This window comes from Cottoperca gobio, chromosome 5, assembly GCF_900634415.1.
Source record: "Cottoperca gobio chromosome 5, fCotGob3.1, whole genome shotgun sequence".
Lineage (NCBI taxonomy): Eukaryota > Metazoa > Chordata > Actinopteri > Perciformes > Bovichtidae > Cottoperca > Cottoperca gobio.
The window spans coordinates 21,089,033-21,221,454 of record NC_041359.1 but is presented as its reverse complement, the minus strand read 5'-3'; the positions used below and the strand labels follow the sequence as shown (position 1 = coordinate 21,221,454).

Below are 132,422 nucleotides of genomic sequence, written 5' to 3'. Positions count from 1 at the left end.
TTGACGATTTATATGAATTATTTCCACATTATTAGTTATTCCAGGTAAGCATCCCTTGCATTGATTCTTAGATTTGTGGGATTAGAGTATTATTGACTGCCATCTGGTGGCATAGTCACTGTAAGAGCCTGAGTACCCTCCTCTGCAGAGCTACGTGAAGGCTGTGTGCTGTTGGAGAAATGTCAATGGGTTTCTGAGCTCACCTGGGAAATCAAAAGGTTTACAGACTGTAGATGGAGCTCATATAACAGCTGGCTTTCAAACTAAAGGCACGGACAGCTTTCAAAAGAGGAACAGTTGGAGGTATTACCGTATCTGTGTCTTTGAAATCACAGAAACAGGCTTCCAACAACTTCTGTCTCTTATTACCAGCACAGGAACAAAACAGAGTTGACTTTGGAAGTCTAACTCTATAGCTTGGGGGGGGGTAGGTACAGCTGTGTTGTTGTTTCTGTTGTTTTGTCAGCCATGAGGCACAGAGCTTCAGATGCCAAGTGACAAACATCAGATGAGGTATTCACTGTGTTGTAGACCTGAAATGTAAGTCTGTCAAGGCTTGTAATACATTATAGCTGCCAGTAGAGTGCAATGCACACACAACTCAAGTCACAGTTACCAAAGTGGTTTTGTCATCATGTCATCAAACATGCAGAGGATAGTACAGAAAACACAGGCTTTTCATCATAGATGAGCACTTTTACTGTGACCAGTTACATATGATGTTGGCGATGTTTGCTCGTAACTCATGTCAGATATGATCATCAGCCAAATACTCAAACAGTGATTTAAACCGTAACACTGCACTCTTGCTGTTGGAAGAGAGCAAAATAAATGAGTTCACTTTGGTGTGTTGGACAGCAGTTGCTTGAAGTTACGAGACAAACCATCTTGTGTCAGCGCTAAATTGGCAAAGTTTGAACCACACGGAGCCTCCCATCTATGGCTATGCAGCATCTTTGTGCTACTTGATAACCACACCACTTTTTTATGCTATCTTGAGGGTATACAGAGTGCAAAGTCAGAGAATTGTTGCTCCTGATCTTCAGCCCTAATAGAGAGTCTCTATTTCAGGCTCTTCAATTAAGCTGCTCTGCTCAGCCTGCTGACTGGCTGCTGTGGAGATCCCTGTCCTCAGAGTCTTTGTCCTGTGTCCTCGTATCCCTTTGCTAAACAACTACAACGCTAATTACACATTAATGCAGTAGTAAAAATAATACAATATTATAATAGTAGAATAGAGTATTTTTATATTGCATCATTGTTTTTATTTACTGAATACTTTCTCCACCACTGTTTTGTATATTTCTCATAAATCCTTGCCATTGTTAATATTGTTAACAAATTAATGTAAAGCTGAAACCTTGCAGTCCTTATGAGTCATGTCCAAAAGAAAAACCTTCAAGTCAAAATATTATTGTGTCAGCACAACTTATTTTTGTTCTTTTATAATTTTTCACTCCAATCTCCCCCCCATGCTCTCTTTCTCATCTCTGCTGACATAATTGCTGACTGGGGTGTTTTTTGTTAAGTCCATAGCTAGATTTTGCCAAAGGTGTCCTGGCTTTTCAGAGAGTTCCTAAATCCTAGTCCAAACAGAATCACATTAAGCTCAGTGCGGATGGAGCATCGTGAAAAAAGTACACTTTAACTTTCAAAATAGTTGCTTGAAAGTTGAAGAATATTTCCCCTAAAGGTCATAGTCAGCTCAGATTGGGTCTCTTCAGCTGTGTAAAAAGCTGTTCCAGGTTCCATGAAAAGAAAATGTTTCAAAAGTTCCCTTTTTTTAAAACTGCAAAATCCATATTTAACCCCCCCAACATCTGGGTCCCAAATCAACCTTCGAATGAATACTACAAAACTTCCATCCCTCCTATTTGTGCCGTATCATTCCCTGCTTAAGTGAAAGTATTTTGGCATTCAGACGCAGTATTTCATCTCCGTCTCACACCTGGCACTCCATCGTACATGCCAGACATAATGTGGAAATGACACACCATGGTGGCACAGGCACGATCAGGATCAGGGATGGAGAGAGGGAGCGGTAAATATAGCATCAGAGTCTTGGCAGGATCAGACGACAATCTAGGACCTAATCTGAGACAGTTATCAGCATCTGTTGCCTGGCACCCAGTACTGTGGGGGTTTTAGTTATTCATCTATTGCTCCATATCTGTCACTTCTTTATTTGCATCTGATTCCTCGTACAGAGGATGCATTCAAGAGTGTGGGAGGATGTAACCTCTCAATACCCCCCAGTGAGTCAGTCTGTCAGTAAAACACACATGACTACTGCACTCACCCGATTGCATGTGGCACTGTGAAAGAGGTTAAGGTTGGTTCGATTGATTTGTTTTGCCAGTGGCCATGTTAAATGTAAATTGCCCGAGTGCCTGACCTTGAAGCAGTCCTGATTAGTTATTTGCATATCTCCAGAGTGGTAATGTGTCTTCAAGCAGCAGACAGTGTCACTGTTACCGATGTATTTGCTTTCTAATCCTGTGGCAGCAGATGCATGTGGAATTTAATATCTAACAACTACTTTATTAATCATGTATTCACTGTATATTTAGGCCAGTTGCTTACTTACAATGCTTTGATGTAAGACATCAATTGGACCCTAAAAACTGTGAAACACTAAAACAAGTGATTCCTGTTATCTCAGTTATTCAAATGACTTCAATCACCAAAAGATGAAGATTATCTCTGGAAGGATTAGCTGAAAAAGACACAACCAATGGTAAATGAACCGCTTTTATAGATCGCTTTTCCAATCTTTGCGATCACTCAAAGCGCTTTACAACACATGTCAGCATTCACCCATTCACACACATTCATACAGAGTCAGAGGCTACCATACAAGGTGCACATCCACACACAATCGCACACCGTTGGCCATCGGGAGCAAGTTGGGGTTCAGTGTCTTGCCCAAGGACACTTCGACATGTTGACTGTTGGGGATTGAACCTCCGACCTTCCGACCACTGGACGACCACTGGACGACCACTCTACCTCCTGAGCCTCAGCCGCCCCAATCTAATTTATGGTTGAGACAACAAGAAGTCTCCGAGTTAAGACAACCTAAAGCCCACTTAGGTATGAACTGACAAAAATGGAGCCTACTACAAATCACTGGCTTACAAGAGAACGAGACAAATGGAGGTTTGGTGTGTTCGATGGGATTTATCGGCACCCTGGGTGACATTTGAATCAACCTTTTTGACAAAGATATTTTGTCCCCAACTAGAAAAGCTAACCCCATCACATTTGGATGTCCACTGCATTCTTTGCTATCATGGCTTGTGAGTTATAAACCAAGAGTGTGTTGATCAGCATGGGGTTTGGAGAGATTAATTACCCTGACTCTGAACTGAAGACACCTGTGCACATTTTTCCTGAAGGTGACTTGTTTTTGTAAACTACGCAGGGAGAAATACATCGGCTGAGTTTGACGGCTTTGAAGTACCATTTCATTTGACGTCATTGACAACGATAAATGATTGCCATCTTAAACTCAAATACTCCTCAACCCAAGTCACGTCAAAACCTTGAAATGTGACTTGGAGTCCTTTTATGATGTCGGCAAAGAAATGAAAAGGATCATTGCTTCCCCTGATGAAAAACAGCTGAGCTAAAACAAGTTTGCTCGACTCAATACTTGACCCAGTCTCTCTGACTCTAAGAAAGGGTTGGAAGTTTCTTGTCTGCAGCTGGCAATATTACATGATCAATACCACACATGCAGACAACTAAATAAAATCATCAAAGGTGTTATCATAAAAGGGAAATGTGGCAGTCAGAAGATATCATGTCTCCCGCTTCCAAATGATACTCAAAGTACTATCTAAAAACAGCTATTTGGATAAATAATGGCACAATACATAACACACTTTGTTGGAAGAGGCGGCCATCCCAGCTAAAAGCAACAGATAGTAAAATTATGAATGGTAATTTAATCACACAATGGCTCCTACACTGTGCAAAAGTCTAATTCCTTGTGTCTGCTCCTCAGTAACCAGTATGCAGTGTGAATGTTAATGACGGGTATTGAGGACAACTGTTTTATTCCATTTTAGACAACTCTGTTCGTGGAAAAATTATCTCCAACAGATTCAATATAATAACTCAAAGGAGAGCGCATGGATATTCATGCCTGATATGAACACTATAAAACTGAATTAGATTATCTACTTCATAAGAAATATCTAAGCTATAAGAACTCAAAAGTGCCCCTTTATCATTTCTTCTCCTGCTTTACAATGCACTTTTAAGTCTTTATCTGCCAAGCTTGAGCGTATTGGAAGTGACAGCTGATAAGATTTTGTGACTTTAAAATAAAAATATAATGTTATTAAGTCTTTTAAGAATGAACGGAGTTCCACCAGAGGTGGCTGGGGGTTCATGAATCCATTTAGTATTGGTTGTTGATGTAAATTCAGTCCATCTGAGAAACACATCTCATTCCATAGCTGTCTGCATGGAACTACAAAATGAACTTTCATATTCAAACCTATCGCCAGGCAAGAAATATTAATATTGGACAATTCTGCAAGATCCCGGAGTATACTGTACATACAGGGATTCTTTCCAACACAATTTTTTTTAAATTCTGGCTTTTTTTTTGCAATATTTGCGAATGGTGACTATGACACGGTTACGGTTAGGAAGAAAATCATGCTTACAGTTATTTCAATTGCAGGTCTGTGACTTGAGGTGAGTTCCGGTTCCCTGCATTAAAGTCAGACGTGTTTCATGCCCACACCACACAGACATCCAGACCCTTACTTTCAAACTCTTTAGCCTAGCCTCTGGGCACAGTAATCGATCGTTTGCTATTGCGATTTCTAACCGGCGACCATTGATTTTGGCTGAAATGACACTGAGTGATTTCTTCGACTAGCTAACTATCGAGCTAATTAATGAGCTGGTTGCAAATGCTGCCTCTGCTATGCATACGATAGTTAGTGGTTACATGCATGATTTGGTTCTAAAAGAATGATGGATGATTTTCCCTGTGGAGGACGGAAACAGCTTTGTTCTAGATCGCAGTATAGATCTAGCTTGTATTATAAAAAGTATGATACAATCAAACGTAAGATCTCAAACTGTTCTGTTCAAACATAATCCTATTTGGTTACTCAGCTTTCACACTGTACTTGTACGTTTTTGTTTTAAACATTAGCAGACAAAAGGCTTTTAGGATGAGGAAAAGCTGATGTGTCTGGAAAACTTAACACAATCTCAGGTTACACTGACTGAGTTTTCTGGAGTATAAACCAGAATCATCAAATGTGGAGCAGAGCAGCTAATGTTTGCTCTGGAAGCTTCCATGGTGGGGGGAAACAGTGTTCAATCAGGATCATTCTTAGATTTTAAGGACAGACAGACAAACACTTTCCCTTTTAGATAAACAGATTACTGCTTTCTGCTGTGTTAGGAACAAGTCATAATTCCCTCTCTATTTGATCTATTTATCATCTATCTATTTTATATTGCTGTGAATAAATCTCCTTCAATAACTCTATTTATTCAAGTTTCTTGCAAAAAACTTCATTTTACAAGATTACAATTGAACACATCATGACGTTAATATCATTTACCTTCGGCCAATAGTCATTTTTACTGAATATAGCTTAGATGTACCATAATGCAGCCCTCTGTTCACCAGCTGCTAGAAGCTAACGTTAGCTCTCCTCCGGCCAATTTCAACACGGATTTGTTGTTCACAATGTAGCATTATTAGGGGAAAAAATAGGGTGCACACTCAGTGTCAATAAAGCTCCGCAAAAGTGAAGCTAAAACCTCTCAATCGTCCCCTTGTTTTTGAGGAAGCCCTTGATTTGATATGCAGCAGAGTTTTCTATGAGCGGAGCACTCAAGTTTAAACGTCAATATCGCAGTCAATCATGTTTAATTGTGGGAAGCCAAAATCTTCATCGCGATTAATATTCGTTAGTTGTGCAGCACCAGGGTTTGCTGAATCGTCATTTCCTTCTTTGGCGGTGAATGTTAAGCGTTCCCAAATATATGTAGCTCCTGGGCTGTTCCTAAAGAATAGTGAGTGTGTTTAAAGCTGTGTGGATATTCCCTTTAATGTGTATGTTATTCACCCCCCAGTGAACAAAAAATACACCCGTAGTCCTTTTCGCTTTCTCGCTCCCCAATTGTGTCTTTAACTAATCAATAGTCAGACGATAGATTGATTTTTGCATAGATAGAAATATCCCACAGGATAGAGCTTGGCAGGGTGTTTATTCAGCTGGGGCTGTTTTGAAAGCCAGCCACTTATCGCTTTTATGTTGTGATGGTGGCGCGATCGATTCAAAGACACAAACGGCGAGGGCTTGCAAAGCATCTCTCTACCCCCGTCTGCATCAAAGATCTGTTGGAGGGTATTTGCGGCTGTATACTTGTAAGAAAACTAACAATCTAAACAAATATTCCCAAAGTATAGATCAATGATGTGAAACACCGTTTGTCATTTACTGTTTAGAAAAAGATGACCAGCAGGTTCTGTGTGTGTTCTGAATAGAAGACAATGCATTTGTAAGACAGAACGATGTCTGCATATCCAGATGAAGTCAATGTGTTACTTTTGTTTTGAACCTATCAAAGTCTGTGTGCTAAACACAATCGAGTTGATCTGCAGCCGGCCTCGAGTAAACACCATTTGACTTTTCGGGTGAATAAAGTTATTCTGTCTCTGATATGAAATCACAGGCTGTGACTGCTCATATAGTGCAGTGTTTACCTCCAGCTTCGTCTTCATCACTCACCAGACAACTTGATTCAAAGGACTAATCAGCCAGTTGAAGTGGATTGTTTGTTTATACGTCTCTCTGGCTCTTTTTTTTCTTTTGTGCAATGGACTCTTTCAGTCTTGAAGAAAAAAAGGCCACAATTTCTCACTGTGGCAAAGACCGTAACAATAAGCACCGAATTCTGTCAATTTCATCATAACAAAAAAAAAGAACATTGGAAACCCCAGACAAATTGCAGAGTGCAGCAATTGGAACAGCTATTAAGAGAAACTTGAAGAAAGAGGAGAAAAAAAGTTTTTGAACAGATTTTAACGGAGTTTAAAAGAATTCAAGCATCATAGCAGAGGAGGGATAAGACGAGGCTTTCAAAAACACCCAATCTTAAACAGAAATGCCAAACGGATGTAGGTATTTAGATAAGTTATTTCCCCCATATCACACACATACCACGCCGGGGAGGAAATTGGACACAGCCAGAAATGTCTGAATTCCGCTGCCCAAAAATGTTAAGTACTCAGTCATACTTCACTCTAATCTAATTGAGTTGGAAATTAAAGCCCCAAAATAAGGTTAGTGACAGAGCTTTTATAAATGAGGTATAATAATAGCCAAAGAAAATTGGATGTAATGATATCGTCAAGTCAGTTTTAGGATTAGGAATCGTATGGAAGGTAAAATACCCCCTAGACAGAGGAATGTAAAGTGTGTGTAATTGTTTTTGCGAAGAAATGACAATCATATGCCAGTTTCATTTTATAATAACACAGTGTGTGTGTGTGTGTGTGTGAGCGACATATGTATATACATTCATGGTTAATGTGAAAGAATTTACTGCCTTTAAATAATAAACGGAAATGCCTGACTGTCAGAGTCTTTTTAAATTCCCATTGAATAATTGAATCCATCCAATGTAACATCTGACGCCACATGTTGAGTAGAAGATGTCCGAAACCCACATTGTCCTCATCAAAGTAGTAGATTTAAATTGTTTTTGTGACTTTTAAAGTCATCAGGTTCAGAGCATTCATGTAGCTTTCAATTTAAAATTAACTTTGCCCATGAAAATATCATCCAAATGTCATCACAACATCGAACCTCACATCTCCTTGTGGCGACTGACCCGTAGCGGATTTGCCGCAGTATTCACACCCAGGTACCTACAGTTCCATTTTCTTTGACTTTTATGTTCTTTGATTGGTGTGTCTCGCCCCCTCCCCCCCCCACACACACAAACACACACACACACACACTTCTATTTTGAACCATCAGCATACCAAACCTTCTGAAGTGAAGACTCTCTTTAATAATCAGAATGTCCACTGCTTTAAAAATGTGATCATGCGTCAGCTCTTAGTGGACCCCAAAATATAATATTAGGTCTGCAACGAAAAATATTTTCAAGTATTAATCCGTTAACCGCTTATGCCATAACAGGGGGTCCACAAATTATTTATTTGTTCTGCTTTGCACATTCACATTCCCTGTGCTGTGTTTCACGAAGGGTGGGGGACACACCTACAGTCAGAGCGGAGGAAAGGAGAGGGGTGAACTAAAATAGATTCCCCCCCCTCCATAGCTCAAGTTAAAATCCTTACTGTACATTTCTAGTTTTGTCTTATCAACAGTACAAATCTAAATGATGTAGATCAGCAGTTCATCATACTAGAGACTGGAACAAAGCACGGTGCTATGGCTCACCATTTTGGTCCAAACCTAAATATCTCAAAAGCCATTGGATGGTGATACAATGAACTTGGGAAAGCCCAAATACAGACACAGACTCAAAGTGTGAATGGATAAGAAGAGATTTATTGTCAGAGTTTCTAGGGAATGAGGATGGCTGGGGGGGAGGGGGGCACAAGGGAAAAGAGAAGCTGGTGGCTGGTGAAGTGTGGCGGAACAGGATTTAGGGCTGGATGTGAGCGTTGCTGATGAAGCTAGCTCAGAAGCTATAGGTACCTGCAGGCTGGATTGCTGAAAGGCAGACAGGGAGATAATCAGGCGTGCAGACAAGCATGCAATGATCCTGCGGCACAGGGAGACAAAGTTAGAGTCTAGCCAAAAATACACCAGAGTGATATGAACTTGAATACACCATTCAAGGGGTCGGAGACGGGATCTAACTGCCATGGCTGAAACAACGCTCTGGTGTTGAGTGGATGAAGAAGTAAAGTAGATAAACTGCAAAGCACATGGTTTGCAGGTGTGTAGCTTTGAGACACACACACACGCACACAGAGAAGCCCAGAGGACACAAGGGAAAGGGAAACACAAGGAATAGCTGGAGGTACGGCTGTGACGGATGGATTGCCATGAAATTATATTATATTGTGATATCTATGGTGCCCAGAGGTTGAATACTAATTACTTTGGTGATCCCCTGACTTTTCCTCTAGCGCCACAATCGGGTCAAAAATGTAATTTTTCCCAGTCCTTTGGTTTATGACCAAATAAAAAGTAATGACATTCCCATCAGCCTTAGCCTTTAGTGCTAGTGTTTCGTGGTAATTAGAAAATCTTAGCAAAAGCTAAATTTAGATTGTGAACACGGTAAACATCAGCATTTGTGAGCATGCTGACGTTAGCACGTTAGCATTTAGCTCAAAGCATCACTCTGTCTCAGTACGAACCCACAGAGTCGACTTTTAGTCCAGTTTTCTGCTAAATTACTTAAACAATTGATCAATTATTTAAATTGTTGCAAATCAAATTTCTGTCTTTCTACTCATCAGTTAATCAACTCATCGTTTCAGCACAATATCATTTATTTAGATGTTATTGTGGATTTGCTCAAACGTGTTCATCCTGCCTCCCTCCCTCCCACAAACTCGTGGCCGTCCTCGCGTCTGTTTATCGCTTTGATGTCTCCGAATAACTGTGTTGCCGATAATGATGCAAACCATTATACAGATCAAGACAGAAGAGACCCAGTTGGGCTCTTACATCCTCCTGTTGCCATTTATTAACATTATGTTCATGTGTCTGGGGATGTTATTCATTTGTTAGGGCATACATGAAACTGTAAATAATGTTTTATATAGAAATACAGAAATTGATAACACTTCTGGCTCCCGCATCAGATCCAATCCGAGCTGTTACAGGACGCTTGTCATATTTGAACCCATTGAGGTGCACGATTTTGTCAGCCAGGACCTCTATAATTGAAAATATTCATTACTGTTTGTAATTTATTACTTTATCATAAATCAGCCTTGGAGTCCTTGGACCATTCACTGCGCTCATTAGAGTTTTAATTAAAACACTGAGCTATGATAACGTCGCTATTTTCTGAAGGGCAGTGGAATATAATGGGAAAGGTGATGTATTTCTTTTTTGCATTGTACAGCACCAGGTTGACACACATTTGACAGTAAAGTCAAATCAACACGTAAGATCTCAGTAATCATGTTGACACACTCTGTTCTGTTCATCTTAGAACATTTAGTCCTTAATTTTTCAGATTGCAGATTTGACTTTACCCTTCATTTGATGTAATTAAATCATTTGGAGGCCTGTGTCACCCATTAAATGTATTTGTATTCAGCGAAGGACACTGTGGTGAACATTTAGATCATTCATTTATATTTTCTGTGTGCTATGTACTTAAAAGGCATATTAATCTAAAAGCAAAATATAAAGTATGCCATAAACAAACAACTTTCAGAAACATTAACTCACTTTAAAGTGCAATAACTTCACCGCTGTAATGTGCAATTGGTTAGTTTAACACACGTGCATTTTCCGGATCCATTTACAGTTGACAAATGAGTTTTAAACTCTGCTATAAAGCTTTTTATTTGTCATTTCAGTGAGACTTATGGCCCTGTGTATATATATATATGCTAATTCCTCATTCTACTCCAAACTGACTTGACTGTGTTTTCTTATGAATTTCACATTGCGTGGTGTTTATTTGCTCTGCAGCTCAACGCTTAAGAGCTTCCCGGAGTCTAAATAAATTCTCTTTTAAGTGGAAGGCAGCTGCTTTACACAACAACCAGCCTGAGGGTGTTGGTCAACACTGCAGTCAATCCGTTTCTTGTGTCAGATCAACGGGATTCATGCATGTTACGCCGTAGTGTAGTTTGGATAATGAAGCCTGGGCGTTTTTTGTAAGTGAGTCATAAGACGAATGCTCAAACACAATCAATGCTCCTGGCTTTCATCTGAACCTGTACATATACACACACCCACACCATCTCTGTGGGTTTATTCTGTCAGACTGATGGGCTGACTTGCTTGATTTGTGATTTTTCATACTTGCAATGATTCCGACACCACCGTCTCTCTATTTGCTCTTTTCCTTTGTTATTCTCCTCGTAGCCTCTCAGGCTCACTGCGTCTCCAGCTGTTCATTCTCTGTAAGTGTTCAGAGGACACCTGTGGCCCACTTCCCCCTCGTTACATTTACTTCCTTTTCTTGACCACCAAATCTATCCTTTGGTTGTTCCACTGGGATGGATTGTGCAAAGAAGTGACATCTGCCTTCATTCCCAGTAGAATCTCCACTGAATCTATCATGAATGTCAGTATTAAAGCATGTTTTAATGATGAATGGTTAATAAATGATGCCTGTAGACTGATTCTTACCAGATAAGGAAGGACATCAAACCCTTTTATATTTAAAACATTCCTACTCATGTTAAATGATAAATAGAGCGGGGCTTGGCAGAAAGATTACAGGATACTAACGCATTTGCAATCATCATGGGTCACATAGTGAGGGCTGTTTTACATTTACAAGTTATGCAGTGGGAGATAATGCAGAGTAAGTTATGAAACTAAAAGGATGTGTTTGGTTTTCATTTTAGCAATGGAAAGGGGTTTTAAATAAAGTGAAATTGGTCGGTTTTGTGGAGAGAAATAGCGGTTCCCTTTTATACATTTAACATTACAAAGTGCTTTACAACAGCAGGAATAAACACAGAATCTGATAAAATAACATTAATTTAAAAAACGAATACAACACTGATTTAGCATTCCCCTCCTGTAATCCTGAGAGTTAAAAAGAAAAAAGAAAAGAAAGAAAGAACCAGAAATATGATATTTTGTTATTCCATGCATCTTTCTTCCTTGTCAAATCCCTGGCACCTACATTACCCACAATGCAACTCACCAACTGACAGTTCGGTCAGAGATTTGGGTGTGTTGTGCTAGTTCTTACAATGACAATGAATGCTTTATATCTATCAATTCAGTCAATTTATCTGACTTAATACATTTTTTTTATATTTTCTTATAAAAATGTCAGTGTCTGCTCATGAAATTCACAGCTACAGCAAAGGTAGCATGCGGCATATAAGGAGTGTCGATATCCATTCACGTCAAGTTTATTCTGATTCTGAAAGTGAAGTAAAGCTGTCAGTTTGTGAAAGTTGCAAGCATGGTTATTGTGAGGTACTTTCTCATTCATGAATGTTTTTACACAAAACAACATGTATTTTCTGTTTGTATTTGTATTTCCCTGTGGACTGAAAGCCACAACTGAAGTGCAGAGAAAACGTTGTTTCTCATAAGACCATAAAAAACCACGAAGAAGGCTGAATTTATAGAAATAACCCTCAAATGATCCCATTCTGACATAATGATGATCAAACATCTAAATATAAGATCTTATTGTAAAGATCTAATCTAATTTAAATGCCCCAGACAAACATGAGAAACAGCTCACATAAATGGCAGCAGATGAAGTCTGTATAATGTTCTGTACTCGTGTGGACTTGGCCTGTGTTTAGGGGGCTGTAATTCATAACATTTGTTAGGGCGGCTATAATTCATCAAATTTGGCTTTCATCCAATCAGCATGCAGTAACCTAAGGTGCAGGACAGCCCTGTGAAAAACAAAAACAAAGATCTCAGCTGTTGCTCGGAAATCGGATGATGACCTATTACAGAAATGATACACATTGCTGTGTAAGATTTAATACATGATGAACAGTGATTGATTATACCTGCATTTCTAAACGCCCTGCAAAGATTACATTTAGCCTTATCAGTGCATCAGTGGATGATGTATGATACAACATAAAACTTTATTTGCTCGCCTTTTTAGCAGTGGAGATTCGAGCTAGATAAGTCTCAGACGTACTGAATATCCGACTGCACAAAAATTTATTGTAAATGAGCACCTACTAATGTCACTTTAGGGAATATAGTTTGAGATAAAGTTGGCAGGTTACTTTAAAAAGAAAAAAAACCCTGATGGAGTATCAAGGATTTAGGGAAATATGCGTCAATAAACAAAATTGCGGAAGACATTACATTTAAAAAAAATGGTTGACATAATAATTTGGTTGCAAAAATGATATGCATATCAGTTTCCCTCCCTGGAAAGCATTTTGAGATAATATTGTATCGTGATTAAACTTGTGAGTTACAATCCTACTTTTTAGTCTCTCTCCACTCCCCCCCCCCCCCCCCCCCCCCACACACTTTTATTCTTTTAAAATATCCTTTTTTGAACATTTGAAAGCCTCTACTGTCACCATCTCATGCAAAGTACTATGAAAAATTGCACGTAAGTGTTCTCTAAAGTTCAACTGCCACCCCAGAGGTTTGCACATACCACAAAAAGGAGTGAGAGTGGGAAAGATGATCCACAGCACAGACAGGATTATATCGGTTTTTGCCAGATTGAGGTGATACGTTCAAAAATAAAAGAAAACACACGAGAAAAAGAGAGAATCCGCTTCAGACGATGGCAATTTAAAAAAATCCAAACTATCATTTTTTAGCCGTATACGCTAATGTCTTTTAAATGTGTGTACGCAGGTAAGGCAGTGATGTAACTAAAATTGTCAATATTGTATGAATTTGTGCCTTCAGATTTCTTCTTTTATGATATGGTGTCAGTGCATCAAGTGGATTCAGTGCTCAGTGAGAAATAAGTGGTTACACTACAGAAAGAAGAAACCGTTTTAAAGTGGGAAAAAACAAGAGAAAAACATACCTAAAATATTTTCCTTCTTAGACTCTGCAGCGCTGAGAGACCACAGATGAAACAAAAGCGAGACTCTTTGTGTGAGACTTCCCGCAACTTACAAAATGTTCAGAGACTCAAATCATGAATATTTTACACAATGTGCCAGAACTTCATCTGAACATCTAAATGTACTGGACTCCATCAATAGCCTGTCTGTCTTTAAAACCCAGGCCACACAGTCTCGCTCTCTCTCCCTTTCTTTCCCTCACTTTGCCTCCCTCTCTCCTCTAACGGCCACACACACAAGGCCATCCATTCAAAGACCCTCCTCATCCAGCCGCAGAAGTCCCCTGAGGTGCCTATGTACAGACCCTGCTGCCTGGGATTGAAGTGTGAGAGGAGGAAGAGCCAGTGGGGCTCGTTGCCTCTTCCTCTCTGATGACGAGGCTCCATAGGGCCTCCTTTGACACTGACTCTCTGCTTTGCTCGATGATGAAGACTCGTTTCAGAAAAAACTATGCGGATGCAGTTTTTTAGCACTGGTTTAGTGCTAATACTTAACACTTGCATAAGAGACTTTGTGGCTAGTTGCACTCACAAAAAGGTTGTACCAGTGTCTCTTACAAATTGCAATGTTGCAGTAGAGCTCCAACTCTGGAAAAGCTGGTACGGATTTATTTTGTATCCAGATCAGCTGTTTGGTTATTTCCAAGAAAATACTTTCAATTCATTGCTTCCATAATGAGTGGTGTTTTTCTAAAAACGTAGCCTAGCCTGAGCTAACATAGCCTTGCCTCCGTAGGGACTTGACTTGGGAACCGGAGGGTCTCCAGTTCAAGTCCCCGAATGGACCAAGTACAGAGTGCAGACTGGTACCTGGAGAGGTGCCAGTTTGCCTCCTGGCCACAGCCGAGGTGCCCTTGAGCAAGGCACCAGACCTCAATACTGCGGCCCGGGCGCTGTAAAGGATGTGTTAAATGCAGAGTCTAAATTTCACTGTGTGTGCTGTCCAGTGTACATGTGTGACGATTACAAGTTGATTTGATTTGAATCCTCCATTTCCGTTTATTTAATATCCTGTTAAGTACTTTTCAGTCTGCAGAGAGATTAAACCCAAGGATGAACCACCAACCAGACAAAGTGGGTGACTGCCCCCGAGCACCGAAAGCTTCTTTGTACGTCAACTGGTTTGTCGTAATTTAACTAAATGTTTTGTTTATAATGCCCCACCTCCAATAAATGAAATGATAAGGGCCTTAAAGTGGGTCTTGCTTTATTACCTAATCTTGTCAGGACCTCACTTTGTTGAAATCTAGTTTCAAGAGCATATTAATTTCTGTTTTCCTGTTTCCTGCATATAAGAATATATTCTTCTTCTGGATATTACATTTGAAAAAGTGAGTATTGTATTATATTCAAGGACAACACATTTACATTTTCACAAAAAGCAGACATTGTTTTTGAATGGCCTTCAAAATCATTTGCCTCCCAACACCTGACGTCTCAGACCTTAACAACAGAGCCATCACACGCAAAGCACTCAGGGTAGAAGTGACAATTATCACTCAATCCACACTTCACTCCCATCAGGTCGCAGATACAGGACTTTGAAAGTGGCAGAAGGTCCACTTTGTCTCTTGCCGTATCGGCCTTGAATAAAACACCTCACTGTATTCTACATATAGTTGTGTGTGTATATGTGACTGTGTGTGCTTGTGTTTGCAGGGATATGTAGGACGGGGCATGAATAATTATGTTTATGGATAGCATATGTACACAGTGTTTATTCTTGTATGTGTATGTTTCTTCTTGTGAGACTAAAGGCTACATTTAGACTGCAGGCAAAATTGGCCCAATTCAGATTTGTTGTATCTGAATATGTGACTCAGATATGGTGGTGTCAACCGCACAAATCACATAGAATCAGATTTTTACAATTCTGCTTTGGGCCACTATGATCCTTAATCTTTTTTAGCAATGCGAACAGTCATACCGGAATTAATTCGACTTTTACGTCACTCTAGATCGACATTCGGCACATTTCTGCGCCGGCAGGAGTCACTCAGTGAATACAAACATGGAAGTACAAACGCAGTCAGTGGATGGACGGCGATCGTTTTTCATCTGCTCACAAATTTGCTTCCACTGCACATCGACTTATAAATGAAACTGAAACGCTGACTTCAGTCGCCTCCATGTTTACTACCGTACGACAGCGTGCTGCGTGGGATCCATCCATCCATCCATCCATCCATCGTCCACCGCTTATCCGGGATCGGGTCGCGGGGGCAGAAGCTCCAGTAAGGAACCCCAATCTTCCCTTCTCCGGGCCACATCCTCCAGCTCCGACTGTTCCCAGGCCAGTGAGGAGATATAATCTCTCCACCGAGTCCTGGGACTTCCCCGGGGTCTCCTCCCAGGCAAAGAAATATATTGGATTTGTGTACTAAGGCTTCCAGTGTGAACATAGGCAGACTATTTATCTGGGTGAAAAGGGAAGGTTTTCTTATAATTAGGATCCTCTTGTATTCTAACCAATACAGTATTCTAGCCTAGAAAAGCTGTACACGTGGCACTGACTGGGAGCGATGGGGGTTAGTGGGGGCCATCAGCTCCTTTTTGTCCTGAGCCCCTCAAGAAGTTTAATACGGCCATGTTAAAACTCCTAAAATTGGAATATGTGAGGGACAATGTGTTAGTATTGATCTTTCATAATGCAGTCATTCTGCATCTGGTACTTTTAATATTCAAGTGCATTATAGTGAGTTTACTATACTGTCATGACTTAAATCTCCTGTATCACTGTCCCCACCATTACAACAGTGGTATGTTCTGCTTTAGTAAGCAATGCAGCACCACAGTATTGAATGTGGCCAACGTGACGGGGTGAGTTTGTCACATATGAAGGTAAAGAGAGGCAGAGAGAAGGAGGGCTGATGACACAGAACTGCCAGTGAGAGAGACGCACATTGTACTTTGTGCTGGAGGAAAAGGAAGCGCGCTGCACCTCTCCAACACATTTCACTTTCCAAACATTGACGGGAAAGCAAAGAAGAAGCCAGGATGTAAAATAAAAAAAAATCCGTTAGAGGACGTCCACAGATCCCGTTACAAACCCTTTTCTTTTTTCTTTTTTTTCCTGAGTCCTTTGGTTCTACAGGCGGATTCATTCTGCTCCATCAGCCGCGTTTTTGGCGCTCTGCTCGGTGCCGGAGTCTGCGAGAGGTGCTGCTCGCTGCTTCATCCCGCTGGATGGATCCGAGCTCTTCTTCTCTCACTGGTTAACGGAGGACTCGGTCTTTACAGAAAGTCTCATTTTTGTTTGGAAGAGTTGGGATTTTGTCCCCCCCCTCCTCCTCCTCCTCCACTTTTATCGGTGAGTGTCTTTATACGTTTGTCTTAGAATATGTTGAGGTGCGTTTCACAGTCAGCACGTGTTAGGGGAATCCAATGCATTTCGTGTCGAAGTTAGTCAGGTACGTGCATGGATAAAAGTAATTTAGGTGTAACGCACGTATGTTACACAGTAAGATGTGTGTGAAGAAAAAAAACGATTGACTTCTAATGTCATATTTCTAAAACAATATATTTTTTAATTATAGGCCTAATTAAAAACCACCGGAAAATGGTGTAATAATACCTCCTTGCAGAAAAATCTGGAGCAGTTCCCTCCTTATTCCGATGCAACAGGTTAGTTTCAGTCCCTGACAGTGTGCGCGTGTCTCTGTCGGTCAGATAATGATGCTGCTCGGGACAGACAGGGTTGTGCTTGTGTCTTTACTGATGCTGCTGATGTTGTTAGTTTAACTGATCAACCGCACTGTGTTCACTGCACAGCTAACTGTATTTACTCATGCCTGAAGCAAATGTGGGCTTAGGTCCAAAACAGAAGTCCTCTGACACACACTTGCAACTCAACAAATTGGTATCAGTCACAGTGTGAGCAATCTGTTGCAGGCTTTAACCTTAATCCTACATAATGAAGTATGAATTTCATATTATTCATATTATATAGGTAGTGTGTTATAATTTTCATTATCGTTAATCTGACGACTGTTCTCGCAATGAATCGACTTATTATTTAGTTTAATGTCAGAAAATAGTGATAAATATGCATCTCAGTTTCTCAAAGTCGAAGTGGATGTCTTTAAATGTCTTGTTTTGATAGTCCAAAACCGGAAAATATTCAGTTTTGTTTAGTATAAAACAGAAAAGCAGGAGATCTCTACATTTGAGAGGCTGAATGTCTTTTTTCCAACATTTCATGCATGAAAAAAAACTATTTAATGATCAATTATTAAAATAGTTGTGACGCTTGACTAACTAATTGTACTGAGACTAGACTTCACCTTTACCCGCCTGTCTGATTGCCCTAGCACTTGTGCTTCAGTTGTTGCCATACAGCTTTGTCCTCGAAATTGGATGACATTTTGGGGAGATTCTGGTGGATTTGAAAGCAGGGGAGAGTGACTGGAAATTGAACAGAGAGTAAAACACATTTGGAACTCAAAATGACACGAGCTTCATGCTGCTTCTTTTAGTGCCATGATGGCAAACACAGATCATTTGGTTGATCATCTACTGTGCTGCTGTTTTCAGCTTTGTTTCCTCTTTTGTTTTGCGATTCCTCCCTCAGATGTCAGTTGATTGTGAGGAGAGTCGACTCTGAAGGTGAGGAGGACTGCTCTGAAGACTCCGCTTCACGATGGCGACAGGAGTAGCAGCGTGGCTCCCTTTTGCCAGGGCAGCCGCCATCGGCTGGATGCCTGTTGCCAACTGTCCCATGCCTATTGCACCAATGGACAACAGTAAGAGACAGGACGAAGCTCATCATACTCAACGTCAGCGGCCGTCGCTTTCAGACCTGGAGAACCACTCTGGACCGCTACCCTGACACCTTGCTGGGCAGCTCCGAAAAAGACTTCTTTTACAATGAGGAAATCAAGGAGTACTTCTTTGACCGGGACCCTGATGCCTTCAGAAGCATCCTCAACTTCTACCGGACAGGGAAGCTCCACTACCCCCGCCACGAGTGCATCTCAGCCTACGACGAGGAGTTGATCTTCTTCGGCATCATCCCCGAGATCATCGGCGACTGCTGCTACGAAGAGTATAAGGACAGAAAGAGAGAGAATTTAGAGCGGCTGCAGGACGATCAGGAGGAGAACAAGGACATGAAGCTGCCCAACATGAACTGCAGGGAGACCATGTGGCGAGCCTTTGAGAACCCGCACACCTCCACCATGGCCCTGGTCTTCTACTATGTCACCGGTTTCTTCATCGCCATCTCTGTCATCACTAATGTGGTGGAGACGGTTCCCTGTGGTTCCACCGCCAACCAGAAAGACATGCCATGCGGTGAACGCTACACGGTGGCGTTCTTCTGCATGGACACGGCCTGCGTCATGATATTCACAGTGGAATACCTGTTGCGCCTGTTTGCTGCGCCTAGCCGCTACCACTTCATGCGCTCAGTGATGAGCATCATCGATGTGGTGGCCATCTTGCCGTACTACATCGGCCTGGTGATGAGCAACAACGAGGACGTGAGCGGCGCCTTCGTGACGCTGCGCGTGTTCCGTGTGTTTCGTATCTTCAAGTTCTCCCGCCACTCGCAGGGCCTGCGGATCCTGGGTTATACACTCAAGAGTTGCGCTTCAGAGCTGGGCTTCCTCCTCTTCTCGCTCACCATGGCCATCATCATCTTCGCCACGGTCATGTTCTACGCAGAAAAGGGGTCCAGCTCCAGCAAGTTCACCAGCATCCCAGCTTCCTTCTGGTACACTATTGTCACCATGACAACTCTGGGGTGAGTAATAGATACACATACACACACAATGTAAATACATTCATACACATTCGTACACAATCTGTCGCTGCGTGCGTGCAGCACTACAATTAAGTAGGATTGCCATCTTTTACACTTGCTGTCTCATCTCTATATCTACTTTCTTACGTTGAATCGAAAGATTAATCAGTAAAATAAAAACAAACACTGCGAGCTCTGAATAGGAATTAACCTAGTGTGTGCGTAATGTGTCACTAAAAGCCTGTCAGTCAAACGAGAGGCGACGCAGCACCCACGCCGGCAAGCCCGTGCAGCAGTCTGTCGAACAAACTGGGATGAGCGGAGTGCAGCAGCACATCTCCCTCCCTACCAGGCAGCGTCATGCCACTTATTAATTAATCACGGATTGTGTCGTTCTCTAGGATGGATAAATAAAATAATACTGAAATGGGTCACCAAATATACTTTTCTTGCCTTTAATATACCTATTTATCCATGCAGCCCAAGTGATGTCTATGTGGGGGAGACCCTGCCCACTGTAAGCATCCTCTATCTCTCGTCCTGCTTTACTGTATTTGTTACAGAACTGAAAGAAAAGTATAATTCTGATGTTAATAGATCCACTATATGCATTTTTGTGTATTTTCTTTTAGAAATTGATTAATTTATGAAAGCCACTTTGAATTTCAAATGAGCATTAAGACAGCCTGCCCCCATACTTCAGTACGCTACAGCTTATTTGAGGCTGCCAGTGTGAGTAATGGTGTGAAGTGAGGCATTTATCTAGCAGCACAAACGGTAGTGGCATTGTGTTCGCCTCATTAAGAGCTCGCCAAATAAGGAGACAGAGGTTTTGTGTTGGGAAAATGCCCAGTACTACACAGATGTGTGTGTGTGTGTGTGTGTGTGCACGAAGGACTTGATTTGATGTAGTGCTATAGTTGGTGTTTTTTTTTTTAAAGTATTTTTTGCTTTTAGATATTTTTTTCAATTTTAGCCTTGAGAAAATAATGCGCAACCTGTAACCTGATCCAAGATGCAGCCCAGGGCTGAATTATAATAATTAAATTATATTGATGTTGGAAACCGTGAGTAATTGGTAAGCTTATTCATAATTATCAAAAAAATGAATAAATCTTTATTGATTTCCCCACCTCTACACACTTGTGACTGTTAAATGGCACAACTTCTGGAAACAGTATTTTTTGTATTTCTTTTCTCCTAATTGGGGCCACACCAGAATCACCATATTCATGGCCCAGGCGTGTGAAAATGTTTTCGGAGGAATTAATGTATCTGCATTATAAAGTCGGATCTCTCTGCTGTGTGCCTGGAGGAGAGGTTTCCCATGAGATCTCTTCTGTCACCTTTATTATGATTCCCCTCTGCTCTTAAGCTTTCACACGAGCGTGCTGAGATTCGGCGCCATGAATGGAAGGGTGAACTTGAAAGTGTGCCCGAAGTTTGGCTTCATGAAGTATTATGAAGGCACTGTGAAGAATAGTTACAAGTTCCTAAAAATCTATCTTTTCTTTTTGTCGCTGGCTCTTTTTTTTTTTTTAGATAAAGCTGTATATGTAAATGAAAAACTGCCTTTTGGAGTAAAATGGCATGACACAAAAATATAGTTGGGGGTTTCACTCATTCCCAGTAATAGATCTGTGTTTCTGAGGATAAATGACATTTAAAGCATAGGTTGTCTTAAATACCACGTATACAAACGTTCATTAAAAGCCTTTTTAGTCGGTGTAACTCTTCCTGTCCATGACAAGTTTCAAAGTAAGTGGACAAAACGCACTGTTCTTGTTTTTATGCTAATTTGAGGCTTCAGCCGCCTGACTTAGACTAATTATCGTCCAAAGATAGTCTCCAGCTGTAACTAATTAATATTTACCGAATAATTATTTTTTTATGATTATTTGATTGGCGTACGACAAAACCCAAAGAAATACAATTTATTCTTTTATGAAACGGAGAAAATGTTTGAGAAACTGTGAATGTTTGGTTTTTCCCTTGATGAATGACTTAAGTGATTAATGGATAATCCGTCATACTAGTTGTTGATTATATTTCATGCATCTAATCAATTAATCAACAAATCATTTTAACAATGTTTTTACAGAAAGGTGTTCACTTGATTTGTCTAACTCCATTGCTTACACTGATGTTGTGTTAGGACGGGCTCTGAACTGTAGGGACAATAATTGCAACCAATAACCAGAATGAAATCCATTTTTAATATGCTATATGGTCGTCACTTTTATATTACATTTACATTGTTATTACCTCTCTATATAGTACGTTTTATTGTCACTGGTGGAGTCCGCCTCATCGTGCTGTATTTAATTTGCCAACCAGGACTGAAATCTTGAGGATTAAGACTTTACGATTTCAATATTTGAACCTATTAACGAGGATCCACGTTGCTAAAAGAGTGAAATAAAATAATATTCATGACATGTGTCTACATAAAGGACTGCACACTGAGAAGTTTAAACCTAATGTTGTGTTAAAAGCTTTCTCTTTTCTGCTGTGTTCAATATTGAGAGTGATCTGCTCGTATGTGTGTGCTGTCACGCTGCACCTTATTCAACCCATTACAAGATAACTAATGATGTGACCTTGTGGCTTTAAAAAAGTGTCAATGTTTGGCTGGCAGACTTCATTTTTAGGTTATTTCAGTCATTTATCCTTTTAGGTTATAATCAGTGAGTCGACGTTTTGTCTTTTCACAGATGAAGAAATGGAAAACAAAATGAAAAGTCAAACATGGCTCTCCAGTCTGGAATAGCTTAATTCAGGGGTCGGGAACCTATGGCTCTTTCGATAATGCAATATGGCTCGTTTAACATTTTTTAACATGATTAACAAGTAATAAATAATTATATTGTGACATTTTAAAGTAAAAACATTTAGCAGCGGATTTGTTTTTAGTTCTCCCCCTCTCCTTTCCTCCGCTCTGTCTCTGGCTGTAGGTGAAGGTGTGTTCACACGTGTGTGCGTAGGGGGCGGAGCCCCGCCCTAAGCGAAACCGAGCAGAGGAGAAACTGCACAAAGCAAGCAATAGACCGGGGGGGTCAAACTCAATCACAGGGAGGGCCAAACACGGTCCACATTTATTGAACAGGATACACATATTGGATAAAGTGCAAAAAGATATGGAACATATTTAAGTCAACTGCAAACGGATTGCTGAGCAGTTCAATTTAAATTTCTGAGCTGCAAAGTCGGCAAATGCGCTCAGTTTATGAGCATAATGCGCGGTGGAGATGGTTTGTCAGTGTTTGGAAACATGCAGTGACCAAAGTTTCCTTCTGCATCAGAGTCTCCCACAGAAAGCTCGGCTTAGAAAGCTCTCACTGCATCACACATGTCTGTGATCACACGGCCCTGAAGCAGTGAGATGCTTCGTTATGTCGCACAAACAGTCCAGCTCACATCGCCACTTTCGTCCCAGAGATCTGTGGTGTGTTTCCCTTTGCTTTCCAAAAACTTTGATTTCATTCACACATTTAGATACTTCCTCAAATGTCTTTACCCGTGGATTGTGCCATGCATTGATGTAATTACCAAAACCGGCGGGCCAGTTATGACAGACATAGGATATTTTCTCGCGAGACGGATATAATTGCCTTGAGTTTGACACCCGTAACACTGAAACGTGCACATAAATGAGATAAATAACGTAAGCGTTTAGTTTATTTAATAAAAGAGCACATGTTCAATGAAACACTGATACTGCTATTAGTAATCGGAGACGTGTTATTCTTAAAAAATGCACGCATAAAGTTGCATTCAAATTTATATATTTTTATATATGGCTCTCAAGGAAATACATAAAAAAATATTTAGCTTTTATGGCTCTCCCAGCCAAAAAGGTTACCGACCCCTGGCTTAATTAGTCTCTCTGCTCCCTGACCTTCCCTTTGCTACAGTATTTGTGAGCTCTATATATGTGTGTGTATTGTACGTGTTATAAGAGGATCTTTTGTACCGCACATAGAAAAGGATAGAAATGCCAAGGTGAAAGCATTATGTAAATCATGAACCCTGAACAATGTGTTTGAGTGTGGCGCCATTATGTCCGACACACAATAGGCAGCGGCAGCCGACGGTCTATGTACAGCTCCGACAATAGTGATCCTCACAGCTGACCAAGGACGGTCATTAACAATCAGGAAAACTATCAATTGATGCTTCAAGGCTCACGTAACCATTGTGTGAGCGCTCAAATCCAACATCTCTCTATGTAGCCACACAGGTCTGCCTTTATTGGTAAATCTAAGATCACTGTGTCTTAAGACTCGCTTTGCTCTGCTGGGACAAAACATCTGCAACATGTTCTGCTTTTCCAAACTGCATGTGACTGTATTTGCAAATGCCAAGTAAACAAGAGGGAAAGCTTGATTTCTGACTGCAAGAATGTTTGGGATAATAAACACAATCTATATGGATATGTCACATTGACACTTAAAATAAGAAGGTATTTTATATAATCTGATGCTGGGCTTTGTTTCTGTACTGGCGACCTGAATATTACGTGCACAGTACCCAGCTGCAGCACAATGCACTGTAAACTCCTTTTGATCAAAACAACCGAAGTCGAGGGCTCTTCCCCCCCCCCCCCCCCTCCCCACACACATCAAACGTAGAATAAATATGTAAAAGAGAAAAACAACCAGCTAAAGTACAGTCTTTGTTATCTACAATATCCAACCCACGCAAGCAAAACAGAAGCAAGTAGCTGAAAATTCTAAATATTCAAATAGTGGTGCTTAGTATGTCCGTCCGTCCCCGACCTCCATTTTAATGTGCAGTAAGCGGTAAGAGAGGCTAATCTGTGTGTAATTACAACCACAAGTGAACAGCCAGCAGCTTCTTCATGAGGCTCAGTTGTGCCTTCCTGCCTGTCGATCTGTTCACCTGCTGAAGGGACATGCTCAGGTGATGAGGTCACCAATAACCCTTCCGTCAATGCACATAAAAAGCCACAGGGAAACAAATCTCAAATCTGACAGTAGGTGCAGTACAGTACATGCACTTTACCGAGTCTTCATCAGACGATATAATGACGTACAAATTATACCGGAGTATGTTTTCGGCTCACCGTGTTTTTGAATATTAATTTTCAGCAAATCCGAAGCATTTGGCAACAAACCCACGTACACGCGTACCAATTCACTTCACTGTAAAACACTTTGAATTGTCTATCCATAATTGTAACCCCAACCACCTGCTGATACATCACCAAACTTCAACGTTAATTCAACCAAACTCAACTTAAGGGGTTACTTCACCGATTTAGTCTGTCGAGCTTGTGCTCAAAAATGCTACATCCTGCACTTCCCATAATGCAATTTGAGTAGGCACAATTATGGCAACCAATAATTCCATGTACAAAGAGGAATGTTAGTATTGTTTTAAAGTTAAAAACCTTACGATTTTCAAGAAAACAAGTCCTATTTGTGACGATAAAACACTTTTCACAGGAAAAGCAATGTATTTCTCACAAGTCCTGGTTCATTTTTGGGCATTCTTGACAGCGGATCAGATTTAAATATAGCGAGCAGTAACGGAACAAGAAGGAGCAGCCACAGTGAGTTGTTGGATGAAGAGTTACAGGCGGCAGGCTACACACCTCCACCTCCTCAGCAAGGAAGTTAGACAAGCCGTCCCCATTGGTGTAGCAGCAAAACCCATTTTTTACAAACGGAGACATTAATAACTCTCTGGGTGAAGTCCTGAAAATGAATCATTCCTTTAACCCCCCTAGGACATAAAAAATATACAAACACATTCTGCAACAATGGGAAAACCTTTGACAGCTGACGATCAAGCCTGTCAAACCTGTTGATCAGATGAATTTATATTTAACATGCATCTCCCAAATAGCACACGCATGCATTCATATGCGGAACCATTCACACGCGCATAGACTTTGATCTTTTTCTCGCCTTTTGTGACCTGCCTCTCTGCATCCCTTCCGTGTCTGCATGAGTCCAGACAGCGCAGCAGTTCTGGGTAATAGGCTGGAGCTGAGGGAGATGAGGGGGGGAAAGGAACTGACTGGCTGTATAATCAGCCGCTTTCACTGTCCGGGAACAGCGGAGTTAAATCAACCTCAGGTGGCCGATAAAAGGATCTGGATTGAAGCTCAGCGAGGTGCGCTTCCCGTGGCTGCCTGCCGGTGCTCGCCGCTGTTGGAGCCGACCAGATACGTGGTCATTGGAATCAATGGTACAGGATCCAAAAGCTTGATGAGGAAGGAGGAAGCCTTCTCTCCCTCCTCTCTTTCTCTCCCTACCTCAGCCCCCCCCCCCCCCCCCCCACCCCCTGAGTCTCCCAGGGGGAGTAGCTATTTTGAGAACAGGCTCTGTGTGTGTGAAAGAGAGTTATCTGTTTTAACTATAATCTGATACACGATACAGGAACAATGGATGAGAGCGGACGGGTTTTTTTTTTTGCACGACAGGTGCACTGGAAGCGAAGGTTCACTTGCACGCCACCGGCTCTCCCAAGTCTCCCACGCCTCCAAAAAACATTATTAACCCAATAATGAGAGAAATATTAATGAGGTGTGCATTGAAATCTGACTCTGGTGTTATAATTAGAGTGGTTCTCCCAGTTGTAGAGTCCTGGTCCTGGACGGAGGCTTATTCTGTAGCAGAAAGTGAGAGAAAATGTTGTTATGCATGTAGGTCATGTTCCCATCTCTGCCTTAATCAGTGGCTATATATAATCTGCTTCTTTCTTCAGAGAGACTTTTAGCTCGCTCCCCTCTGCGTTCTCTGCTCAATGTCTCTATTAGACTGTGGACCGGGCCTCGGGGTTAAAGGCAGGGAGAGGGAGGTCAGATGAGTCGTGCTTCGGGTTCACGTGAACTATGTGGCGCTGCGATGGGCAAAACGGAAAGTGAAGTGAGAAAGGTCAAACAAAACTTCCTTTCTTTGACTTCCTGCGTTGGTATTTTTACAGTGTCCACATTCAGGAGCTACACTGTCATACAGACGCATACTGTATGCACATGCTGCATCTAATGATTATTTTTATGATCGATTTAATCTTTCAGAGTTATCCTCAAATAATACTTCACGTGTAGCCACGAGGGTCCGCATGATGTCAATTCAGCTCCGGTCATATTCTTTACGCGTTAACACGTCAACAAGTATTTCAGCAAATGCAAAAAAACAAAAACGACATGTTTTACACTCAAGTGACAAGCGGCCTTTGTAATTATGACTGTATGTATGTATGTAATTATGATTATGAGTTTGGTCATCAGGGTAAAACAAGAAGCGAGTGTTTGACATTTGGTCGTAAATCAAAAATGAACGATTATTTTCTAAATGATTGTGGTTTCATTCTCCGTCAATTATCGCGGGAATCAACATTGCTGCAAAAATGGCATCGTTCAACAAGTGAGAAGATGTTTGTCTGCTCATTGTCTTAAAGTTTGTGTTCCTGTGCATTTGAGTGAATGAGGTTAATTGTCTAACTTGACCAGTGATCTCCATGGCACTGTGAAACCACAATAAGAAAGTCAGCAGTGAGTTTGGTGACAACAAAGGAAGCACTAATCTCAGGCCTAGTTTTTGATGAAAGGTATTCTTAACTGCATTCTTAGCTCGGCACCCGGCTCTGTGTAAAGGGATTAATTAACACCGGGTAGAACAAAGCATCTCATGTTGGGAGTGAATCAATAGTTTGTTTGAATAAGTTTTAAAAGCGTAAATGTAATATCTTAAGTACTCTTGCCTTTGCCATTTATTAAAATGTGCTCATTGTGTGAGAAAAGAAATGGATCGGTGTGTTTGTCCCTTTTTGCTTTGCTCCATATGTCCATAATTGTGTCCCAGTGTTTGTGTCCTGGATGTATTGTGTTTACAGTTAATAATGGAAGTGACGAGTTTTGATCGCCAATTAATTCTGGAATGACATTATTTAGTTAATAATTCAGGATCTTTGCACCAGCACTGGTGCTGTCGAGCAGCGGAGTTTGTAAGTAGGAACGTTGTGTTTTTCACACAATTCGTCCGAGGTAGCATATCGTGTTGTTTTTCTATGCCAGCCTGCTTTGAGATAGAATTAATGGGCTATTTTGCAGCGTTTGCTGAATCCCTCGGGTCAAAAGGAGTGCAGCTTGTAGGAAATTAGAAATATTCCTTCCTTTATCGGGCCAATATGTTCTTGGAGCCAATTTCCCAACACAAGACTCTTTAATAGAAACTTTTCTAATGATAGCTGTGGAATTTAATTTAGCTCCAACACGGGTTCATTTAACACCTAAACTCATTTAAAAAGAATTAAACTTGCAAAGGATAGTGGTGTCTGGAAAGCTTAACGACCGTTCTCTCTCGCTATTTCTCTTACTGGTGTGGTAATATGACAAGAGCTTTATCCCGGTGATCGACACCAATCGGCTGATAAGGCTGTAACACAGGTTCTTTACAGTAACCCGTGTCCGTGTCCGTACTGCCAACAGTTCCCATTTTGTGGGTTGTGCAGCAGCACATGTGCACAAAAATCACCTGTCAATTCCTCAAATCCCCATTTGTGTAACTTTCCAAAGCCGCCAATCTGACGTTCACGCCCATTTCTCTTGGTTTTAGCTTCTCTCTCAAGCTCTCTTTCTTAAATGTTGTTTTCTTTTCATTTTCTGTCACGTTTTATTTGCACGACTGAGTGCATCACTGTGAATCTTTACAGAGAGACTGAAAGTATGTGCCTTTAGCCCCATGTTTGAACAATATCGCGTCTCCCCCCCCCCCCCCCCCCCCCTCTTCTATGGCGGTGTACTTCTCACTACGCCTTTTAAGTGCGGCCGTTTTGATCAAGTATAGTCCAAGCTAGTCGCTAGCTTTACCTGATGTGTTGTGCTCGGCAGTACAGTGAGTTGATCTGAGCTTTTCTTTGCCGCCTGCTGTGACTGGAAACAAAGCTGTTGAGAAAAAAAGAAAAACAATGAGCTGAAGACGCTAAAAAACGTTTCCTTTTTACCTGAAGAGTCGACTGATAATTAGATTTTGAGGGATTTATCACTACGAGTGACACCTTAAACATTCCACATAGTCATATCATCTATTGTATATCTAAAACAGATTTATTATTAATTCAGCTTTAAAACTACTGTGGCATCAATATAAATAAATTCCCCAGTGGATCTCCTTTGAAGGTTTTTCCTCACCATCAGTGTAATAGCGTATGAAGTTTTTTATTAATTTAGTAAATTCTTTCAAGTTCACATTCATCTGAAAACAAGCAATTTCAGCATCACTGAACAATCCTTTATCCATCTTCAGAGCGATCAAGCTTGAAAAGGCCGAACTGTTCACTCTCCTGTTCTGCCATCACTGGACTTTTTTACTTACATCTCTTTTTCTCTTTCTAGCCCGTATTGTTCAGCTCTCTTCTCTTGCCAGCCAGGTATAATGATTGTTTTTCATACTTGACTTGCGATTAACAGAAACACTGAACACACTGAAGACTGTACAGTAAACGCCAGCAGCTATCACCTGTGCAGTATTTACTCTCTTCACATACTCTGAACATAGCAGTAAACATGGCGTCAGACAGACCTGTGCTTTGTTTTTATAAAAGAAGAAGAAAAGAAGCTTATAAAAACCTGTTAAAGTTTATTTTCTTTTTTCACCTGAATAAATCACTTAGTGGTCCTTTAATTATAATTCTGTCACATAAACAAAACTAATGGCGTGAAAACTAGCAGCATCCACTTTTTTTTTTTTGCAACTGGGTTGGATTTCGTTTCATGTCGGCTTACTTGCAGAAGTCTTTCTGCTGTAATCAAGAGCTGTTACCGACTTTGATCTTTCGTCTTGCTTTCCACATCAAACACGGAGACGGGGCGGCTGGTGTGTGTTTGGCGGCGGATGCCAACTTTTTTGTGACAAGGAACAAGAGGAAATCGTGTTTTGAGGAACCACACATTGACACATTAAGCACCTTTTTAACTGTTTGGTTGCCTGCTTTACAGATATCAGAAGTTGTTCATGGCACTCATTCTCATGTTTGAGCTCACCCCTTAGAGAAAGTGTAGTAACAGACTGTTAGCAGAGTGGCCTTGGAGCGGAGGTACAGACACTCAGATGAGTGTGATTGAATGAGGAACGCTCAGGTCGACAAAGGCAGGAGAAGGGAAGGGAGATGATGTAAAATGTGGGTTAACGGAAAGTCAAGAAGAGCGAAAGCAGTGGGAGGAAATGGGAAGAGGTAGAGGAGAATGAAGAAAGGCATGTGAGTACTAGGAGGAAGGCAAAAAACAAAAGGGAGTCAGTGAACGTCAAATTAAAAAAGAAAAGGAAGGAAGGAAGCCAGCGAGGAAGACGGAGGACGTGATGCTATCTAATACAGTTCCTGACACGCTATCTCAAGATGTTTGTATCGGGGCACAAAGGAGAACCATGAATGACACAGCACCCTCTGTACCCCGAATGAGCGGGTTATTTTTAGACACTTGGCTCTTATCTCACTACACAGCTGGCAAGGGTTTAGCTCAGAGAAAGGTAAAGAACACGTACTAATAACCTTCAATGTGCTGTGAGGGAGGATACAGACGAGGGGTGGGACTGTTACAGTTTCTGAGAGGACAGTCAAGGTTAATTTGACCGTGTGGTGAAGATGAAATGAAGTGAATAAAACCTGGAGAAACAAAGAAACTTTTGATTGTTCTAAATTGGCTCGACAAAAAAAAGCTGAAATGACATGTAAGTGAAGGTTTCTGTGTGTGTGTGTGTGTGTGTGTGTGTGTGTGTGTGTGTGTGTGTGTGTGTGTGTGTGTGTGTGTGTGTGTGTGTGTGTGTGTGTGTGTGTGTGTGTGTGTGTGTGTGTGTGTGTGTGTGTGTGTGTGTGTGTGTGTCCTCTACCTTTCTTCCCTGAGGGGTGCATATGCCTACCTGACATTATAAATAATACTAGCATGTTTATGTTTTCCATTATGGCCTCAAATGCAGCTCCAGGATATAGTCTCATGCCTCCCTTTTTACCTCACCTTTAAATATCAATTTATATGCAGCCGGAGTTCCTCGGATGTTACATTTTCTTTTTTTAAATGCAGGTTTTCTTACATTTATTTGAAGTGTAATATCACAACTAAAAGTGATGATGTTTATATGTTTTATTCAACATTTATTATGATGAGATCCATTGACCGAAATGTGCTTTCTGATTAGACGGCAGAAGCAATAAACATTTGTGGGTTTTGTTATAATAAAGTCGCACACGTGTAACATGCACGTGTGTCACATTTACGCTGTGTCATCATCAGGAAACGACATGCGACAGGACTGACTTCAGCAGCCGTATGTAGAACTAATAGTCGTTATTAGTGTTAAATCTGCTTTAAATCGGCATCATAAAACACTGGTACATGTTTTTAATTCTGTTTGTGGTTTGCTAAATGAGGGGGGGGGGGGTGTTTTGTGGATCCATGTTCATCTTCATACTATACTGTATTCTGATTCAATGACGTCTTCCCAGAAACCTCTACTCCCTACTCTGCAACGGTGCAGATACATTTCAAACATGGTCATTTGCAAATCTCTTTAACGGAATATCATAAGGAATCACTCACAGATAGTTGTGCATGCTAAATGTCCATTTTGTTGGATAATAAGACTATATGAGGATCTGTGTACAACATGTTTGGGTTTAGTCACTGAAATACTCAGTATCTGCCTAGTAACAACACATCTAAAGAGAAATAATGGCAAGAAAACTCATTGTTTTTAGCTTATAGTATGCAACAACATGTCATCTTACCCAAGGTAAACGGATGTTATAATGCTGTAAGGAACCAAAAAGATGTGAATGTTGACACTTGGGTAGAGCGGCGGTAAAATGATTGCCCGAAACTGACAGCTTTCACCCAACAAAAGCCTCATATTACTGCACCTGGTAGGAGAAAGAATGAATGTGCAAATGTAAAAATGAATATGACAACCTGCGCTGTTTAAACACATAGTTTTTAAAAGCTGAACTGTCCGTGGCACTGTGTTGATGTAACAATTAATGTCATCAACAAGGTTTTTGACACACAAGCTGCAGTCATTTAAAGTTGCCACAAAAGCTACGACTGTCTGTCTGCCTGACCTGAATGTGATGTTTGGTGCCTCCAGCTGTGCTGTGTTGGGGGAAAAAAAAAAAGAAATCAAGTGCAACCTCCTGTGAGCCAAATTGGAGTGAACAATGACACCGCTTTTTCATCATGAAAAGCAGTGACAAGTGAAAAGGTACTGAGGAATGAAACAGATGTGCCTCTTGATGTGTTGCTGCTCAATGTGATGATTGCAGAAACACTTGGTTACCTTCAATAAATAGTACATGGATCGAATTACAACTTGTTTGATGAAATTCAAACATAATGTTGGAGCGGTGTCTGTGCTTCCTGAGTGGTTCAGCTGAGGATTTGGTTACGGCTTTGGACCGACACATGAGCAGTATTAATGTAACTTAACTGCAACATCTTAAAAAGAGAGTGTGTGATCGCCGTTTTAAAAACTGCTCATGAAATGTAGATAATTACTATATTTCAACTTTAGGGTAGGGAACATTATTTGGTACTACATTGCTTTCATACATCGCACACAAGACATGTACACAATGCACCCAGGTGTGAAGGAAAACACAGACAGATATCTTTTTATATTTTAATTCATTAGTGTTTATTACATTACAGTTCATTTAGTTGTTATGGTTTGGTTAATCAAAGTGTGTTTTTAAATTTGTTTTAAAGCACAGTGTTGTATAAATACAATAAAATTCTATAGTGTAGACATTAATGTCTGAAGGCGTGTCAATAATCAAACAGGTCATTTAGCAGACTGCTCTTACAGAGAACTAACTACAGGGACAGTCATTATTTCGGTGTGCCGTGATTCACTGACAAACCTCTGGTGACACTGTTGCAGGTGTTACAAGTGTTTTCTTTGCGGCGCATCGACAACAAAATTCATAGCAAAAATAAATGACCACAAAAATTCCACTGATGACCGTTCAAACAGAAGCAAAGCCTCCATTCACAATTGTTCTCCTCAATCAAACAGGCCCGCAGCCCCGCGCTCGACCGCTTCAACGTGACACATTTCTCTTGAATTGAATCAACAGCTCTGGACGGCAATTATGTAGATATCTCAGGGCTGCGATGACCTCTCTGTGTATCGCAGAATGAGAAGCCTTCCCGGAGCTTGTTATCCTCACATGAGAAAGGTTACTTTCTTCACAACTGCTGAGTTTGGAGTTCAGGTGCTGTTGAAGCCAAGTGCACAGCCATTGTTACTGAATAGGAACACAGTGAGGGAAGCTCTCTCGGTGAATGTTTCTGTTTAGCCACTATTACACTGAGAGTTGCGTTCCTTCTCACATTTTGTAGATCCTGTTTTAAACAGTACTACTCTTCATGTTTAATTTACCTCAGAGTTGAGTAGCTAAAATGTATTTTTAGTCTTTTACTTTATTGTTTGAGTAATGTTTAGGCAGCGTTTTAAGAAAGTACTGTGACGTTTTAATGTTGAGAAGCTGCTATTTTCACCAAAAGTTGTCGTTATTATACAAAGGAATACATTTATTAGGCTATTATACTTCAATCTTGCAGTTTTTAAAACACCCATACTCCCTGACGACTAACATCTGGATGTCCTTTTTATTGGATTTTTATGTAAATTTCTTATATCCAACGATTTTTGCCATAATATTAATGGATTTGTGATGCAGTTTCTCGAAGGCCATATTTATAATGGATGTTTTCATTTTAGCTGGACTGCCTGGTCACAAAACTGTTAATTCATAGACAGGCTCGAGAAAAAAAAAAGTAATCACAGCTCCTGTTGTGAGAGTTATGGATGAACCCCCCCTGTCACAGACACTCAATACACCGGGTGACCACATTTATTCAGAAAACGATGGCTCACTCAATATTAATATATGAGACCTCAGAGATCCATAATGTATTTATTATCCTCTGCATGTACTGTATGCATGTTGATCAGAACAGCCATTAATCTCTTTCTAGGGTATTAAAGACATTGACTATATTTAAATCCAGCGTCAATTACTTATTGTCAAGGAAGCTTAGAACCAGAGCTTGTGACACAAAGTGAGATTATATCGTACCATATTTAAATTTAGGTGCCATATTGTTGTTAATCGCTAATCAGATGCATCATAATCCACGTAAATCAACATTTACATTGCAATTCCTTTATTTATTGGTATTTGCTTCCTTTATGTTTTTTCTTCTCGAGTCGTCCCTTAAGTTGCTTCATGCTGATGTATTGCCTTTACATATTATACAATGCCGTTATACAATACAACGAAGTGATGTGTTTGAAGCAGTTTGAGATAACTGTTTGAGCACCAGCCTCTCCCGCAGCCAAGCACAGACCTGCACAAGGTTTCTTTGGGTCAGTTTCTTGTGGAACGGTTTCCAAACGCTACACAACCATCCGACAAGCACTTCTGAGAAAGCATGCTGTCCGCTTCAGAGCGAGAGTCACTGCGGTGTACACTCTCATGCTATGCGTCACCTTAACTGTCTCTGATGTCAGTCAGATAATGACTTGAGTTTGTTGATGGCCCTTGTGATGTCTAGCGATATTGGAAAATAGGGAAAGAGCGTCTCAGGAGAAGATGGATATAAATTGGTGCCCACGTGCTTAAATTCCTCCAACCGAACTTTTGACAAGTATTGAATTGCATCTATTGAATTCAGCCTGGTAACTTTATTAAATCCATTTAGATAGTTTAAATTTCAAGCTGAAAAGCTGAAGAAGGAAAAACAACGTAGCTAGAAGGATATTAAATCTTCCACTGGCAGTCAGATTCCTGCCCTCGAACGAAGCAAAGATGAAACCAAATGGCACATTTTTACGGCAGAAATATGTTTCTCGCTGCACTCTGAGCCCACTTCATTACTCGTCTCTGCTGAATTCCCACACTGGGTTGAACTTGAGTTTACTTGTGAAATTCTAAAAATATTGTCCCATGAGAGCTGTTCAATTCCGCGTTCTCACACACGTTAGTATTTTCTTTTGTTTGCACCTTTTTTATTTTCTTTAATACACAGCCCTGCAATCTTCAGGTTGCTTATCAAATACACGTTTTTGTGTTTGTTTCAATAGTTTTGACTTCGTGTTTTCCGTCACCATTAATTAGCATTTGGGGCTAAATTTGGAAGAGAAAAAAAAAAAGTAAAGTTGGACGAAAAGCCTTTAAAATGTAATTGCTCGGCTGACAGGAGAAAATAACAAACCAACTGGAGATGTAAATTGACCAAGTGAAGTGCTTATCAAGCTCCCTCCACTTCTGAGCAGTTGAATAAATAGCAGCTTGGGCCGGCAGATTGGTTCTCCTATGAGCAACAGAATAATCCTGTGTCATCACTATCCAGTCCATTAATCCCAATATTAGAAGCCAACAATAAAATTCAGCAGGTTTCACACATCACGTGACACTGACGGACTTCTGTTGGGCTGCACAGAGCTTGATCATGATGGACATGTAATATAATGTGTGAAACATTGCAATAATCAATACAAAATATTTGAAATAACAATACTAACATCTTATTGAGTTTATATATATAAAAGGAGAAAGACAGAATTTCATACAGAAATAAAGCAAAGTATTTTCCAAACGATTTACCCCAAAGATATGACAACCGATTATTAATATGTTTGGAGGTTGACATATTATTTTATTATTCTCTCGCTTGACTCACATCCCTCGAATATCTTTCTGTTGTCTCGAGTAGTTCTGTATCTTCCTATCACACGTTGGGTGTGGAGTCACTTTTCATTGCTGGCTCTTTTCCAGCCACTGTACACGGATGATTTGCTGTCAATGATTTACAGTTGTTCTTGATATAAACTATTAAGGTCATGATAAAATATAAAATAGCTTCCTGCTAATGTTGTGCGTCCCCTTCATAGACTGTATAAAACATGGACGATGTCTCCTTGTCACCCAAAGGTTTTTTAAGAGCCGTTGTGAAGCTCAAAGTTGGTGACAAGACTGCCGAACTCCCGGCTAATCAAAAAATGGGCAAAAAGGTGGATCGTCAGTGTCGTTGAGGAGTGCCCGGTTGACGCAGCGGAACAGATAGCTGGAGACTAGCACCCTGTGACGGCACCCAAGGCCTCCATGCCCTTCATTTTGCATAACTTTAAGCCTAATATAAATCAAAAGGATGGGTTATATAAAAGTACACCTCCCGTACAGTTGTCAAGAATGGGAAAATAAACTGTACGGACCACAACAGGTTTTCGTAACAGGCTGTAAACATAAGATGCAGATTGACTGGATCTTGCCTCGAGTGGCCTTTCGAGGAACTGCAGTTTTTTTTGCACTTCCGTGCCAGCTTCATTTTTCAGTATCGAAAGGTTGCCGCTTTGTCCCATTTCAAGATGAATATTCACCCCACGGTGTATCAGAAAGCATAGATAACAAGTCACACCAGTAAAACCGTCAGATTGTTGTGTGAACCACAACTTTCTGCCTTTTCCACAACTTGTATCTCACTGTATTCAACTATTCCTGCCACAGCTGTACGTTTCTGTCTCATCAGAGGCTCAGCATTGAACTGGAATTCAGAGTACAGACGATATGACTCACATTAGTCTCAGGCTTTTGCTTTCAGGGCCATTTCCCTTATTATTGGTTTCATCATATTGTTGTGTATTCTTGCTTATTTAGACACCACTGTGGTTTCTGAAATGTTCTAAGTGGCCCGTAACAAGGCACCAATGTCAGTTGCACTTTTGGCTTAATTTAATGGCACTTCTTGTTGGCAAAGGGTTAAATATAAAGAGCCTGCAGAGTACCCCGCTGCTGCTCATGATATCGTGCGTGTGCAAGCCTGTTTTACTTCTGTTTATTCTGCACATTGGAATTACTGTTTGTCAATTCTTCATAAAACTCTTCAGGAAATTGAATAGATTTGTTTTTCACACAACCTTCACCTCAAATCTAACCGTGATTGCCACTATTGATTTCTCGTGTTTCCATCCTCAGGAGAGCACATCCCTGCTTGTTGTATCTGAACCTTTTTTTTTTCTTTTAATATTTTAAGACAGGGGTTAGAAGATGGAGCTGAGGTTTACTGAGGAGTAATGATCCTGGTCTCTGACGGATGTCACTCCGTTTTATGAAAGAGTATTAAATAAAGTTTTGAGTTTCGATTTTGTTGTTTTGTTGTTGTTAATTAACATTTGAGTCATAACACTGAAAGGGTATCGCATGTGCAGACCTTCTATAGAAACGTATATCATGTCATATTATTCAGTGTAGTCGGACCACAGACTCCGCTCAACATCTATCAGATGGATTTCCATCACGTTTTTTATTTCATTCATGATCTCCAGATGATGAGTCCAGTTAACTTTGGTAATCCCCTGACTTTGCCTGTAGTGTCACTAAGCAAGTTGACATTTTGTTTTTTGACGGAAATATTTGATCAACTGTTGGATGGATTGCTATGAAATGTCACACAGATATCCACGGTGACCACAGGATGAATCCTAATGATGGTGATGATCCCCTGACCTTTCCTCTAGTGCCACCAGTTGGTCCATTGGTTTTGGTTTATGACCAAATACCATCAACATGAATGTAATTCTCAACAGACAGTACTTTGTGCTTATTGCTAAGTAGCAAAAGTTAGCATTGTCATTATGAGCATGTTAAAATGTACCGCCTCACAATGCCACTTATATAACTATGCAACAATAACATACTTTAAAAATGAATATTACAAGAACACGATATGTTTTGTCTTTAATTCAGTGCAGATCCCTTTTTTGCATTTGTCTGCTGTCATCGGCATTTCTATAGAACACAGATTTCAGAAATGTCTCTTTTCCGCAACATGTTTTACTTTTAATATATCATCACACCACATCACAGTTTGTTGTTCAGAGGTGCAGGATGTTTCATGGAAAACTTTACTTTGCTAACTGTGTGTGAACATTTATAAATCCGGTGGAATGTTTAATTAACTGCACTTATGAAATCCCCACCTTCTCATTAATGCATATGCATAGAGGACATCTGTGCACTTCACCAATAGTACACAAAGTCCATCTCGGATGTCTCGGCAACTGCGCTTTCATGCTGGTGTGTCTGTTTGATAAATAACACACACACAGAAGGGGCAGAACACATAGAAAAGAAGGCGTGCAAAAAACGTAGTCAATCTGGCATTTATTGACTAAATTAAGGTTGAACTACAATCTTAGAGTAAAGATTGCTATACTCTAATATATATATTTCATAATGTATATTTCCAGGTGTAATGATGATCTAAGACTGAAGGATTTTCTTAAATAATGTGTAGGCCAATGTATGTCATGCAGTCATTTAAACAATAGGCTCAATATAGCGCTCTGTTCACATGTCATTGCAGAAGGTCCGGGTGACGTGCATCATTTAAAGGGCCCCACCTACTGACAGTGGCCTGTGAAGATTTCTTGTTCTTGGTTCTGGAAATATCTCTCTCCTGCTCATCCTGATCTCCTCAGCGGCTTTGCTCCTTCATCCTGGAAATCCTTGACATCCTTTTTATGAGGTTACACGAGTGCTTCACTCACCTCTATCTTTAGCTGATGCTATAATGACAAATCTGTTGGGCTGACAGAATTCAATTACTTCACACAGCATCAGATCGCTGTTTGCTTTATCCTGGCACTGATAGGACTATGCACCAGTGAATTTGTCTCGCTGAGCCAGACTCACTCACTGGTCCACACGCTGAGGGTTATTAGAAACGTTCACCATTATGCAGAGAGAGTGCTGACTGTCGTTAGTCCGAAGAGAGAGGCAGAGGAGATGAGTAGTGCAAAAAGGACAGAGCACAGTCATTCCATACTGACCTGGAGAGTTAAAGGGGACAAAGGCGTGCCAGACTTTTCTTGCAAGCCAATCAGAGCAGGCAGGGCTTTTTTCGGAGGGAGACTTAAAGAGACAGGCGGTAAAGCCGAGCGTTTGTGGCAGAGGGGGAATACAGCTATATTCAGACATACAGTATTAAAATAATATGTCCCCTTTAAACCAGGATGAGAGTCTTCAGATGTACTAGCTACTCTGTGAGTCTGTACTTAGGCAAACCAGTGCTTTGAGCTAAATGCTAACGCTAGCATGGCAACGTGCTTTACAATAACGATGTTAACATGCCGATGTTTTATAGGTATAATGCTTACCATGACATTAGCTAATTAGCATAAACACGGTGTACAGCTGAGGCTGTTGGAAATGTCATTAGTTTTGCAGATATCTGGTCGTAAAGTAAAAGTGGACGAATTGAAATTTCAACCTGATGATGGTGCAGAATAACAAAGTGCAGGGATCTCTAAAGTTATTCATACTGTAGGAAACATGAATATCTGTAGCTTACACTACTTCTTGGCAATCCATCCAATAGTTATCGAGACATTTTACAAAAAAACAAAAATGTCAACCTCAATGTGGTGCTACAGGAAAAGTCATTTGATTCATCATGAGGGGGACCATGGATCCATTATTTTTTATTAGATATCTCCATCTCTGCATCAAAGAGATTGACTGAGAGAACCACTAGCATGGCTAAAAAAAACCTCTAATGATGTTGTTTGCTATCCCGGCTCCAAAATGGTGGAACGACCTCACCATTGATGCCAGGTCAGCAGAAAGTCTTCACACCTTCCGTCGCAGTCTGAAAACACATCTGTTTTGACTGCAGCAAAAAATACATAATATTTCTGTTCTTTGAATGTTGCACTTATATTGGTTTGTCTTATTTGAAGCTATTGTTCTGCACTTATTAAAATGATTACACCTATTTCAAGATAATGTACTTGCAAGATTGTTGCTGTACAGAGTTGTATCCTCATGATTGTTTGCACTTATTGTAAGTCTCTTTGGACAAAAGTGCAGCTAAATGAACTTTAATGTAATGTAACGAGGTGCTTAATAATAACACAGCCTATTTCTATACAGTATTTATACACTGAGCACTACCTACATCTTAAGGCCGGGGGATACTTCTTTAATAACGGAGTACACATTTTAGACAGAGGTGACATATAGATTTTAAAGAGGAGGTAAAGAGTCAATAGAATAGAAAAACGAATCCCATAGGAACGTGCAGCAGAGCTGTAAGTGTGCACGTTTGTCTATTTTCGGAGGCTGCTGGTCTTCACATAATACCACTGAACCTTTTCTTTCACTGGGCAATGCCTCTCCTTGGACCGCAATATAACCAAATGTTTTATTTCCCTATTTCCTGATATTATTCAAAGTGTTTTACATGCGTCAAAGAGACCTTCTGCCACAAGGACATTACCATCATCTTGGAGAGAAATCACAGAGTGCACTGCTTCTAAAGAGAGGAATGCTCTGCTAATATATTCCTCCTTTTCCCCACACGTCTTTGTCCACAATCCTACGATAAAATCAGTTGCAAATTCCCTTCGGTCGAATCATGAAAAGAGCACAATGAAAGAAAAAAACTATATTCACAGAGAAGCATTTCAAGAATACGATAATGGCATTCTTTTACAGTCATCTCTCACATGTTTCTTTTAAGAGTCAAGATCAAGCCTGGATCGCTATGCAATTTGACTGTAAGTGCAGAAACCTGCTGTGTGTGTTTCTATTGCCAATCTTCTGTCGTAAATCTTTTTGTAAATTGTTTCCACAACTATATTGTCAACCCTCGCAGCAAAGACAGCATCTGTATTGCTATTTCTGCATACAGTATGTCAAACATGGGAATAGAAACACACTGTCACACAGAGATAAATCCCTTCCATGTCTTTTAGTATAATATCAGACGCCATAAATATGATGATTCGCAATGATGAATTCCCACACAGATATACACCGTTTACTTCAGTTTATTGCTATTAATGTGCAAAACACACACACACACACACAAACACACACACACACACACACACACACACACACACACACACACACACACACACACACACACACACACACACACACACACACACACATCTTTCTTGTCTCAAAATTGTATGGGGATTTCTGCTTTAATAAAAAACCGTGCATCACTGCTCCCTTTACATTTAAATATATTTCTATATTACATTTAAAAAAAGTAAGTTTCAAACCCAAGTTGTCTCTTTATCAGGTACAGATGTATCTTCTTTTTTCTAAGGTATCCTTTTATACAATTCCCTTACTCTGAGTTTACCCCAAAGTGTGGTTTTATCACCTTTACAACCAATATAAGTAAGTAAAAAATACGGAAAGGATTAAACAAGTGTATCTTGTCTGTCATTCGCTAACACTAATTTATATTTAGCAGCTAGCTAAGTATTTTCAAGGCCAACACTTAGGATATCAATATCTAACTACCTCACATCCTTTTATATGTAAAGGTGAAACATATATGTTCTTAAAATACTAATAAAGCATACATCTGATAACCTATATGTACAGTATTTCTATTGTAAAATCTGAATGGTGTTATATTACATAAATATCACTCTCAGTATGTGCAGTGGTAGATTAGAAAGCTTGACAGGCGTTTCACCTATAACCACTGAGGCAAGACTTGTGAATGCAACATGAGGATGAGTTCATTAACTATTTAGTGACACAGGTATACGTTGACATCAAGCACAGCCTGAACATGGCCACCAGCCTCTGAGAACTTCTTCTCAGCCAGAATATGCTGTTGGTGTGTACTTCGGCTGCGTAAGGCCTTAAATATTGTGCACTCCAATTACCCAATTTTTTTTATGGTCAAATAACTCACGGTGATCCCAATACGACCTCATTGTGAGGTGTTCTGTATGTTTAGTCTTTGTTAAAAAAATATATCTTGTTAGCACCATGTCAGGCCGGAAAAACCAGGGCAGCTCTTCAAAGTGAGGAGTCACCATGGAGACGAATTGACTCGGTCTAGATTGTCTCTCGTGGCCTTTTCTTTGTCATTGTCTCTTTAGACGAAGCAGCAGCACAATGCTTCGTTCCCTTGAGCTGTCAGCAGTGTGTTCGTCTACTGTCCTCAACACAATAGACAGGCTGTCTTGTTTGGTGCTCGTCCTGGAAAACCTGGTGGCTGTGGGAGCTTTGGCTCAGATACAGTATCACCGTTCCTCCTCTAGACACCAATTTTTAACAGAGAATTGGCAATTATCTAGTAAATCTGACAGCAAGTGATTCATCCAAACATGTATTTTATATATTTTACTCTATAAGTGAGCTTCAGGGCTAACAATTCCAGAAACTACTTGATGTGATGTCTGGCGTGATCCTCTCGATGTGTCGAGCCAATAACGTTGACAGCGCCTCACCAAATGTGAGCTGCAAAATGAGCCATCTTTTTCTCTGCACACCATATCACCATTAATTACACCGGGAGGAAGCATAAAAGGCTCCTCTTTGTGCAGTTTTCTTATGTCAATAGCCATGATGAGACTCTGGGGATATTCAGCAAGATTGCAGAAATTGTTGTCCGTGGTGTAAAGTTTTTTTCAAAGCAATTGTTCAATTTAACAGGGTTTTTGACAAAACTACAAATGTAAACGAGCCCAGCAGCATTTCATCTGGAGGGGAACATAATGAGTTTTCTGCTCCTGCATATTGATATAAAGACTTTTAGTCGTGGAATTAAAAAGCATGTATTCGTCATGCAAGAGGACGGCCATATGTAGTGGAACAGACCACTTCTCGGGCCGCTTGATTTGGTCCACACCAGAGTATGATTACTGTGTTCGATTAAAACTTTAAAGAATACAAATTAGAATAAAACTGACTGAATGTTGGCTTGTGAGAGTGCCTCTAATCTGTGATTCAATACAAAGTGAGAAAGTTCTGTTCATTTTCACAGATTACTTTGTCCGTTCTCAAAATAAATGATAACTCAGTGTAATTAGATCGGTTTGTCAGTTTCCAGTGTTTAATTATCCCTTTCAGAACTAAATGTCCAAAGGGTTGTTTACTTTTCAATCATCAATTTAACTAAATTGAAATATAAGCTCATTTGAAAGTTGATCATTTCTACTGGTAACAACATACTCACTTACTTTTTCAGTTTTTGACTTGGAGTAATTTAACAGAAGTAGAAATTGGATAAACACAAAGCCTGTACACAAATAATTTAAATTAAAGCACCTAATTCAACATTTTATTAAGAGTTGCCTTTTAGCGTGGATAAATCAGATACAGCAGCTATTGTATCATTTTCCATTCCATCCCGTATTTTGCGACTTTAAATAGAAACTCCTTGCACTAAAATATGAGCCAAAACATTTTGTAGTCCATTAGTCAACCCACAATTTGACTGTTAATTGTCTAAACACTGTATGCAAATCCTTTCATTCGCCCACTTTAAATCCTTAGAGTACATATTCAGAGCACTTGATGGTTGGGGTTTGGAGCATCCCGGCCACTACAGTAGGGCCACACCTGTTGTTTGTTAACAGAGTAACACTTTCATATGCTTTACATCCTTTATTGTGCGGTCTCATTTGATACAGTAGATCCCACTTACAGTATCTGGTGTTTAAGTGCTTAATGGTTGAGTGGCTGATGATGACTTTTCTTAAGTGAGCCACAAGATGACCGCTCGGAGAACAATGAATGTCCCAGCCAGGCTTTCGAATGACCTTGTTGAGCCCAACAACTCCAACTCTTCACACATGTTCTTTCTGTCCGTCTCCCTGCCTCCCACTCCTTCCACTTCTAATTCTGCAATTAGACCCAATTTACTCTCAAATGATGTAATAAACTCCCATAGCAAACAGGCAAAGAGATAAAGCATCTGATGTTCAAAAACACATTAGATCTGACAGTTAGCCATTCCTTAAACTACAGAGGACCAGTATTGTGTTGCAGTATTTAAATCCACTCCAGACCATTTAGTATGTGGTGCAGGCATCAGGCAGAGAGCCAATACTCCCTTGAGCCTTGAGTATGTACTGTAATGCTGATGTGATTCTACTTTAGGGAAGAGTTAAGCTTAACAATGCCTGATGTCATTACATTAAAACGGTGATCCAGGGGAAGACTTTAATGATAATGATTCTGAATGTTGACATCAGTGATGGATGTCCACCCACATCCAAACAGGTGGCATCCTGCAGGCGCAGCCATCACGACCATCAATAACACGTTGCTCATTACTATTCTGTTTGCAATGGATGGATGGATATTATGTGTATATATTCCCAAAAACCTCGTAATACATCCCCATTACATCCCTAAAACTAAAGTTCCAAGCACACAAATTGGGAACACAGTCAGGCTTCATCTTTTTTAAGATGCTCGTCCCACGAAGGCTGAGATACTAAAGAGCACCAGAGGTTGTTAACACCAACAGCAGACATTATTATTTCTGGGATTTTCATGTGTGTGTGTGTGTGTGTGTGTGTGTGTGTGTGTGTGTGTGTGTGTGTGTGTGTGTGTGTGTGTGTGGATATAATAAGTTATTTCACATAGTGTACAGCAGTGTTTATAACCTCAGGGTTCACATTTCTCCATAGTCAAGGTTCACACATAGGCAAACTTAACACTCATTGAAATAAATAAATAATAAATAAACAGTGCGTTTGGAGTTTAAAACCTAACGAAATAAAACAAGAAATAAAGTGCAATCAGGGCTTTAAACTAACGACCATAAAACACTGCAACTGCAATTTAAAGTAATTCAAGCCTTGAAAAACGTTTTCTTTTACAACACACCAATAATTCCAAATAAGAAAGCAAAAAGAGCAGTTGCTTTGCTGATTGTGTACTTCAGGTCAAACTTATTGTGGCAGTTGTTGAGTTAACTAGCTTCCGCTTGGTCTCTGGTACCAGCGATGTAAAACAAGGCTTCCCTGCTTCTCATAATGAATAATTATGCCCAAACGACTGTTTCTTTCACGCTCTCAACCCACACTACACCGCTCCTCCGCTCCCTTCACTGGTTACCAGTGGCTGCACGAATCTGCTGGTACAAACAGTAGTGCACGCTTCACACAACCAATGAAATTCATTTGCTGTTTTTCCCCTCCGTACAGAGGAAGAGTCAGATATATTTCAAAACTATCAACACATGAAGTGAGTTACTTTATCACACATGTATAGTCATTGTAATCTAATGAGAGTTTTCCTTAGATGTGCGGGTTGGCGGAATAAATGATTAAAGCCGTAGTTTACTGGTTTAGTTTGTTCAATTTGCAAAAGGCTGACTTTAAATAATTGTGGTAAGCGGCACACGTGTTTTTACCTGCAATTTATGAAACAGTGTGTTATTTTTATGTTAATACCATTGATATGATAATATGATAATAAGGATTTTAATTCATACATCTATATAGATAGATATATATCTATGTCTATATATCTATATATATATAGTTGGATAGTACGACACTGATATGCTTTACTTTTAGTTATACAATTGTTCCTCTGCCCTGTTTTCGATAGTAAGAAATGAAATAATAACACGCCATATGTGCCCTATATTTCATTATAACATGGCTGTGCAGTTGCAGCCAATCACAACTCATCTTGAATTCCATCAGGTCAAAGAGAGAAAAAAACAATCTCAGAGGCCATATTTATAAGCAGCCACAAAACAACCTTCCTAAAGGACAACAAAATGAACCAAAATGTAGTTAATGGAGTGATGATAGAACATAAAACTCAATGAAAAGTGAAAGCCTCATTGGTGTTAATTAAAATGCTGCAGCCAAATAGGCCATCTGTTAATGAGATTTTAACTCTGTAGTGGTGGAGCTTACATATGCTCTCATGGTGTTAACACAAGGCTTGGGTCCCCTGGGCTGCAGGCAGAGGCTGAGCCAGATGAGTGCCCGATCACACTGTGCAGTGGTCCTCCAGAGGCCACATGAACACAAGTTTACTTGAGGGCAATGTGTTATGATTTTCAACGCGCGGTCACCCATGACTGCTTAGACCGATTGTCACGACTCCTCGCAAACGCCACGTGATTCCACACCAAACATGATGTTGTGTTTGAAAGAATCCTGTGTTATTTTAATATCACAGTACAGCTGCACAAGCTTCAGTCAATGAAGACAAATGCAACCGATTACAAAGGTCTTCTGGCTGAAACGAGACGGCTATAACGGTCTCGGATATGTGGTGTAATCTGATGCAGAATATACTGTACCCTGCAGGCTAGTGAAGTATATGGCCAGCTATAATGAATAATGAATATGCCAGGCTGAAGTACGAAACCTAAAATCTGTGTTTTTGCTCCATGATTGAGAAGACAGCAGGCTGCTATGCAACGACTATTCAAACACAATATTCTACTTGACCACAGCCAAACATGGTCAACTGCATTGATTTATTTATCGCAGGGTAGAAATGCAGTAGCTGTACATTAGATGTGAGCTGAGATAAAATATTTCATACATTTTCTGTATTGAGAATTTATGAATAGGCACTATAGAATATCTGACCAGTTGCAACAGTATAGTGCCAATCTATACTTGGAGAAAACTTGTTGAGGAGCACTGGAGAATAGTTACTCCTGTCAACTCTTATAGACCAGAGCATACTAAAGTAAATCAACGTGTCTTTCTTCTTTCAATTATATTTTAAATTGATTCATTTGTAATCATTAATACAAAGTAGGGATGTTCTTAGTGACTTATTTCCCTGTCGATTAAACAGAAGTTTAAACTTTGGACTAGTCGACTAGTCTAAAAGTAAGAAAATACTCAGAAAATGTTCAAAATTGAGCATAACTTATTCTATAAAGTTGAACATTGTCCGAAAAAATAGTGTGTGTATTATAAACCATTTGAAATCATTAATTACATTTTTAAGTAAAGAAATAGTTGTTTAAATGCGACTGAAATCATTAACGTTAAGCAGTGTCTGCTCCGGTTGCCTGGTTAAGCGTGAGATATACTTGCTTTAAATCTGCACGTTTGCGTTGATGTCTGACGACATGCACAACCAACGCTCCAAATGGGCGCAGGATAAGCGTGGGAGCGCCATGCGTATGAGAACGCGTAGTTCTAGGCCTAGTGGTCTGGTGGTACGCCTTCCAAACAAAACACTAGAAGGTCGGGAGTTCAATACCAGGCTGCCACCAGTGTACCCCTGAGCAAGGTACTTAACCCTGAGCTGCTCCAGGGAGACTGTCCCTGTACTTAGATCAATGTAAGTCGCTCTGGATAAGAGCGTCTGCTAAATGACCTGTAATGTAATGTAATGTAGTTAAAAGCAATTATATCTCCAGCCTTAGGAATGTTCGGCATCCGCCTCACACCGTGTGGTGTAGTAGATGAGCCAGCAGTGACTTTGGCCTTGGAAGAGTCATGGTTTGACATCGCTTTATACTATTGTAGCTGAGGGTTATGTTGCGCTATACTTCCTTGAGGTAATAAAAAAAACATCACAGAGGCTTCATAGTCTGCAGCAAGACTTCAGAAACCTCATTGCTCCACCTTTGTCAACAGCAGCGCACCACAGCTTCACTCCTTCCTGACAGATGAATCACTGCTTACTAGAAGAATGAGCATTCAGAGCCTTCACTAAGAGGCAACTCAACAAAATAAGTACAGGATCTTAGTGTAGAAGTTTCATGTTTTGAGCTAGCTGTTTGCCCACTTCTTTAATTCATACCATGCTAGGTTGCTAGCTTTAGTCTGTAGCATATATGTGCTAGACGACTAGCTAGCTAGTAAGCTAGTTTCAGTGTGTAGCTGGCCAATCCAGTCTTTCAGGAGAGAACCAGACTGACTGCTGAACCCAGCTGCTGTCTATATTTCATAAAGAGGAGCTGGTGGCAGACGTGTCAGTAATAGGCTGTGAGCAAAGACCGAATATTAACCAATAAACTCACTCAACGCAACTGCGTGGAGCGAGGAGCAGCTGATGAGTTAAGATCAGAGCGGAGAGCCGCTGCTGCTGCAGGAGGATATAGTTTATATAGTTCAGTGCTAGAATACTTAAACAGGGTCTTATCTCTTGGACTTGTTTTCCATTCTATAGAGCTGTGTGTGTTTGTATTATGTAGAATGTAGGGCAGAGTGAATGCTTTGCACACATACAGCATACACACTGCAAAATAGAGATGCCGGAGCATTTTTTCGAAAGACAATAATTTTGACCAATGTCTCGTATTAACAGAAATAATAGATTGCATTCTGGGAAGAGATGTGCAGGTGGGAAAAAATTGAAAGATTATTTCCCCTATGACTTCTATCTGCTCTGTACAGCGTGTGCTTGGACTAATTTATGTTTCCCTGTGTATACAACAACAAATAAGTTATTCATTTATCATCCTCAGCATCCACCACAGCCTTGATCTCAGTGTGGCATGTTGCTGAGTTTTTCACCTGCCCTAAGGAGAGGTGCAGCTAAGTGGCTGGCTTTAGTTTGTGGAATCTGCAGTGCTTCTGCTCGCTCTGGTTTGATTGCGGTAAACAAACGTCTCTTTCAGTCACTGACAGTTGGACTCCCCCAGACAACAAAACAAAGGTGATTTGTAAATTGCAGGGCCTTGTTCTAGGTGAATTGCACTCATCAACCGTAAGTGGTGGCAAAGGTTGACTGAGTTATTTGATTTCTCTGGTCGCCGCTTGCCTCTCAATAGAGCACAAGTGAACAAGCTTAAAGTTCAAATGCTTTTATTGGTTGTCATTGTCTGCGTTACAACAATGCTAAGCCCTTTGTATTGTGTCATTCCCACTGGTGAAAAGTGTCTCTCTGTGTTTGTGAATTTGTAGAAAGACAATTATCCACTTATGAAAGCCTACATTTAACAGTAAAAATTGACCAGTTGTTCCAATTGTGTTACTTGGGTAATTGTTGCACTTTCAGACTCTATGGATGACGTCGGTCGGTCAGTCGGTCCACCCCTTTGGTCCTGGCTGAATTCTCTCAACATTTATTGGATGGATTGCCATAAACTTTAGTATGGACGTACGACTTTAGAGTGATCGCCTGAATTTGTTAGTGACATCTTGACAACTAATGGATGGATTGCCATCAAATTTGGTATAAGTATCAATGGTGCATTGAGAATTAACAATGACTTTTGGGATCCACTGACATTTTTCATCCAGTGACACCGTGAGGTTCCCTTTTGTGTTTTCTGGAACAATTATTGGAAGGATTCAGATCTTCATGTCAGGATGATTAGTAATAACCCTTCACATTTCATCATCAGATCAACACTTCAATTTGACTCCTCCTCCTGCTTTCATTGAATGCACTGAAAACTGTTTTAGTGAAAAGGCAGAGAAACAAGTAGCTGGTGTCCTCGTGCCTTTCTGCTGGTTGCTAAAGGTTGAGGTAAGTTTGAAAGGTCATGCGGTGAATCCTCAAAGTCTGAGTGGGACTGGGGGGGTAAGTTGGGCTGTACACTCCCCTGCTAAGGACCACAGTGGGTGGAGAGCTCCGAATAGCTCAAACATGTTTTGTTCTCTCTCACCAACCCCATCCTCTATGAGATGAAAGCAGGGGGATGATAGGAGAGAGACGTAGTGTGAGGAGGAGTATAGAACTTCAGAAGAATCGATAACAGTATATGTCTGACGGGCTGAGATACGTGTGATTTTTGTTTCCTTTTTTTATATTCTTGCCAGTCAGGCAGGGCCATGCATACACACGTGCAACCTTTTTCCTTGTTCTGTTATACATTGAAATGCGTAGAAGTTATCCACTTATCTTTTTTCTGGCTTTTCATTTCTCTCACCTCATCTCCTTATGCCTCCAGCTATTGTGGAACTGATTTGATCAAATCAAGTACTCACTTCTTCTCTAGCCCCCTCTCTTCATAATGCATCACCTGCATTGCCTTTCAATTCCAAACTTGTCAGCGAGTAAGGACTGATCTCAAGAGACGAGAACAGACAACTTGTTCCCTGTCATACTTCATAACAGGAGCATGGCAGGGTGCCAGGTGAGAAGAGAAAAAAAGTACCTCAGAACTACAGAGCTAGCCTGCAGGCTGTCTTCAAGAGTTTCAACCTATCCGTATTTCAATAACTTGGTGCAAACTATAAAGCGTGTGGGTTTTCACCCAACACAGGGACCATCATTACCTGACCATCGCTCTGTGAGTCCAGGGAAGAGCAACTAGTGAGTGTCCAGTTCTGCAGTAGTGCTGTGAATTAAAGTTACTGTAGGTGAATAAATGCAGTTGTTTAGCATCATGATCGATGTGGCAACGGGGATGATGCAGATGTTTTAACATCACAGTTGCAAAGTAAAAGTCTTACTTATTTTCTACATCAGCAGTAGTAGCGTTTCGGTACAATTGTTTTAAGCGAATCTTCAATTTGCTCATTAAAAAAGAATGAGTGGGAAAGCATCAGATCTCTATAGAGCGATGAGACTGTAACATTCCTCAAATGAATACAACAAGCAAACATAAATGCCATTTTTCCAACATTTTGGATTTAACTGGCTCTCTTTTAATGATGTCATCTCGTGCCCACTTCTTCGCACCACCTCCTGCTTATACAGATGAACCACCTCCTAATATTTGATCAAGTAGTGGATGAATTAGCATTTTCTTTTGCAGGTTTTCCTAAAATTTGGTTAGAATTTGCAATGCATTTGGATGTAAGCCTGGCATATGTGAGGTGACTGAGGACTTCTAAGGCGTGGATAGACTTGAAACTCTCTCAGTAATGTGAAACGTTAACTGTGACTCCAAAGGTGCATTTTGGAAAGAAACATCCAACTCAGAGCTTTTGTATTCTGTTACATGTGGTGCTAACAGCAGGTTGAAGCTCAACACTGTTGAGAAAATGAATAATACAATGTGGATTTTAAATTGATTCACTTTATGATTCAGCGTCAATTTTTTGAGGAATTCCGTAACTATGGCGACAGGTTTCATTCACGTGTTTTGAATTCACTACAGCTCTGATTTGCGCCTCTGACCAGTCTATTATCCGTTGTGATCGGTTTGGTTTATTGTAGTATTTAGAGTCATCCAACATACCAAACTGACAATTTAAACTAGTTTAAAAAGGCCAAAGCTAAAGGATTGTTACATTGAGGAGCAACAGTTTTTTATTGTAGTACAGGATGAAAAAATAAAACTTCCAGAACCAGCGATTTCTCCCACTTCACAAATCTCTCTTTCAGGTGCTTCAAATACAATTTTGAATATTACTATTTTGCTAAAATACCTCAATTATGGTTCAGTAAAACAACCTTTATTCATGTAAGACACACAACATAAACAACAACATAATCACGCTTTCGAACAAACTTTTTTTTATTTCCTTCCCTTCACTCAATCATATAGCGTTAGCGTGTTTTCTCAGCATTTAATAAGTCATTAATTGAAGTAGCACAGTGGAAGTCTAAATGAAGATGTATCTCAAGTTATAACAACCCCACTGGAAGCATCAAGGATCCAAGCCCATGCTCTTCATTGTTTATGTATCTCACTCTGCAGAAATCCTGTTAGTATCTGCCTCTCCTTGCCTGCATTTCTACAGCTGCCCGGACCTTAACAGCAGCCTGCAAAACACATGACATTATTGGATATAATCAGTGTGAGGCTGTGCAAACATGACTCACACACACACACACACACACACACGCACACACACACACACACACACACACACACGCACACACAGTATATCTTCTGTTACTGGTATCCGTGATGCTGTTTTATTCTTATACTAAGTACAAATATATTTTGGTGTGTCACAGTAAGCGGTTTGTCTCAACTGGGAAATTCAGGAGAAACTGTTGATCGGTTTGTTCTTAAGACAAACTTAGTGTTCTGATCCATTGTGTAATATCAGTTGTTAAAGTCCAGTGAAAAGGTGAATTTTGTTATTTGTTGTTGACCTCTGAATGAAGAGGATGATCGGAGTTTATTAAGATTCACCGTCTGATTATGGCGAAAGTTCCCTCACACGTGACTAAACAGTGGCCACTTGTGCTCCGTTGCATTACAGATTGAATGTGTTTAGCTAAACCCAGTGCCGTGTTTGTCTCAGAGACTTCTATCTAATGAGCGTGGCTACTTTCTATTAGATGCTTTTGGCCTACTTGTGAAAATTTGAGCTTCTTGTTTGCACCATTTGGATGTTTCCCATGTTAACATGAGAATAAGTCGCACAGTAACATGTTGGTAAAGTGTTTAGCACATACAAGCTTATTATAAACCTCTTCTTAAAGCCACCCCTGAAGAGTGTACACAAATAGAAAGATAGGTACATAAAGTAAAACCAAAGAGTCAGAAAGCCACCGTTATCTTCTTTTCTGCTTGGATTGTTCACATTTCCATGCAATTACATATTGGTCACACTTGTGTTCCCAGTTGGAGGGACACATAGGGACGCAGAGATTGTGAGATAAAGGAGAGCGAAATGAAAATAAAAGGTGCGAGACAAAGTCAACAGAAATGCTGAAAATCACATAACAGGAAACCCACAGTGTGTTTATATTTAGTGTTAATTAATTCACAATTGAGTTGTAAGATTCACACGTCGTGTATAACAAAACATTGAATAAACCAGTATGCAAAAAAACAAAAAAAACAATGTTTTCTGCTGGCACACAATCCCTGCATTATCGCCCCCATGGAAAATGTCAATTATAATTTATTCTGCCACTTCCAGGTAGCTTTGGGAAGCTTTGCTGCCTAATATTTACAACCTATCGCAGCTGAGCAGATGTTTGCCCAGGGAAACGGCAGAGTAAATATTGTTTGTTTAAATGCCTCGTACGCGGAGAGACGAGCACAAACAGATGGTAATAGTCTTGGAATGACCTAAACGTACGCCTAAAACTGACATCATAACAAAATCCTTGTCTGGGGTGCAGTTGTTCTGCCTCACATTAAGCTGGCTAATGCCTTTCTTACTGATTGGAAATGTCTGCTGCCAGCTGACCTCATCTGACTGTGCAGGCTCATCTGTGTATCTGGTCACAATATATATGATATGCCAAATGTGTGCAAAATGAAAATATTAAAACTATTAACTGTTATAATAATTCAGTAACTTGATGTCTTTAAATTTCTTGTTTTTTTTTAAGTTCAGTCTAATGTGATAGGGAACAAACAGGCAATCTCCACATCTGAGAGGCTGGAAGCAAAGTTTTCTGACATTTTTACATGAAAAAGGATTTTTCTGACGATCGGCTAATCGATTAGTCGACTAATCGTTGCAGCTCTAAAATATAATGTGGAAAAACCACAGGTTGTGAAACTGCATGGATGCATTTATCTTCTTTTGTTTGGTTCTCCAGATTGAAGGTATGTAAATAAAGGCTTGTTGCTCTATGTATCTCATAGATATACAACACCTTATAAGAAAAGAAGAAACATCTGCATCACACACCACAGAGGTGAGTATCAGGTTCAGTGTATCCGAGAGGAAATCTCTTTTTAGTTGTTGCTTGCTGGTACTGATTCTGCTTCCACTTTTGTCTTCATGTTCAAACGAGCTATGCAAGGAGCGGAGGCCTGTGTTGTTTTGTTGTCATCTTTCTTTCTTTTTATCTTGGTATAAATTAACGTTTACATCTCCAGGATACTCTGCAACTTCTGCAGATGCACCACTTTACCATGCCGTCACCTTGCCTCATTATACTTCACTTACTGCTTCTCATCATGCATATACTTTTACATTCCTGTCACCATCCAGTATATCAATTTGAAATACTGTCCACAATTTCATATTACTTTATTGTACATTTAATGTTTTTATATTTTAGCCCTGTATTTTAACTTGCACTATTGTACGTCTTATGTTCTCATTTTACTATACATATTTAATGAGCATTGCTGAAGGGGAAATTGTTATTGTCAACGACTGCTTCGTTGTAAATGTTGTGCACGTGTTAATAGAGAAGTTGAAACTTGAACTCAATCAGGGCGCAGGATTTGCTGAACCAACTAGGGAAAACAAAGATGCCTTAATTAGGAACATCAGAGGAGAGAAAGTCATTTCTGTTGTGAATGAGCTGAATGGGAGCCTGTGGGTGGGTCTTTATTAAGCCACAGCGAGGGAAAAAAAGATTGTGTTCATACTCTGGCTAATTACGCACACGTCTCGCCCAAATATCTCATTCATTTAGCAGTGAAAGATATCTGAATATCTTTGAACCACTTGTTATTGATATCACATCCATGCTCAGTGTTTATGACTCTTTCTGTGGAAGATGTATTAATTGACATCACTTTTTAGTGGTGTTTGAAGCAAATCACTTTTCTAATATTAAATGAAAAAGCACTGAAATACGATATATCTCCGAAAGTATGCTCGATGTTGACTTCGTGATGAAATTTCCAGCAACATCTTTTATGCATTTTGTGACCCCTGTGGAAGAAACTCACTTATTGATATTTTGTTTTCATGTCTGAAAAATGATACTTCTTTTTCTTCCCTTTACTCACTACATTAGTGGACCCAAAGGCCAGCAAGTAACAAATCTCTCAAGCTATGAAAGTCCAGATGAACAGTTATATAAGAGCAGGAATCATTGTTTTTTTTTTGTTTTTTTATAAAGCCACCATTGTTTGTGCTTTCCAAGCACGATGCTCTCAGTTCTTTGTGGACTTTTAGTTCTGTTCTCGCAGTAGTTGTGTCTCTCACAAACAAAAACAACTTGTAATGTTATCATTTAATTAGATCCTATCTTTGTCTCTAGACTTAAATTAACACATCTTATTTAAAAGACCTCTTCTCTGATTTGCTGGATTTTGTTTGGGTGCCTAAAGTGAAATAGAGGCGTCCTAAACAATCCTGTTGATAAGTCCAGGCTGTCAGTGCTATGTCTTATCTGAATTAATGGCCCGCATAAACCTTTCTCTTAAACGTGAACTTGTTTGTGTTCTTTCTAACAACACCTTTATTAATTTATGCTTTGTCACCGCACAACGAAAAAAGATTTGTCATACCTCGCCCCACATTTATAACGTAGAGACAGATCGCAGAGAGGAAAAGGAGAGCTCACACGGTTAACCTTTCCCACTGTGCTTCTGTCAAGACAAGTGTAGTTTCAGTCGTAGACGAGCACAGAAATAGATTTTGTTGAGTTGTTTCCAGTAATTTTACCATCACTGTTCGACTAAGTGATGCGTGTTACCGTGGCAATGACATGTCCATTTATGTCCAAAATGCATCGTTTTCCCAACATAAAGTATTGGTTTTATGGGCCGTTCAGTGGCCTACAGTTAAAGGAGTGTAACCATGTAACTGCAGTCGAACGCCCGCTGGTTTGATTCGAGCTGTGAAACCTTTGTTGCCTCCAATCATGACATTGTTTGTTTGCACCTTCTGAAACACAAATCACTGCTGAGAGGAGAAATAAATCATTTCATGAGGTGACAACGCTATGGTTAAGCTTTGGTTTCGGACGCACTGATTGTGAAATTCTGGCCCAATACCGATGTTTAAAATAACAATTTAGGCCGGGTTATTTTATGTCTCTTTCCGCATTTTGTGTCTGTATCTTGGCTGTCAAGCAAATGAAGCCGTAGTTTTATTGTATTTTTGTCATTCAAGATGCCAGATTGAATATTCAAAGCAATCCGAAAACATTTTCAGTTTCTGAAGAAGCGGTCAAAGCCAACCATTTGTTCCATTTAAACAAAATACACCTAAAGAGACAGAGCAAAAGTATGCATAGACCTATCTATATTTTCTTCTTTTAAAGGGACAGTTTGGATGTTTTGAAGTGGTGTTGTATGATGTACTTATCAATAGCCAGTGTATTACCTACAGTAGGTGGTCGGTTGGTATACGACGTATGGGAACGGAGGCTAAGAAAAGAAATCATTATCAGTTTAAGTGTCCATTACATTTAGAATATTTTCACCACTTTACCTTCACATGAGACAGCCCTTGCCATCGGGGAACTGAAGCCATTATATCCAACTATGCTCTCGCCAAAGCCATCAGACTCCATTGATTAAACGATGGCTTTGATAAGAGAGCAGATAAGACGAGTTAAGAGTTAACGACTTCAGTTCCCCGTCGGAAAGAGCTGTCTCATGGCAAGGTAAAGCGGTGAACATATTCTAAATACAGCGTACACTTAAACCAATATTGATTCTCTCTTGGTAGGCCTTTCTTTTAGGTGGCTCGAATACATTTTGCTGCTGCCCCCTTCCACAGCAGTACATTAGTTTGCTTCCGTGCTGATACTCATGTCTGCTTCTCCAAACTGGGGGCATCTACTGCAGGTAACACAGTGACTGTGGACTCGTACAACCGCACTTCAAAACATATGAACTATGCCTTTAAGAGATAAGAATTACGAAAGCATGTGAGCGTCACTGTTATCTCATAAGGCATATAAGATTATAGTGATACAGGACACATTCACAATTAGGTTCCTCTAGAATCCTCTCCTTTACATCCTCGGTGGATGCTAATCAAATAATGAGAAGTCTTTGATTAAAGCTATTGGTTACTGATGAGTAAAACAAAAAATATCATGCAATCCTGCTACATAACAGCATGCATCTGCTGCCCCACACCGAAATATAATTATCTATAACAAATGTCATGCTAATTATAATTTAATTAGTGAGGATTACTTCCTCTCATATAATGAGAGAAATGAACCCCAGTCGAATTGAAAGTCTGTATATTTAAAGGTGCCTGAGAGATGTTTGTTTTTAAGATGCCCTTAAAAGAAGAATATAAGAGATTTATAAGCAGTGGCTTTTCACACTTGTTGGAATATTAAAGTTACTTTTTCCTGTAAGGAGTGACAAAGTTAATGCCTAAAAAGGTTTCTTTTTAAGGGGACTGCTGCGGTGCCTATTCAGTCGATTGCTTGGCCTCCGGTATTACTGCTTGCAGTGTTCTTGAGAACCGCTCATCCAAACAACTCCTCACTCGACATCACACCTCCTTGGGTCCTCGGCAATACACCCGCAAAGTATGAAGATCGGATGAACAGTACATACATACATCCAGAGAGATTTCCTGAAATTGCCCTTAAGAGAAAGTAATTCATCTTCAGCATGTGACCGTGATACATGTAAATCCTTCCAGAACAAATAAAGAAAGGCATAACATAGATAGTGTTGGAGGTGAGTTATTCAAGGCTTTGCTTTTGACATCACCCAACTCTGAATGATCCCTGTGCTCGAGGACACATTTAAAAGACCAATTACTTTCTACCTGCTGCATCACAAATACCACATTTGTATCCGTCTCTACATGCGGACTCCTGAAGTGGGATGCCACTCCTCTTGAGTGATACAACAGCAGCTCCTTGGGTCTCCCGAGCCTTTCTGGCAGCCTACTTTCTCCTGTAACCTACTTAGGAGGCTTTTTTAAAAGATCCCAAAGAAAGCGTTTTCATTTCTGTTCTCATCTCATGCTCTCTAATGGAGCCTGATGGAGAGACAGCTGATGGACGTGAGGGGGGATATACCGTGAGAGAAGGTAGACACGTGGGAAGATGGTTAGTGGAGGCTTGTGATTGGACAGTAGAACTGTAAATGCAAACAGCCGTGGCTCTCTACTAGGAATCGTGTCAGCCAACTGGAGGTCAAATGAGGTCTGAAATAAAACAGTGTTTGTCTTACTATGTGTGAAAGCAAAGCATTGTGCAGATGCTGCCTCATGTTCACACCTTTGCAACAAGCATTCAACAAACTCCTCTTTCTCACTCAACCAGATGTGAATCATCTTCTGTAAAGCTCCTTTAATCTTGGCAGTTGAACACAATTTGCTTTTGCAGCATTGTGGGGTTTTAATCAGCCAACAGTCTTGTTCAGTGATTATGTTGCTCCTTTATCGCCCACCACCTTACAACTGTATACTATCACTATAGACAAATAGTTCAGACAATCTCATTTTGTATTCCTCTGTTTAGGTTTGTTGGATCCTCTTAAGGTCCTTGGTTGTGTTCTGAATCCTGTATTTTGAGGATGAAATGTACTTGAGCAGCTGTTTGCAGAGTCTTGTCCAGAAGGTTGGCTATCATCCAGTACACCATGTTTTACTCGCTTGTGATCAGTTGCGTCTGGTTGACAGATCCCTACTCTCTGACTCTCATCATCTAACTTTCTTTAGTTTTTCCTGCCAACCCTGCTCTACCCTATGAGTCGCCTGTGTTGTGTCTATTTTGTATAATGCAGCTACAGTGGCTTTCTGTCAGTACTCAGTTATTGGCACAAGAATAGTATTTTCAAAGAGAACCTTGATAATTGAAGATCAAAACTGTAGAAACGCTTTAACAAAGTTTTACCTTGAGACCTAAGGAAAGTAGATAATAGGATGTTCTTTCTCATCATTGCAGCCTGTCTGAGAAGTGGAAGGTTGTTGGTTTAAGTCTTTAAATTGGCTCAGAAAAGGGGGAAGTGAATGAATAGCCAATCCGTAGGGACAGTTAGTAAAGAGATGGAGCACAACAAAAACAAATATATCAGATGTAGTGGGATGCACTCGCTACTCTCCGCCATAACAAGGAAACATCCTTTACTATGGATACTAATAGACGATTCAGTTGTTTACTTTGTCTATTTTTTGTAAACGCATACTGTCCCCAAAACAATCAACGTGTGGAAAGACTTAGGCTGACCTAGTGTGGCTAAAACATACCTATTACTCCACCACTTTGGTCCAGACTGATTCCTCTCAACGAAGGACGGAAGGACTACCACAGGATGAATTATAATGACTTTGGTGAACCCCTGGTTTGTCCTCTACCGTCACCACATTGGTTGACATTTTTTGTTTTTAGTGAAAATTTTCCTGCAACTATTTGATGGATTGCCCTGACATTTTGTAGAGAGATTAATGTCCACCTCAGGATGAATAGTAATAACTTTAGTGAAAGATGCACCTTTTCATTTGTCCAATATGTTTAGTTCGTTTAGGGTCAGCCTCAGCTGTACATGTAGTTTGTGTTTAATGCTAATTAGCAAATGTTATCATGCTATACGCTAAACTAAGAATGTTAACATTAAACCTGTTAGCATGTTAGCGTTATCATTCTGAGCATGTTATTATTGGTATTAAACGTAAAGTGCAACTTTAACTATCTGCAGCCTTACAGGGCCGCTAGATGTTGCAATGGCGTTGGTCTATCTATTCTGTGAACGACATATCGTGTACATTGTGTCTATGCCGTGTTGATGTTTTGTGTATATCTTTGTTTACGGTGGCAAAACCAGTTTCCCCTTTGGGGATCATTGAAGTTCCTCCTATCCTATTTTAATTGACTGATGTTCACATAAACTATGTGTTCACTGTGATCGTAAAACCACCATGAAAAGGCAATGTAAGAAAAGTGTAGAAAATGTTTTGGCTTTTCCGCATGACCCAAATATTATTTGTGAGGCTGAACTTTAATATATAAATTTATATAACGTTTTCTCAATTATCGAGTCCATGTGCTTCTGATTAGGGGCAGTAGAGGATAACAAGTCAGCATCGCTGGAGCCACGCTGTTGGTATTTTTTTTTATTGTCCATTTCTTCTCCACACAGCTGGTTTGGGATGACCCTTAATATGACAAAGCTCCACGCAAACACATAAACAGAGACAGGGCTGATTGAGCTATGTCACACTTACAGGCATTCTGGCTGGCATTAGGGTTTCCCCTCAAAACGCAATTGCTAATGCAAAATACTTGCATATGGATGCAACTTGTAGGACGGTGGGTCGGCATGTCATATCCAGCTGTCCTTCTGATATTATGTCAATTTAATCTGGTTCCTGCAGAGTTTGTTATTGCTCCGGTGATAGAGTTCAATCACAGAATTACCAGATTGGCTCATTACGGAGGGAATGACAGGATAGCACTTCCTGCTTCTTAATAGCCACATTTTCATTTCCGTGCCCCCAGTACGACACAGGAGGCAAGTTTCCCAGTCCCACCACTAATTGTGTTGCATTCTATCACATCATGTTTGGAGAAATTCGAGAGCCATTGATCAAGAGCTACAGCTCCTTCCACAGTCTACAACTGTGACGGAGTGATTTTTGAACAGACATGGATGTAAACTGCAACTAGACAGGTTGGCGGAGGCATACGACGTTAAGGCAGTAATTCTGGTTTTGTTTTATGATGTATTTATTGAAGACCGTATTGTGTTAGACTGTCCAAAAGCACAGTTGTTTCAGTGACACAAAGATATTGACACTAAAGCCAAATTATAACCTTTACACTAAAATGGTTTCATAGATATACATGCCTAATATAGAATGTCAAGTCCCCAGCTATTGAGCTAAATAAGATGGGTAATTCTGATGAGGTGTGATCAGTGTGTATTTGAATTGAATGAGATCGTACAAAGGAAGACGACTAACAATGAGTCCTATTCATCAACGAGGTGAGGAAGTTTTGTACGAAAAGGATTTCCTCTCAAATACATCAGTTCTGATTAAAACACTTACTGAGTCTTTACAAACATTTGGTCAGTTTTACTCAGTATTTCATCATTTTTTTAAACATTCGAAACACGCAGAATGTTAATTATTCAGCCCGTATAAGCCTGTTTGCCATTCACTGCAGTCATATGAGTACAACACAGTAAATCCTCTATTCACCAGGCGGAAGAATGTGGTTTAGAACAAAGCCTATTGAACGATGCTATGTTTTAAAGCTATGTTTGTTATTGGCTTTGGTAATAATCCATTTGAAATGCAAGATTTAGCCAGCTTAATTTTTCATTGTAGTCTTTTTACCAACAAAAAAAAGTAGATACCAATTCTGTTGCCTGGCTCAGCACTGATACACATTTGTTCCTGAATGCTCTGCTGCCCCAGCACTTCTCTGAGCTGCAAACGCTTTTACATCTCTGCAGACGAATGAAACACAAAAGACAAATATGAATTTCCTGTCACATCCTCAGGACACTATGCTTCATTACTTCTGATGATTGTGACGCTGAAATTGTCAATGAAACCTGTCTGACAGCATAGAGAGAAACTGTGAAGAAGCCTGGGCTCCCTTTACAAACAGCAAAGAATATAGCAATGATTCAGTCCATTAGGGTGAAGGAATGGAAATACATTCAGCATTATACAAAGTTAAAGTTGTCAAACTAACTTTGCAATAATTTTTATTAACAGTCACGCAGGAACAGTTTTGAATTCTTATCCAAAATCTCTTTTTCAATGAAGTTTTAAGGTACGAGTCTGATTCAGCAAACCCTGACAATAACCGGACACATTAGCTTTTTGCTCCACTATATTCATTTGACAGATATAGTTACTAGTTACTTTGCAGATGGAGAGTTTACATGAAAATATAAAACATATTGTCAAAGATTAAACCCGTAGTTTCAAACCTTTTCAGCTTGTGAACCCTTACAAAAAACGCAGCTTATAGTCGGGGTCCTTTGTCCTGTTTCAGACATCTATGAGTTGTTAGCAGGTTCACCAAAGACACATTTCCTCTCTAAACTTCTCAGGCTTCTCAATTTGTTTAAATAACTGGTTTTTTTTGGGTGGAATTTTGGATAATTTGACCCCTTTGGGCCTCAAACTTAGGTCCTTAGATGAATAAAGAAATGTGCAGCAGAACATTGTTTTTTCTTTAAGTCTTACCATTAATCATCTCTTGACTCTCTTGAATTTTATGAGCCTCTGGAGAGGCCCAACCTGTTTGTTGGGTATTATTAGATTAATGACAAGCATTTCTTCTGTGAAATTAGTACTGTAGGCCTACTTTTACTGTTGAAGTATATTTAGCTGATAATACTAACTTATAACTACATTTTCCTCATGCGAGATTTTGAATGCAGGGCTTGAGCTTTTACTTAAATAAATGATCTAAGTACTTCTATCCATGGTAATACCACCTGTTTGTGAGCATCTAGATATGTGACATTTGATCATTAGCATAATCAACATGACTAAAATTCCTATGTGACGGTTGCTGTTCTTATCCATTTGTGGAAAACTTTCATTAACAAAAAATACAGAAACAAAAATGTTATACTGCAGAGCTAAAAGTCATGTTGCTTTAATCAGCATATGGAAAATATTACCATAGCTGTCAAAGAATACAGTATGTTCCATGATGTTACGCTGTTGGTGCAATGAAGACCCCAAGGCAGGTGTTGCAGTATAACAACTTCTAAATAAATAAAACATTGTTGAATCTCTCATTGAATGAGTTTTCAGAAAAAATGTAAACTCCAAATATATTCAAATGATGGCAATATGATTCTCAAGCCAAACAAGTGTTTTCCCCCTGGCAGACTTATTTTTACATGCCTCATACAGTACAGACCTGATCACCTGAGATACTATGTTTTCGTACCTAAGATACCTGGTGTATGTGTACTTTAAAATATTCCCTATGTGTCACTTAAGAACAAATCTGTTCAGACAAATGGTTATATATTTTCATCATATAACAAAATTAAACCATGACAGACATGACTTAACAGGACATGACAAGACAGAACTAAATATATACAACATAGGAGTTCCTATTCCTGTATGAGTGGTTCTGGCACGAGACCCTGATCCCCAGCTTCATGCTGAAACGTTTGTTTTTAGGTCTAACATGACTATGCCATTACAATGCATTTAATTGTTAAAAGGTTTAAATGTGTACGATGTGCCAGAATGTATACTTAAAACTTTAAAACAATGAACTAACATTATCGAGGTAGCAGTGTTGACGTTCTGTCAAATACGTCTATGTGTTGGGAGTAGGGTGTGCAGCGGCTGGGAGGCGGACGGATCTTCCGTTAGCAGTCAGCAGTTAGCAGTGATTCAGCCGACTCCCCGCCTGACCGTCAAACTTCTTGTTGCCGCCGTTACACCGGTTAGACCCAGCGCTCCATCAGCCCGCTAAGACTCCCGGTGCTGGGATACACGCCGGCTGAATTCAAGCATCCGGAGCGGCTGCACGTTCCCCTCCGGGATGGCAGAACTATATCGGCGCGGAGGACGATACAAAAACTCTCGTTTGCTCGTTTCTGCCGCCAGGACACAAGCCAACACACAAACTCATCAAAACATAACGATCCACGGACCGTCCAGTCCCCCGTGCCACAGTAAACACACACATATCTAAGCCCCACGTGAAGATTATAAGATAGCAGAGATATTTTCGACCGGCTGTCAGAGTTTCAGCAGTCTGGTCTAATGAACTGACAGACTGACGGGAGTAAAACTAATGCTGTAAATATATCAACACTAGAAGAGAGAGAGATAAAGCTGTAGAATACAATACACAATATAAATAATAAATTACAATACTCTAAAACTTAGAATACAATAAATATGTCAAGCTACTATAAATAAAATATAAACAGGTTAATATGTTATAGTTGGCTTTTTTAATAAGTGATAAGTCATTGGTTGTATTTCTTTACATTACACATTGGGTTCCTTTAAAAGTGCCTTGGAGTATTTCTTATTTGAAAGACTTTGTCAAACTAGTTTGCTGAGATAGACATCTCCGTATCAAAGACAATTAGTTGGCACATTAACATAAGCAATGATAAATGTTGTGCTCACATACCTGTAACCGCAAATCAGGTTATGTTAAAGAAGAACAATTTGTTTGAAATCTTCAGACAAGCAGAGAAAAAATTAATCACCCAGAAGTGGACAGTGGCTGTACTGGACAGCATAGGTACACTGTGTGAATATTAAGCAGGGAGTTGAACAGGACAATGCATGCTTGCGGAAACCTTCCCTGGGTAAATTAAGGTTAAGAAAATGAGCCTTCATTCACTGTGTTTTCATCTTCTGCTCTTGGGCTGTCTTACATCATGCGTTCACCAATAATTAACCTCAGTTAAACCCGTTTCTTTCATGCTTTTGTATAAAATCCCCGTTAAGGTCATGTTCTAACCTGCCCTCTGTGGCGGGTTGGTTTGCCCTTGATGTTAACCCCCCCCCCGTTGAGAAAGAGCAGCCTCTAATTTAAACGGGAACGCATATAGGTCATGATGGATGGTGCTTTCTTTCCAGTGGCAGCAGGTCACACAAACTAAAATCTCACACCCCTTGCGAGCCTTTGTGTGAAATAACAAACATCAGGTTATTTATTTTCCTTCTGTTTAATCCACACCCTCTTTCGTTCTTTTCTCCCCTCTTGATTGTGTTGTTATTACCCCTTGTCCTGCTTCCTTTCAGTAGAAAACATGAAGGTGAGATTGTCTGTAAATATTAATACGGCAGGTTGTGTACCCTTGCGGTCCCCCCCCCTCTGGAAAGATGGTCAGGTCAGCCATTGCTCATGTTCCCTTTCTTGAGGTTTAGTAGAGCAGATTGGTTTCTGTGTTGAAGAGAGGAAAAGATAAGGCCATACATGTGTTGTGAAGTGTGAAAGAGAGCAACAAACAGGGTTCTGTTGTTGTTTGACCTGTGAACGCTGCTTTACCTTCGGGGAAAGGGAAGTGTGATGGTATGTCTTACTCAAATTCAAAATTGGACAGCAGCTTGGCAACAGATAATATATAATTCAACAAGTGACTTTGTACTCTGATTTATTCATTGCTTAAAGAAAGAATGAAAGTCAACTGTAAAATTACAACGTTGTAAAAACATCCATCACAGTGTGTACGGACAGATTTACGGACAGACTCGACTGTAATCCAAGTTCTGTGGATGCACAGCTCTGGTGGGCAGTAATGGATTATTACTAACATTATGTCTCATGTCTTTACAGTTTAGTTGTTTAGATATAGACTCTGCATGTGTTTCTTGCCCTGTCGAACTTCATTGTAGCAATGTTGCAATCTTCCAAGTACCTTGTTATCGTAATACGTAGAAATGATTGCAAAAACTACAAAAAATAAGATTTATATTGTCATAAACTCAACACATGATCACAACTCAACTGTCTTTTGAGGGGAAAGAATAGAGTAAAGTAAAATATCAACTAAATGAGACACAATCAATAGTAATAATTGTTATAACTTAGTAGTTAATTTAACATGATTCTTTATCAGTGTATTAAAAACGGTCACAAATGTCCACTCGTTGCCTTTTTGTTGGGTGATTGTTTGAGAGCCCGGCAAAGTAGATTGACATTCTCCAAACTGTACTTATAACAGGGATCATCCAATCCTGATTCTAGTAGCATTCAGATTCAAGGCCTATTATGTAAACATCATGCAAAGAGATCTCTTATTTCACCTGCAGTGTCACACGTAAAATGTGTGTCTGTGACAAAAAAATAAATCTGGATTAGGCTGCTTACCACATGTTCGGGAGATTTATTTGAATGTGTTTTAGTTAATCCTTTAAAGATAAGAAAGGATCATCCGATGTTTAACAAATGGCTATTTTCAATACTTAAACTGTTCCAATCATTCACTTAAGTCCATCAGTTTCCTATGTCTTTGATGAGTGTTACTTTAGTGACAAAAAGAATAAATAAACAATTAAATGAGCTTTTTCAGATCAATTTAACCTTTTTATAGCAAATATGTTTTAGGCATCACAACACCATGACAACAAAGGACTAAACTGCCTCTCTCTCTCTTCATTCAGTAAAATCCAGCTAAAAAAGAAACGATCCATGAGTTGGTAGAATCCATAATGACCTATAGCGCTAAATCCATCATTTAGTTTGTCAGCTCAAAGTTGGTAGAAAGTGAAGATGAGCTTCACATTCTTCCTTTAAAGTCTAAAAGTACTAAAGCCAGTGGCGTACGCAGGGATGTCCAACATGAGTTATAATTGGATTTAAAACATTAGAAGTTTAGGCACGGGTATTTTTGTAAACGTAGCTTTGTCTATGTGTTTCGGCCTTTCCTTCACATCCAAAAGGCATTTTCGGTTACTGAAAAAGATTTTTCCCGAGACTGTTTTTCCGTGTTGACGTGTAAAAAGAGAAAGGGCGGCATAAATACATCCATGAACAGCAGACGTGTCCGAACAACCTTGTCAAAAGGACTTTTTTACATCTTGACACATAAATGTACAGTTACTCTTCCACTATATTAAGGGACAGAGGATTTATCAAACACTCTCACAGACCCAGCCGACAACACCGTGTGTGTGTGTGTGTGTGTGTGTGTGTGTGTGTGTGTGTGTGTGTGTGTGTGTGTGTGTGTGTGTGTGTGTGTGTGTGTGTGTGTGTGTGTGTGTGTGTGTGTGTGTGTGTGTGTGTGTGTGTTTGTTTGTGTGTGTGTGTGTGTGTGTGTCTCCGTGTCTCCGTGTGTGTCCTCGTGTCCCCTCGTGTCCCCAGTGCGAGGTTGCGCGAGCCAAAAAATGACATCATCACGTGTTGTTATGCAAAGCGAGAAGGCTCCTCAAGTTCACAAATTCTTGGAAGTATTTCTTTCAGATGCAAATACTGATAAAAGCAAGTCACTTGAATTAATTGTATATCTAAGTGTTTTGTTTCATTATAATACATTTGTTGTTCCAAATACTTGACTGCTTCCTTTACAGGGATTTATAAAAGGAGATAAATGATGTCCTTCAACATTTGATACGAGACCACAGCTTTATATTTGGCAGAAAGGTCCACTTGGACTCAAGGATTAACTGATTATAATTTGGCGTTCGAAGGTCACATATTTGCCCATCAGTAGAGAATTCATATGCTTTTTTTACTTGTAGAATTTCCCCCAAATGTGTCATAGGATAAAATGATGACATTTGGAAAGACATGGATGTAAACTGAAACTCTACTAGTTAGCTGAGGCATAAAACCTAGTGTTAAAATCTAGTGTTTAAACTTAAACTCTCTAACTTCTTTTTGCACACGTCTTTTCCAAACACTCAGCTTAGACGCCAGCGTCAATATGTATGTCATTTCTACATTTGTTATGATGTCTAAACGATTTAGAGAATTGTTCCGACAGTCTATTAAATCAGCTTTGGGACCGACTTCAGCTGTAGCATTAGCCGACAGCAGTGACCCTCCAACTTCAATCACAGCACAGCAGTGCACTGCTGCTTTCTCCACTGCCTCATGTGTTATCAGCTGATCTTATCCAGCTGTGTTTTTATAAAATATATATATTTCTGAATGCATCCATAATGAATACTTTAGAGCTATTAGTTGACCCCACTTATCCCGGCTGTCTGGCACAACGTGCGTGCGTGCATGTGGATTGATGACTTGCATGTCCAGTAACTCTGGTCAATTGAGGGTTTTCTGAGCATTTTCAGGTCATACAGGTGATCAATCTTCAAAGAAATAATTAAAAATGACAAGTTACAGTGTAAGCTCTTATCACCTTGTCGGAGCAAGAATAGCACAGCCCCCACCCCCAGGATTAAAAGCTTTATCTGTTCCTGTGATAACAGTTTTAATGTTCTTCATCACAGCAATAACAACATTTGACTTGGTTTGACTCTGCCGCTTTCAATTCTACCTCCCCTAAGCAGAAATTATTCAGCCAGTTGATTGCTTTGGTTTCATAGTGCCTTTTTGATGCAGCACGTCCAGTCCAATTCTGTTTTATTTGATGCCCATCACAGATCTATCAGGAGCATGCTGCTCCTTCCACATGTTGTGGAAGCTATAGCGGAGTTTCTTTTAATGAAGAGCAAAACAAGAAAGAGATAGGGAAATGATAAAACACACGACTGAATAAATTCCCTCACAATAGATTTGTCCACCCGCTTGGGCTTCTTGTTCTGTGGCAGATGGAAAAAAATTATTATTAAGTAATGAATCCCTGTAGAAGACCATTTATGGGAAGATAGAACTACTGCTGTGTTTCGTGCCTTGTTGCATCATTTAACTACTTTTTCCTGAATAATTCATTGTTTACTTAATTTACTTTATACTGGCATGTTTCTCATGGTAGCACATATCAGTGCATTGTTTGACAGGTTAACAGCTGTTCTCCTTTCATCAAGGCAAATCATATATTCACCATATTTGTTTATCTGGGAGACGAGCACCCTCTTGACCTGCAGTGTTTTGCATAATTCATACACAAATAGGCTATTTATATTTCTCCAACTGTCGGTGACTTATTGACTCCCTAATTAATCCTAAATATTTTAATGAGCGGACGTTTCTTACTCTTGACATTTCATACTGCAGCTGCCCAGTACTGTGTGAAACTCATTCAAATGTAGTATTATCTCTTTATGCAAAATGCAGCCATGGGATTACATCCTCACAAAACAGTATAGAATGCTATGCAAATAAATAAATGACATCCTGGTGTTGTAAGTGTCCAGGTTTGGCAACAACTTGGAAACAACATATGCAACACATACAGAACAGCCATAAAGGACATGATACACACATCCAAAAAAATAAATAAAAAGGGGGTGATGTAAACAGATGAGTCATGTGTGTTTTGTTGGCACCGACCGGAGAGTCCATATGGAGCCTGTCGGTCATTAGTTTTTGTTTAATAAACCATTTATCACCCAGCTCATTTTAGGGATGATTAATGTACAGAACACATGGACTTTTTTTGCAACACATTTTGAGATTTTCAAGGATTCATTACATTGTTGAACTGTCCCACTGCTTTGAAAGCAGCTGCTGTTAATGGCACTTGGATTATTTTTCCGCAAGGCCGTTCTTTTTTTTTTTTAAATCGCCGCAGTGAGAATCCAATTATTCAATATTACATGTTTATATTCATGTAACTTTTCTTAGTACCAGCAGTCTGTGAAACTCCTACAGCTGTGTAAATACATGCAACTTACCTGTTTTTGTTTCATAAATTCTTAATTTAATTTCTATGTTCTTTGCAAACTACTTTGTTCCGCCTCTTATTATCACTTGCATGTATATGATGTGGCTTTTAATGTGTATATACACAGTACTTTATTTATAATAATTTAGTTTAACACTATTTACTGGTTGACTGAGTATGAAGCAGTTTGTACTGTACACGTATTGACAGAAGTACAATGTTTATAATACCAAGAGTTTCCTCTAGACAGGTATCATGGTTTTAAATCTTTGTTCCCAACGATCTACAGGTAAACAGCAGAAATACTGCGTTCATGTAATCCATGAGGAATGTGTGCTTGCACGTACTTGATCGGCAGGCGTTGCATCCGTGTGGCATGCTACAAAGGTTCAGGCAGCGGCGCATTATTTTACCCCCACACGAATGATCAAATCATCAGCAATTAAGTGGAAACAAGTTAAGGGATGGTAACATTTAAAATGCTTTTAAAGAGCTGTAAAAATGGACCTTTTGCCTTTTGATTACAAGGTGCATTTAAATGTTTTAACGAGAGAAGGGATTAGTCACAGCAGGTGATCACCACTGTGAAAGAGACAGCTCCGGGATGACCTTCAGTTCTGCCTCCATAAAAGCAATCACACCTAATTATTCATCACTTGTGTTTTAGCGTTCATCTCCTCCAAATGCTACACCCTGTTGTGAACTAACTCACTGCAAAGTTTTTAATATTCCACCGTATCGCAGTTGTAATGATGTTTGACACATCGTAGTGAGCGCGAAGTGTCAAACATTATTACAACAAAGCGTGCAGAGACACAACCGGGAGAATGTCGTCTCTCATCGGCTGACAGACAGTGAGTGGAGCAAACTGTGAAATCATTTGTCTGATTGTCTGGCAGCCAGGACCAGGACTCAGCAACAATAACAACAAGCCCTGTGGTCAAATCTCCATTGCTTGTTAATAATCTGTCATATATCTGACTCTCTGCTTTCTGTGCTTGCAGTTCACATCAGCCTGCCTGCTATGAGTTTTCAAACATCATGAGAAAAAGTTTCACTCAGGGAGTCTGAGAGAAACAAGAATATCATTTCTATTACTGCGGACATGATTAATAACTCTGAAATCCATCATACTTGGCAAGTTTCCACCTTGTATTAAGGGGAATTCTTGCTGGACAGTGACACGATTATTTCACGGGGATCAGTTAATCCTTTTGTCTGTCAAAGATGGGAAAAATAAGTCGCAACAGTGCGTCGATTTATAGTCCGTTCGACTCATATGTGCTCCTCTCTTCTTTGAAAGAGAAAGTCATTTTTCAAAAGAGGATTTGAGCAACATCACGTTCTTCCCTTGCAAATATTTATTTAGGCAGAGCAGGAGGCTGGGTTTGTGATAATCCCCCAGCTCTTCAGTTTGTGGGCAGTAAGCAGGAGGTAAGTTGAGTGATTATAGTGCTTTTGAGCATGGAGAGTGGGAGCTTTGGTCTAACAGTCTGAAAAGTGGAAAGCCAGCACCCACCCACGTCTGGGTAGAGAGCGGCCCTCCAGAGACAAAGTGGTCAACAGTGCATGGGGTTTACCTGTCAAGAGTCTCGTTATGTCGAGAACGCACTGGAGAAGAAACTCAGAAGAGCCTGAAGAGTCAGAGAAAAAAGGCGCCAGTGACAAGTGCAAGTGTTTTTTAGTGAAACTTTAAGGATCACAATCAAACCCCAGGCCCGACCCCTTAAGGAAATCGGTCTGATGAGGATTTTGGCTACAAGAACAGTTCCTTACGCAGAATCTGCATTCGTCTTTCCATCTTTCTTGTTGTCTTCTTCGTGTTTCTCTCAAAACGGTACCGATCATGCACCAGCAAACATCGTTTCCCAATGCTTCACATCACACTCTCTAGACTTTGGGTGTCAGCAGCCTCTCCGGGAGATGATTTCCGTGTCCGTCCCACCCGCTCACAAGCTCGTCGCAGAAGTCTGTATTTTAAAATCAATTTGTTCCACTACATGCCATCATGGCAACAAATTTGGCCAGCGAGTCAACCTTGCTTCCTTCCTGGTTCCCACTGCAATGACTTTATTAAGCCCAGTCTGAGATGCAAATTATTTGAAGCCCAAACGAAGCGGAGAACAACAGGAGTTAAACATGTGGGACAAAGAAAAGGAAATGCAGTGCTCTGAAATAGGAGCGCTTTCGAACACAGCCAAAAGTTAGATCAGAGAAATACTCTTGAGACCTGCTGGAATCATTCACACTTGCTGGTTGCGTATGCCGATGTACAGCCAGTAGGTATGTTTCCATTAAAGCTGTGTAATGATTTTGGCAAAATAAAATCTGTGCATTTTTCTTTTAACTACCTTTTTAAAGAACCTCATTTGTCATCATGTTGATGCTTCTATACATGATGGCAGTTAATTTGTCTCTTCTGATGCATGTGGACCCTGTGGTGTTTTTTATCAGCCACGACAGACACATGCAACAAGAGCCTGGACCTGGGATTGGTCTCCCACTATTACCGCCACTCTTTTAATTCTTTATTTTGGGACCTTTCTGATGAGTAGCAGGCAGCATGAAATGAATGCTTTTTCTCCCGCCTGTGTAATGTCAAGGTGTATTCAAAAACTCTATTCTCTCTTTTAAGATATGCCAGCCTTTTCCGCTTTATCCGAAGTGCAAAGACTTTTTTGGAAAAAGATTCTTGCGTATCCACTCAGGTTTTTTCATGCACAAATTGGAAACGGGCATAAAAGAGGTGGATGGAAACCTACCTAGTGTATCCTAAGTCGACACATATATTCATTTCAGCACTTTGTTTAACCTCCTCCCCATCTGTCTCATTTCTAGGTACGGAGACATGGTACCAAAGACGATCGCCGGGAAGATCTTCGGCTCTATCTGCTCCCTGAGCGGCGTGCTGGTGATCGCTCTGCCCGTCCCCGTTATCGTCTCCAACTTCAGCCGCATCTACCACCAGAACCAGAGAGCAGACAAACGGCGCGCTCAGAAGGTCAAAATCTGTGTCTCTATTTCATCCCGTCTGCTCCAACAGGGAGATTCGCTGTGTGGTTTAAATAAGTGTGTTTGTGTTGGAGCGTGTGCACATGCATACTGTGTTACCTGTTAGGAGTGCACACACACTTCTGATTTTCAAAGGATTATAAGATGTTATTGAGAATTAATGGGAAGTGTTGAGTTAAAACGCTGGGCGGGCGGATACTAATGGTTGAGCCTGAAAAACCTCTTAGTCTTTATATATATATACATATACAGATCATTAAAATAATGACAGAGGGCTGAAAGATCTTGATGACTGAGTTTTTTTTATCAAAAGCCCAGATGACACATTTTACAAAATAAAATAAAAGGTAACGTTGAAAATGATTGACCCCAGTTATGAATTGTACATCTGCATTTCAAATCGCTGTCCATCAACCTACATCGTCCCACACTGTTCAACGCCCTCACACTCTCACAAAGGACATTTTTTGCCCTTCAGACCCACATTAGTCACCTCCAACACACACACGGCGCGCACAAACACACTCCTTATGTTTCTCTCACACACACACACACACACACACACACACACACACACACACACACACACTTTAAGTCCAAGTCCAAGTACTAAATGTTAGCTATCCACTCACTATACTCACCCAGTGGACTTGACCTTCCTACAGGGCTAGATAAGAGCGTTATTAAGTTAGAGAGCAGCTGCTGATCGCTAATTGAGGAGGGAAAAGTCTGGTTTGAATCCATAGTGATAGAAGAATCCTCAGTGGCTAGTTTTCTCATTAATACACAGCTTTGAGTCCGCACGAGTAAAATGGGAAGAATTGTTCAAACACAATGGCGTGAACTCTATACCTTCATACGGTCCAGTTTGGCTTTATTTGACCGCTAAGCAATGAAATGTTTCAGAGGAAATAAATCAAAGTAGGTTTAGGTGCCATCAAAGAAGCATGTTAATGATGGTAATTGTTTTGAAATGGTTTGACTTACATTGCAAATAAGATTTCTATATAAAATTGTTCCAGGTCGCTTTTAAAGCTTTTACTTAGTGACCTCTTCATTGACTATTAAATATTGTTTTGATATCCATACGTGTATATGGGCATGAATGGAACGGTTGCATAGCAACAACTACTGACAGCAGGGGCCAACTAAAGAGCTGGAGGATGATATCATCTGTGAATCTGTCTGAAGACCATATCAGGAAGCTGTTGATGTTTGTGACTCATCTTCTACACACGGAACATAAAACCAACAATAGTATTTAATTGCTGATTGATGAGCCTCACAGATGTTCTACTATTCAAATATAGATTTAAAAAAACAAACACCAAAGACGGCAACAAACATCCATATGTGCCCCGTGGTCTTTCTCTATAGTATGAATTTGAGAACAGAAAGAGAAGGAAGAAAAGTAGAAGAAATATTTGTTTTATATTCACCCTGTTCATCCGTTCTCTCTCCTCTTATTAATCCATCTCTCCTGGCCTTCCCTTCCTCTCTAGGTCTCATTTGTCTTCATTGTTCTCTAACAACAGGCTGCTCCAGGCTCCCATTACAATTATGCAGTCATCTGGGGATTTGACTTTACAAAAAGCTCTTCTCATGTACCCGTTGTAGCTTCACAGTCAGGAAATAGAGAGTAGAGAATGTAAATTGGATTTAATGATCGTCGTTCCCCACTAACTGTTCGGTGTGTGTGTATGTGGGCCTCACTGTAGAGTGCAGTGTCTCCTCTTCATGTTCAGTGTGGGTCCACAGATGGCATAACTAGCAGCGGAAACAACCCCTGGTACTAATGTGCCTAATTCCCTGACGAGTCGAAAAAGAAAACTACTCCAGAAGAAAAAAGAGACAGCTTTCTTCTTTTCTTTTTTATTACTGCACTACGTAGTCGCCATCAGAGTGTCGGGGCAGTAAATGGACTGAGGTCACATCGCAAATGGGACAGGAAAGTCAAGAGGTGCCGCACTGAGAGAAGGCGGGTTGTTGAGGAAGACAAAAAGACCTCTCTCTGAAAAACCTGTCATTTCAGGGTAATTTACCTCCAAAAGTTTCCAGCCATGAAATACTTCTTCATCGCCCTCAATTGTTGCCCAGAATCCTTTTAAAGAGAGACACAGTTACAATTGGACATGTTCCTTTATTACTATGAACATGGGCACTGCAGTTTAATTTAGTCAATCCCCCAGAAGCCACCCTGCTGCTGTTAATACTCACTAGTGCACCAAATTTATATTAATCCACAGGTAATAAATAGTCCCCCAACAAATGCACTTTACTCCTGCTTGAGAAACGTTTGCTAAAAACTACAGTGCCCAGCTGTTCCAATCAATTATTTAGCTTTTTCATAACTTGTTTTAATTGTACATAAAGTTCTGTTTACTCATCTACTCAACCAGTGAAGAAAGTTGCATTTTGTCTTTTGGCGCTGGGTGGATGTGATGTCATCAGGGTTGGGTGGAGTTGGGTGTTTTAGGAACGAAAGGGCTTGGAGATAAGAAATGAAGCATCGATCCTCCAGTTCTGATCGCGGCCGCCACTTAGATACTTCCGGGTCATTTCATTCAGTTAGGAACCTTCCTAAGCGACAAAAAGTAAAACATTCGGCCGCGGCCCTGGTATTACACTTGTGACTTCAAACTTGTGTCTCGAGACTTCACCACACTTTACTTGCTCATCACCACATCAGTAGGATCAGAGTTAGTTAATATTTCATAGTTCTTTCTTTCCTTGTGTCAAGTTGAGCTTTTGATCAATAAAAAAGGAGGCAGCACTCGAAAGCACTTTTCCCTTTCATATTCATTCACGCTTTAGCTGAAGATACTGTAAGCCAGCGGTTTTTTCTTCCTCTCCATTTCACATACTGTGCACGTACATACACAATCATTATTATACCATCTCAGTCTCTAGCATTGCTCTCACCTTCACGTGTATCTACAGTCTGACAGACAATTTCTGAGACATCCAAACTAATTCTATTACTTTTCATTCGCGTCTTGGAAGCAGATATTGCTCTGCCTGTCTGCTGTTTCTCAAATGCATTTATTGGGGAGAGACAGAGCAGCAGTACAAGGTTAAAGAACTCTCTCACTTTACGTGTCCACAAGCACTTGAGGCAGAGTCGTCCTAATATCCTCTTCATTTTTAGAAATTTCCCAATATGATTTCTCTCTCATTTCCTGTCCGCCTCTCTCCGTCTCGCTGGCACTGTTCAGTTATCACGTCTCTCTTTTGGAGGAGTTATCAGATTTATGTTTTTGCTACACCTCAGTGCAGACAAAGAGGAGATGGCAAACGGGATTTGAAATTGAATGAATTTTATATTAAGCAGACAGGTGCATCGGTGTAAACTCCTCGGCCTCTTATGAGCAGAATCTGCACTAAACCGTCTTTAAGATGCGTCTCGGTTGCTGACAGACGACATCAGCAGGTGGGCTTTGCTTAATTTTATATTGCTTTTCTTTCTGACGGTTTATTGTTTAGGTTGAATCTTCATTATCCTATTTTGGCTCAATCTGAAATGTTTTTATTGGGATCCTCATTAGCACAAAGTGGTTGCCTGGTCTTCCTGAAGTCGACATAAAAATGTTATTGAAAAAGAAAACGGCAATTTAGAACAGCACACTATCCGATGTAATGAGAAAAGCGGAACAAAGCAAATATGAGCATCAGAACATGCAATAATAAAAGGTGTTATAAGATGACATCATGTTGGATTCATCTGCTTTTGTTTCAGTGAGTCTATACTACGTCTGGCCAGAAGTATGTGGACAGCCTCTGCTCGTTAAGGCTACAACTAACGACTTTTATGATCAATTATCTTTATTGTATTTGACAATTAATCAATGGGTTGTTTTGTATATATACTGGTCTTCACTGGTTAAATAAAGGCTAAATACAAATATATATGTATAAATATAAAATGTCAGAAAATAATTGTATAAATCCCAAGGTGACGCCTTAAAACATCTTGTTTTGTGCACAGTCCAAAACCCAAAGATATTCAGATTTATAAAACATAAGACAACAAAAAGCAACACATCCTCACTTCTTAGTAGTATATGTGCTTTTGCTTAAAAAACATAACTTGAACCATGAACCAATCATCAAAATAGTTCCCCGTGAATCCAGTCCACATACTTTTGGCCATGTCGTGTATGTTGATGATTAGTATTTATAGAGTTCTATTCTCATACATAAATCTGTATTTAAAAAAACATCTTAATTTGTGGGGGTAAAAGCAATGCAGCAGTAGCTGGGAAAATTACTACAGAGTTTGGGTGATGAGTCGGCATTTTCTCACCATTAAATACTGCATTAGTCATCTTCTGTGACCTCCCGCCCACCCTGTCTGATGCTGTGAATTCTTCTTCTTCCCACGCCCAGAAAGCCAGACTGGCCAGGATAAGAATATCCAAGTCCGGCAGCGCCAACGCCTTCCTCCACAACAAATGCAACGGACTGCTCAACGAACTGCTGGAGCTGACGGTGAGAACAACCACTGACCCTCTGCACACTAACAACCACCAACAGCGCAACCAAGTGGGCACGATGATTACTGGGGAGTCATTTTAAAATGTATTCGTTAAGTAAATGTATTCAGATTGTTATTCAGTATGAGAGAATACTCAATAGTGATCCTTGTTAAACACCCTTCTACTTATTATTTCACCTCACTGCAATGGAAGCAGCAACTTCACATCTGCAGTACACACACGCAAACATCTACACACACACACAACATGACAAACATTTACTGCTATAATTAAGCAAAGGACAATTTAGAGGCTATAAAAAGGAGCAGAATTTGGAGTCATTACATTATGGTTGTTATACAGGGAAGGGGTGATAGCAGAGGAGTTATGCCAATAATCCCCCATGCGGGCGTTATCAGTGTAATCACACAAAGTACTTTTCTTAGTTGTTTTTCAGTCCCAGACTTGATTTAATCCTTTTCTGTAAAACTGGCAAAGTCAGACAACAGAGGTTGTTTTTACTTCCCTTGCTTGTTGTGTCGCTCTTGGTGATAATTAGATGGTTAGTGCATACAAAAAAAAGAGGCTGCAGCAAACTTCAAAACTGCAGCAATAAGGAACAATAAGGCCGCGGAGGACACTTAAATCCCACATGACTCCTACCTCTATAAAAGGTACAAAGTGTTTCTGTCTTTCCTCCCCTCTATGATTATAGACAACTGCAGTTGTGTTACGTTCTCGTCTTTTCAAAAAATCTACAATAATGGATTTTCGTGGTGATTCAGGGGCAGCGAAAATAAGTTGTAAACACAAACACAACTGATATAGTGAAGTTGTTAACAAGCAGTTGCATATTTACATATCCAGCGACATTAGCATTTATTTAAAGTCACTTTTCTGACCACTTGGCAGATGTAATATATATTCACTCTCCTTTTACCTCTTTTGCTCCCTCTCACGTTCAGTGTTTATGCTAAGCTAAGCTAATTATCTCTTGGCACTTGGAGGTATTGATCTTCTCATCTGTGCAAGAAAGCAAATACGCATATTTGTCTAAATATGTCTTAACTATTCATTTAAAATGACTTGTCCTTCTCTTTATCTAAACTTGCAGACTATGCCCACTATGTTCTCAACTTTTATACTTGTCCCTTTTTATTTCTAACTTGTCACCATCATGGAAAAATGTGTTTGGTAATGCATGATCAAATGCCTATATCCTTCGCATCCTGTCCATCACTCTTGCTTTCAGTGACACACTCCCCTCCTTGCAGATGGTTACTAAAATGCATTTGGATCTAATCGAGTCCAGTGTGAAAGCTCATGGGTGTCTGGAAGTGCTTAAAATTATCATATAAATGCCATCTGTGAGTGCTGAGCGACCCATATCCCTTTGCATGTGACTGATGAAGCTGCCAGAGTCCTGCCGCATCAAAGGAGGGTGTTGTCACTGCTGTCAGTTAGTGTGTGGGTCTGGGGTGGGAGCGAGTCGGGATATGACATATGACAAAATGACTGCTTCTCTCACAACCTGTAGTTAGATTAAAAGTTCTGGTCTGCTGGTCTTTTTCAGTTTCCTCTGAAGGCTTTTAAATTTTGACAGCCATTTATTTGTTACCCAGGTCACAGGCTCATTATCATAGAGGGGGATTTATTGATAATCCTGCAGAGTTTTATTATAACCTTGCATAGAAATACCTTACAGCTTTATCCTTTAGGTGCTGTTCATTTTCACTTTTCACTTTAGAGTGACAGGATTTGTTCCAATACGCCCCTCATGGATAAAGTCCGATAACTGCCCTCGTCACAGATTTTTATTTTCCAGCGTTCCAAACAGGAATTGAATCGTGCGCATTGACAACAAACAACAGACACAAACACATCTTTGTAGGGAAGGAGCGAGAGGATTCACAATCCATTATGTTCCTGTGCCAATGCATTCAGTCACAGATCTGCAAAGTACAAACGCACTGGATGGGAGGAAATCTTCATAAATCCACGGGGAAAAGAAACATGATGTATCACAACAAAGAAAGGTCTCCCATATTTAGGTCGATACATGTAAAAAAAAATGAAAGCTGGCTGATATGTGACTGAAGCTCTGGGAGATAGTCATGCATGATACAGTCCTGGATACTTGGCTATTTCATGAAGTACCTTGATTTGTCAGGTATTTTGTTTACTGGCTGAGTCACTGGCTGACCGTCCCATCTGGTAATTGTGTCTATAATATAAACTTGACATTTCAGAATTGTGTCTATGCAGCAATTCATAATGTATATATATTTATATAATGCAGTAAGAAATGACATATTATAACACTTCTATATCACCTGCTCCTCTTCACAACATTGAAGAGACAGTCAATCACCATCATGAGTTGAGTAAACGTACTTCTTCTCTTCAAACACTTCCCCAGTGAGGTTAAAACTTTCAGGATCACATTGTATCAAATCAGCTTCTTTTGTTACATGAAAGTAACCTTGACCCAGGTCTCAGTCTCTAACTGTACAAGGTGTTTGATGGGGCCTCTGCCACAGGGCACATTCATACATTGAAACATCAGAAGGCGCAGTTTCCTCGTGCCCACATGACTGTATTGTTCATATGTCTGGAATTTGAATGAAAGTCCTTGGGCTGGATCGCCACCCACCCAAATCCTTTGAGTAACAATATGTGCTGTGGGGAGGGAATTAATTTGTTTTCAGTTTTCATGTTTTTTGGCAATTGTGATTGCTTTGAGACTAAGCTATATTGGAGCCGGAGCTTTGAATCCAAGTCCTGTTTGGAGAAATACCAAAAAAAATGGTTCCAGAAGTTTCTGTTTTTCTCAACTCTTCTGTTTTTCCTCTTTCTAAAGCTTCAAACATCAATATCTGTTCAGCTGCCTGGAGCATCACATTGTGCTCAGTGGTACCTACTTAGATAATTAAGTAAGAGATCTGGCAACAACACAGTTTTAGAATTTAGAATAGAGTTCAATAAACTGAAAGGGGGGAGTTATTTTATTTTGAAGCCTGCTTACATAAGGTAGCAAACTAAGGCAATTACAGTATTAGTGACACAAATGATGCACAGTTTTTGACTATTATAAACAAACTACTTGCCAAGGCAGTGGGATCAATTCACAGCAAGCAGAAATGTGGTCCACTGTGTCACTAATTGGCTAAAAGTTATTTGAAAGCAAACTGCAAAAGTTGTCGGCTACCTGATGAGAGCACAAACCAAGATAGTCTAGTTTAAAATGGGAGACATGAAGCAGAACTAAAGAGTCACGTCTGACTTTTCATTACGGATGACAAAGTTCAAATCAAAGAGTAATTTTGTGCACAGAGCGAGAGGCGTTAATGAGTGACGAGGATACACCAACAATGTAATTTGTCAACATTCATCAATTTTGTGTGTGTGTGTGTTTGTGCGTGTGTGTTTGTGTGTGTGGCTTACTAAGGACACAGAAGAGGATGAGCAGAAGCTGAATAAATCCACCTCTCTGTTAGAGAGCCAACACCACCACCTACTGCACTGTCTGGAGAAAACCACTGTGGGTACACTCCCAACATTTCTCTCTCTGTGATTCCAACACTTACAGTGTTCAAAGATTGACCAGCTACATTAATGAGGTTAAACATGTGTGTGTATTCTCAGCATGTACAGCACTTCAGGGTTGGAGGTTCTGGCAACTGCAAGATAAACACGTAATCAGAAACAAACAAGAAGTATTCATTTAAATAGAAATAGAAATAGAAATACTGTTAATCCTGCATTGAACATATTAATTAAGTAAGTGTAAGTATAATCAGGAAAATGTACTTAAAAGTACTCAATGCAGAAAAATGTCGTATGACAGTTATGCTCATATATATATATTATATCATTACATTATTATGACTCGTGCATTAATATAAAAGCAGGATTTGATGTTTGATTTGTAAGTGGTTAAGGTGGAGCTAATTACTATTTTGTGGCGGACATCAACCGACAATGATCATTTTAATAATCCAATAATTTGTTGATTGTTTTCTTGATTAATGGATATATGGATTAATGGCCATCAATGACTTCAAAATGATTTAAAAAATAAATACATATTAGAATAATAAAAAAAATTAAAAGTGAAAAGCAGCAAATCCTCACATTTGTGAACCTGTAACCGTGCATTCTTTAAATTCTTTGGATTCTTTGCATGGTTGAACCATAATCAAAATAGTTGCAAATAATCATTGTGTCAAAGGATCAATCGACTAATAGTTTCAGCTGTACTTGTATATTTTAATATGTTTTGAGTGCAAAAATCTTACGTTGTAAAGTAACTCAAGGCATCGAGTCCCATCAGTCTGTGTTTCCCTCTTTCTGCACCAATCCCTCCCAGTGTATTTAAACCACCTTCCTGTTTCGTCTCTCCAGGCTCATGAGTTTGTCGACGAGCAGATGTACGAGCAGAACTGTTTGGACACAGCGCTGCAGACCTACCCGTCACGCAGCCCCTCTATATCGAGCCACGGCAGCTCTGCGGGTACCTGCTGTGGCCGCAGGCTAAAGAGAAGCAGTCCGCTGCCCAATGCCAGCCGGCCCATCCCACCACACCAGGGCCCCCTGCAGGAGCTCAGTGCCATCCACATACAGTGTGGTAACCCACCGTCACACACCACCAGGTAAAAGTAAAGGGCAGCAGAAACACGCTGCAGCATCAGAGGGGGAACTGAAGCTTTGTATCCAGGTTGTTGGGGGGGGGGGGAAATACATACAGTTTAGCTGTACACAATATTTCCACTGAAAGAGTCAGTTCAGGTAGAAAGCCATGCATGGAGATCCTGTATCCTTTTCTGTGCAACTCCAAGGCATTTAAAAGTCCCATCTTAAAACCGTATTAGTAGTGTGTCTACTACACCCTAACTCCGGTTATTAAACTTAAATGGGGTGGGGGCAATGGCGACTTCACCACTGCACACCTGTAAAGTTTTGTGACTATATCTTGCACAATTGAGGCGCTAATAATGTCATAATATAGTATGTGGTGAAAATGAACATAAGAAATGATACAATAGTACTTTGTCTCTCTTTCTCTAGTCGTTCGAAACTCAACCTGAAAACGAATGACAGCGGCAGGATTAACTGGAAAGGCGGTCGGATCACCACCGCGATCATCAGCCTACCATCTCCTCCCTCTTTGACCCTTGATGACGATGTCCTCCGCGGGCCCCTACAGAGGAGGCCGCCCCCACCCCCGGGTCACCCCGCAGCTCCGAGCATCCAGACCACAACAAGCTCAGCTGGCACCAACATCTTCAAAGTGTCTGCTCTGTGACTCTCTGGCTGTCAGGTGTAGCTCAGCTCGGCAGGTGGAGAGAAACAACAAAGAAGAGAAGGAGGAGGAGGCGGAGGAGGAGGAGGAGGCGGAGCAGGTTACACTACCTTTACGGACGCACCATGTCCCGTCTCGCAGGGTCAACAGGAAGAGTGCCGGACTCCAGAGGAGTTTCAGAGAAGACGGATGATGTGGAGACATTACTGAGGTAGAGGATTGTAGATATGTGAACCGAGAATCACGCACTCGTCATGTCGTGTATGTACTGTAGATACGGACAGAGTCGCTGCATTTCTAATAGTTTCTAACAGCAGTACAGATGTTTAACAGCAGGGTGCCGTGGAAAACATTGAAAGACATTTTGCAATTAGCATTTCCGTACATCAGCGGTCGCTGTCGACGTACCACAAATTCACAGTAAATTTAAAGTGGATTCACAGGGAAACAGTAACAAGGATATTTTGTTGACTTTAAATGTGTTTGACTGTGTTTACTTGAATTTGATTGGTCTTGTTTGTGTTGCGTGTTATGTGTCTTAAGTATTTTGAGGAAAAAAACAATTAAACCTTTAGCTTTCTTTACAGCATCATTTGAAATGTCACGGTACCCTGCGATGCTGCTAATATCATATGGCTGAAATGTGCGTTTGATGTGTCTGAGACTTAAAAGAGGCGGGTTTTATTGTATCTATTCATCGTGTCAAAGACTCAAACCAAACTGTGCTTTTTAGTTGCTTCATGTTGACATTTGTGACTGGAGATTGACTGCAGGGAGTGAAGATGACCCGACACTGTCTTCATGCCTTAAAGGTTTTCATACTGAGGTAAGACAAAGCAGGAAGTCTCAAACTGATAGTAAAAACGTCCCATCTGACCACATTTACTTTAAAGGGAAGGTTTCTGATTAAAAGGACAGCGTTATTCTATTGTTTTGTGTGTGTGTTAGTCTGTCTCTCAAAACCTTCTGACTCCCTCACCCTCTCTGTAGGTCTCAGACTCCAGCCTATTTATTCCTACTGAAGACACCAATTTAAAAAAAGGCACAACAGAAAAATGTTTCTAAACAGAAAAAGGCTTAGTCATTTTCTCAAACACCTGGGCACTGCAATTTATAGCAAACATTACCAAACATAGTGTGGTTATTTGGGACTATTTTCAGCCGCAGATTAAAACATATTTTGAGTGCAAGTGAGGCCAGCAGGACGGTCTGTATGGGAAACGAGCTATAGTGCCCATATTCACTGTAATGTACCAACATGGCATCCAGTGTAGCTCGCTGGTGCGTTTTTAATGGAGGTCTATGACACAAAGGAATAAGCTATAATCAGGTTTTGGCGTATGAAAAAAATATAGATTATTTCCAGCGATATCCCTTAAAGTAATGCACACTGCAGTTTTTCTATGCGAGTATATGATCCTGTTTGTATAAATGTGATTGATGCTTTTTGTCCTGTGGAATAATTAAAAGCTGCAGCTGTCGTGCTGCCTCTACTCGCCAAGTGTCGTCGGCTGAGAGCGAGATGAGGAAACGATAATGTGCATCATGAGTGATTTAGGTATTGAATGCCAGAAAGGTTGAGCACCACTCTCATATCAAGCAGCCACCCTGGAACATTACAGGAAGTGCAATTCATGTTCAATCCATATTTTTCAAATTTAAAAAAAGGTGAATGAAAACCTGATCGTTAGGTAAGGTTCCAAAATAGAGAGAACAAGGGTAAAATATGCAAATGTACAAAATGGTTTTGGGGCATACAGTCACTCTAACAAAGCAGAAACAAATAATTTCAAAATTGGTTGCCTTCAGTTGTTAAACTGTCAACGAAGACATGTTGTTGCACAGCTGACTGCAGTGCGTCCATGATGTGGGATGTAAATTGAAAACACAATATGTTTTCCCCTTTGAAATAGTAATACGTTTCCTACAGGTAACCACAAGTTTTAAACCTAAAATTAACATTTGTAAAGAAAGGAAGTAAATGAGAATACGCAACTCAATGTCCTCTTACTAGCTTTTCTGAGGATCTGCTGACATTAATCAAATTTGCTTAACTTTTAAATCAATGTGGATGAGAAGTCAAAGTGCTGTGGATGAAATTACAGAACACAACTCATGACAACTGAGCAAACTCCATCTGCTGATGAAGACCATGCGATGTGGTTGAAAGCCTCTTTAAAAGGCATCGAGACGACCTTGAGCTGGGATTGTCCTGACAAACTATTTCCAAGGTCAATAAAGAACTTTAAAGCTTCAGAATAGGCTCCGTCACGATAATCTCAAAGACGGTCACAAGATGGCAGCAATGATGCATTCTGACATCGAGACCAAAGGATTGACAATAAATCAAAAATGATTTGGTCTGGAGTATGTCCTTAGTCCTGTATTCATATTCTTTACACACCCACCTGCTGCACATCGTAGATCATTTGAAGTTGATAGTCGCCTGGTGTTTGGAATAGCTATCTGTCTGAACTCAACAATGAGTTTCTTTGTCTTCATTGTTTTTTTGAAAGTGGAAACTACAATGAAATGAAATGTTCTGGCTGTATCGGTATACTTTATGTTCCTTCCTGTATTTTGTCTCGTTTTAAAACCGAGGTGAACGTATTTTTGCCAAAAGAGTCACTTTCCATCCTCTGTAAGAACAACAAAGTAGTAGTACTCTTTATGCTGCTATTTAAAAAAGAAATTACAAACCCTTTAGATCATTTCTCCTTTCACAGTTAATGCTGAAAATACCGAGCGTCCGCTCCGTCGTGGTGTTCATAACTTGGATCTTAGTTGCCGCAGTATCTTCACATTAGGGCTTCGTTTTGCTTGATCGTAGATCATCACCACGCTTCAACAACAGAAAGCGCTGCTCTCACTGTGTGATGTATGATGGTTACATGTCGTCATTATAAGATGGACTCGTGGGGGTCACTTTTTTAAAAGTCTTGGCATTGCTGTTTGTGTTGTTTCTTATCTTTTCATCCTTTTGAACTGAGCTTTTCTGTCTGTTTGCTGTCTTTACAGTATTTTGTCAGTTTATTTGTTATAACAGCTATGATGTGTCAGATGAGAATTAAAATCTGCCACAACAAGCGAGTGTCGTCTTTCTTCTCGCCCCTGTCCGTTTCAGGCCTGTTGAGCGAACACATTTACTCTGACTGTCCCCGGTGGTGGATGATGTACGGCTGTCTTTCACTTAAGCAAAGCAGCAACACCACAGTGTAGAAGTCCTACGTTCAAAATGTTACTGGAGTACAAAAGTTATAGGATCAAAATGTACTTAAAGTAAATGCAGAATGTTTTTAGAATTGTTCAATCATAATTATTGATACATTAATATGTACATCACTTGGCAGGTAGCTTGGGAATTTCACCAAGGGATCAATACAATAATAAAGTCTCATCTTAACCAATAATACATCATCATGTATTTGTTTAATATATTTGTTTTCTTCATTTGAATGTAAAAAGTAACTAAAAAGGTATCAAATAAATGTAGTGGAGTAAAAAGTACAATATCTTCCTGCATTTTAAATACTCAAGTATAAGTAAGTAAGTATAAGTACCTCAAGAGTGTACTTGGTTTCAAGTGGTGGAAAGTAATAAAGTTTGTTTACTGTGCCCCCTTTCAAATATCAATAGTCAGCTGGGTGAAGAAGCAGCTTTAATATATACACGTAAAATTCAATGAACTTTTAGAAAAAGAACATTATTCATGCCTTTTCTTCTGAAGAGCAACATAAAGGTCAAACTCATTTCTCGTAAATGAAAAGAAAACATTTTTAAATCCTGATTATTCACAATATCTGACTGTTGACTGCTACAGTTGGCCTGTTTAAGACTATAGAAGATGGGGTTACAACGCTATTATACAAAACGTATGAAATATAAATGACTGGCTTGCGACTCAGAACATGAGCACGGCTCCACGTCTGCCTCGAGTTGAAATTCATGCCCAAAAAAAAGAAAATTCAGGGTGTTGAGCATGTCCTTTAAAAATCCATCTTCTTGGAGGAACTGCAGACACCCTAACACTACTATGTTATACTGCTTCACGTGTACATATCCCTGTAAATTAGTATCATTTTAGGCTTTGTGTCCCACATCAGCAGTGGTACATTTACTCAGATACTGTTAAGTACACATTTGAGGTAACTGTACTTTACATGTATTATACACTTCAATGATTAATCACAAATGTACTAGTGTACTCATAACAATTCTACCTAAAGTTACTTACATACAAAAAGTTAATGAAGTGAAAATAAGGTAACTTCACTCTGACTTTATAACTTCAATATGAAACAAAATCCAAACTGTAGTCACAAGATGGTTTATGACCAGAATAGTTATATAAACACAAAGCTTAGCAAAGGGAAGGGATGGAAAAGCAAAAACAACATTTAATGCTCTTACGTAACATAATGTCCACATGAAGTTATGTTTCTGACACACCTCTTGAACATCCAGTCATGTATTTAACCAGGTGTTTCACTGTCAGCTCATTCCCGGCCACAAAAGCAGCTTATTACCCGTCATTAGTGGTCGTCTGGCTCATGTCCTCTCTCAGAACGACTGGATGACTCACACAGCCTCTGACTAACTCTCTTTGGTGAGGGACCGGGTTCAGCTTCATTGTGGTAGAAATTATTCAAGGAGGGTGTCAAATCTCAAAGGATATACTCTCGGTTCAATATATATGAACTTCTATAACCTTTATTAGGTGTCGTTACACAATAAAATGCCTAAAATTGAAAAGAAATAATAGATTTTCTGATACAGTGAAGAGACAAAAAATATATAGGCCCTTACTTACTGTCTCCGTCACTATATATGAAATTGCATTAAAAATAAGGCATCACTTAAGCTCTGACTAAAATAATTAGTGACCTCAGACTAAACTCTGATACAAACAAGGTCTCAATTCTTATCCTGCTAGACCTGAGCGCAGCATTTGACACGATCGACCATGACATCCTAATTAATCGTCTAGAAAAACTGGTTGGTCTTTCTGACTGGTTCAGAACATATATCAAAGGGAGAAAGTATTTTGTCAGGCTTGGAGATCATGTGTCAGAGAAGCATGATACCCACTTTGGAGTTCCACAAGGGAGCTGCCTCGGTCCATTACTGTTCTCCCTGTACATGCTACCACTGGGGGACATCATTAGAGAACACAATGTGTGCTTCCATAGCTACGCGGATGACACAACTGTACATCTCTGCTGAACCAAACTATGCTACAGCTGTTAACTCCATCACCACCTGTCTGTCAGCAATAAATAAATGGATGAGCAATAATTTCTTAAAATTAAATGAGAACAAAGCTGAAATCCTACTAGTAGGTCCTGTAACAAAAAGAGAGATGATACTGAATAACATGGGGAAACTTACTCCTTTGATTAAACCTGAAGTTACATAGACTGGTGTTATCATAGACTCAGATCTAAGCTTTAAATCCCACATAAACAAGGTAAAAACATCATTCTTAGAGATATAGCTAAAATCAGACCATTTATAAGTCAAAAGGATGCTGAAAAACTAATCCATGCTTTCATTTCAAGCCGACTCGATTACTGTAATGCACTCTTTACCGGCCTCCCAAAAAAACCAATGGAGAGACTTCAGCTCATCCAAAACGCTGCAGCGAGGCTGCTGACTAGAACCAAGAGGAGAGACCACATCAGTCCAGTGTTAGCCGCTCTACACTGGCTTCCAGTAACTTTTAGAATTGATTTTAAGGTCCTCCTTCTTGTATACAAAGCCCTAAACGGAACCGCACCAAGTTACACTGCCAACTCTCTAATAAACTATGTGCCCCCAAGGACATTACAATCATCCACTACTGGCTTATTAAATGTTCCCAGAAACATCCAAAAGAAAATTGGGGATGCAGCCTTTTGCAGTTATACACCAAAGCTATGGAACACTTTACCTGCAGACATTAGAGAGGCAAGCTCGCTCAATATCTTCAAACGTAAGTTAAAAACATATCTCTTTACTTTAGCCTTTTAATGGTGATATTTTATATCTCTTTACTTTAACCTTTTAATGGTGATATTTTATATCTCTTTACTTTAGCCTTTTAATAGTGATATTTTATATCTCTTTACTTTAACCTTTTAATGGTGATATTTTATATCTCTTTACTTTAGCCTTTTAATAGTGATATTTTATATCTCTTTACTTTAGCCTTTTAATGGTGATATTTTATATCTCTTTACTTTAGCCTTTTAATAGTGATATTTTATATCTCTTTACTTTAGCCTTTTAATAGTGATATTTTATATCTCTTTACTTTAGCCTTTTAATGGTGATATTTTATATCTTTTTATCTTAGCCTTTTAATGGTGATATTTTATATATTTTTATCTTAGCCTTTTAATGGTGCCACTTTAAACTAATTTAAATGATTTCATACATTTTTGCTATGGCTGGTTTAACATTGAATGTGTAAAGGTAACTGAGATAAATTTCAGAGTGTGTATTTTTGAAAAGCCTGAGATCAAATAGACTGTGTTACCACGGGAACAAGAGGAAGTTTCTCTGATAAATGTGTAATATTATTGGAGAAAAACTGGCTTTAACCGAAGGGAGTAAACCAGTTGAAAGGCCACAGGGGCCCATTGTTGATCTCATGCTTTCAAAATATGGCTCTGACAGTTTAAAACATTTACAAGAATGGTGTGATGAATGTGGTTTCCCGGCAGTAGGGTCGTTAAGTACGGCACAGATACGGAAATAAGTTAAATTACTTAATTAATTAATTCTGCTATTTTATCTGCTATTTTAATTCAGCTATTTTTATACCATTTTAATTCTGCTATATTATATTATTTTAATTTAGCTATTTTATCTGCTATTCTATACTATTTTAATTCTGTTATTTTTATAATGGTACTTCAGACTCATTTACATCTACACTGATTATTGTACTGTAAATGCTCTTATTCTGTCTAATCTTGTACTAATTGTTATGTTTCTGCTGTGAAGCACTTTGGGCTGCAATTCTTGTATGAAAGGTGCTATACAAATAAAGCTTATTATTATTATTATTATTATTATTATTATTATTAAAAATCCCTTTTCTCATGCTCACCAAACTGCTGCCACACTGTGTCACAATGCATTGGAAAAAAGACAGATTTGAGATTTGACAGTAGAGATGTGAAAGGAAATGAGGGGCAAGAGAAGAAGACAATGAGGCCCCCCACAAAAGCTACTTGTAAACAGATTACTGCAAGTACTGTAGTGACGCATCCTGACCTTTAGATGGCAGTGCACTAACATATTTTGCAAGACTAGTACATGTAAGTCTGCTTAAAAAGTGACATACTGATAAGAAATAAAGATGTTTATACCAAAAGGTTAATTATCAATAACTAGAGATTCTTTTGTGATTGGCTCACACCAGCCACAACGGCAAATCAGGCCAGAGGCGTGAGGTCTGGGGTTCAACGGCCCCTTCCTCACTTCCTACCCTGCTACTTCCTGTGCCCTTTCTCAGACCACGCCCATCTTCAAACTTGACCTTTATTTTGATCTCAACTACACATGTGTAAAGTTTTGTGGGCCAGGAGCGAAAAATGGGAGGGGGGGGGGGGGGCAAATGCTCTGACCAGCCCTACTCATCTACGAAATCAAAAGTCTAGAAGATGTGAGAACATTGTGAAAAATGCCCATTGCAGCTTCTCAGAGCCAAAGAAGACGTCTTCAGATGTCTTTTGTCCGACCAACAGTCAAAAAACCGAAAGATTTTATTAACAAATTAAATTCAGCAAATTCTGTAGAGTTTTAGCATTTTTGCTTAAAACATTACTTCAACAATCAATCAAATCACCAAAATGTTGCAGATTAACTTTCTGCTGTTTGACTTAACAACTCTAGGAGTTAATATCCAAAATGTTTTCCCATTTTTCCCTAGCCTATTGTCACTTTATGTCTGACGGATGATTAAATGACGTAATAATCATCTATTGGATTCCTCTTATTCTTCCCACTATCATATCTTTATCAGCCTCTTTGTGTGAAGTGTGAGCAGTTGCTGGTTTATGCAACATGATAATATAAAGACATGATTGCCCGACAGTTCAGGACACTGATGTGGTTTTATTACATATTTAACGGTTAAGGAATGACACGTATTACATTAACTGGAAGACATTGCATGATCACAGTGCCTGGTCCTTCTTTTAAATCAAAAACATGAAAGCATATTATCTTCTATTCCATTAGTATCACTACTACAGTACAGAGAAGTGACATAACACTAAGATAAGACCATTAAAAGGCCTCTTGTGTAATTTAGATTAACTTTAAAACAGGGTGGACTTGTCCTGAAGGCACAATCACCTCTCAGTTTACACTGATTGACTCGGGCTGAGGAATTCACACGGTACTTTGTGATAACTTCAGATATTGAATTTGAATGAAAATTGCTCAAGGGCTTATTTCACAAAAGCGATTTGCACAGATCACAAACGGTGGCGGTATAACGTTTCACAAATGATTGTTGCTCGCAAATTGCATATAAATGTGGCAGTCGTACAGGGCTGTTGCATGCTCATTCATGGAACGCAAGAATGTTGTTTGATTTTATTAGTCAAACATGTCAAAATTAAATTGGAGGGGACATCATCTCATATTACAAATTGCAGCTTACATCGTTGCAAATTCAGTGCAACAGGACGCACATGAACAGCTGGCAAAGTACAAGCTACAAAGTTTTCCAACCCAGAGTATAATTTTGGGGGTTAACAAAGCAAGGCAGAAGATACTTTCCCCATTTGTTACATTAAAGATGACACTACAACAGTGTATAAGTCTGCAGATGTATAGTTAGACTGCATGTGCCGCCTGTGTGTTTCAGTGCCGAGTGATCCGAGGAGACGCTTCCTTATCCAGTATGTGTTCATGCAGACAGCTGAGAGGAAGTGGACACATGCAGGAGAAGCAGCTGCAGGTTGGAGGTCACACTCGGGTTGTAATTGTTCCAAATCATAAAGCAACCCGCTGAACGTTAAATTGGACCCACGTGTCCCCATCTCTCTCCTAACTGATAAAGATATACAAATACAGCATCTTCACGCTCAAACGAGCCGTTTTAAAATCAAGTTGTATATGTGATACATGTACAGTATGTATGCAAATAATACATTTACTTTGTAGTTAATAATTAGTTACCTACTTGGCTAGATAGATACGTAGTTACCTAGTTAGATAATGAAACTGCTGTCAAAATGATGAACGTGTTTCATAGGTCTGTCGTTATCTGAAAGCGTTATTTGTTTTTATTAATAAAACAACCATAGCCAAAAAAGTAGTTATTAAGCTGCTGTGAAAATGACACTGAGCAAACAGAGTTATAAATCTGCAGAATGAACACAGCAGAGAACTCTATAAATATTCTAAGTGCTCATATGACAATAAAGGGTAATTGAATAAAACACAGCACAGGTCGTTAAAGTGTCTTCCTCGCTATCAGAAATTAAGTTACGCTAAGATGATTTATTCATTTTCCCTGTTTCATTGCTTTTGGAATCTTGGAGTTACTTCCTTTTCCTCTCTGTCTCTCTGTCTCTCTCTTTCTCTCTCTTTCTCTATCCCTCTCTCTGTCTCTCTGTCTCTCTGTCTGTCTCTGTCTGTCTGTCTCTCTCCCTCTGTCTCTCTCCCTCTCTCTCTCTCTTTCTCTATCCCTCTCTCTGTCTCTCTGTCTCTCTCTCTCTCTATCCCTCTCTCTGTCTCTCTGTCTCTCTCTCTCTCTGTCTCTCTCCCTCTCTCTCTCTGTCTCTCTCCCTCTCTCTCTCTTTCTCTATCCCTCTCTCTCTCTCTGTCTTGACTGTTTGACAATGTTTCTACGCAAATGTCAAGACGATAACAGAGTTTCAGCTTTTCTAAGCAAAAGAAGTCAAAGTATAAGCAGGCATAAGGACGTAGGCCTAAATAATGTAGTTGTTATTAAGTTATATTAATATTAAGTTGTTTCCCCTAAAGTTCCTTCCTCCACTTTCCTTTCAGCAACACAACAGTTTCCTGGTAAAACAGACCTCATGTAGTTTCCTTGACATCTTCAGATTGGAGGAGATGAAGTGAATGTGTGATATATTAACTACCTTTTAGAAATGTCAAATCTATAATATAAATGGAGGGGGGTGATAAACAACTTTCAGTTAGGGTTCCTTGTATATGCAACGCTTCCTTCCCCTGATAATAAAGCATTATATCCGGGTCATGCAACAAAAGCCTGCGGCTCAGGTGCTTCCTCACTGACCGCAGTGGAGGTGGCCAGGAAACTGTCCCGTTGGCTCGCTTCATGACATGTATGGTTTCTTTTAGACACATCCTCCTTAAACTTCCTCTTTCAGTCCAATGAGCTGCAACAATGGCTGCACAATCTATTCTATAGTCTCTCAGTGTTATAGAAAAGAGATGTTTACTTTTCTATGCTCTTTTAGTATCTGATCCTTCAGCCTTGCTTCAAATATTTCCAGATGTTTTAGTCCCTCTCTTCATATCTCTGTGAAATCATTACAAGATGCAGTGGACAAATCTAGGCTACTCATCCATAATAAATGGCGGGTTCTTGTCTGAATGAGACTTAGTCTGTCCTGAGAAGCTCACTCATTGGAGGAAATTGGATGGGCAACGTAAGCGCTTCTCTTGAATGGGAAAATAGCAGAGGGGGAAAAAAAACGTGCTGTGCAACACACACACACACACACACACACACACACACACACACACACCAGGCTGACAGTAGCCAAGCAGCGGCTACTGAGAGACACACACACGGACTGAGTCTCTTGATGAAAGCACAAGAAGGACCTCATTATCATTTTTTGGGAGTAAAGGCAGGAGTTGGTGTTTTTTTAAATTACAGGATTCGCGTCATTGCGAGCCGTGCGCGCATTCCTCAGCAGGATTTGCGCATCTCCAAATGCAAATTGTTTTCTGCTTTCCGCGAGAGCGTTGTTTTAATTTCCCTGCCCAGCAGAAAGCTCACATAGTCATGCTCCAGCGGCGACTGGCGAAGCTTTTCATCTGAAATTCTTGTTAAAAAAAGAAAAAGAAAATGGAACAACAGCTCCCAAAACCAGAAAGCAAAAACATGGATTCGTGTCTGAGGCGACTGAAGCAAGAACTGGTATGTTGTGCTGTACACTGTACTTCTATGATTGCTACCAGCGCTGAATAATGTTGTTCGACTTTTTAATGTGCATATTTAACATGTGGCATTTTTAATGTGCATTGGTACACTTATGTTCGCGCCAACAAAAACAAAAAAAATGACAAAACAACATCAGATGTGGCGCTTTCTTTGCATAGTGTGTATCCCGGCAGATCTCTCATATTCTAGTAGTTTCGCTTCAGTTGGGGGTGCATGTGTATTTTTTGAAATCGCATTAATCTGTGTAGGCTTAAAGCTTTGAGCACACCAGAGGCATGTGTGCATCTGGGACAGATGTTTCAAGCTTAATGAGCTAAACACAGTTTCTCCTCTTCTCTCAAGGAAGGACTGTTCTTAGGACGACTCCTAAAATAAATACGTGTAAGATTTGTAGTAAATGTAATCATGTGTTGCAATAGACTCGAGCTGAATTGATTAATCATACGATGGAAATTTTTCCAATAACTATTTTTTGATTTTTGAAAAATCCAAGAGTTTGCTGGTTCTGGCTGCTTAAATGTGAGGAGTTGCTTCTTTTATCGGTTTAATATCATCCTAAACTGAATATCTTTGGGTTTTTGGACTGTTGATCGATATTTTAAAACTTCATTTTGAGCTCTGGGAACCATTTTATACCAAACAAACAATATATTAATTAAGAAAATAACCAATAAATAAGCCAATAAAGAAAATAATCATTTGTTGCAGCCCTACAACAGACCCGCTGTAAGGTCTGGCTTTGAGTGAAATTGGCTGTCACTGAGAGTTTCATCACATTATGCCCTAAATGAATATGTTCACATCTCCTCCCCTCTAATAAACAACTGTGTGGCAAATTTAGAGTGCTATCTCTTACCCCCGTTCTTGAAATGTAAAAACAAAATCTGTAAACTGCACCCTAATAAACAAATCTTTTGGCAGTGACACAATATAGACCCGTTTTCAAAGGAGCCTTAACTGGCACAGATTTCATTTGGAATCATCTTCAAAGCAGACACAGATTTATTATATATATATATATATATATATATATATATATATATATATATATATATATATATATTTTAATCCAGCCATTGGCCCACAGAAAAGCCTCGCATGGCTGCGTGTTTTGCAACATGATCTGCTCTGTGACTTCTGTGAATTTGCTTCTCCAAATTAGCCACACGTCTGTGAAGTGGCACTTGGGGTTTTAGGGGAGTAGACGTTGATGCCAGGGAGGACATGTTGCGTTAGAGCTGCCATATCGCAGATTGGTAACGCAACAGAAAAAGTGTCGAGCCACGCCGGGGATCAAACAGGAGAACAGAGAGCAGATGCCGGTTAAAAAGCCAAGCCAGTCTTCCTCCTGCAAAGGAGCATGTGGGATGCAATCTGTTGTCCAGAAAAATGAGGGGTGTCCATGCCAAGGTTGTCACTTTTCCTTGGGCTGTGACAGATTTTCATCTTGTGCTCACTGGAGAGCGGTAAACCAGCTCCATCTGCAACGCAGAGATCGCAAACATCTAACGATCGAATGACACCTGCTGCCTGCCGACTCGAGTCGTTCTTCAATATCAATATTCAAAAGGACCGTTCCAGTTGTTTTGCATGTTTCAGTCCATTTACTACAAATCACAATCACCTTTAATCTCAGATAACTAATTGTGCAAACCATGCTGCTGTGTTAAAGACATTTCTCAGTTTCAGGAAGCCCTTGGTTTTCAGTTAGCAGACTGTTAAAATGAGCTTGAGTTGTGCAATCCATCCTCCTCAATATCAAGTCTTAGTGAATTTAGTCAAAGATACATCATCGTTATAATGCAGATTGATTTCACTGCACTACATTACCCATGCTACTGTGACTTTGACTATAATTAATGTAGACTTGATGTTCAGGGTAATAACTGCACAATTTAAGCCCGTTTAAATGAGCCTGATGATCAAACTGAATTGAACATTTTTCACTTCATTATTCCGTGTGACGTTGTGTTTATGGTAGCCGTTTTCTGTTTGGAAGGTGTCATTATTATTTAAAAGTTCTTTAAAATCGCCATATAAGAGACCTGTACAGCTGCGTCGATCTCATCCAGTCATCGTTGTATGGCCGTTTTCTTTCTGTCTCTATATTTCCTGCTGTTTGCAAGAAGATGATCCTCATCTTTAAACCCATCTCCCATTAATGAGCACAATACCAAACCTCTTTGAAACACTTAAAAATCAAAAGATGTGGGCAGCGACTCAAAGGTCTGGAACCAGGCCGCGTTTCAAGAGTTTGCTGATTGATTTTCCTACCCTGTGGAAATGGCCGGACACTAATGGCTGCCAGGAACAGGAGGGAAAATACATTCAAAAAGACCTAAAATTGTACAGCAAGAATTTGAAAACGGTTACCAACTTCGTTAAGCTCACATGATTTTAAATAAGGAGATGAAACTTGCAAAAAATGAATGTGAGCACGATGTTAATTACAACGGTGAACTCAGTGCTCCACAACCTGACACCCAATGCACCATCAGCTCTATAAGAAGAAGAGTGTCATACGAAAGTGTGAACACTGTGTCGGGGGTCAGCGTTAGGTCACGCTGGAACATTTGACCCTTCACCCGACGAGGTCTGAGGCTATTTCTCCTAACTGCTGACCACATCAAACACGACGGTGATGCTAAAACTCAAAAAGTGGACAGATTACTTATAAAAGGCAGGAACGTTTCATCATTTGTCATCTTTCGACTAACTGAAAACAGAGTTTGTCAACAGGCTGTTAGCTCCCATTTGTTCCTATAAAAAGCATCGCAAGGCTCCATAGAAATCCTGAGGATATAACGGTAACAATGAAATATTTTTAAGCTCCTGCATGCATGACTCATTATTCACACAACAGACAAAGAGTCATGAAAGAAACCCACCATAAGCCCTTCCTGCCTGCGTAGAGTCGAAGTTACAAATGCTGACATGCCTTTGAGTCATCTCGGCTAAATGTAGGGTTCACACCTGCATTTCAGACACTAAAGCATAAATCAAACCTTTTGATGTCATTACTGTTGAAGCTGATTTCATATGCATCATACTCCTTTATCCCTTTCACACCTGGGGCACATTTCAAAACATGACTGGTGTTGAATTCCAAGCTGACAAAGAGCATGAGGTCATGAAATCTGAGAAAAATTGAGTTTAGTGTAGTCTGGAAAGCTTGTGTGCCTCAAATCGACTCCTTCTTTGTTACCTTTAGGGTGTGGGATCAGAAAAGTGCACACAACACAAAGAAGTGTAGTGGTATAACTTTAAGCTTGTTTGTTTGGAGACTACCTCGTGGCTCCCGTTCTCCAACCTGCCCTTCCTTCCCCTCGACTAAAATTGGCCTTCCTCTCGGTGGCAGCGGTGGGGTTTTGCATGGGTGATCATTGTGTTTGAGATGGAACCGCTAACCTTTTAAACAAACACTGTTTATCATTATGAGACCGCGCACATAGACCTGCTTCATCTCGGTTCACCGAATGGAAACCACCACTGAAGAGACAATTGAGTGGTTAATGTGACCTGGTCTGTTATCGAGTTGTGTCTCTTCTCTCCTCTGTTTGCTTTCATTTGAGGAAAAATATGTGGATTATTTCTCATGGGTGTTGCTCTGACTGAGGTTTAGGTCAATATTGTGCTTTCTCATGTTGTCGTGTCTTTGGGAGCTTCAAATTACATTTTGTCTGACATTATTGCTTTGTCTGTGGCAGAAAGAAATTGGATTTTTGGAATTCTTCTGCTACTAAAATGAAAGATGTGTTGTAGAATGTATTAATGCAGAAATAATTGATTAGCTGGCAAAACAAGCTGTAAACAGAACATTATCATTATATCACCGTATTAAGTTGTTGTGGTAAATATGTTATCATACAGCAACAACATTAACATTTATTTAGAGTCATGTTTCTGGACACCTGACAAATGTAAGTCCAATATTCAATCTCTTTTAGCTTTTTCTTTGGTCTCCACAAATTCCTAGGGAAATATCAGTCTCTTCCGCTGTTAAGGCTCCATAATGTTCACCAGCTAGTCATTAACTTTGTCTGTCTGCTGTGCAGGTGCTGTGCAGGTAGTGCACAGTGGGTTTGTCTTCTTTCTTTCTTTCTAAATTCAGCTGCCTGACCAATCAATGAGATCAGTGAGAGTGAATCCAAACGATAAAGTTGCAGGACGTAAAACCAAAACAATGAGCTGAAAGATGCTAAAACGCTCAGTAGAGCTAAAAGGAAACTGCAGATGTGCGTGATAATTCTCTGCGGGTTCATCAATACATTACACAGTCATTTGATCAATTGTGAGTGCAGCTTTAAAGTGGCCCATTGACTCTCATCGTATTTATAACACAGCACCTGCATACAGTACAAACTTCAAATTCCCAAATGCTCCGTAATCCACAACTACATGAGCATATTATGATGTGCATTATGGAGTATATAATGCATTAATGGAGGCACATTCACTCCAGATAAATCACTTAACTCAATGAGATTTAAATGCTGCACAAAAATCAAGCCACTCATCATGAAAGCTTTTGATGTTAGACTAAGAGGGGGCGGGATCTGGGAGTCTCTGCAAAATTAACGCGTCACACTTGATGTCAAAACTGTGGGCTGAAGAAGTGGCGGGGCACTTTCACTGCCTACATACGAAGCTGCTGACATCAACTGCTGCGCCATCAAAAGATCTGACTAACGATCATTGCTTCCACTGAAGATTTTCAGCCAGGAAGACAACAGATTGTGTCCCAGATTCTCCAAATATCATCTGCCAAAGATGATGATATGGATCCTAATCATCCTGTGTCTCCCACAGCAATATCATTTCTTTTGATGGCGTAAATTAGCCTTAGCAGGAAACAAACCATTAAACCACCTCCCGTCTCTGAAAAGGCCGTCAGGGAGTCTTTGCTGGGCAGCAGGTCAGAGAAGCAGCGATGCATTTGTTTGAGATTTCTACTGCTACCCCTAAACAACAGGAGGTGAATGCCATTTTTTATAAATGTAGGAGCATCATATCTGTATCCCCATTACTCACCCACAGAACTCGCTCTCAGGAGATTTCACAGGGACTATTTTTTCTGGTAGAAAGTAGTTCCAATAAAAAGTGTTCACAGTGAGGTCTAAAGATTATATAACAAGCCCACCAAAATAAACAACAACATACATCATTTATCACAAAATTCCCTATTTAAGCATTCTTTGGATTTGACGGTGGCAAAAATAGTCTGGTTGGATTTAGGCATTGATCATGAATCAACACGCTCAACCTTACGTTTAGAAGGATGAGATTGAGGATTGAGGATGAGCATGTGATTAGGAAAAGATGAGGTTTTGGTTAAAATAACAAAAAAAAAGAAAACATCTTCGATATAGAACGATCATGTTCATGGTTAAAAGAACCAATCGTTGACTCTTGGTTTTAAACATGTTGGGAGGAGCAGCCTCCATTTCCAAGTCTGACATTTTGTCGTCATGTAGCCACTAAAGGCCCTTTAGTAAAGGGGCTTTGTAAGCTTAACATAGACATTGCATCTAGGCATTTGCACAGATGACAGGTGCTGTCAGTTTCTTGGGGGGGGGGAGGGGTTACTGGATGTTTTTTTTAGTGCTGTGGGCATCAACAAATAAATTCCTAATTTATCTCAATTGTATCGGGTGGAGAGAGATAAATATCTCAAAATCTGCACAAAAACATCTGCCAGGCTATTTACTACTGTTGGAGCAAATGTTGTTTTCTAATTTACGTAAACCAACACTTTAAAGTCCTGCCTCATGCGAGTACTCGTCATATAGATAGAAAATGTGAAAGTCTCCACTTAACAACATTTGTCATGACATCATACGAGAGGTATTCGTGTCCCACGCTCCTCTGTTGAACATTATTCACACTTCTTCCTCTCCTGAACATGACCCAGAGGACATTCGGGCCAAACAGTCACCATGTAACCTTTTTTGTCAAAAGGAGGCATTCATTGCCGTGTGCACAGTCATTTATTTATTTCAGTGAATGCTCCACATCTTTTATTGCCTTCTTGGTAGCGACCTCGGGGCTGTCCACAGCAGTGTGTGGCGTGTCCAGCAGCTCAGTCACAGAGACCCTCTCTGTATCCCCCGGACAGAGACCCCATTCCTGTCCTTGACCCACACAGCCCACCATTCATTTTTAATTAGGGGTGGAGGTGGAGGGAGGGTGGAGTAAACTAGCTACTGCTGCTGGCCAGCTCCTTCTAAACAGGAAGACCTTTTGGGTCTGATAACCTTGGCCTCACTGTTTCCTCCCCCTCCAGTCAATAACAAATAAACAACAACAGTGAATAGCTTGTGTTTTATAGCCGGCATAGAGCGCTGGTTTGTTTTTGAGTTCTGGTTTGTGCGTTTATGTCCCACCCAACAATGTAGTTAATATATATCAGCGAACACAACATGCAAGCACACACACACACACACACACACACACACACACACATACGAGCCTCATTAAAAAGACACTGACTTCATTCAAGCGAGGCATGTTTGGACATGTTTGGATGTGTGAGCTCAGTGTGTTTGTACAGTGAATAACAGTGAATATTTGTTCCCCTCCCTGACTGGAGGTTATATCAAGAGAGCTCGATCTCAGCATTGATTTATTTATACTTTGGAGGTATTTAATTTACTTGCATGCGTATTGAATGGTTTTTGGATGCATCTTCACAGTAAATGGACCTTGACATGAGAATATAAAGAATCACCAATCAATTATTTTTAAATTAAAATGGCCTCCATTCAACATTAATTCAAGACTGCCAGCCATTGTTCTTAAACTTTGAAGCATTCAGCCTTTAATTGACAATTATGTCTGGTTGGCTGGCATCACTGCAGCCAAAGAAGAAGCAATGGGGGATGAAGGGGGAGAATCTGGACAGCGCTTGTTTGGCTTTCTTTCATTCATTCTGCTGATTTTCACTCAGCTTGCTGTTTTACACTGATCTTTTTATAGAAATACACACTTGATGGATTAAATAGTTAATATAGTTTTGAAGCTTGAGTTGAAAAAGAAGATTTAACTAAACTTAACAAAACTGGGTTAATGAGGGTGGTGTTTATGGACAGTACAAACATTCCCTGCAGACCCAATGTCATCAAAGTTCTCTTAATAAATAAGATTAGACAGACTTTGTTTCTGGGGAAGACCTTAAGGGACTTGTGTACGTCCTGTCAGGTCTGTGTCTTTCTCCTAATGGAGGCCATGAGCTGATTCACAGATTGTAAACGTGACACATCTCAGGATGAACAACATCTTTGTTTAAACTAGAAAACGCCACAAGACGTTATTTTAAAGTCACTGTTGGCATCCTGAGCAGACGGCAGAATGAAGGTTGAAAAGGCTGACATATTTGGGACACAAAGTTCAGTCTTTAAATGGCAGCGGAGTGCCTGGAGTTAGTTGGCATGGTAAAGGTGAAATAATAAGGGTTTAGTTCACTACTGTTCTCCTGTTTGTTCCGCAGGGCACAATATGAATTATTAATGTAGCCTAAGAATAGAATTGCAAGTAAATAACTCGGTGTTTTTTTAAATAACCAGGGGAAACGCCTGCATTTTGGGAATAATGAAGAAGTTGCATGTGAGTGTTAAATTAGGGTTTCTCTTTGCTTAGAGTGTGCAAACAGGTGCGGCTCTTCTAGACTGCATGAGAACTGTGTGCTTATCAGATAATATTTCAAAAACAGATTTAATACATTTAAGTGGTCCAGATTTCACCGGCAGATCAGAGTGCGGTAATCCCTCAGCTGATCCCTGCATAAACTTTACCGAAGCCACATGTCTGCCTCTGAAGATGTAACGACAATGCATAACTCCGCACGTCATCTTGTTGACCTTTGATGTGGAGGAAAGTAAACCAAAATGATGTACTCTCTCCCAGCTTCTCCCAGGACACAGCCAATTACAGTTAATGAAGTCAGACATATGTGGAAGACAAAAAGACAAGAGACAACCCGATTGTGCTAATTACATGTACCTTCGCTGCCTAATATAATGAGCCATCGGGAAGCTCGGGGGCTTTTGTTCCCGGCATGTGCATTGATAGGCTTATTATCTCATCTTAGAGGCTGTTCACGCCCCTGTGCACCTACTCAGCCATATGTTATTGATGATCAGAGTGTTTTAACCCGGAGGATAATGTTAATGGTGCAGGTGCATCTGAGAAGTGTCAAGATACAGACCATGTGAAGTGACCTTGAGTATATAGTGCTGAATCAATTAGCAGAGAATTAATTACACAACAATTTATACATTAAGTGATTTTTCAAGTAAGCATGCCAAACATCTTCAGCTTCTAACTTCTTAATATGTCCTGCTGTTCCTCTGCTGGTTTTAGACCAACAACAAAAAAGCTATTTGTAGACATCAAGGGGACAAATGTCCATCCCTGAGACATTTCAGCAAAAATAACAAATGCTAAAGAAAAAGTCAGGTGATCACCAAAGTCAGTAAGCTTTATCCTCCGGGGTACAAATGTTGTTTAGATATTTCAGTCTGGACCAAAAAACTGATATTACTAATCCTGGAGCCTAATACAAGTAATTAGGGCTAACAATAATAAAAGGTTTTCTCATGGTTACAGTAACATTTGTTCCACATTCTGCAACAGTCCCTGCTCTCACGGTGCTTATATGTTGCTTTGTGTATGATGCTGTACCGTCAGTTGTCTTACGCAGCTACTTTTCCCACCCTGGGGGTCAAAACACTGCTCCCTCAAGATTAAGTATCACAGCCTGGCGATGTTACACCCCCCCCCTCCCCAATTCTATAACCTCCCTCATGTGTTCTTATGGTGTCATCCATAATTAAATCCATCAACAGTTTTCTCTTCGACATCTAAACATATGGCGAGGAATCCCTCCCCGTCACACAACCCTCCTCCCCTCTTTCTCCCCTTCCCCATCCCTACTCATCCGGCTGACTCTCACCATCCCTCTCACTCGCCGTCTCCCCTCTCGCTCCTCTCATTGTCAGTCCGTTTCCGCCTGAGTGACCCCGCCCCCCCCCCACCGTTTGGGGATTACAGTCTAGACGGGCAGCGCTGATTGGCTGTCACGCCCGGCGGTGTCCCCCGATTGGAGAGAGATACATATAGGGGCAGTCAGACTGATCCGTTTGAAAGGTGAGAGACAGTGAGAGGCTGGTAGAGGTGCAGACTAACAACAACAACAGGGAGACAGACAGGATATCTATACCTCGCTTTGTGACAGTTTATAGAAGGTAGGTTTGGGTTTGGATTTCTAAAGATTTAAAACTTTTGTTTTATAGTCTTGGAAGTTGTTGTTTTTCATTTTCAGATATTCTGTATTCAGTACTGACATCATGTAGCTGATGTTATCATAGAGGCCTGTTTTATGTGCAATAAACGGCATTTATGTTTAGTTGGCGGTTAACTATGTTGTTGCGGTTTAACCGACAGATGCTGACAGACAGGTTGGTTCGTAGAGAAAAGAAGTGTTGATCAGTGTCGTCTGCTGTAGGCGTGTTTTAGAAGTTTTGAATCAACCTTTTCCCGCAGACTACAGGCATGTTTTTCAAAAGTCCTTACATGCTTTCTCTCATCTTCATACAAACGTTTTTTTTTTGTTAAATAAAAGAAGGGCTCCCGGCAGGTTTACAATGTAAGCATTTTCACCTGTTGTTACATAAAGAGAACGATTCAAAAAAGGTCAGGGTCAAATGATTCAAGCCTACAAGTTAGACACAGGTCAGGATGCTGCCTCTGGGCTTTCTGTCTGCCTTCAGGAGAAGACTGTTAGTGCAGATCACATGACACGGGCTCTTAAAACAGATGAGAGCAGAAAGAGAGAGGAGGAAGAGGATGAAAGCAGAGTGTATGATTACTGCTGCACAGAGGGAAATACGAGTGAAGACAAAGAGCTCGGAGGAGGGAGCAAATATGGATTAAAGTACTGTAAATTGATGGAAAAACAGAGAGTAGAAGAGTAAAAGACTGAGAAAAAATGGAAAGCTAGTCTGTTTTACAGCTGTCGTGGTTTGGATCCTGACTCGTACGCAAGCCATATGGGACCCTGGCCTGTCATCCAAAACTAGGTCACATGACCCATAATTATACAAGGTGCACAGCCTGAAACACACAAGAGAAGAGTTCAACTGACACAGAGACAAAAAGCACGACTGTTACTGTGATTTTTCATGTATTTAAAGCCTTTGATACTGCCAGTTAAGGGTGTGTAATTGGATTTGTGCTGGTGCTGAGATAAATGATGAAGAAGAGGGGGGGTAGTGATTAAATCTTTGATGGATAACATGGGTCCTGCAGAAGGCTGAGGAGTCAAATGATTGAATTGATGAACTCTACAAGGCCTTTAGCTGTTAAACCGAACTGGACATTTTAGATTTTGTCTCTTATCATTCATCTCTTTCTCTCTGTCTCTCTGTCTCTCTGCAGCTGTGTATGAAAGAAGCCGGAGATGGCCTCCACGATCAGATGAATTCAATGATGGGAGCCCTCCAGGAACTCAAGCTCCTTCAGGTTCAGACAGCGCTAGAAAACCTCGACATTTCAGGTCGGCCAATTAACAGAGGACTCCAACATCCAGCTTTCCCTGAAGCGTCAGCTACACCGGCTTCAACCTCAGGCAAGGACCACGGGTCCTGCTTTACCCAAAACATGCCCAAGGAGCCCAGCCCGAGTCCAATGCCAAGTCCATCGCTGGAGAGCAGAAACACCTACAGCCGAGACGACAGGAGCCTGTCTCGAAACAGAAGCAGCCTGGGAACCTCGTCTTCCTCGGCATCCAGCCTCGACAGTGAGCTTGAGGGAAGTAAAAGAGGCGCACGAAACGTCAGAAGTGAGAATGACCTTGAGTCTATACCGAAGAGGTGGTCCGGATATTCAGCCCCACAGGTGGATTTCTACGGACCAATGGTAGGAAACCCTCCACCGGAGCCCTACACTCAGCCTCAGGCTCCCCGTCGTGCTCAGGCAGTGGACCTTCCTGGGATCCTGTACAGCCTCTCCAGAGAAGGCCCTTCATTGGACAGCGACTACTCCCAGGACAGCACAGATGATGCCAGCGACTGGACTTCTTCGCTCATGAGCCGCAGCCGCAACCGTCAGCCGTTAGTGCTGGGCGACAACGTCTTCGCCGACCTCGTGGGAAACTGGCTGGACCTTCCTGAGGTGGAGAGGGAAGAGGTGGAAGAAGATGAGAGAAGGAAGATGAGGGAGGAGAGCATAGCGGACGGAGGGGCGGACAGGCCGGACACTCCAGCTCACCCTCTCCGCCTCAGCCGCTCGCAGGAGATCTGCAGGAAGTTCTCATTAACCACAAACATTTTCAAGAAGTTCCTGCGCAGCGTCCGGCCCGACAGGGACAAGCTGCTCAAGGAGAGGCCCGGCTGGATGGCTCCTGAGTTGACAGAGGGAGACCTCTTCAAAAGGCCAAAGAAAGTGGCTCCTAAAAGTTCAAAAGGCAGCTTCTACCTGCCCTTCTGGGCAAATGGACAGGAGGGCAAAGGCAGGCCGTGTCCTCATCTAGCTGAAGCAGAGAGGAACCATCAACACCACTTCCCCCAGATCCACCAGCAGCCATTTGCTGGGATTTATTTAGACAGGAGACAGCCTGGTGTGGAGAAAATGCAGCCCTTGTTTGACTACAACACAGCTGTGTGGGTTTGACTGAGTCACGGGCCAACAGACTGTCAGTGATGCCAAACTAAGTGAGTGACAGGTGCTGGGGGGGATTCTTGCTGTGCTGGAGGGGGAATGAAGGAGAGGCTTTGCCACAGTTATCTTCCAAAAATGAACCGATGAACTTCACACCCACAACGAGATTATCAGGGCAACATTTTGTCTGACAATCCAAAAAACCTAAACCTCGTTTGCTGTGTGTGTCCGAGTGCGTGAGTGTGTGCTGAAGAGTGTGAGACAGCGTTAGCGAGACATTTTTTGAGGACTTATGCTGCAAGTTTTGTATTATTCAAACGTCTTGTTATGTGTGAGTGCATGTATGACTGGGGTCTCTGGATGTCTTAAAAGACGGTACATTGAAATGGACATCTTTCTCAGAATGTCTCCATCATTACAGATCTTCATAGAAGAATCCACAAACCTTCTCACCGCTATTCTACAGGACTCTCATATCTCACTTCTTTGCATCTATGAGTAGAAAACACCAACTGCTAGATTGCATGGATAGCGTTTTTATAAGTGATGCTTCAAACAGCTGTTACTGAACGCACTGCCACTAGACACAGTCACAAGATCACTCTTGTTTCCCACAGGCCTCGAGATGCCTTGGAAACTCAGGTTTAACTGAACCCGTCCGTCTCATTCACCTTGCTCAGGGAATGAATGTTACACACAGGAGTCAGCTATGAGACACTGCCGCATTTAAGTGTGTTTCAACTACAGTTTAGAGAAGTCTGGCCTCGTCTCATCTTGACTAGAAATACGCAACAGCAATACAGCGCATGAATAATTAAAACATTGCATATTGAATTTTGAGATTCATCCCTCATCATCAGCAATGTTGTGCTGGCGGTCATGTTAATGTTGAGTCAACTGTCAGACAAAGGACGGGGTAAAGATGGCACAGCCAACCACGAGTACCGACTGACTGACATCTGGTACCCGGTCGTTATGTAAAGCTTGTTCGCCACAGCCTCGAAGAAGATGCAAAACGGGCTCCAAAATCCAAAAGCTTTAAGAATTAATTGAATTATGGCGATGGTAACACACACACACACACACACACACACACACACACACACACACACACACACACACATCTCCATCAGACAGGATCAATGTACAGAGCATTGTACATATTTGTCATTAACCACACAGCAGCAATAACAAACATTTACTGTAATATCCCATCGCATGGTTTTCATTCTTCTGCACGGATAAATATGTCACAGTAACATTACAATAAACAACCACACATGTATTTAAACCACAGACTGTTGAGTTCATCTTACAGTATCTATTCTCTTGTATCATAATAAACTGCTTCAGTGTGTTTGATTTCAAGCGGCATCATTACAGTTAAAAACGAAAACTACAGCTTCCGTCACACAATTCACAGAAATATCAGGATTCCCTCAGGATTATACAATATCACTGCCCGCTCTGACTCAAAATACTTTGTTTTATAGAGGACCACTGTTATGCAAGGACAATCTGATACTCTTACTTCTTATAATTATGAAAAAAAACAGTTAATTTCACTCCGTTTTAAATGGGATCCCAGACCAATCAACTTTGCCAGCAGGGATTAAGGCCTGAGGTCTTTTGAGTGTCTTGGCCAGTCGATCCATATGGTGTTGTCTCAGTATTCAGGTCAATACAGGCATACTGGACCTTCAGAGGGTCCAACACACACAGATGGTTTCTGCTCAGAGGGTCTCACAGTGTGAGATGTCATGTCATACAGAATATGTATGTAAATGTTACATTTGTTTCCTTCTATTTACAGTTGTCTAAGTGTCATTTTCAGCACTGTTGTTGATATTTTTCATCAGGGTTCTGCGAACCTTCAGTTGTGATTATGTGTCATGTGCACTGTCTCTTTGTAAATTAAATCTGTTTTCAGAAAGAAATGTTACTCTGTGTCTTGACTTTGGTTTTGTGTATCAACTGTTGAATCTGTTATCGATTAGGCATAGCGTGGTATGGAAAACTTGTACTCGCATATATTTGAAATCACATTCTGCAAACAATCTGACTTTTGTTCAGCTGGTATCAAGCGAATATTTTCAAATGTAGTTCTTACTACATTTAGAACAGCACCCCATTAACGCTTATATATTCATAACCTAGCATGCAAAATAAAGTAAAAAAATAAAAGACTAAAAAGTAAAAAAACTGCAACAAATGAAGTAAAATATCAGACTTCAGCAAGCAGCTTTTGCTTTCAGCCGTAGCTCTCAGTGTGATTTGTTTTCCGCTCTGCTCTGCATCCTCACAACAGCAAAGTGCTGCTGCATGACTAAAAGGTTCATTGAGGCCAAAGCCAGCAAGTCACTCACTGCCTGTGCATCAACTGTGCACTAAATTGATTCTAAATCTGTACAACACACTCCATCAGGGTCTTCAATAAATAAACAAAAGCATCATGAACTCTGCAGCCCTGCAGTTCATCACAGGCTCTCCGTGACACTCAATCCCTGAGATGCTTTTTTATGAGATACACATCAAACCACATCAATCAGTTCATCTTTCGGTCCTCGAGCACTTCATCCAAGAAAAGCAAGTAATACCTACTGCAGAGGTCGTGAGCGGTTATAAAACATATCTGCTCTACAGTGTAGAATAACATGATATTCTCTGGCTCTGTTGGAGCTGAAACCATTGAACTATATATTGATTTATTGATTAATAGAAGCTCAACAACTATTTTTATTAAAATGTAATCGGTTTTTTTTCGAGCAACAATGCCAGATTACAGGTTACAGGTTACAGGTTATTTTGACTGAATGTATTTGGGTTTTGACTGTTGGTTAGACAAAACACGTCATTTGAAGACGTCATCTTGGAGTATTAGTTACAGCCCCAGAGTAGTTTCTGTTGCTGCATACTACATTTCATAATTTTATTCGTCTGATTGTTCGTTAGACATGAGTGGGCTTTTCTTCTTTTGTGTGAAGTCATTTGAGACATTTTCTTCTTTTGTGTGAAGTCATTTGAGACACTCAGTCAAAGAGATACATAAATAAACAAACTTGACATAAGGAGGCCGAAAACAAAGATGCTTTTAACACAAAACTGTTGCAGTTTCTAAAAACTGGTGTTTAACATCTTCCCCACAAGTAATAAACCATCTATCTGCCAAATGTGTACGGATCAATATTCTCTCAGTTTTAATACCAGGAACACATTATAGCTTTATATAACACTCCACACACAGGTCAGTGAGCATTCAAGATTACAAAAAGAGAGTCTGAGTTTATTTAGAGATGGACTAAGAATAATCTGTGTGTGTGAGTGAGTGAGTGAGTGCGTGCGTGCGTGCGTGCGTGCGTGCGTGCGTGCGTGAATGTTTGTGACAACAGCTGCAACTGTAGTCCCTTTTTTTTCTGGTTTAGTTCCCCCCGGGATCCCAGCAGTGGACGCTGACTACACCCCCCCCCCCCCCCTCCTCCTCCTCCCTCCCTCCTCTCCGCTCCTCTCCTCTCCTCTCTGGTCCTAGCTAGTCAGCTGTCGCTCTCTCACAGTCTCACAGCACTACACTCCCACTCCAAATCTGGGGCATGCAGCACAGTAGTAAAACTTTATAAGCCAGAGAGTCTGCAGAGCTCAGATTCAAACGAGGACTGAACACAAAGACGGGTCATGTTACGATTCAGTCAACTGCAACTTATTGCATAACGATGGGTCGTGTGTGATGATCATATAAAGAAAGATCATCATCAGTGGGGGGACGGGTGAATGGGGAATGCAGTGTATGCATTTATGTGTGCATGTATGATTCTGTGACCCCTCCGGGTCCCACTGTAGGCTAATTTCTTGCTCAGCGCTCCTCTTTCAATAAGCCCTCAGCTGTGTAGCCGCACAGCTCTACCTTGGCCCTCAGGAATGCGCTCGTGTTTCACTTTTTATAATCGTCAGCAACTAAAAGTCCAGAATCGTCACTCAGTGCGGCTTTCTGCAAGGAGTTCCCACAGGAAACATGAGATCTCTTCACACACACTCACACATGCTAAAGCTGGCAAAACCATAGGTCATTTGTAGTAGCACATAAACACCCTCACTTTTGGAAATGAAAGACTACATCTTAAAGCCACAAAGCAGAGACAGATTTGGCAGAGAGATAAATGCAAGAGTTAATTCTAGGGCGAATTATTTGGGATTTAACATCTGGCCTCTGTGTGGTGCAATGCTTATCGTACGAGATATATCTCACTCTCTCTTGTTCTGCTAATGCGTGCAAAGTGGAACTTCACAGACATGAAACGATGTTGCATTAAACATTATTAACCCCGGCATGTAATGAGGTGAAAGGGGGGCAGCTTTACACCACAAATGCATTAATTACGCTTTAAAGGAGGTTCATCGCATTAACATATGCTCTTAGTCATTTTTGCATGTGCAATTAAACACGTTCAATGTGTACACCCGTAAAAGCTAATGTGCAAGAGTGTAAATTACGGGAGTGTATATGCACGAGTCAAACAAATATGTGAATTTGTGGATCAATAAGAATATGCAATTTAAGATATAACATAATGCACAGAAAACAGCACTACTAGGCTAATATCCGAGCAAATATATCAAACATTTACAAGTTCCAGCATCTCAAATGTGAGATTTGTAATGCTCGCCTTTGCCTTGTAGTATGACTACAAAGAAAACATCTTTGGGTTGTGGACTGTTGGTCAAATAAACAGGGAATAGGAATATAGTGATAAGAATAGTATAAGTTGAAGCTCCGATTGATATTATAATATTATAATGTGCACAGGCATCATTTGTGCCATTTAAACACCTTGCAAAGACGGTGATGTGAGTAGTCGTAGTGCAGTAGATCTACAGGTCTTGCTCGTCGGCCATTTGTGAACAAAATGCATCCGTTGACATCATATGATAAAATGCACTAAAACTGTTCCCCAATGTTCTTCATTAGTGGGATACGTTTCTGAACATAGAACTTGTATTTAACAATGGATCTCAGCAGTGCTGATTATTTCAACCTGACAGAAAACAGCAGCATTTTTATTTTTTGGGTCAGACAGCAACATGAAGCGCCCCGCACACCGACCTCCTCTGAAGAGAAGATTGATGTCTTTAACTGCTCTGACAGGTGAACTTAATACACAGGAATGTTTCCACACTTTGATCTCCTTTCTGCCTGCCAGTCTTTTGTGAATCTGAGGAATTCAATGTGTATTTGTACAAATGCAGTCTGACGTTGCTCTAACTCCACCACAGACTGCCAGAAGTGCCGTCGGTGCTGTTGTTTCAGGGCTCTCAGACTCCTGCTGTGTCCCGCTCATGAAATCTTCTTGGGAGGTGAACTCTGACACAGCGACAGTTTGCTGTTGGTGTTTATTCTAGTTAGTTTTATTGATTAGAGAATAAACAATACATTCATTTAAAACTATTTGGAGGATTTACTAATCATTTAAGTAATTCATTAAGACATAATTACAATCGTTTCATACAGCTTGTCAAATGTGAGGACTTTCTGCTTTTCTTTTGCGTTGTATATCATTGTACCCTTTAGGGCTACCCCCCTCCATTAGTTGACAAAAACATTTTTAGTTGATTAGTAACTTCTTTTTTATGCTTTTTTCATGCTGAGTGACTTATTTCCGAGACATTTATGAGTATCTCTGGTAAACACAAGTTTAAGAAGTGGTGCTTTTGTAGATTGTAGATTTAAATCTTTGTAGAGAAACTCAGATTTACAGAGCTGTCGAGCGATTAGTCGACAAAATCGCATGCGTTAGTCGAGTATCTATGCACTTTGGATGTGTTTGTCAGACAAAAACAAGCAACCCGAAGACATCATCAAATCAAATCAAATGTATTTATATAGCCCAATATCACAAATTATACATTTGTCTCAGTGTGCTTTACAGACTGTACAGGTTACGACACCCTCTGTCCTTAGACCCTCGCATCGCACAAGGAAACACTTCCTAAAAGAAACCTCATAATTAAAGGGAGAGAAATATACATCACCATATATGGGAAATTGTGACATGCACTTTATTATTTTTAACTATCACTACTAGTTGATTAATCAAAAAGATGACAGAGACTAATCAAAAATAAAATAGCCATTAGTTGCAGCTGTAATGTAATGCTCGGTACTAATTAACAGTGAACCTGTTTGCACATTAAAGCTTATTTCCGGTGGTTGGTAATACTAGAATAATACTAATAGAATAAGTTAACTTGGGGATTAAAATGGTCATCGTCTAAACCCAACGATGAATCCAGGAACCCTCTAAACGTCTCAGCTGCAGTGAAAATGTGGCAAAAGACTGGCGACTAATTGGTTTCTGTTTATTCCATTTCTGTCAACACAAGCCGAACGAAGTCGGCTGCCTCCCACAACATCTCAACATATTATTAAGAGCTTTTTCAATGCACTGTGCTCCTCTGCAATAATTTAGGAGATCGTCTCATCGCTGCAGCAGCTTCAGATCCGAGAGCCTGCAGAGTCGCAGCGTGGAGCTCCCCCCCCCCCCCCCCCCCCTTTCAACAGCGTCACATCGTTCGTCATCATTAAACAGGAGCTGGTTTCCTGCTGCCAGTCGGAGGGGAAGACTCTGCCACCATCAACATGACCGACATACACTCAGATCAGAGGTGACCCCTGCGAATGGCTCAGCGGCTGCCGTTTAAACTTCACCAACCCCTTAGCAACAAAAGCATAAATTTTCATGAAGCCCCCCCCAATCCCCTGCAATTCTCCTAAACCCTTCAAACTGTAATAATTGAGCCTTGTACTCAGCCGGACTTATCTCTGCAGGGTGTTGCTCTCATGAAGTGGCAATTTGAACTCACACTGTTTTAAACACCAATACACACACACACACACACACACACACACACACACACACACACACACACACACACACACACACACACACACACACACACACACACACACACACACAATTTCTTCCTCTCCCTCTATTTCCGTCATTCCTGCACACACCCCTCCCCCTCCCCCCCAGGGGGTCTCCCTCTTCCCTACTTTCATTAAATCATAAACTGCGGGCCAATGGGGGCTCTTCGTCATCATTAATCCAGATTAAACACAAATCTCCAGTTCTGACTCACACCCACAGACAGTTATTTAACTTGGCATCCTGTTGACTCAACATAAGTCATCATCAACAGGCCATTTTGTACATCTGTTAGTCCGACTTTTTATTTGTTTCGAAATAAAGTTTCTTTCCACAACTCAAGGTTTTCAAAGTCAGTTCTTTCAAACATTTGCTCATGAACTGATCTGTCTGACGTTTGAAACGGTCTCTCCAAACCCAACTAACCAGTCTGTCCGAACTGTTTCCTCCACGTCGGTCTCAATGCCAGAAGAGATTTATTAAAAGAGAGGAATGTGTACTGTGGGAGAGAGAGATGCCTGTAGTTGACTCCTCAAGTTAATGTATATCCAGGCTGAAGCAGAGAGCTGCAAGGTCTCTGTGGGTGTATCAACAACAACAACAACAACAACAACAACAACAACAACAACAACAACAACAGTCTGCGCCACAGGAGCATCAGGTTGTGGGGGACCACTTGCAGATGCAGCCTTATACTGTAATTCAAAGTATTTTCTTTTTGTGTATTTTTTAAGAATTAAACCAATTTATAGGACATGTTTCAGGGATGTATCTGAGGGAATATGGTCAGTGCTGACAGTTACAGCAGCTAATGTTACTGTACAACTCATTTGGCCAAATATCGCTAAATAAAATGTATTTGTGTGTTGCACTACAAGACTTAATACATAATAATACAGTGGCCTGTTTAATTATATTTGTCGTTTATTGGTATTACTAAAAGCCTGCTTTATACATTGTTACTTACAGTAGATTTGTGAAAAAATATTCAAAAGGTTATAATGCAGACTATGAAAAGTAAAACTTTAGTAGCTAAGTATTTTTATCGGAGTTGCTTAACACTGCAGTACTCTGGGGGATTTAATTGTGGTCTTTTGGTGCTAAAGTATATTAAAAAAGTATGAAAAAAAGAAGAAATGCACAATGTATTCTGTTCTCGGCTAATGGATTACTAAGAAGATTTCCCGCCATCCATTGAGTTTGTTCCTGGAACAGATTTTAAAAACGGATTTGGGTAAAAAACGTCAAAGTTTCAGGAGGTATTCCTTCTCAACAGTTATGAAAACAGAAAATCCAGCTGTCACACCAAATCATCGACTTAAAGATCTCTCTTTTGCTTCACTGAATAGGCTACATATAATTGTAAATACAAATAGTGTGTGACAAGACCAATGTGCAAGGTAACGTTAATATTTACTTCTCTAAAGCAGATAAACAATATTACCCTCTAGTTTACAATGCGGCAGTAGAAAACCTCCCAAAACCACTCAACATCGGCCCATAACTCTCACAATACTCAACATGAATATTCATATATTACACCACTGTGTAAAATGAACGGCATGAAAGCTTCATAACTCACTGTGCCATAAATATAAAAACCTGAAGCAAACTTCACATGCCATACACAAGCAACAGAGGAGCATAATTTAGCAGCCAAGAGAAACCAACACATCAGCTTCAGCAGCCTCATGCAGCAGCTGTGACATCATCAATCAAGTCTACACATCAACAACTCCCGAAATGCACGTGAGCACACGCAGCTGATTCTTACCTTTGAGGTGTGAAAGAGAAGGGAGGACAGGAAAACTCTTCCAGGCTGAAATGGCAGCAGTTGATGCACAAAGTAGCTAAATAGCAGCAGTAACACACAGTTATTCATGCACAACATAATCCTGTAGCTGTATTACTCAAACGTTAGCATGTTAGCTCCATTAGCAGCAGGTGTTTTAGGGGCTGGGCACTGTCACTTTAAATATCCCGCTTTCTGATCCAAGGTGCGTTAGATTTAAGTTGCAGCAGGTAGAGGGTGTCACGTGTGAGTGTAGCGGCACAGTTCAGATTGTCTGCCAGGTAAGGTGTCAACAGGAGTGGAAGAATTATTGAATACAGTAAGTAAAAGCAGCAATACCACCTTAGTATAAATAAATACTCCATTACAAGTAAAAGTACAACATCGGCAACTAAATGTACTTGAAGTATATAAAATACTAAAAGTAGTCTACTCACAATGCAGAATGGCCGCTGTGAGTTTTACTGTTTTATCATTGGGTCATTATTACTGATGTATTCATGTGTAAGCGGTACTTTAATATTGTAGTTGGTCAAAGTGGAGCTCATTTTAACGACTTCATACACTTTTGGTAGTTTAATCTGTAATAATGGGTCATATTTCATAAACTGATCACATGTTCTGTATGTAAAATCTAAATTTGAAAAGTAACTGCATAAAGTAGAAGTATAAAGTAGCATTACATTTAAATACTCAAGTCAATTTTAAGTTACTAATGCAGATTAATTGCATCTGAACATAGTTTGCATCCAACAGAGTAGAACAACATAATATCTTCTTGCTGTTTTGCTTTTATCTTCTCTTCTCTCACCCTTCATGTGGCCTCAATGGAAGGACTCACTATTCATGACCCCAGTTCGGTCTGGTATCGTGTGTCCCACAAAATCCTAAAGTCTTCCTCATCATGAATGCTGGAGCGTTGGTTCTGCATCACTGACTCTCCTCGGAGAAGAGGAAGAAGGGAGTGAGAGGAGGGATGGACACCTTGGAGATCCCAGGTATAGTAACCCACGCTTAGTGGGTTAGTGTACATAAATACATACATACTGTACAAGCCAAGACATCCAGGGTGTTAAAGCTGAATACAAATGCTATTTCTTACCATATGTGTGACTCAGCATTTATCCTAACCTTTTGAACCTTAGTATTCATGGAGGTGGACGACAAGGCTAAATAATGAACGGGTGGCCCAATTTTAAAAGCACCCTGAGATGAAATGTTCCTCTTTCTTTTTTGGCTTTTTTAAAATGTACCTTTCCCTGCTCTTCACCCCTGCAGCTGACCATCTACAATACCACCACCACCCCACCCCCCCCTAACCCAGACACATAAACTCCCGCCATTTACTTTCATGCCTAATCTTTTACCTTCTCCTCCACCCCCACCCCTCTTTCATCATTCTCTTTTCCTTTATCTCCGCCCCCTTCAATTTCCTCCTGCAGATACTTCTTCTTTCTGTTCCTCCTTTCAACCTTTCCTTCACTATCTCCTCAGTTCTTCATGTCAGTGATAGACCGTTGTGCATGGTAACACAGTCGCCTCGAGTCAAAACAACACACACAAAATGTCTGGGCTGCAGTTTGATGAACACTGATAGTCACAGCTGAAATGTCACGAGTAGAGCCTGCTGCTAACTCTCAGCACATCTATTCCTCCACACTCCACGCTGAATAGAAAATAAATGGAGTTTCGAGTCTCAACCCTCTGCTGCACAGCGAAGTGCGAGCATTGCAGTGTCAAGTTCTGGGTCTATTACATCCAAGTACTTTCATGCAAATGATGATGTACCGAATTAGAACAGATTAGTGGAAACTGCCAAGTTTGATTAAAAATGCTTAATGCCGAAGAAGACGTCTTTGTCTGCTAATGGGGATGAATTCACATTCGTAGAATTAGAATAGATAGTTCTTCATGTTGTCGGTCAGGGGAGCTGCTATAAATAAGTCATAAACCCATAAATCTGCTTTACTTTACTTTCTTGTGTTGATTAAAATGTTGGCTTTGTATGGTGCCATTATACCATGTGTGTCAAGGACTCTGATTCCAGCTAAAAAACATTATGGAGAACAAGGGACAATAACGAGGACATGATAATGAAGATGATTTGGGGCTTATTTGTGTAAAATTGATAAATAGATGATCAGTGAGAACCACACAAATTGTATTTCAAACGTTAGATGGGCGTCCAAATCAACCTCAAAGGACATCTTTTGGAAATAGCTGCAGTGAAGCTGATAGCCTGCAGGTCTGAGGGACAGCTGCAGGGGAGAGGCGAGAAGAAATGTGGCCAGAAAAAAATGTCTCAGTTAGGAGACGGGGAAAGTCAGCGAAAGAGAAAATAAATACAGGTAAATATATTGAGTCTTAATACAACCATGCATGTTTGTAGAAAGTGGTAGAACACCCACATTCCTAGGCCTTTCTCAAAACACAAATTCTTTCTAAAACCAATTATAATGAAATATTTAGAAGAATATTAATTGGTTTCCATGCACCCATAGCACTCCAACCCAGCATGAGTGTGTGTGATTGTTGAAGAATAGCTTAATTGCACTGTATGTCCTCATTGCACTCAGAGGAAACCGACACTCTTACAGTCACTATGTGCAGACGGTCTGGGTATGATAGACGTATTGCTTACCCCACCCTTGTGTTGCATCAGTTCAGAAAGTGAGAAATTGTTTGCAATAAATGTCGTGAACTTTAGACTCTTACTTAAAATTATACCTGTTTGTTTTTTTTGTTTGTTTTTTGTGGCTCTTCCAGCCTACTGTAGTTTTTAGCAATGAGTGTAAGCTGTAGTAAAGAGGAGTGGGAGGAAAGGGAGTGAAGCATCTCTGCCCTTTATTTTAGTCTGAAGGAGGGAGAGGAGGAAGAGGAGGAAGAGGAGGGTGATGGGATGAGATGAGACACCCAGCACTGCCCCTGAGGAGGAACAGCAGTACTGGGGAAGCCTGATGAGAAGTGGAGGGCAGAGTGTGTGAGTGTGTGTGTCACTGTATGTGTGTATAAAACCTCACCCTATTCTGAATTGCATGCACGCTTATGAAATTAATGAGACTAAATAAAGCATTTAAAATCTGAAGTGTGCACACATGAACGTCCACATACCTTAGCACCTATGCATGTCTGCAAAATGTAGGAAATCTGTATGCGTGCGTGCGTGCGTGCGTGCGTGCGTGCGTGCGTGCGTGCGTGCACAGAGGGCAGGGTAATGAATGACCCTGAGTTTACCTCAACGTCTCTCAGCTCTGTGATTAACTACACCAGATATATCCCAAATTAAAGATGTGAGGATTCAACTTTAACCCCCGTAGAGCAGCTCTGCACAGGACGGCCCTGCCCAGACTCGGTGCAGCTGTTGCGGCCTGGCGATTAGAGGGCACTTTGATTTGATCCCAAACAAAACCAGAGTGGTGAGACTGAGACTAAAGTAAGAGAAGGACACAGCTGGTGAAGACCCCCAAAATACCCACGTACAGTCATAAAACAGAAGGCTACTCTTACAAAACAATATTTGCTAGTCACGCCACGGCATGTAACAGTGAATGCCATTAATATTTTCAACAACATACATTTATTTTCTGTTCCCTTGTTTGCAAACCTTACAAAAGGAAATCAGCTGAAGGAAAACCAAATAAATCTGATTTAGGTTTTGATCCGGAGATGAGATTCCTGCCATTTGATGGTTTCTGTCATTCTGCTTTCATGCCCTTGTGTAAAAGTCTAATTGCTGGTAAAATACAGATTCTGCAGCTTTTCAAGTTAAACAATTGCTCAGAGTCTGTGGAGGTGTGTCCTGTTGTAATGCCTTCTTGTATTTCAGTAGCAACTGTATATTGTCAAACTGCCAAGAGGAGCTGCATGTTTTTAAGCAGATTCTAGTTTATGCTGTAGTGGTTCGTTAACACATGGTCAAAATGCTGTTTCGTAGACTTCCTGTCAAATACTTTTTCTGGAGTGAAATATTGGACTTGCACTGTTCTGCCTGAGACAAGCAAAGTCAAACAATGTAGTTTTGCAAACTCAAAAACAGCGCCGACTTATAGCATGAGCTGTAATAATTAGGTTCTGATCCGGATTTGAGGGTTTGGGAGTTATAAATCATGGAAAAGTCTAATATTCTGGATGTCCAAGTTGGTTGGTAAAGCTAACTATACTGTATGAGGTTCTCTGTCAGAAAGTCAATCCCAGTTAACAACTAATAAAACACATAAACTGTCACAGAAGCTGCATCTCTGATGATTCTACATGGTCATTTAGAAGACTAGCATATCCATGTATTTATATTCAAACAAGTTTGACGATGATTTTGAATGAATACTTCTTTTGAAACTGTTTCTCTTCCAGAAAGCTCTGTGGTTTGAGATCGTCCTGTAATTTGAGACTCAGCGTTTCAATCTCCACAACAGCCAACGTGTGTCCACTCAGAGGAATGTCCAAATAAAAAGCTAGCAGCTTAATGGTTGTTAAAAGCTTCAGCTAAATGCTTCAAATATGAATGCATCTTATGAGAAATATATTTTGGATTTGTGTGCATGGTTAGATTAAGGCTCTGTATATAAATCAACCCAATATCATCCGACAGTATGTGGTTACCAACTCATAAGTGACTGAATTGTTTCCCATATTGCAAATTGTTTAAATCATATTAAATGTATTATAGTCTAAAATCACACTGTTGTCTCAATCAGCTTTGCAAACTATGAAGCATACTATTCTCAGACCCTTGATTCAGATCAGGGAAACTCAAAGAGCTAAAAATAAACAAATAAATAAATAATGACATTTTTAAGTCGTAGCAGTGTACAACTTCGAAACTTTAAATGTTTGATGGACTGAATTTCCCAGAAATCATGTAACATGACATCAAGAATGTTTGTTTTGCAAATTATTATTGTAAAAAAAATAGCTTCAACACATCAGTGCCTATAGACAGACATGATATAATGCTAATAAGCATCCACAACGCTAGTATCACTGTATGTTCTATGTCTATGGTATGTGTATTTGTGGTGGTGATGAGCAGCTTAAGGGAAGACATGTTCATCCCTTCTTCATCCTGCTTCTCGTCCTGAAAGTTCAGCACAGAAGCGGCCATTAAACATTTAATGGCTGACTTTTATAGTTTCTCAGAGCAACAAAATCCTTTTCCCTCAGCACATGAATATGCAAGGAGACTCCGGCAGTGCATGAGTAGTATGAAGGCAGACCAGGGCACGGTTACGCTGCTGGCTGAAAGCCGCTGTTGTGTAGCCTTACATCACATCATCTCCTGGTGCAGAAAAGCACACTACTGGAACACTAACCCATTAGGCTACAATCTCTGCTGGCTTTTTTTCTGTGTCACAGCTACCTTTTCTGTGTCATCGCAGTCCCCAGGTGGTTGAATCTCTCCACTTGGATCCAGAAATGTTCATATTTCTGTGTCTCTGCAGTAGGAATCTAAAGGCCCTGTCACACATATCCGTATGACAGAAACGTATGCTGGCGCATACGAAATATCAGCAATAGGTTGATATAAATTAAGGGTAAGTTGTGATCATTTGAATGACGCAGACGTTACGCCGAAGACGTAAAAACATGCGTTTCTGTATATGTTCACTTTTCCGATCCGATCCGATGAAAAGTTGGACGTATTTGGACTCTGACAAATATTCGTATGCGCCGGCATATGTTTCTGTCATACGGATATGTGTGACAGGGCCTTAACACTCTGCAACAGTGACAGGAATGTCCCAACAATTCTTCAGTAGCAATGACCCACTGAACACTGGACGTCCTTTTCTTTCACATCAATGCTGCGGCTCCAAAACAGCTCTGAATGTTTTTGAGAAGGTTTTGTGCAATGATATCTGACAAGACACACTGTAGTTCAGGATAAAGTCACCACATATTACTTATAAATTTAATGTAGCCTCATTTTAACCTAAAAACCTAAAACATTTAGATCTCTTTTAAAAAGTTAATTCACATTGCCCAGTATTGCAGTAAGCATGCAGCCAGACGAAGAGTCTGCAGATATACTGGCAGCTCTGTGAGACAGCATAACAGTATTTTCAGCTAAATGCTAACATTAGCATTCGAAAACACTCCAAATGACAAAATATGCTGAAGTGTTTACTATGTTAATTAAGTATGTTAGTATGTTAACATTTGATAATTAGCACTGTAGCGACTACTACCAATGAAAAAAGTAGCTAAGAGGCTAAAATAGGCTTTTTACTGTGACGCGTTTAGAAGTATCCATGCTGAAGTCTATATGCTGTGTTATGATGTTTATTAAATAAAAGACTAACAAGCATTAAATTAACCAAAGCTTGTTCACCATCTTTGCCTCAACAGGTATACTAAGTAACACAGATAAAATAGCAGAATTAAAATAGTATAAAATAACATTGGAATTCATGCCTAGTTTCCCTATCTGTGCCGTACTTCACGACCCTACTGCCGGTAAACCACATTCATCACATCATTCTTGTAAATGTTTTAAACTGTCAGAGCCATATTTTGAAAGCATGAGATCAACAATGCGCCCCTGTGGCCCTTCAACTGGTTTACTCCCTTCGGTTAAAGCCAGTTTTTCTCCAATACACATTTATCAGAGAGACTTCCTCTTGTTCCTGTGGTAAAACAGTCTATTTGATCTCAGGCTTTTCAAAAATACACACTCGGAAATTCATCTCAGTTACCTTTAGACATTCAATGTTAAACCAGGCATGACAAAAATGTATGTGGCACCATTAAAAGGCTAAGATAAAAAAATATATAAAATATAAAATATCACCATTAAAAGGCTAAAGTAAAGAGATATAAAATATCACTATTAAAAGTAAAGAGATATGTTTTTAGCTTACTTTTGAAGATATTGAGCGAGCTTGCCTCTCTAATGTCTGCAGGTAAAGTGTTCCATAGCTTTGGTGCATAATTGCAAAAGGCTGCATCCCCAATTTTCTTTTGGATATTTCTGGGAACATTTAATAAACCAGTCAATAATGTCATTAGTGTTACAGTGTATATCGCATACCTGTCAACATTGGAATTTCAAAATAAGGGACATTTTCTGGCCTATGCCGTCCATACCTTAACAGCTCTGAGCCAGCCAGCCCCAACCCATCGTGATCATGTGCATGTGACTAGGAATTAAATATCTCCTCTCGGGCACATCCCCACTAAAGCTATAAGAGAAGAGTATGCTCTTCGGATAGTGACGCCGTTCCCTTCCCTCAAGGATCAATAGACCAAGAAAGGCTCTGTAATATTCCTTATTATTGTTTGCATGAAAGTTGCATATCAAACGTGCATATTATGAGACAACAGCGTTTGTATGACATTAACATTTGAGTTCTTTAAAGTATGACAAATCATTTTTAGTTTTATTTCAGGAACACTTCCATGATGCTGCAAGCAGCACAGGATACATTTCTTGGCGTCTGAAAGCAATCCAACGAAAGATTTGTCGAGGATCTGCACCATCACCAAATAGCCCTATGGACACTTCTCCCAAATGTCCAACGAGCTGTTAATGTACAGCTGGATGGGGATGCTTGCCAAGAGAACATGTCTTTGCTCAACCATACCACAGACAATTCCCTAATTTTTCAGAAAATGAGAGAAGCCTTTCAGCACCGTCAGAAGCTTGTTAATGACCCAAGCAGAGGTGTTGATATCCTCTCCACCATCCCAAGATTCCTGGATACCAAAGGATTGGTAAAAAGAGTATGGTCCAATTAAGACTTATTCCCTCAGAGAGCTTGAAATGATTTTCCCAACTAGTTGGGTTAAAGTTGATGGTGTAGAATATACATCTGGACTTGTTTGTCTTTTGTCAAATATGTGATGTACTTTTGGTTGAAGGTAACACATTTTGTTTATTAACAAGCTATTCACAGAGAATTCTTTTGATGACCATCATCGTGCATTTCGAGTGTTACAAAGTGAGGAAAGGTTCATAATAAAAATGTCTGCGCTTAAATTCCATAAGCCATTTGATATTCAAAGCTCATACAATGTTTCAGATGAAAGTTTGTACATTATACCATGAAAATGGTTTTGTTTATTGGAATCAATTAATATATTATTTAATAACATATTAATTAGTGTTACTTTAACTCTGTTTTGTGAGTTAAAGAAGGAACTCTGGCACAGTGTTACATATTTAACTATTATGAACGTGTTCGTTTAACTCTGAAAAAGTGTTGAAATCAACTCTGGGAGTTAATTCAACACTGTGTGGTTTAAACGGTGAGTATATGTACATTCTGACAGAACCCAATTGAATCTAATGCGATAAACGCGTTATTAAGGCTGTCGTTATCGATATTCAACTTGAATATTAAAGTCACCTAAGATAATTATTATATCTGTTTTAAGGACTAAATTCAGAGAATTTAGATATAAATTCAGAACAGTATAACAAATAAAATTGGCTCTATTGTTTTCCATGTTGGGTTTGAAAGCTTAAGAACAAGGCTTTTAGGTTTAGGATTGATTAACAAGCTTGAGTCTGCGACTCCTGTGCCTCGAGGAACGTGAGTATTATTATGGCGAGGCGGAGTGTATTCATCTAGACTGACATATTCTTAATGTCTCAGCCAAGTTTCAGTGAGACAAAATAAATCAATCTTATCATCTGATATTAAATAATTTAGTAGTCCAGCTTTAGATGACAAAGATCTGATGTTTAGAGCCCACCTTTAATTGTTCTACTTAGTTGCACTTTAGCAGCAGTGGTGTTCATTTTAATTAGGTTTTTTTGTATAACTCCCCCTCTCTTTAACATTGATTTGATTAATTTTAGTGGTCGTGGGGCAGACACAGTCATTATGGGGATTTGAGTGGGCGACTGCCCGGAAGGAAGCACAGAGAAGTGTGTAAGACTGCAACTCTGCCTCCTGGTCTCAACTCCGGGTTGTCATGGATTAGGTCCACTAATAAACTTTGTAATATTAGTAGATATGAGATCCGCTCCATCCAAAGTAGGATGGATTCCGTCACTGCTAATCAGACCAGGAGTTCCCCAGAAACTCAGCCAATTCTCTGGCCCAACAGAGCAGAAAAGGAAGAGAGAGATGCCATCGCTAACTGCCAAGCTACAGTAGCTAACGTTAGCAGAGCCGAAAGGAGTGTAAACAATTGAGGATTAAGCGAGAGTCGCTAAGAGAAGAAGATTAAGGAGAGAGTTGTAAGTGCTTAAGCAAACTTTAGTCACCTTTAGAGAATACATTTTAAAACTAGCTTTAGTGGTATCATAAAGTACTTTGAAGCATTTAGCAGTGATATTACAGGGAAAAGTCACAGATCAGTGCCTCACAGGCAGTAGTTGGGGAGGTTTAAAGGCTTCCCAATCAAAATACAGAACAATAATATGGTTTATTTGACATCTATATGAAGGGAAACTCCTTTTACCACTGTACACTTTTCTTTAAATTAGGCCTATTTTTATTTTTGAAAGGTTAAAAATACGGGATAATTACGGGAAAATATTTAAATATAGATAGAAGGAAAAATACTGGATAATCCCGGGAAAAACGGGAGGGTTGACAGGTATTGTATATCGCACAAATGAGGTGACACAGAAATCCCATGAATCCACACGACAAATTAAGGTCAGTTACAAACCTTTGCCAATGGGAGCTGCCTAGCAACATCATAGTGCTTTACTGCTGTGTGACTTGCTCAAAGGCTTAACAATAGTATTCCCTATAGGAGAGCATTACTCATTCATACACTCGCCCAGTTTTCATCAGTTGGTATATACATCTCCGTCACAAGCCCACTTTTCTAACCTGTAGGCTTGTGTTGCCCTATTTGCACAAGAAAATGAGTCAGGACATTTGGGTTCTTGCTTGTAGCTGAATTTAATTAAATATGTGAAATGCAAAGGGCTGAGTATGTGTGTGTTTGTGTGTGTGCGTGCGTGTGCGTGTGCGTGTGCGTGTGTTACCACTAGCATTGAGCCACATGACAGCAAGCTCAGTGGCTCAGTGCCACAAATAAATAAAGTCACAATGCAACATTTTAAATGTAACTGTAATAACTTTGGAGATCCATTCGCTTTTCTTCTAGCGTCATTGTCAGGCCAAATGTTAATTTATAACAAAATACCTGCAAATCTGCCTCCACTGTAGTTTGTGGTTAGTGCTAATTAGCTGGTGTTAGCATACTCACAAGTCCCCGGCTGAGCGCCGCTACGTTGGAGATCACCCCGGTGGACGAGAGGGTCGCCTCCCTACTCCTTCGGGTTATAGGGGGGAAAACTCTGGCTGTTGTTTGTGCCTATGCCCCAAACCGCAGTTCGGAGTATTCGGCCTTCTTGGAGACCCTGAATGGAGCCCTGCAGGGGCTCCGTTAGGGGACTCCGTAGTCTTGCTGGGAGACATCAACGCTCATAAGTGTACGTGGTACCAGAGCACCCTAGGCCAAAGGTCAACGATCGATTTTGTAATTGTATCATCTGATCTGAGACCGCATGTTTTGGACACTCGGATGAAGAGAGGGGCGGAGCTGTCAACTGATCACCATCTGGTGGTGAGTTGGATCAAGGGGTGGGGGAAGACTCTGGACAGTTGCAGGGTACCGAAAGACTGCCGTGGCAGAGGCAAAGCAGCGGGTGTGGGAGAAGTTCGGAGAAGCTATGGAGAAGGACTTTCGGTCGGCACCAAGGTGCTTCTGGAAAACCATCCGGCACCTCAGGAGGGGGAAGCGGGGAACCATCCAAGCTGTGTACAGCAAGGGTGGGACCCTACTGACTTTGAATGAGAAGGTTATCAGGCGGTGGAAGGAGCACTTTGAGGAACTCCTGAATCTGACTAACACGCCCTCTATGGTAGAGGCAGAGCTGGAAGCTGATGGGGGATCATCGTCAATTTCCCTGACGGAAGTCAAACAACTCCACAGTGGCAAAGCTGTGGACCCACGCGACCCGACCCCGGATAAGCGGTAGACGATGGATGGATGGATGGATGGATGGATGGATGGATGGATGGATGGATGGATAGCATGCTAATATGCTAAGATGTTGAACATAGTAAACATCAGCATGTTAGCATTGTCAATTGGAGAATGTGTGCATGCTAACACTAGCATTTATCTCAAAACACCGTTGCGCCTCACAGAGCCAGCATGAGTGTGGACTCTTCTTGTTGAATAGTAAGTAGGCTATATCATTCTGGAATTGCTCGTTATAAGGAGCAGATTTTATGCCATACTAAGACTCTTGAAGAGCTAAAAATAGCAGCATCAGGCTACCATGGAGCACATGTATTATCAGATGTTTCTCAGGAGCTGGAGGTAATCTAAGAGGGGTCAAACACTTTGATTTCCAAGGTAAAATCCCTTGCAGGTGACCTTTTACCTATACACCACCTCAAGCAGAGTTTTTGTCTGCATCTTTTTGTAAGCTAAAATAGAAAATATTCAAGCCTCACCTGGCCTGATATGCTCCGAGAGAGAGAGAGAGAGAGAGATAGAGAGAGAGAGAGAGAGAGAGAGAGAGAGAGAGAGAGAGAGAGAGAATACTGCATGTCCGTGTCTGTATGTTCTCGTAAATGTGCAAGTGCACGACCACATGTGCGTGTTCACTGCATGGCCATGTCTGTAGGCTATGCATGTACGTATGTGTGTGTCGGTGGAGGCGGCCGGTCCCCAGGGGGCTCGTGGTGTTACAGACTGTCCTGCTGCTTTTATTACTGTTGCTCCTCAGGGCCAAATGAAAACACAGTTCAGCTTGTTTTCAGCAGACATAGCGTCACAGAGTCGCTGATGTCCGGCTCCTGTGGGTCTGACCGTCTCAAATCATCCGTCCCTAGAGTCAAGTATTCATATTTACAATGTCGTTTTTGGGATATCACACACATGCAGTTGCTTTCAACACAGTCCCATTCCTTTGTCAACCTCCAGTGGTGGAAAGTACATTTACTCAATTACTTTAAGTACATCTTGAGGTACTTTTCTAGTATTTTCATTTTAGGCCACTTATACTTTACACTACATTTATTTGACAGCTATATTTAGTGGTTACTTAGATTGTTACATACGAAACATAAGATCAACTTAGTAGTAAGTATGATAAATTGTTAAATATTAAACTGCCCAACAGCCTAATTAAAACACAGCAGGAAATAAATAAATGTACCATCCTGAAGCAGCTGCAACATTTAAATGCTGCTTACATGTTAAGGCATCAGTTAGAATAAAAAATCATAATAATACTAGAAGGGCACTCGGAGAGCGCTAACCGGAGGTTAGCGCTCTCCGAGTGCCCTTCTAGTATTATTATGATATCCAAGACCAAATGCCTTATCGCGGAACGTTAATGTAAGTGAAAAATAATCAATGTAACCACCCCGTGATCTGGATCCGCTCCAAGGCTCATGAAAATCAGTAAGTCAATAAGTATGAAGTACAGTATGATTGAAAGGGACCATTCTGCAAAGTGTATACTTTATCTTTAAGTATGCTGATAACATTTATGTATTTGTACTTGGGTAAAAGTTTAAATGCAGGACTGGATTGGAGTAAAGGAGTATGTTTTTACATTGTAATATTTTTATATTCAAGGATCTACAGTCAACTTCATATCATCTAAAGAATACGACGCCTGGGTGGTAAAAACAAAGTCACCCTAAAATGAGTTTGTTGATGCTTTTGTGTGTTGTCTTTACTCGTGCTTTGCAGTTTGTGTTTAAATACCCGCTTCGTCATTGATGAAGCTGTCTGATAACATTTGTGCATGATATTGGGACGCCGTGGCAGATGGTGTTTTCAGTGCTCATCATGTCTTCAGCAACACTAGAGGAGAGAAAGGCGAATGCAGCACAAGGTGCAGGGAGGACATGTGACAGAGTGTAAAAAAAAAACCCTGTGGCTGCTCCCTTCCCCCATCAACACTCCTTCAGCCTCTCTGAATTAAATGGGGCCTGTCTTCTTCTTCACAGCTGTAGCTGAGCTGTAACACTGCAAAATGAATGACAGACACACACATTGTTCCTCACCCTGAGTGCTCCCCAATGTGCAGACAACTCTTGCAAAAATGTTGTGTAATTTTTGGTCCAAAAACAATTACTTATCAAGAGCATACATATTAATAATAACAGCACGCTGACAGAGGTGATTGTTGCTATTAACATTTCTTGTTTTGAAAAGGAGGCACACAGTGTGTTAAACATGACAAGTCCTCTTTGACTAAATACACTGAAGCTATTTTGGTACCTGTCTGTGAAATGATTTCTATTATGTTGCAAGGAAACCGCACACACAAATACACACAGCAAACTCAAAATGCTTACATGCATACAAACACACTAATAGACTCATACGTCAACTAAAACATTAATTAGACCCACAAAACTAGTTCCAAACTCCTCTTGCATGCAGATGCACAAGCACGGATTCACATTCATTAAACACACACGCTGAAATATTCCCTTTGGTGAAGTAAAAGCAGAGCAGCGGCTGTTTGGTGTTTATTTACAAAGCAGGAACTCGGGCCATAAACTCAAAGCCCAGAGGCCCAGAATAAAATGACGAAGGGTCTGTGAACCTCTTTGTTTTTCATCCAAACCTCTTTCAAGTGCAGTTGTATTCGTCTTTAACGAGGCAAATACCAAACGAAAGTGGTAATTCAGGCAAAGACTAAAACATATTTTTTTTTAGGAGTAACTGCATGGTGTGTTGCTCTCTCAAGCGATGACTTTGCGGTTGGTGATGGTCCCAGCGGCGTTTCGCTGTGCTCTGATGATTTTACCAGATGACACAGTTTTAAACATCAGTGCATCTTCAGCAGAGACAGACGTGCACGCACTGAAAGGCGGGGAAGCATTCATATGCTTATGTGGGCCACTAAAGCCAAAAAAAAAGGGGGAAAGAAATCAAGTTTCTTCTTTCATGCCCATCGAAGCCAATTTGCATTTGTGAACATGAAAAAAGCCGCTCATGAAGCCAGAGAACACAGACACTAATCAAGGATTTCCCCCAGCAGAGCCAGAGCTTCTTCATGCTTTAACATTCAAATGAGCTTACAACTGAACTGTCTGGAGCAGAAAATGTCCATTTTCCATCCAAATCGCTCTCAGCATGTCCACTGTGCTCCCAAAGTCCCACAAACATTTAGTGGTTGTGGATGAGCAGCAGGGTTTCTCTCTTGATTTTACATTATTAATTAGGTTTAGTTTTAGCATAAGGAGAAATGTTGCCATGGTTGCACAGACTGAATTGCAATTCATTTGTCATGAAGATCTGTTTTTAAAGTCGTAAAGTTCAACTCAAAAACAAGATATAAGTTATGAAGGAGCTGTTTTGCATTTGATGCCTTGATTTTTCCTCGAGCACAGTCACGACTGACATTTGTGGTTTTGAGGGAAATGATTTGACCGCAATTGGATGGATTTCAAAAATTTTCCTTAGAGGATAAATTATATATATATTTTAACTCTTCATCAAGCACCACAATCAGATCAACATGGCCATTAGGTACTTTGGTTTATGACCAAATACCTACAGAATTAATGACATTCCCATCAGCCTCAGCTAAGCTAGTGTGGAAATCATGAATTTATCATCAAGCTTAGTATCACTTGCTCAATCTTAGATGTACACTGCACTTTTATTATTTGTTTATCCTGTACACACGACATCTATTGCACGTCTGTCCGTCCTGGGAGAGGGATCCCTCCTCAGTTGCTCTCCCTGAGGTTTCTTCCATTGTTCCCCCTTTAATTATGGGGTTTCTTTTAGGAAGTTTTTCCTTGTGCGGTGCGAGGGTCTAAGGACAGAGGGTGTCGTAACCTGTACAGTCTGTAAAGCACACTGAGACAAATGTACAATTTGTGATATTATTATATTATATATTTTATTTACTCACACAGAGTGAGTTGAACTGTGGCACACAGGGTGCAGGGAGCTAGCTTTGTTTAGACTATAACCAGATAAGGGGTGCGTAAGAAAAGATGCCCATTCCGCTATCATAGCAGGTGTTGTGTTGAACGGCAGTAACGCAAGGCATGAGGAGACCTTGAAGATGTTATGGTAAAACTTTAGCACTTTGTGTCAGGCTCAGACACGAATCAGAGATTTACTGTCCAGCATGTATACATAATGTAGTGTAAGGATCAAGCATGTATAATTAATGTAGTGTAAGTTCCCAATAAATGTAAACAGGTACCAAATCAGGACACCAAAGATGAAACTGTGCCAAGAGGCATGATCACGCCTACCGCACCAACAAAGGCCACCATCAACAACCAATAAGAAGAAGAAAACATTCCTCTTATCTAGAGATATAGGCTAAATGTTAGAGCTCATTCGGGGCTTTTTTGTGATCGGCCCTCATGAGTATAATTTGATGTTTTGTTGCACTTTTGATTTTAATAAATAACTGTGATATTATAACCCAAAGATTCCTGGTCCATCTCTTTTACAGATAAAAACATGTAACACTAGCCTACTTTGAGCTAAGTGCTAATTAGCAAATGTTAACATGCTACACTAAGATGATGAATAATGGTAAACATTATGTGTACTCAATACACCAGACCCAGAATAAACTGGAGCCAGAGATTGCTTTACTAAATATGTATACATTTTTATTAACAATGCGTGAAATAAAAGACTTCAAGCAAGAGAGTTCCGCATATACAGTACGTGTCCTTGAGGTTGAGAATGAATCTCCCTATTCAACCAGCTTTTCAAAAATTAAATGACACAAAAACCTCCTGCCATGAGCATTGTTACAATAGGCCACTAAATCAGAATAATATAAGAAATGCCACGTGCAACCGCTTCTGTAAGTGTACAGGTGTGTGTATGTGTGTGTGTCTGCCTGCCAGAGTGAGTGAACGCATTAATTAAAGTACCTTCAGCCCGTGCAGAGCTCGCATCTCATCATTATAAAGATAAAGACGTGATAGGAGCAGACAGATTGACAGGAAGGCCTGGAGGCTCAAACTAGCCTGTATCGACCTTCAAGAGGAGCAGCAAGCTCACCTGAACACACACACACACACACACACACACACACACACACACACACACACACATCTATCTATCTATCCATCCATCCATCGATCCATCTACTTACGAGAGTCAGACATCATATATTTGAAGCCGTTCTATATGTTATTAGCATGCTCAGCATTTGCTAAACGTAACACACACACACATACACACACACACACACACACACACATCCCCCTCATCAGTATGCTTGAGTGCACACTACAAGCATTTATGCTATTGTACAGAGACACACACAGATATATGCACACACACACTCCACGCGGCAGGGATCTCCAGAGTTATTACACACTCAGAGGGAGCCTGATGTTGGCAGGTTGGCTCCAATGGAAGCAGATTTGCTGCACCTCGATGCAATGTGTCCAAACGTTCAGACAACATGCTGGGTTCTGATATCAAAGTTAGGCCTCAATTAGTAACTGAGAGCCATAGCAGGACAGCGGGACACAATAACAACGTTATGCAATCCAGGGCAACAGCCCTGCAACAAGTACTTCAGCTGTGAAGCTTCATGGTGAATATTTGTTGTTGGAGAGGATTCAATTCTTCTCTGTGGCGATCTCTAAGAGGGGTTTGTGGTCTTGTTGTATTGGAGGATATTAAATTCCATATGTATTCCTTTTTTCCCCCTTGTGTGCCCTGAATGAAGCATCACTGGAACATTAGACATGGCAGGTGGCCTTAAGCAAAATAAAGACGCTATGTTTTTGATAGTTTGGTTCAAACTCAGCTTAGATTTGCACATTACTGTCATGTGGCAGGTTAGTTTTTGTCGATCGTGTCCAATGACTCAGACCAGTAATTACGTTTCCAGGTGTTGAGATTTCCAGCTTTCAAAAAATCATTTCCAACCCCCATCTTAAACTTTCTTTTCCCTGCTGTACACAGCAGTGAGCGAAATACCGGCATCACACATGATTTTCTCACATTAAAGTTATTGTGCAACATCACAGCCTCAGGCAGATCCTGCATTAGCTGAGGATGGAAAAGTGTCTGCATGTTTACCCAACTAGAAAGGTACCTGCAACAAACAAAGCAAAAATAGCAAACAACCCAAAAATGACAAATCAACAGAGTGCACTGTACAGGGGAACAATGGAGAGAAAGAAAGAAAGAAAGAAAGAAAGAAAGAAAGAGAGAAAGAAAGAAAGAAAGAGAGAAAGAAAGAAAGAAAGAGAGAAAGAAAGATTTTATATGCATTTTAATTGAACTAAATGTATATTTTTAAAAACCTGTTAAAGAAAAGTGTTGCAATTTACCTTAGGCTGTAAATGCACACACATACACACACATACACACACATACACACACATACACACACGCACACACACACACACACACATACACACACGTACAGACAGTAACTCACTCATACATGCTCATATATTGTGCATAAATATGGTCTTTGGGAGGCTTTAACCCTGTGCAGTTATTCACACAAAAACAAACTAATATTTTTAGGAAACATTTTAGACGCAGCACTTAAACTGCGTAGATGTTTTGCACATGCAATATTGTGTCTCCTTGTGATCTGACTCTGCAGGATCGTCTATCAAAATCCTTCCCACCTCACGGCTCCTCAGTGACTATCCAGCAGCCTTTTATTCAGTCTTTGTTACACTGCAGGAAATTAGGGCCACTCAGGCCACTTGACTCAGACAGCAGCTGTGGATACTCATTTCTTGAGAGCCCCTTTTGAAAGAAATACCTGCACCATTTCAATACGCCCCAACACAGCCTTTGAGAGGCTGGCTGCTGCTTTCAATTAGCTATTGTTGTGAGGAAATGGCTGCTCATCTGGGTGATATTTAGCTGTGAGTCCTTTGGTGTGTAATCATGCTCCAATAAGCAGCTCAGTATTCAGTGCAGTCATTTCTGGTTGTGCAGTAGAGAACCACATGGGGACGAGGAGAAGATATCCGTGTGTGTGTGTGTGTGTGTGTGTGTGTGTGTGTGTGTGTGTGTGTGTGTGTGTGTGTGTGTGTGTGTGTGTGTGTGTGTAGGAGTGGTGATGAAGACTGAGCTGTGTGATGAGAAGCCAGTTGGCCGAAACCTTCCTCTTCAGAGTCCAGTGACAGATTTCATATAAACGGATTTCCGCCGTCGGATCTTGACAAAAAAGAAACACCAAAAAAAAATCCTCTTTGTTTTATTGTAGTACTGTCAGTTTAATTTGTTTTGAAATTCAGTTGTAATCCACCGTGTCACATCGATTTAGTTGTTGTGAAGAGGAGACACGTTCCTCACGTTCCTCACGTGTTTTTCTCCACTGCTTCTGTGTTTCCTCACTGTCCAAAAAATAATACAGGAGTGGAAAGTTTTACATTAAATTTTCAAAATGATGGCGACAAACTACACATTTTACAGAAACAATAGGGAGCGAAGGTAGACTTTCCGTTCTCGCACTGCATATAATTCATAGTGTGGTAAATGTAACGTATAACGGATATAGAGTTTGGCTGGGGTTGCTACTAACATTAGTTACCCAATTTCTTTGTATAGTAGCATCCAGTATCACGTTCCACACAGTAGGGAAATACGACCTTGAGAATGTGCTATCGTGAAGGAGGGTTTCTTTTTAACTAAATTGTAAGGTAGTAAATCTAGTTAGCCAGACATGCTAACATTTGCAAATGATGTTAAAGCAGACACACATTTGTTACACTTTTGCTCTTGTGTTCAGAAACCACCTTCAAACTAATTATAATGGTTTTAGGGAACGTTTTAATGACATTAACACATTAAGCTGGAATATGTGTTGGATCTTGATAGAAAAAGGCAAAAGCAAATTAGTTAGTGTTAGTAATTAAAGAGATATATATTACACACACAGCTTCTCGTTGTGGAACATTTTCAAGAAATGCCTTCAATTTTAAAAGCAAACTTTACACCCTGAAAGGTAAATACACTATAATCAATTTCCCCATAATGTGCACAGATGTTCATTGTAGTTTACCTGCTCTGGTGTTTTTGTTCACCAAGGTGAAGTGTAACAGTGTTACTAAATGGCAAAACCCTCAAGTGAGAACTGGATGTGTAAGCAATTATACCTGAAAATGATTTTCTGGGGGCTGATTTATCTGCACTGTGCACTGAGGGCAGATTATGAAACCCAATTTGGCGCACAATAAAATCCCCATTACACAAGCAATGAATTTCATCAAGAAGTAGAGCAGAGAAGAAAAAAAAAATTCCAACTATCCATCCGTAGAGTCATGGAGTCTACCTTGTGTTGAGCTGCAGCTGAATACAGAGCAGCCTAGGGAAGCCGCCACAATCCCAGGCAAGATATTCATTACAGCCACAAACCTCCAAGTCAGCAGAACAGGAGCGCAGGATTCAATGAGTGAGCAGCCATCTCCAGTGGCTCTGATTTCATGCTCCAAGCCGCATTTCCCTCGGTTGCGGAAAAACCACCACCCCCCAACCCCCACCCTTGTTTTTCCATTGTTCCAGCCGCCTTTTTTCCTCGATGTCGGCCCGCAAACGTGACTGCATGCAGAGAGTGGCCATCACACTCAGGAGGGTGAAGCTCTCCTCCATGAGTTGCCAAGAGGAGAGGGATAGGATTTCATCCCCTGACAAGAGCTCCATTTGCCAGAGTGTGTGCCCTTAATGTGGTTTCATCCATGAGGAAAAACGCTCCTGTGATATGAAGCCGTGTAATAAAGCGAGGTCCCCTCTACTCCTTTGTTAGGGTTTTAAATCAATGGCAGTGTGCTCTGCAGCCCTGACTCCAATTCAAGGTGGATAATGGCGCAGAGGTTTAACACAAAGTCTATTGTCTTTCAGTTTCCCTGCAACATACATTATAGAATGTGTCACTTCATTTTTTTTAAATGCTGTTTTGTTTAAATCTCATGGTTCAATGGCTGAGTTCTCCATATAACGACTATCTGACAAATACGAGGGAAGCATGTCAAGTTTGTACCGACAGGCAGACTCCATGTTCAGACTCTCGGTCTGCAAACGTCCAGACGTCAGCAGCTGCCTCATGAAGAATGTGTTTCTGTCTTTGAGGATCACCTCAGGGGTCAAAGCTCATTTACTGTAGTGCATGGCTGCTTATGTTCTGCAAGACAAAATACATATAA

At 40.3% G+C, this 132,422-nt stretch overlaps 1 protein-coding gene and 1 pseudogene across 1 annotated transcript; both read left to right on the top strand.

Moving 5' to 3' along the window:
- The first annotated feature begins 16,636 nt into the window (after positions 1-16,636).
- Positions 16,637-83,869, top strand: LOC115007782 (potassium voltage-gated channel subfamily D member 3-like; annotated as a pseudogene).
- A 7,740-nt stretch (positions 83,870-91,609) lies between these two features.
- inka2 (inka box actin regulator 2) lies at positions 91,610-105,530 on the top strand. The gene is made up of 2 exons (XM_029431929.1): positions 91,610-91,926; positions 102,385-105,530. Exons 1-2 carry the CDS (start codon positions 91,855-91,857, stop codon positions 103,615-103,617), a joined length of 1,305 nt encoding a protein of 434 aa, XP_029287789.1. The 5' UTR covers positions 91,610-91,854; the 3' UTR covers positions 103,618-105,530.
- The last annotated feature ends 26,892 nt before the right edge of the window (positions 105,531-132,422 follow it).

Bases quoted from the DNA above. Each gene is read 5' to 3' on its own strand.
- inka2 (XM_029431929.1), top strand. From the start codon at position 91,855: ATGGAACAACAGCTCCCAAAACCAGAAAGCAAAAACATGGATTCGTGT. The intron at 91,927-102,384 runs GTATGTTGTGCT...GTCTCTCTGCAG, and splicing joins GGCGACTGAAGCAAGAACTG to CTGTGTATGAAAGAAGCCGG.